The sequence below is a fragment of the Dermacentor silvarum genome, chromosome 6, assembly GCF_013339745.2.
Source record: "Dermacentor silvarum isolate Dsil-2018 chromosome 6, BIME_Dsil_1.4, whole genome shotgun sequence".
Classification (NCBI taxonomy): Eukaryota; Metazoa; Arthropoda; class Arachnida; order Ixodida; family Ixodidae; genus Dermacentor; species Dermacentor silvarum.
Genome location: NC_051159.1, coordinates 77812251 through 77956429, shown reverse-complemented (window position 1 = coordinate 77956429; position 144179 = coordinate 77812251). Strand labels below are relative to the sequence as shown.

At 45.1% G+C, this 144179-nt stretch overlaps 3 protein-coding genes and 5 non-coding genes across 11 annotated transcripts; 7 read left to right on the top strand and 1 right to left on the bottom strand.

Annotated features, from left to right (window-relative positions):
• The first annotated feature begins 12617 nt into the window (after nt 1-12617).
• Nucleotides 12618-26433, top strand: LOC119455626 (prenylated Rab acceptor protein 1). 4 transcript variants are annotated; one of them, XM_037717045.2, is made up of 7 exons: nt 12618-12732; nt 13132-13277; nt 17353-17565; nt 20295-20392; nt 22019-22120; nt 24980-25101; nt 26091-26433. In XM_037717045.2, exons 2-6 carry the CDS (start codon nt 13192-13194, stop codon nt 25075-25077), a joined length of 597 nt encoding a protein of 198 aa, XP_037572973.1. In that variant the 5' UTR covers nt 12618-12732; nt 13132-13191; the 3' UTR covers nt 25078-25101; nt 26091-26433. The 4 variants fall into 4 exon arrangements, with proteins under 4 accessions (XP_037572973.1, XP_049524875.1, XP_049524873.1 ...); XM_049668918.1 differs by lacking the exon at nt 12618-12732 and adding an exon at nt 12769-12839; XM_049668916.1 differs by lacking the exon at nt 12618-12732 and having other exon boundaries at nt 12868-13277.
• A 6018-nt stretch (nt 26434-32451) lies between these two features.
• On the bottom strand, nt 32452-58837 carry LOC119455625 (solute carrier family 22 member 15). The gene is made up of 7 exons (XM_049668915.1): nt 58049-58837; nt 57012-57439; nt 48869-49087; nt 48114-48328; nt 44583-44697; nt 39787-39859; nt 32452-33639 (listed from the first exon to the last, which is right to left on the bottom strand). The coding sequence occupies exons 1-7, from the start codon at nt 58292-58294 to the stop codon at nt 33364-33366; spliced, it is 1572 nt and encodes a 523-aa protein (XP_049524872.1). The 5' UTR covers nt 58295-58837; the 3' UTR covers nt 32452-33363.
• Nucleotides 58838-71688: 12851 nt separating this feature from the next.
• LOC119456733 (solute carrier family 13 member 5-like) lies at nt 71689-111507 on the top strand. Its single transcript, XM_037718555.2, has 12 exons — nt 71689-71956; nt 75577-75726; nt 76769-77066; nt 78773-78824; nt 79523-79642; nt 80415-80534; nt 87027-87098; nt 89082-89186; nt 93977-94151; nt 103978-104139; nt 109587-109724; nt 111177-111507. The coding sequence occupies exons 1-12, from the start codon at nt 71744-71746 to the stop codon at nt 111330-111332; spliced, it is 1761 nt and encodes a 586-aa protein (XP_037574483.2). The 5' UTR covers nt 71689-71743; the 3' UTR covers nt 111333-111507.
• Trnaa-agc (transfer RNA alanine (anticodon AGC)) lies at nt 95368-95440 on the top strand. The gene has a single exon. It is a non-coding gene; the product is annotated as a tRNA-Ala (tRNA).
• On the top strand, nt 95621-95693 carry Trnaa-agc (transfer RNA alanine (anticodon AGC)). The gene has a single exon. It is a non-coding gene; the product is annotated as a tRNA-Ala (tRNA).
• Nucleotides 95877-95949, top strand: Trnaa-agc (transfer RNA alanine (anticodon AGC)). Its single transcript has one exon. It is a non-coding gene; the product is annotated as a tRNA-Ala (tRNA).
• On the top strand, nt 96134-96206 carry Trnaa-agc (transfer RNA alanine (anticodon AGC)). Its single transcript has one exon. It is a non-coding gene; the product is annotated as a tRNA-Ala (tRNA).
• On the top strand, nt 96392-96464 carry Trnaa-agc (transfer RNA alanine (anticodon AGC)). Its single transcript has one exon. It is a non-coding gene; the product is annotated as a tRNA-Ala (tRNA).
• Nucleotides 111508-144179: the final 32672 nt, after the last annotated feature.

Genomic DNA, 144179 nt, shown 5'->3' with positions numbered 1-144179 from the left:
AGATGGCATGGCACCATGTGCGCTGTCTTCCCGTGCATTAAAGGGGATCTGAACAACTTTTTATCTAAGTGGAGAAAGGTCATTTGAAGTGAAAATAGGCTATTTCAGAAATACTTCGCACTCCGCTTGCAAGCTCCACGCACCGCATACGACAGAAAAACTTGGCTAAGATGTTCACAACAGCATATGCTACCTGCAGACCATGTTATTTTACCGAGCCTGAAGGGTGGTTCAGGTTCAGGCACCACTTTAAGTACTGGAGGTTGAGTAATCCCGAGTTTTGCAGACACGTTGAGGTAAAAGGCAGACGAAGCGTTCACTCCCCACTGCAACACTTTTCATGATAGCATCGTCCTATTACAGGCGACACTACAACCACGCGAGCGGAGTGGACACGAAAGCGTCACTGGCTTCGCTTAATTCGTACCGCCGATATAAAGATATCGGGGACACTGCATGAAACTGTATTTTTTGTTACCGACTCTCGAACTAGACAAAATTAATATTATTCTCATTCAAATTTGACTTTTTTCGAATGCTCGATAATGCAGAAAATTTTGCAGCCCCTTCCATGTAAAAAAAAAAAATTATCAGTGACTGTACTTATTTGCATAAAAAGTCAGATTTCAATACAACAAAATTTTGATATAATGAAGCAAATTGCCCTTTTTGCCCACTTCGTTATATCAAGGTATAACTTACATTGTGTGTGCTTTCGCGCATGACAATACTGTATTGCAGCGAAGCTCACTATACAAAACTAACCATTACACTTTCTTTTTTTTGTGCAACCCAGTTATAACAATGATTGAATAAAGCAATTACATTTTTTGGCGCTTGAATATTGTTATAAGTAGGCTCGACTGTATGCTTCAGACTTAGTCCTTAGTATTGCAGTGGCCCCTACAGTGCACTCTAGCCTCATTATAATGGAGCTGCATTTGATGCAGAAACACCTTCATTATAGCCATGTTATATTCTTGTGACATGTTATGTCTTCATTATGGTTGTTTTGACTGTCGTAATGCTCAGCTTTTGTCAATAGTGAAACCAGTAAAAGAATAAGCGTTGCTCTGCTGTGTCATGTTGCACTCATGACACTCCTGAGCTTCAAAACTGTCTGGATGCAATAGGAGGGCAATTACAGGCCTCAGATTTTTGATGCAGTCATTCGTGTAAATGGCTTCAATTATTTTGACAAAGGCCACACATTGCCAACATTGCAAGTTAATGTGCAACGCAAGTGTGTCTTTATTGCTGCATACTTGTTATTATATCATTTGTGGTGGGGCTGGATTACCTGCAGCCTGTACCGCTAGCACTGGCAGGGCAAACCGCTCCTCAAGCCACGGTCGTACCGCCGAGGGCAGTCAGCAGTGGAAACGCTTCGCAAGCCCCGTCATCTCCCACTAGTTTCCATGGACCGATCAACTCGAGTCGACCAGGTACACCGCCGCCACTTGCGAGTCCGCAGCAACCTCCAGGCAGCGCCGTGCCGCAGCTGGGAGCTTCTCAATATACTCAGCCAAGGATGTCTCCACCGCCAAGTCCTGGTTCTGGGGGCAGAAGCTCTCCAGGCCGTGTGGCAAACGGCCACTCGAACGCTCGTGTCCCTGGCATCCCACAGGCGAACACTCCCTTGCTGAGCGCAGCTCAGTATCCTCACCCAGGAACACAAAGCCAGTACTGGGTGGGCGCACAAGACCACTTTGGCAATGCTCTCCCTGCAGAAACGGCGCAGAGGTAGTAGCCACTCATGGCCTCTGTTCAGTAAGAGGGAGTGTACCTGAAAGTCTCGTGATGTGTTTCTTATTTTGCTTTCCTTTTGCTGTTTTCTTTTCTTGTGTCACCACACTGTTCCCATCTTATCAGTAGGTGGGTCTGAATTCCATCAGTGGGTAGAAAAGCTGGAGAAAGCTTACCAAAGCTTGCACCCTTATTTTGTGTGCTGCATGTGCACTCATTGGACAATTCTTGCATAGTGCAGTCAGTGACATGCTACCATAAGTTGCACTGACAAGAAGCTATGCGTGCATGTGCTGGTCCAGTTGTCACAGTGCAGAGGTGCGGATATCTGTATTTACAACACGAAATTCCTTCAGGTTACCATAAGAACAAAGTTGTAACCTTTCAGTTTGATTGTCATCTCTATTAAACCACAGAGCATCTAGCAGAATCTTGACTTGACACAGGTGCTTGTTCAGCCTGCTGGCTCAGATAGCTGAACTAAGAGCAGTGTAAAACATTGGAGACTAACACAAGCTGACAGGGCACGTGGCAACTACCAACTGAAATCTGTTGTTTGGTACAAGGACCAAACAGCACAAACAGACTTCACTTTCATTGTGTGCTGAGGAATGATGTGTGCATGTCATGAGCAGAAAACAAAACAAGTATCAGCTGTCAAGGTACACAACCTTGTTTCATGCAGGTAAATAGGCGCTTCACCAACACAAATGGTCAGTTTTTGTTTTGTATCCTGCTCACAACATGGGTGCGCAATTTATTTCACAGCTGTTCACGTCGTCTTGAAATGTCCCTTGTGCTTTGCAATGTTTAGGTTCTATATAAGCATGTACTAATTTGCCCAAATTTCAATTCTACAGTTATAGTTGGCATATTTCCTGTTAGATGGCACTACTGTCCTGATCATTTCCTATTGCTCCTTATTTTTGGCAAGACTTCTATTTGGAAGCACAGCTTTTGCTTGATGAACGTGGACTTCTACACAACTTGAAATATTCGCTTAAGTTAACCTTGAGATTTCATGTGGCACGCTGTGGGGGGTCCTGATGAGTCGCAAAAAAATGCCTCTAGTCGGATGCTCAATGCAGTGTTCTACTCCGTCCCCTCATTTTTTATATTTTTTTGCCAGGGTCGCTTTGGTGCCAAAGGTGCCTTTGGTGTGCTCTCCGTCCTCACACTTTCCTCAGGAGCTACGCGAGAATAGGGCGGCCTATTATTTGTTTTTCCTCTTTTTTTTTCTGACAAATTGTCAGCTGTTTGTGCATAGTTTAAGCAGCCACTGTGTATTGTGTAGTAGTACTTGCAAATCAATGCCTCTGATTGTAACAGTAGGCATTCCTGAGCTGCGTGAAAACCCTGTGTCTTGTTTTGAAGGAAATTCTACCGATCAGTCTTGAAACACCAAGGAAAGATCAAAGCCGCCATGGTGTTTTCGAACCTAAATCCATGAAAATACTGCATGCCGTAAAATGTAAAACTGCAGAACTTTGCAAAAGTTCCGTGTCACCGTCGTCGTAACATTGGCATTATGCTAGCTGAGGTGCTGACTGAACTAAAGCTTTGCGCACTTTAAAAGTGACACCATTGTCAAAAGTAATGCGATATCTACCCATGCAAGTAGACTGTGCTGCATAAAATGAATGAAGAAGGATCTCAAAATGATAACTTCTGCATGTGGACGAACGTGTTTTTTGGCATGGTTGTATGGTGCCAGTTCTTAAAGGAAATAGCAAAGAACATAATCCCAGAATTACGTTGTGGCGTCCGCGTTTTTTGTGGCCCAATTCAGTGCGGGTCTTTTCAGAAAGCAATAAGCCATCTGTCACGAAAGCCGCTTCCCTAATAAAAAAAAACTCAAAAACATGAAAAATGTTTCAAGGTTGACCCGTAGGGTTTCCTGTTTTCTCAGCCCAGTAACAAATTTTCCCAGAGTTTTGTATCAGGGCAGTCACACTTTTTTGCGATACATATGTTTGTTATACTGCATGTAATGAAACCCATTGTTAGAGTGTATATTCATTTTGAGCAAATATGACTCCGTGTTGATATATAAGCATCGCAATGGGAGAATGATGGTCCCAAAGCGAGGATGCACACTGTAAACAGTTTGTGTGGCTATTGATGTATAGGTACTGGTGAGCCGCTCTTGGGTAACCGCGTTGAATTACTTTATGAAATCACCTTGCGTTTGAAGAATTCAGTTTTCGAAGAATGACAGCAAATAGGTCGGCACAAATAAAACATGCTTCAGAGTTGGTTAAATTTATTGTAATCGTGCTGCGATTTGGAAGGAACAGCCTTTATTACGTGCATTTGTGCCTGTAGCACTGACATTTTATTTGTGATGAGTTCCTCAGGTGTTTGCTTGCTGTGACTGCTTACTAAACTGATTGTGCAGCAAGGTTACATATTGAGGTAAAGTATGAACACGTTTTGTGTGTATTTGTGCCAAGTATTCCTGTTTTCTGAAGTTGACCTGGTAATCATGACTATCGTAGATATACAAATACACGTTTTAACATGCAATTATAGTATGTATACATGCAGGTCATTCAATTTTTATATGTGAAAATATGCCATTAGAGCAAAGCATTGGTTAAAGTGACAATAAACTGGTTCAAAGCTTTTCTTTCTAGACTTATCAATCGTCACCTATTCAAAAAGTTTTTTGATGTTCACTCGTTTGTCAACAAAAAGCCTGCTGATGTTCACAACACTGCGTCTCTTACTTTTTACTAAAGCTAAACCCTGGAGCAGTTTCTTCAAGGGGCCCTGAAACTCTTTCTATCGAAGTCGAGTATGCATTTGAAGTTAAATTAGACTATTTCAAAAATATTTCGCAGCAGAAAATACTTCAATGCATTCCGAAGAAGCGGAGTGATTAGCAATCAAAGATTACATTTGATCCCCTTTGTGGTACTCCCACTCCTCCTAAAATGCCTTGCATTGCGAAGGCTACTGCGGAGGGGGTGTGCCCACAACACACCGTCTACTGAATGTCATTGTGTAGCGTGCAGTTCAAATTTGATTTTGGATGTTCACGTAGACGCCACTATTTCTTAATTTGCCGCCTACGATATGCCGAACGCAGTTGTCCTCAACAAGCCGCAGTGCACTCAGCGAGCAGGCTATCAGCGAGCAACAATCACGGTATCTATGCTACGTAGCAGGCTGCAGCTGCATGCAACTGTAGTGCATTTGCCCAGCATTTGCTTTGCGCATGGCAGGGGTGGAGTGTGCGCTCAGGCTCACATGCTTCAGACTGGCCATGCTACGTGGTGCGGACCGGCTTTGTCTTGCACCAGCTTGCACCATGGATAGCAGCCACATCCAAATTGTGCATTTTGAAGTGCTGCCACTAGCTCAATATGAAGCGATGTCTGCCATGGCATCTAGTCAGGAGTGAGCGCGAGCTGGTAAGCATACATGTGGTCTGGCTTTAAGTTTTGCGTGATTCGAGGCTAGTTGAGTGTTCAAAACTGCAACACCGGCTACAACAAAACTACCCAACGGCTACAACACCAATAAATAGAGGGCCCAAAATTTAATTCCTACACGGGTTTCCGCGGCTGAGTGTGAGCAGATGATAGTCTGCTTCTTCCAAAAATACATAATTTTTATCGAAATTCAAAAGCAGATTTTCGCTTTCTTCAGCCTGTTTATTAAACTGCATGAATAAATATACACGGTAACGGAGGAAGAAGCAGACTGATCCAAAGACCCTTCTTGACTGATGTCGGCTATCAGCCAATAGCAGCTGTCTTGGGAATCTTGCATATCACATGTGCAAGCCGCAGGCAGCGTCGTAGCAATTGAGGAGAAGGTAAAAAAGCTGGCAGTCAGCGTTCGTCCTGTGTTCTTCCTTCTGTCCATATTTTTAGCGCTGTTTTTTACACTGTGAATGCATACCGAGCTCGCCTTCAGACCCTTTCGAGGAGAAGACCTCGTTTGAAAAGAGTGTTTGAACAATACGTGACTTTGTACTCCGCTTGTGAGCTTCACACTCCGCACACAACTGCAAAATTTAGCTGAGATGTTCACAGCAGCATATGCTATCCGCTGACTGAATTTTTTCACCAAACCTGAGTGGTGGTTCAGGGCCCCTTTAATGCCAAGTGGAGGTTCCTGTGGCCATGGTTAGATGCATCACATGCAGATGTGAATAATGGCCACTCTGAATTTAGAATAGTCTTGAGCTGTAAGTTTGACAAATTTAGCAACATTTGAGGGGACAGAATGCAGATTTGAATAGGAGCTACAAGGTAAGTCGGTTCTGCACCTTTTTGATGTTGCCAATAGTACTTCGCTACATGCAACGCTGTTCCTCACACGTGCATCAAATTGTAACACCTGTTTGCAGGATGCCAAGAAAGAGTTTGAAGTGTTGGAAGTTCTGTTGTGAACATCACAGTAAATTCTCGACCCTTGTTCTGTTTGGTGAAGAAAAAACCTTCTGGTAACCCTAAAGGAAATCTTGATGAAGCATGTCTTATTAGCCAGAATTGTGAAAAATTGTACTTAGACTTTTATTACAATTCCATATGCTTTTAGCTTTGAAAATTTCATAGATCATGATGTAACTGCATAAATCAATACGTAGGTGATTGTAGCTTTATGTGGATGGACCCAGCCTGCAAGGAAGATCGCACGAACAAAAGGCTGTGCTTAATGTGTTTTGTATCAATCTTGAGTTCTCGCCACTTTATCTTATCAAGATTCATGCATAGCCTCCCAACTGCTGTATGGCCTACGCATAAAATACATTTCTTTTTGCAGAGTGAGGATAGTACTTGCGAGGATAATCTGATTGCTGCAAGTGGTTGGTTACAGTTATGGCTAAATACCAGTGATGTATTGACCTTAGCTGCACTGGCCAGCTAAGTACCTGGCTAAGTATCAAGCTTTATGCACAGCCTCTTGATGGGTATATGCCATATGCAACGAAAGCATTTTTTTCCCAGAGTGAACATAGGTGTACTTGCAAATCGGACTGCTGCTAGTGGTTATTCCTGGCTAAGTACTGGCTAAGTAACTGACCTTAATTGCATCAGCCAGCTGAGTACCTGGCTAAGTATGAAGCTTTATGCTAAGCTTCTTGATGGTTAAATGGCATATGCAGTATGCAAAGGAAGCATTTTTTTTCCCGCAGTGTGAGGATAGGTACTTCTAAATCAGACTGCTGCAAGTGGTTACAGCCCTGGCTAAGTACTGGCCAAGCAAGTGACCTTAGCTGCATCAGCCAGCTGAGTACCTGGCTAAGTATCAGCTTAATGTGCAGCCTCTTGATGGATATAAGGAATATTCAAAGGAAAAATTTCTTTTCTTCAGAGTGAGCATAGGTACTGGAATATCACTCGGGCTGCTGCTAGTGGTTACAGTACTGGCTAATCATAATTCACAAGTATTATTGTGTGTTTAGCCTCCTCGGCTTCTGAATTTGCCAATTAAGCTTCAGGTGCATTTAGTCGTTGGGAAGTCGTATTGGGGCTGTGTTTTGTAAAGATCCTTTTCATTTTCCATTCTTATCTATCATGGCAAGTGGCCAATCTTCGCTATTACAGTGGTGCAGTGGTGTCCAAACCAGTGACGTAGGGTGAAATAAATGGAAAATGAAATCATCATTCGAAAAAGTAGTCGCTGGCCATCCCCAACCTTACTTTGAATATAGGGGAAAGCCCTGAAAGCTTGAAGTTAACGCTTTTAGAAAAGTCTACATGTGTAAATGTGAGCATGTGTGAGCTTTACAAGTGCCAATTCTCAAATGGCTCCTCCACATTTGTGTGGTGTTTCGAAACTCTGCCCTCACATTGGCTTCTTAAATACAAGGTCGCAGATTCAAATACCAGATTAAACGTTTCAGCCATCATATTATGGCATTTTTCAAAAAATTCCTTAATCCTTAATTTGCAGCTCATCTCTTTCTCTTACAACAAAATTAGTCGCTATCTGAAAACATCTCTAGATTTTTCTTGTTACTAAAAATTGGCAGAGTGCTAACTTGGGCTAGCTAGTATGTACTTGGGGGAAGAAACTGATTTTGAACAAGACAAGAAGGAGGTGTGCCCTCTCAATTTTTAAAGTGCTGTTTCTAACATCATAAAAAAAATGTTTACATAACTTAGGCAAGACTACCTTGGTTGTAAGGCATGGCTTGTACTGTGGCCTGTATTGTGGTCACCGAGAGGGCCGTTGTCAAGAAGAGCACTCGAGTTGTTTGGAACAGCAGAGGTAGGTCAGTCAGTCTAAAATGGCAATTAAGCGCTGATTCATTGGCCATCAATGGCTGTGGTGAATTCCATGTTCTCCAAGACTAGAGATAGGGCATTGGATAGTGGTCTTGGATAGTATGCATATTTCTTTTTTGCAGTCATTGCACAATGTCAGAAATACACAGAGAAAGTAAAAAATAGTAATGGTTTGACGCCATTACCCTTGGTGGCAGTACAGTCAACACCTGTGGGAACTTTTGCAATTGAATACGGCATTGCAAAGCAGTGTTGCTGTGCATGCCATAGTAAATTAGGATTCCAGAACTGGTTTGTGTGTGTAGGCAATGGATGTTTCTAAAGCTTGGTCTGTAAGTCGTTCTATCCAGTTCCTTAGTGTATTGCCATCTTACTGAAAGGTAGCCACATAGGCAACTTTCAGCCGAACAGATGTTATGCAGACAGACAGTAAAGATAAGAAAGCACGTTAGTATGCTTGGACACCTTGTCTTGAATGAATTGGCCTTACCACTTCTGTTGCTTCAGGTAAAGCCAGCAAAGAATTCCATGCTAAGGTTACTGGAGCAAAAATTGTTGCGTGAGCGTTGCTTTCTTGAGCCGCGCACCATCAGAATTGGACGACGCTTAAGCTTCGCCTTTAAGAGTGGAATGCGATGGCATTAAAAGATCCCTGGCTGCTTATCAGGCTTTTTTCTCGCATATTCAAATTACAATCCAACACTACCATGTCTGTAGGTTGTAGTTAAGTCGTACGTTACGATTTTTCTGGCGGATTTTACTTCAATTTTTGTTCACTAACCCCTTGTGCCACATGGAGAGCCTGTGTAGTCGGGGTGGTGCAGGATGAATTTCTCCGCCACGGATGCCACGGACGCCGACGCTGGATTTTCTGCGACACGGGGGCCTTAGCACTATCACGTTAATATTTGATGGCTGTAGTCTGCGCACAGTGCTGGCATGGCTGCTTAGCCAGCATTCAAAGAAATTGGCAGTACAACATGAATATGTCTGAACTTTGTCTATCTGGCTTCAAACACCTCCGTGTGACTTTTCTTATATTAATCATATTGAATCTAGTATGTCATCATCACAGTGATTAGCATTACTTAGCCTTTGATTGCTAGCATTGGACAATTTTCACATCATCACAGAGAAACAGTTAATAAGAATAACAAGCATCATCATCATCATCAGCCTATATTTATGTCCACTGCAGGACGAAGGCCTCTCCCTGCGATCTCCAATTATACCCCTGTACTGGAACAGACAATTTACCAATTATTTATTTGCTGAGAATTGTATAACAGAATGAATTGGCTATGGACGTAAAATGCTTTCATCATCTTAAGAAATGTTTCAGGCAAGTACACAGTGCATTTAAGCATAAAAAATGACCAAAGCATTTAGAACCTGATTTATGAATTAATTTAAGCCAATCTGTGAAAAAATTTATGCACTACCCATGGTTTCTACAGTGTTTGACTGGCTAATATCAGATTTTGCTCTAGTATGGTGAATTCCACTTTTTGTTCCAGAAGAACTACTTTATACCTTAACCAAGTGCTCTGGTCATGCTCACATTTTACAAATCTATATCTGCCGGAGGAAAACACAAATGTCTTGTTCTGCATAACAGTGCAAATTGTCACATGTGGCCAGCAGAAGTCAATGTAGCTCTAGTAGAAGGTGCGGTCCAATCCGTTCCTCATGCAAGTGAGAGTGATCAGCCATAAAGCACGCTTATTTGAAACTACCAGTCAGATTCACTGCTTTGGAACAAAAAAACTTGCTTCCTTTCATCCAGTGAAATTGGCCATTAATAAACATTTATAAACACTTGTGGCCCGGGGACTGTACTCGTGAGGATCTGAATTGAAATGAGACCTCCATATTGCAACACGAGTACGGTGTCCCCTTTATTTGGGCAACTCGGGTGGCACGGTCTACACAAGTTAGTTTTGTTATCTCCTCTGCACTACATGCTTCAGTTCATACTCCCAAATCAGGTCTGTATGTGGCATATATATAGGGTTAATTTTCGGATTTTATATTTTTTTAACTTCGGGGGTTAAAAATCGGTTGCCATTTTTCAAGCTGATAATCGGGGAGAAATTGGGTTTTTTGTGGAACCATTCTGAAATTCGGGTTTTTTCGGCTTAAATTTACAAATGTGCAAAGTAATACATTACATTCGGTTTTCTTTTTTATAGGAGGTTATTGCGAGCTCATTAACACTGATGTGTTAAAACTAGGGATCTGTTTCAAGTTGGTAATCAGTGGGACATCAAGGTTTTCTGGCAAATACTCCGAAGTTCGCCATTTGTTTGGAAATTAAGAAGTGATAATAACGGTACAGAGCATTGATAACTTCTAGTAAATGAAACATTTTATTGGGGCATTCATGCTTCAAACATTTTATTCAAGAAAAGCTGATCATCGATTTTTTATACATCATTTTACACAGCCGGCCTCCGAAGAATGACACGATGAGTTACTAACTCAGAGTTACGCACGCTGGTCGGGTGGTTGTTTGAGAGCTGTGTAGCATCCACAGTGCTGCATGCAGCTTGTGAAATAAACTTTAGGTCACTGGAGTTCACTTAAACCAAGAGGATCTAACTTCGTTGTCCCGACGCAGGGTAGCCAGCGCGTGTACACCGCAAACTCCATGCAACGTTAAAAAAAAAAGAAAAAGATAAGTTAGTATTGGTTTTGGAATTCAGGGAGAAATCAGGTTTAACCTGATTCTACTAAAACATGTTCAGGGTGTAAAAATCGGGTAAAATCGGGTTTTACCCAAAAAAGAACCAACCCTACATATATACTCAGTAAAACATGAATATTTTGCACTGGTTGACGTGTGAACTAGGTGAAGTAAATGAAATGTTTTAGTTACATTCTAACCTCTTACAAGAAGTATATAGTTGGCATATTTTGACTTTTACTTGTGCCCTCTGATCACATTAATATTTTGCAGGAGTTCTGATGGCTACAAAGCAGAGTTATTCTCGCTCTCTTTTCTTTCTTTCTTTTTTTTTATCACAATCTGTTTTATGAGACTTTCTGCAGCAACATCATCACAAAATGGCACTAGACACAAGGCTTTAAGGAAACAACTGTGTTAGTGTATATGCACCCCTTCTTCCTGTCCTCATCATCATCTTTCATCACTTTTTTTTTTTTTTGTCCCCTTTCCTTTTTCCCCTGTGCAGAGTAGCAGGCCAGAGCATGCTCACTCAGGCCGACCTCTCTGCCTTTCTAATAAATTCTCTCTCTCTACTGCACAGCATTCACAAGCAGTGTTCAGTGAAACTTGCTGGTATAGCTGGTGCTTAGTCTTCCTGAAAACAAAAGAAAGAAAAAAGAAAAGAAAGAAAGGAAGTAACATATGATCGGATTTCAGTTAAACCCGGCGCGTAATTCCGCATATAACGATCTCTTGGTTAAAGCGACTAGATTTTGGTTGCATTACTGATATTGATACCCTAACCAATGAAAATACGTTCAGACAAAACGAACACCGCATCGTACAGTTGAACCGAATGCTTCAGGTTCGCCTTATTCTTCAAGAAATAATAATAAAAAATAATAAGAAAAAGTCTGGAGTAGGAAGAGTTTCCACCAGAACGTCGGTAAGAACCGCTCGCTACCGTGGGACTATCGTGTCGTACAAAAATAAGCAGGCTTGCGTGAAGAAATGCTTCATGAAAGTGTCCTCAAATAGTCCAGTACACTCTAGAGGCTACTCTTTAGGATCCATGCATGCAGGTGTTGCCGCGGCAGCACATTCGTTCATTCTCTGTCTTGATACACGTACGTTTACTGTTAACGCATGAGTTTACGATTCACATTTACGTCGTCGTTTGATTCGAATGATGCAGTAAATTATTTCGTACATATGTTGCTACTTTAATACGTTTTTTTTTTTTCACCGTTACTAGGTAATCTAGTAACGTTGGTTTTTTTTAGAGCCCCCTCTAAATATGAGCACAAGGCAGACATCATCAACGTTGAAAGCAGTGCAGAAGATGTGGTACCAGGAGGCGCTGGTAGTACTAGCAGTAAACTGTCAATCAAATATTTGGACTGCAGGAGGGGTGCAAACCAGGAAACAGCGGTTAAGAAAAAGGTTAAGGAAACAGAGAGGGGTCTGTGGAAAACAGGGATGCAGACGAAATCAGCACTGGGCACATACCGAACTTTCAAGCAAGAAATTGCCAAAGAAAATATCTACGAGAATTCTAGGGGAAGCTCTTTGTTGTTTGAAGCCAGGACGGGAGTATTGCGGACTAAGATGTACCGAGTCAAGTACAAGGTATAGACACGTTGTGCTGTGCGTGTGGAGAAGAAGAGGAAACGGCTGAACACCTCATACTTTTCTGTAAGGGGCTTAACCCTACAGTGCAAGGCAACGGGGCTGATTTTTTCAAAGCATTGGGGTTTAGGGACAGTGAAGGCAAAATAGACTTTAAGCGGGTAGAAATAACCAAACAGAGGTTATCTGATTGGTGGATAAAATTAAGGCAGGGGTGAAATTTCACCCACCACAAAGTACAAATTATGTTAATATCCATGGCTAGGTGGCGTATGCCACCGCCCGATTTAAAGGGTTCAGCCTCATCCATCCATCCATCCATCCATCCGTAAAAGCCAACTAATCGCCATTGACATCTCAAATAACGCTTCCGTCCGTTTGTTTTGCTCAAGTTTTCTTGCTTTGCGTACGTCAGTTGCGATGCGCAGGATTCTGGGCGTTCAGGTGCGCGAACAATAGCTACGATAGTTGTGTTTTAGAATGTTACTCAAGGGTGTTAGCCTTCCCTTTTATTTCTTTTAATCGATGCAGCAGTAAGCCAAATGCTGCAGGTTCGCGTTGAGCAATGGTGTTCTTCGTTCAGCAGTAAATCTATTCACTTCTGTCGCTGTTAAAACAAATGTTATGTCGCAATACCATCCTCTGTTAGCACCCAAAATCACCGCTACGAGTGCTGCGACGTGTTCTCTTTCTGAGAAAATCTTCACCCTATTTTGTACTAAGCGCAGAGAGTTCGGGATTAATGACAAACGAAAATGACTGTGCGCGCGAAACGAAACTGACACGCACGCACGTCTTCTAGATTTCGTCGTCGTGAACTAAAATCAACTGCTTTATTTTCAGGCGCAGTCCACAGAAGAAAACTGACGGTGTTTTTAACGAATTTGCGCGAGTGTCGACAGCATGGATGCCAAGGGAGACACTATCAACTTGGATTTAAGCCAACTTACTGGCGAGATTGTTGCTGTAGTCGATGAGGACCAGAAAAGGTTAGTATATCCGCATAAACTTTCAAGGTTCGGCATTCCAAGTGACATTTCTCGGCTCAATTTAATGAACAGATTTTAAGGATGATTAGGAATATGTCCTAGTCGGTCACTTTTGTTTTGGCCGCGTCTTTAACATGAATGGCACCGCAATGATGTTTTTCTGACCCGTGCCACGTCATCCTCACCTAACGAAATTGAGACGGAAAAGATACGCAGTTATGAATTTGTGCGGCAGTATAATTGCTGTGCCTCTCAGCCGGAAAGCAGCAGAGACCTCGGAAAATTTAGAAGCTGCAGTGGTAAGCGGAACGCAAAAACTGCTGTGTACTGAGCGTTGGTTTCATGTTAATTAAACTTGGGTTGCCAATATTAATTACCGAGCTCCCCCACTACAATATGTTATAGCTGGCCATCTGTCCCTTTGGGATGTTAAATTCCATCAGTCAATATCTATTGGCCTTTATATGTTTACAAGTACCCCTTTACAGAATTGTTTAAAACTATATGGAAACCTAAAATGTTTCTAGTTATGCGGGTTATCAGATAATTCAGTTTTGAGGGCTCATATTGACCTCTTACCTCATGGTGTATCAAATATGCAGGGTTTGCTCACCTCCTTGAAATCCCTGAAAATCCTTGAATATGAAAAAAAAGAAAAAAAGAATATATATATATATAAGAGCCCTTAAAACTCCTTGAAAATAAATGTGCTCCGTGAATTCCTCGAAAACTGTGGTTGGAGGCGACCTTCGAACATTCATAGTAACAAACTCCACATCCTGGCTGTGCTATGGACACTGCATGTCTATTGTAAAACAATCCTAGATATGTTATTTTCAGAATGTTGCTCTGCGATGCAATGTGACATGCCCACAGCCATCGATGGCTGGCTTGTTTAAGCTCACCATTGTCGTTGTGGGGCTTTACGGAGCCAAATAAAGCGACCAAGTCGTATCACTGTTTATGTTGTTTTTCTCGTTGGTTTGGTTCACACTGCAGCCATCATGGCTCCATTTTCAAACCTTAGGTTCTAGAAAGGTCTAGTGGAAACTAAGTTTCAGCCATTTGGCTTTAACGAGATGAGTATCTTTGGCTGAGGCCTGACACTACTAACCACCATGCTAGAAGGCCATTGACATCATTAAATGGGGAAGTCAACTTTGAGAAGACACCTGAAGAGTTTGAAGCTTGTGTCCAACTTAGCAGCCAGCATTGCTGCAAGAAATTGCAGCTAGGAAGGAAATTTTGCTTTTTTTTGCCATTGTATGGATATGAATAAGGTTTGTTCTACACTCCTTGAATTCTGGCCCTTGGCATTCTTTAAATCTTTTGAATTGTTCTTGAATTATGAGTCAAGTGTTCTATATGAACCGTGAATATACACATACAACTTCTTCTGGTATAATAGAATCGAAAAGAAACAAACTCTCACATATTCAGCAGAAATCTACGTCTGCTCTATTAATGAAACATATAACAATTGTAGCACTGGAAATGCATTCTAAGCAATTTTTTTCTTCAAAAATGGGTGGCTTTAATTCATCGCATAATGGGCAAAATGTTCGTAAATGAACAGGATATTTTCACAGTTTAAACAATTGAAATTAGCGCATAAAATACCACGGTATTTGTTTATTATTCATTAGTCTAATGTTACGTTTTTATCTAGAAATACATTTGGCTCTGTGAGGCAAGCGTAGATTGCTGTATCATATATGATACAGCATGCAGTTTTGGTAGGAGAGCAGAGATTTGTTTCCTCACAAAAGAACAAACTTGGTGGCAAAATATCATGTTTGTAAGGCTTATACTCTTTCTTAGCACCATTATCGGTGATGAATAGATCAGAAAATTAAAATGCCAGCTGTGTTTATGATAAATATAGCATGGAGCCTGTCAGGTTCCAAGAGCTAATTCGTAGTGTGCGTAGACGGTGGCATTGCGGAACAGCCAGTAAGGTAAATGCTTTAGGGATTATGGCCCAGTGTCTACGTGGGATTGCATGCGTTTTCACATCTGTTGAGATCGTTTCAGTCCTACGATATATGGACTGCATGCCATAAAATAAATTTAAATGCAACAATATATGTTGCGTTCCTCAGTTCACCAATCGAGCTGTCGAGTACAAGATAATTAAGCCTTCATTTTTTTGTGATGGACGCACGTCTTAAATAGAAAGGAAGCATGTGATGCCTCCAATGAAGGTTTGCAGTGTGGACGTCTTCGCTGCAAAATACTAATTGATATTCTTATTGTGCTAGCTGTTCTATGATTGTTTTTTGACATTTTGTGGTGGCAGGAGGCAAGACCTATTGTGCCTGAAAAACTATGTATAGTACCAGGTCTCTTTGGAGCAATATAATCGATTTAATGCTGCATGTATGTCCATGTGTGAATCCCTGCACAAAGACGGCTAAAAAACCTGGCTCTATCTTCACAGTGCCTACCCATAAGACTTCATTACCTTCAATTAGGCAGCATATCTCATTTTCGCTCCTTTCGAGGTGATCCACAATGCCTCCTAAAGGTGGCTGCTTCATAAATGGTAGCAGCGTTGCTACCTCATTACGCAGCCAAGGAGAATACAGTGTGAATAAACTTGGTGTGCTACGATGGGGACACGTAGTCATTGATTCAATAGTCTTCATAGCAGCAATGATGGATGGCCACGTGCACCATCTATAGCTCGTATGCATTGCGAATAACAACAGTAACAGATCTCTCGGAAAAAGAGGAGCATGTGTTTCTTTCGGCTTGTCAAGGTCCTAAAATTTCTGCAAAACAAGAATTTACATAAAACCAAGGTCTATAAATGACCCAGCCTAGATATTGAAGCTACCAATTAGCCATTCAGTGATTGTGCTATTAAAATTTAGGGAAATATTTACTAGCTGAAGGTTTGAGAAATGCACTTTATTTTTAAAGCAATGTTTCAAGTTTTTTTTTTTATGGTTCTAAAATTTTGCGAGTATTCTGCAATTGAAATGTCTCTCTTCATGGTCACAAAATATGCCTGTAACTGCATGGTGTATCATATATAATACGCAACTCTGGCTTGTAAAATTGCAAATAAGCATTTCATTGGAAAAGTGAGGTGTGTTTAGGCATATCTGGCTTAAACAAAGGCTTGTCTAATTTATAAAAATAAATTCATGCAGTAAGGGTAGTTTTTACAGTTTAGTGAAGGTGTACATAACTATGGTCGGGTACAACTTTAGGCAGGAGAGGCCCGCCCAGATGACCGAAGCGCGGCAACCGATTGCCTCCACAACTGAAGAAATACTAGTCCCGCTGAGGTGACTCGGCCCAGTTCGAAGCGTGGGATTCCATGTTTTCCATCGGCGGGTTCACCGGCCGTCCGGCTCATGACGTCATAGAGTGCGCGCCCAGTGATGGAGGCTTGTGTTCATCCGCGTTTGAGGGGCAAATGCCGCTGCCTTCTAAAGTTGTACCTGACTACAGGTGACACAAGAAAGCTGATAATTTTACACGAACAGAGTAATAAAATTATAGAAAAACACAGTAGGCCTATGGTATTATTATGTCACAGCATGTCGGGCCCTACCGTGTGCTGCGCCAGGTGACCTATGAGATATCTCCCATGGCATCCACCTCATCGACTGCCACACCACGAAGTGACATCGTACATGTTTCCCACCTCAAACATTACAACTGTGATAACTCATTTTGACCACAACAAGCACCGGGACGGTGCTTCATCGGCCGGAGATAATGTCACGAGCAATGGCAAAGACGTTGTAGTGGGGCTGGGTCAGAGGCTCTCCTGTCGGACTGAAACATGCTGGAACCTGTGCGCTCTGTGCAGTCTTGACTAGACAAGCGCTAGCCATTTACTGTTAATTGAATACTCCCCATAACAATATTGTGCATTATAAATTTTGTTTCGTTGCATAACCGAGGTAGCTATATTTCATAACAATGAAACCAAATGAAATTTTAGACAAACTCAAAGGCGACAGGATGGTAGTATCGTGAAGCTTGTTGGGCTCACAGTCGTGTTTCCTTGCGAGTTGTTTTGTTCACACTTATTTAGAAAAGTTTTTTTTTTCCACAGCAAGCCAGGCCTGTTGCCAACCAGTCCTGCTGCGGCAAAGGAATGGCTCTCGCAGAAGAAGCAGACCATTCGTCCATGGAAGCAGTTCATCAACTTTAACCGATTTAGGGCGCCCAAAAACATTGCCGATGCATCCGCCAGAGTTGTCCGGAATGTTGAACACTTTCAGAGCAACTACCTCTTTGTCTTCATTGGCCTCATCTTGTACTGCATGTAAGTGAACTGCATGGACACATTGCAGGTCGTGGGAAAGTGTACCATTGTGTTGTTTCCAAAGTAACAGCAGGCTGATTGTTTCACTGGAATGAGCATGTCAGTAGTTTGAAACTCTCACATACGGAAGATGTGCCTCTAGAGAAGCTGTTGACACCTTGCAATAATAGCAACATGATTTTAATTAGAATGGCGACATACAAAACAATGTTGATGTTGGTTTGGTGGCTTGTTTGTGTATCAGCAAGCAGTTATTCTTCCGGCTATTGGGAAGTCCACAGAAGGATTATGCGACGGTGCAGATATTCCTGCACTGATGACAGAAAAGTCTTCAAGTTATAGGTTAGTCTAACTACAATTTAACATCAGTCCACAATGCCTCAGCCATTACATGGCTGTGGACTGTGTTAGTGCCATTGTTCATTTATGGGTATCCCTTTTCTCAGAAATATTAGCCAAAGATTACTGCATTAGTGTTGAATAGCCATACATTAATTACAGCGAGGCACTAGAAATTGCACTCGTGGCAAGTACATAGAATGCTGACTGATGCAATTCATGGACATCCAGACTGTATTTGGTGTATCAGCTAAAGGGATTACTTTCAATTGAGGTTCTTGGTCCAACAACAACCTTCTTTACAACCCTGATCTTGCTTCCTTCTTGGAGTTATGTTTGTAATTTGGAAAGATACTTTGAGGTGAAGGTCTGATACCTGATCATTTTGACAAGCGTGTGGAAGAGTGGCATAACTTCAGCTCAGAGGGCAGGTGACATCATCTTTCTTTGTTATTTTATGTTTATTTTGTAGAGTGTGAGAGTTATGCACCAATGGATGAAGTGCACTGAAAAAATTGGAGATGTACTAAGAGCCATTTGTGTCCACGGTAATGCCGTATTTACTCAGCGTAATGAACGCACTTGCATAATGAACGCACCCCCAACTTCAGTCATCAAAATGTGGATTTTTTTTTCGCCCGCGTATTAAACTCACCCTGGACTTGCTGCTGTGAAGTAGGAGAGACAGTACAATTCGGCGTCCGGTGGGTATGATTGTATCGGACGTCGTCGGACGCCGAATCGTACCTTGCGTCTCCTACTTTTATTGCGATAGCAATCATATGGACACTCCAGGTGCATTTTTGCCGTCGGCTCCTGACGATCGCGGCTTTGTCTCCCGTGTTCGAGGGAGGAAAGCGCGGAGGAATCACGACGCATTTTCTCGCCGAATGGCGGCCAATGGGAGGGGAGGGAGGGAGGCGGCACTGCAACTGCACATTGCATGGCCGCGCGCGCCCTATCTTGAAAGCGATCTGTGTCGGGGGGCTGAGTCTAGGTGCGATGGCAGCTTATACCTTTGTGTGTGCTCCGCTATCGCCGCTCAGTTTGCGTTGAAGCGATGCACGGCATGAAGGTCACTTCGCTCGCTGTTGCTGCTGCGCTTCCTCACACCAGCGTTTCGACAGTGACTGTCTGCGATCATCGAGTGTGATTGGTTCATGTTTGCTTGTGCGTGCTGACACCATGCTGGTTAAATTACTTCGCAAGTTTATACGGCCGATAAAACTACTACCCTTACTTCATATAGCTGTCTATGCATTTGCTATCGCAATCGATGGTTTGCCTTTCAGCAAAACTGCGACTTTTTTAGAGGTGGCCACGGAAAAAAAAGACGCTTAAAATTTTACTCCGCATAATAAATGCACCCCCCCCAACCTAGCGCATGTTTTTCAGGAAAAAAAAGTGCGTTCATTATGCGAGTAAATGCAGTAAATATACTCTTACTTGCTGAAGCATGCTCGTAGGATTTATAAAGTTGGGGTCTGAGACAGGCCAGAAAACCAGAAAGGAACTAGACGATTGAAGGCACGTCCTCTCACCCAGTCAAAGGGTAGGGTATCAATGCAATGCACTTTCCTGTGATCTAGTCTGCGCTGTGCAGAACATGCAGATGATGACGCATCTCAAACTTCAGATTGCTTCTATAAACACCTCGACAGGTTTCAGTGGAAGCAGAAAATAAAAAAAGTCGCAGTTTCGTCTTAAAGGCAAAGCAATGATAGCGATAGCAAATTAGACAATAACACAAGTAAAAATCGTAGTTATTATTGACCGTATAAATTGCATGTAGACATTTGCTTACTAATGAAATTAACAAGCATGGTGTCTCACGTGTGCACCGGCAAACATGAACAGATATCATTCGATCGCGAGCACTCGCTGTCAGCAATGCTGTCATGATGAAGAGCACTGGCCTTGGGATGCAAGCACTTCTTTGTGCTGCCCGTTGCTTCAATGTCTCTCTTATACTTGAGATTAAGCAACATGCGCGTGGGTAACAGCACACAAGTAATGATCAGCCGTGTCAGCTTGCCCAAACTTTGCACCTGCCACAGATTAGCTTCAACATAGGGTGCACGGGCCACATATGCACTAAGCAGCGCAGACAACCATGCGCAGCTGTAACCAGGTTAAAGGTGGAGACGTGCTTGCTCACCTTCCCCTCTAGATCACGTACCGCACACTCAACCCCCTCTTCTTCTCGTGCGGGATGATGGCACGTATAAGCCACCATCCTTCTTGGCTCGCCCTTGCCCCCACAGCATCTGGCCTGTGGGGTGTGATAGGATCTTATCCCACTTGGTCTTGATACGAAAATTTGCATGAAGTAGTGTCCCTATAATTTCTATCTCAGTCAAAAGAAACCACCATGCCTTTTATGCTTTCAGACTGACCTCTCCTCTCTTGCTGATTGCCATAGTGGCTGGTATGGGAGGTGCATACATCATTCGACTGAAGAGTGCTGAAGGCAAAATCAAACTGTTCAGTGAGTTTTTTTTAAAATAAATTTATTGTATAAAGTATTACATCTTGTCACTGTGCTTGATAATTAACTAAGTGTATTTCACGGAATGCTGTTTGGGTGGTAAAAGGAAGCTTGTATTTGAGTTACACTCTTTACAAGATGTATGGATCTCTTGTTTGGAATGGGTCTGAGTAGCTATGGTAATGTGTGAGCACAAATAAACTTAATGCTGTATTGTATACTGGGTGTTCAAAATTAAGCTTTATGGAATTTTTAAAAATCACCTGTGACAGGTAGCATAATTCTTAGCGTTGAGCTGGGTTATTCGAAGAGGCGGACATAACTAGTACGAGAAATTGAAACACATATTCAATTAATTAAAAAAATTACTAATCAACTTCTTAGTTAATTACTTTACGGACGTATTGCAATTTATGAATTGCAGCCAGTGAGTTTGCAAGAAGCATCCACTTGAAGTGAATTTCCAGGATGACACCAGTTTCAAGATATTATTTCCGAAATTGTGGGACGAAATACATGGGCGTTCCAGTCACTTTTGCGCTTCAATGTATAAAACAGCATTTTGGTCAGAAAGTAAGTGGAACAGTGCATTTTTATGGCGAGTTTGATGTTGCAGATCTCCAAACTGGTGTCACTCTGGAAAATCATTCCAAGTGGATACGTATCATCTCGCAAGCTCACCGGCTACAATTTGTAAATTGCAATATGTGTCACAGTGTCATTAAATAAGAAGTTAATTTGTGAATTTTTGTTAATTAGTTGAATATGTGTTTCGATTTCTCATGCTACTAATGTCTGCCTCTTCAAATAACCCAGCTCAACAATACGAATTATGCTACCTGCCTTAGGCGATTTTCAAAAATTCCGTAAAGCTTAATTTTGAGCACCCAGTACATCTAAAGCCATAGGCTAGGCTAAAAGCAGACATGCCATTTGCATCCACCCAAGGCTGATGTCATTTGTGCATTCAAAGCAAATACCCCTGCATTTGCTAATTTTGGTTTTGCCTACTCTCGATGGTTCTGGCATTAGAGGCAGAACAAGCCATAAAAAGTTATCCTCGCCATTTAGGTGCATCGACACGTAGCACCAGTACCGCTTTTGTTTGCTAACGTTTTTGATATTGTGGTAAAACATCCGCTTGTTTTAGTTACTTTTTTTGAACGGAATTGAAGGAATCAGCACGCTTGTACAGCAGCACGACTATACTTTACTTTTCCTATAAATGCAACGAATTTCATTTTAATCTGTTCAGAAGTTGCCTAGTAATGCAAGCATTCCTGTGTTTCATGCTCATTTGAATGAGGAGGAGTAGCAGCTGTATAAAGTACTGTATGCATACTATTATCTCTTTACTACAGTTCAGTAGGGGCACATAAATATAGTGTTTGATCTTCAGGGAAGCTGTCCAAGTATGTTTGCGAGTCCATTGCATTTGTGCCCATCTAGTTTCACAATCTGCAGGTTATCTTGCTTTGAATAGTAGTATTTTTAAATGCCTGCTATGCTGTATTTTGGATCTATAGATGCATAGTGCTTTCATCCTTGTCTCTGTATGTGCTGCTTACTCTTGCTAGGCTCCGTTATTTAAATGTCACTTTTGTTCTTGACTTTTCCTTTTTTCAGATAAAGAGCTCAGTGTGATCCAGCAGTACTGTATACTGGGCATGCTGTGCTTTCCGATATTCTATGTGGCTGGAGCTGGATCAGCTGTCTTCTGGGTTCTTGGTGAGAAATTTCCGAAGACAAACTGTAACACAATTGTTCGTCCCTTGAATTGAGCTTCGTGTGTTTCTAGTTGTGTATCCTCTTCAGGCGGTGTGTGTACAATTGTACACACGAAGGTGGTGCATAAAACGCAAAAGCACTGATGAAATGACAAGTGATATTTAAAATGTGTTGCATACACAGGGGTGCAACAGCTGCACCAATTGCGCCATTTTGATACAATTTCGTAATCTTGTGCTGAGCTGCGTCAAAGCTGTGATATATGTTGAAATTGCGCCGCACTGCGCCAAAACACCTGACCAGCCGCGAAATTTTTCGGTTACGCTAGTTTTAGCAGGAAACAAAGGCCGCGTTAGCAACCTGCAGCTTGGACATCGCCATCCAATCCAGCCCGATCGAGTAGCGCAGACGAGATTCTAACACATGCCCAGACGAGACGTCGTGTTTGGTGGTGGGCGCTGAAGAATATTTTTGCTGCTGGTTGCAGTGCAGCGTGTTGTATATGCAGTAAAATTTCGCGGAGACAAGGAGTGCGCGTTGCTTGCAGCAACAAAAGCAGTTTGCCATTGCCATGTTGACGCATCAAGATCCTCGCCGTACCCGTGCACACGGTCACGAACGGAGTGGTTACGAATGCTCCATGGGAAACTCACTTGTACGGTACTGCAAGCGACCCGGCACTGACGGCGTGAGCTTTGTAGGCAACACAATGCATAAAACTAGCAAGGGTTCGATTCCATGCGGCAACAGGCACCGTGTTAATGAAACGGTGCCGATTTTTGCTGTACACCGCCGAAACGCCAAAAGATTGTCAAACGGTCGCTGCATGTTTCGACTGCCGCCGGAACGTCACGACACATCGTCAGAAAAAGAAACCGAAAGGGAACTACTCGCGAAGAAATGCATGTGTACTTTCCACAGGTTTGGCGGCAAAAATTACGTGCAGTGCACTGCTGGGGCGTGATCAAGGTTGTTGTTCGGAGCACGCGTTTAATTTTGCCAGGCGCGGCCTAGGTCAACCGTGCATGGTGAAACTGAATGCGCTCCGAACAACGCTCTCCGATCGCGCCCCTGCCCTCACCTACGCTGCGAATGTGAATTACCATATATACTCGCGTAATGAATGCACTTTTTTTTCTCCAGAAATTCAGTGCAAAGTTAGCGGGTGCGTTTATTATGTGGGGTAAATTTTACGGCTTTTATGAGTAAGCATTCTTTGTAAAACTGTTCCAAGTTTGGGATTTAGTGCTCCAAAATGGAGTTTTCTTTTTCCGTAACCTGCTCCAAATCCTATATTGGCTGTTGCACCACTGCATACATTTTGAAGCAATTCTGATTGAACCTGTGCTGCATGTTTGAACAACATGTGTAAAGTGTATCATCAAAACCAGTTGAAAGGTAGATGGCTGGGTGTTTTGCTCTCAGTGTCAGTATGTCATGTTGTTGGTTCACTTTTTTAATTGTTTTGAATCCGGCATATCTTTCAAATGGCTGGAAAGGTGCTTTCCAAGTACACGACATGAAATACATGTTTTCGTATCTGACGTTCCTTTAGAGTGCTCACGTGGAGTCCACATTCTGTGAACTTGACAAAACTCACTGAAGCATTGGAAATTCGTAGTCTCTTCTGCAGCTGTACACTTTTCAAGGTTCTGAAGCTGGAAGAAATGTGGCGAAACTAAATTTTCAATAGATCAAGTTAATTGGTTCCCTGAAGGGGATATATTTTTCCCTAACCAGGGAAGAAGCCAGTAATAGACAAAATTTGGTGTTTCGCTTGCAAGTGCACTGCATATGCAATGCATAACTGGGTGTGAATCATAATTCAGAATGCAGGAGCTTGGGACGGCTTAGCGATGGTATTTCTTTGATAATGGGACAACAATACTGTGGTCGTGGGCAGCTTTTGTCGAATGCAGTTTTAGATTGTGCATTTATTTTTATTACTGGTGTTACCATTGAAAAAGCAGGCAGTCTTCATTCAGTTCTTTCAATTAACAGGTGGATGATTGCAACTAGATGCATTTTCTTTGCTTTTTATGTGTTTTCCACGGTAGGCATATATACAACGAACTTAAGATATAACGACTGTTCTTGGTGGAATTGTGCTGCATTCATTACAAGTGATTTCAACTGCAGTAGCATCTGTAAATCAGGATTTTTGTAGTGCCGTAGTCATCATGTCTATAAAATAATCAAGTAAAACGGATAAAAGTTTGACTAACATTATGTTTGGCCAGAATTGGTGTAAGACTTCTGCTTCTTATAAATACAGTCAAACATGGACATAACGAAATACTGGACATAGCGATGCAAACAAATTTTTATCGCCAATATTGACATGTAACACTTACGACAAGTGTCATTTTCGTGGCAGACGCAGCTTTGTTATAACGATGTTCGACTACTGTATTTCATTGTTTTTTTAGTGCAACAAGAAGTTTCAGGAGAGCAGTATCAAGTGCATGTAAATTATCTTAATTTTCCTTTACATTTAAAGATATACACTATGGCTAACAACTTTTTTATCTGGGGTACGTGCTGACTCAATCACTTCGTTTGTTCTATTCATGAAAAGTGACTGATTGAAATTTGCTTCGGGTATTAGTGCAAGTATTTAACTGTATAGCCCTGCCATGTGCCCATTTTTCCCTCCTGGAGCCTCATTAGTGTTCAACTGCTCACAGCAGCCTATATTCAGAGCACAAATGCGTAGAACAATCTGTCATTATTATGTGTCTGTACATAGTACTAGTCAGTTTTGTCATTAACACATGAAATGACTGCTGCAATTTTCCATGTGACTCAAATCGTAGCATTCAAGGTAAGGCTGACATAATTCTTTCTTCCTCACTCTAGGTGCATCCTTCTTCACGATCATGCTGCATGCAACAACGTATGCCATCGAAGCATCACCTCCAGAGGAAAGCTTTGAATTGCAGTTGCAGACAGTGTAAAAATGCCAAAGTGAGAAAGAAAAGGCAGGTGACATATTTTTCATCGGGCTTTCAATGTGCTAAGTTAGGGATATCTCGTGATAGTGACATTGAGTGACAAAAGTGGACTAGATATGGTAATGTGTTAAAAAATTCCTTGGTTGCGCTCCGCATGTTGATGAACATGGCACAGCAGGTTGGACAAATGGGAGAACAGTGGTAGCTTAAGAGCGTTTTCATGTTTTTTGTAGAAACAGATTATTCACCAAAGAACTGTTGCATCAACTGCTTTCTGTCTGTTGCAAGAAATGCCTAGAACCATTAAAAATTTATCACTGGCAAGTTTTCTGGTAGCAACTATTTTCTTGGTGAAATAGATTGCCGACACAATGTGCGACTAAACAGAACAGCTGTCACCATCTCGTACCAGTAACCATAACCACCTAAGAAGCAAATTGACGATTTTGCTTTTATGGCTTCCAGAAAAGTGCATCTTTGGCTACGGCAAACTTTTTTCCCCAGCTGCATTGGTTCAGCTTATTGTGTGGCAAGTAGTTGAGGACATTATAGGCTTACGCCTATTTTAAAAGTTTCAGAAGCTGTACCACACTTCACGCATGTAAAAGGATGACACTTTATGCAGCTTGGGAGACGATTATCAAGTTATTTTCTCCTATTTGAACTGTTGTGGTGCAGTAAAAGTTAAAACATTTGCCGACATTCATTTTTTCACTCCTTTAGAATACACTATAATGCATCTTGACTTGTTAAAAATTAACTAGGCCCGAGTAAACAATCAAAATCCATGACGTCAGGGTGAGCCTGTATGCAAACTTCAGAAGAGACATCGCCACCAGTCTCTCTTTTTCTAACTTAGCACATGGTGAGAGTGGCTTTATTGTAAAAGCACAGTTAAATTATACAGCTCAACTTAATTTTTATCTTTCGTGTTCCTTTTAGTAGTATTTTGATGAGGCAGAATCGTGAATCCTAACTTGAACCCCCCCCCCATTGTGTTCCATCACTTTTGGCAGGTTCGAAACATGTGTGTCTGGTTTGGCTGCATTGACACAGTGGACCATGGCTGGAGAATGCATGGAGCTCCACGCTTGACCCAGACCTGAATGTTCAGGGAAAACCTTCGCAACATTTTGTTTCCTTTAGTAGTTGCAGAATTAGGAATCTCCCTCATTGTATGAAGGGCTGTGGAGACAAAAATTCAAGCTCTTTATATTTGCTTGATATTGCCAAGATTAAATCTGTCAGGGGCTGTGTAACTCTTTGCGATTTGTTAGTTTCGTTTTATGCTTGTTGTTACTGCCCGTTTATAATGGCTCAAAGATTTATTCAATAAATTGTTTTTGTTGCAAAAATAAATCGTGACATAATTATCATTTTTATTTGGAACATCACCACACCTTTGTACATATGAAGATCACGTGGCTATTAAATGTCTGTCACTGCTGTCTACTTCGGGCTTGGGTAAAAAAATATACTAAAAAAAAAGAGAAACACAGTTGCACAACATTTTTGCAACTGCAATACACACACAATTCATGGTGGAACACTTGACAAAAGAAAGTGACATATACAGATATGTAACATGCAAGACTCCCCATATCAGCTTGCATGAAACTTTTGCAGTGAATGTGGAAATCAACAGTACTAACCCAGAATGACTCTGCACTCTTGTATTGCACAGTACCAACAGAACTTTCCTAAATATGACTAAAAACAGTGCAATAAAACAAAAACATGCCACATGAACTCCCATAACCTATAATCCCTCGGGATCATACCTTACAGAAAAAGAAACCCATGTGATCATGTCATATATAATTGGATACACATAGTTCGTAATGCTAAGTGAGCACAAGAAATATAATGTTGGTATATACTATACTATACTTGTACAACAAGAGGGTAAATTTTGTAGAACACAGTGCAATAAAAACGTTTTTCTGTAGCACATTAATAGGAGACATTAACAAATGTGTGATAATTACTAACTAAATGCATCACTGTCTAATTTAGGGTCACATGCTGCAATTGCAGCACGGAAGCCAGTCAGTGTTCAAGACATGTCCATACTAGTCAAGAGTGCCAATGCATTTCACTACGTTTGGGGCTCTCTATATCAAAAACTGGTGTTGGTCCCGGCGTCTAAGTGATGATAACGAGGGCACTCGGCGGCTTCAATTCCACGTTCGCAACATATGGCTAAAGTGTATTAATTGATATTAGGATGCTCTATTAAACAGTATCATGCATTTACTGATGTTTGCTGCCACAATGATGTGTCGTATTGGACAAGCATTACTTCGATTACACTGTCTTCAAGAAGATTGAATGTTATTCTTTTAAGAAGCTTGTATAGCTACACCAGCCCTGACAACAAATAGAAGAGCTATACAAAAGTCTTCACAAAGGTAAATGTCTTGAGCAGGCACAAAACTGTGTTGCATTCAGGCTTGGCATCTTCACGCGCTGCATAGAATGAGCAGCACATCGCACCATTAGCCACTTAAACAGCACAGCATTCTCAATTTCCTGTACATCTCGGAAACATAAAAAATCACGTTAAAAGAATGAAACTTAAGCCAGTCGAGAAAGTTTAGGTTATACAGATACTTTCCCCGTATTCACAATGGGCTTTGGCTTGCGTCCAATCATGCCCACCCCTCAAAGCATTCACAGCTTCAGCAATGCCCCTTGTTGATTCCTGAGCTAAGGCTTCACAAAGCATACATTGCTTCAAACAAAAGGCACAAGGATTTGTTTCTTGAGCACCTCCTCATTGGCGGGATTGCAGAGGATCATTACTGATGTGCAGCGATCACATCAGTCAAACGACAGCACTGTCCTACATTTGCTGGAGACGTTTAAGCCAAGGCCTGTTTGTTGATGCGAGGGTTAGATTCTAGAGTATGCTTGCTTAAATTAAAATCCACTGAAACCCGAGTGTTTAAACTAACTTCAAAGCTACTTTGAGTCAAAAAGCATAATTTTTTGTTATGCTTTTTGTTATGCAAGTGCTAAAGAACAACAAAGGAACATAATTACGGCATTGCAAAACAATATGTGTAGTATTTGACACAAGTACCTAGAATACAATATTGCACATACCATGAACAAGAAAAGAACAATCAAACCTTCATGGAAAAAGTCAGCACTGTTACTGAGCCATTTTGATGGAGGCGAGGTGTTTCATCTTAATGGCCACCAACATCAGAAGAATACTGTACACTACAACCATATGTACTTAACAATATGTAACATTTCATGATTTAAATTGTCATATACTGCGAGAACAGTTAACACCCTTTGGGGCTAATTTTGACCTTAAACAATGATCGTCTATCTCACCTGTTTTTCTCGAATGCTGTGCACCCGGTAGTTTTAGGTCATGAATGGCATGCGCATATCAGCAAGACTTGAAAGAAAAGTTGTGAACACAGTGTGTTAACAAAATATATGCAAGATAGATGATTACTGCTTGGGGACAAGAGAAGCCTCAAAGGTGCAAATTTCCAGAGTCTAGAAATGTTACTTGCGTCATGGTACTAGCAAGAAAACCATGCCACCAGCATTGCCCGAAGTGGCTAGTCATAGTAGAACTGTTGCTGCAGACATTATTAAAACAATCAACAACATGGCCCACCTTGCGAGAAAGTTTGCAAACTACTTAATTTTGATGGTTCTTATGGGCTGCATCCAAGGACAGGTGAAAAACTGTAGAGGACCACTCAAAGGAAATTCTTAAGAACAGTGCTAGCAAGCTTGACCATAATGAAGGTGGCAGCACAAAAACGGCAATAAGAATAATGCACTCTGTTTATACACCAAGCAAGTTGCTGCTGTTTTTACTACAGGCTTGAGTTTGAGTGGCCCATATTTATTTCCGGACAGTAGCTCGATTTTTGTTGCAATCATTGCCTGACACTATACTATCATTTCAAGTCAAGGAACAACACATAAATGCTACAGCTGCATAAAACGAGGGCCCCAGCATTCATGAGTATCGTAGCCAAATGCTTCAAGAATGAAACAAAAGCAGTGGCTGATGTTCCGTCACCTTTAACCTTACAGACAAGTGACCAGCAAAAGAAAAAAAGTGTAGTAGGCAGAGTCAATGGTCCCTAGACATTTTGTGTGCATTTGTGTCCAAACCGTCTAATATGCACGTATATTCCACATATTTAAAAGAGGTTGCCTGGGTTTTCGCATGTGCCGCGAGTTCAGTATTTATGTACGGAGTGCTTTACAGGCAAGCTATTTTCAAAACATAATCTTGATGGAATGTGAAGGGCTGTCTGCCTAAATTTAGATCCCTCATTTGTATTCAAGCCCAGCTGACCAATTCTTCATTATTGGATATTTATGTAACCATATCTATGTAACGCTGTATTAGATACTTACGAAACCTCGTAGAATAAATGAAGTTATGTTAGCCTGATCACTAAATGGGGGCACTTTTTTCCTACAACCGAACCTTATTACTACAATGTTGCTTCCGACAGGAATACCTTCATTATATACAATATTCATTATAAGCATACATTCATTACACACTGGTGTTGGCGTGAAATATTTTAGATTTATTTTGTTATATCTGATAATTCGGTATATCCATGCTTGTTATACCGACGTTTGGCTGTATTAATGGATGACCTTGTACAACAATAGAATCAAACATCAAAATGAGTCGTGCAAAGAGCCCACTGTGTCGTGTCGCGCTTTGTACGGTAGACAGTAACAGAGCAAAAGAAGATAAGGTTAGGTTATGAGGTGACATTGCAGCAAAGTGGTTAATTTTCCTCGCTGAATAACACAAAAAACCATAGAATGTTTAACAAACACATGGTCTACTACTATTAAAAAAAAATGACATGTTACAAACCATGCTAAAGGATGCCTATACAGAAAGCACGAACTGGTAATATTGGCTTCATCCAGTGCTCCGAACCTATTTTCCCCTCTCTCAAGTTCTATGTTGAAATCAATGTCTGTATGAAACAATGGACACTTTTCTCGAGGTCATGCAATGACATGCAAAATGTGCAAAGGAGCAGAAATGTGCTATGTCTAATGTACGCAGCTGAACCAGCATAAGATGACTTCCAACTTGTTTGCAATGCAATGCTATGAAAAGGTAGACAAATAATGGTACACAGCCAACTGTAGCTATCACCTACACTCCATGCCGACTGCGAACACCAACAATGGAAGAACGCACAAACACTTCAGTTACTAGTTGCAAGAAGCAAATTGCAAAGTGTAAAATAAGTAACTGCAAGTTATTTGGCAAATGTTCAGAGATTCACAAGTTGCACACCATGCTTTTGAAGCCAGGCACACCTCCAACATGTGCCTCCTTGCAAAATGATGCAGAAAGTTGGCAAATCTAAATCTTAACCACCTGCAGCCTCTCATCATTAAATGCAGCATGTTTACTTACAGGGCATACCATTTCAAAGCGGTGTAATGACACACAAGGCACGTGCCCCCTTCCTAGCATCCCCTCCCCTGCCCCAAGATTTGTAAGTACATGGCCTGCCCAGCCTCCTCCTCCTTCCCCCCCCCCCTCCCGCTATCCCCTGTCAAAGACCTAGCCCCACCCTTCCCTCCACAGAAAAAAATTTCTGGCTAGGCCACCGCCATTGCCTGCTTTTCTTTTTCTTTTTTTTATGGCCTGTGTGCCATCAAAACCACTAAAGACAAGGCACTTTGCTAGAGACAAGTGGCCTCACTGTAGCCTTCCATCATTGTCTGTGGTTTTAGTATTACCCATATGAAATTCTGACTTTGTACAGCCTTGACAATCTCACATGCCTTTTATGTTCAGATAAAGTTTCTGTCAACAGATTTAAAGCCACTGCACGCATTCCTGGAGATGTCCTCGGGTTATGTACTTTGAATCTTTGGCACTAAACATTCTCTGGAGGTTAAAAGAAACAGTGTCCCTCACTATAGTGTTGCCTTAGGGTACGGCCACGCTAGCGGCAAAAAACGTGTGCGTCAGCGCCTTGCCGCGAGGCCACCGTGGCAAGCGCATCTCGCCACATGGCAGCGCAATAAGATCTGGTGCGCTCTCGGAACGCGCAATCACCGTGAGCGGAAAGGGCACGATCGGACAACGTCCACAAATCCCTCCATGTAACCGAGAGAGACGGCGATCGTCGATTGGAAAGCTGGCGCGGAGCGGCGGTGGTCCGGTTGCCATGGCTCCGTGACGTCAGCCTCGACGCTCTTCATTGGTCATTCATCTCGCGGCACGCGGCATTTGCCGCAGAAATGGGTCTCGAACCCATTACGCGCGGCACGCCGCAAAACCCTCGATTCCTGCCGCATTTGCGGCACACGCGTTTTTGCCGCTAGCGTGGCTGTACCCTTAAGCTGCAGGAGTGCTACTGAAGCCTAGGCACAGGCCCCCATTGGCAGTTCTTACTAAAGTCGTGCATTAGTTCCAGAACTTGCGACAAAGGCTGCACGTGTACACTGGTGAAACAATCAAACTGCGAGATAAGTCTGCATGTGTGAACGGCAGCTCAGGTATCTACAACAGTATGAAGCACTAATTAACGCGGTTAATGAAAGTGAGATATAAAAACGTTTACACCTCGCCAGGCAATGTAAATTGGTTCTTTTGGACCATGGCAGACTTGCTAGGCAAGCACAGCCAAGAACAATGCGGCACAAAGCACTCTTAAGCAACACCCACTGTAGCTGTCACAAGGGATGTTGATGGAAGTTTTTGGAACAAATATTGCACCTCCACATTATTGGGAATGAAATTAAAACTCCACTCATTGATCTCAGCTATAGACACCAGCACTGCCTCTACTAACAATCACAGAGTTTTCACACTGCAGTGATTGTTCAGCTAATATAGGCAGCAGCACATTAATTTGGTTTTGCACACATCACTGTCCATGCTACACAACATGCACCAAATGTTGGTTAATGAACAAATTTATCAAGAAAAGAGAGTAAGCAGAACATAAATTGAGAACAAGGCATCACCTCAGCACTTGTTAATTGGAACTTGTCCTTGCCTACAAACAGCAGCTAAAGCGAATGCGTGGCAAAAAGAAAGACCTGACAAGAAATGGGCCTTGACCCTGATGTGCCCATGGTTGTATATAAGGCTTCAACAAAATTACACAGGGTCCTTTCCTGCTGGTTCTTCAATTTTGTTTCAGCATTTCGATAGGCAGGCCGGCTTGGGTGACAGCCATTACAGTACAAGAATTGGCGAGCACCTCTCTCTAGATTAGCACAAAGAGAAGGTGCTCTTTGTGCTAGACTAGAGAGAGGTGAGACGGTGCCTTGAGAACATTGCATGTGGATGTTCTTTCTTCTGCTCCTATGATTTACGGTTTAACTTAACTGCACTGGTGATTGTCAACTACAATTGAGTTTTTCAATTAGCTTATTCTGTCTAAAGTTTTATTTTTAAGCTAGGCACAACATCAAACTAAAAAAAGAAATACAGAAACGGGGCTAGGTACAATTTACGTTTAAGGCATTCCTGTGGAGTGTCAAGTCTTCCTTTCTGACAGTAATTGCAGCAAATATAAGAAGGCCATCATTAAAAACACCTGTCCATCTAGGCTTTCCATCAAAGAAATGGAAAGAAAAACGCAGCTGCCCAATGGCAGAGCATCAATTATACTAGTTTACGCTGACAATTCTTCTGCATCCATACACATAACTTCATCTATTAACAGCATCTGTACATAACCTCGGGACAACACAGTTGGGAACATGTCTCCAAAACATATACGTATCTGGCAAAACTGATTAAAATATCCCCCCAAAATTGGAAGAGCAACATTGAAACGGTGCATAATGTACACGTGCAGTTTCCATAACACCTTCGTTTACAGTTCCATCATGTACCACGTACGCGGTATTTCATAACTAGAGCTGTCTAGATGACCAGACTCAGTCAGGTACTGCTGGAAGCATCACCTATCGTATCAGAAATAGTGGTGGTGGAATGCGCAAACCTCACAGTACCTTGATCCACCATTTGTTGCACACAACACTTGTGGCTCCCAACAAACACTGAATGCCTAGGTGACCAGTGTACAGCTACACCCACTCAGCGGCTTATGATTGCAACCACCTTTCAGGCATTGAAGAAGAATCTCAGTGGTGGCATGCGAATCACCAACACAGCCTTCGCGTACGGCCGGTATTTCACTTGGTGCATGCAAGGGGCTTCCAGCATGCCAATGCGGAAACCAAGATCTGCAATGCAGCGCGAGGCACAGTCAGTATGGCTACTTCTGCTGCTTCCTACTACGATCCGTAAGCGACGGGTGGCCGCTGGTGTACAGAGTACAGCTCATCTTCAGAACTGCTGGATACTTCCACAATTCCTTCGTCCAGAGACACTCGGGTGAAGACACCTGATGTCGTCGGCGACAGAAGTGGACGTTTGTCTTCATCCTCGATTTCCTCTATGGTCTCGGGCAAGTGTTGGCCCCCTGTCTCCGGCAGTGCGAGAGCAGATAGGCCTGAGACAAGCATCATGGCACCAAGAACGGTGAATTGCAGACCAGGAATCATATTGTCCTGAAAAGAGGTGCCACGTGAGGACAATATGTTGTGTAACCATCTGTAAAGCCTAACAAGAACAAGGCACTTGAAGTGATCCGCATGGTTTCGCAGAAAGCTTGGGAAAGTTGGTAATATAACACAGGACAACACACAAGAAAAATTTTCTGGACTACAATTTTTGATAAGATTACAATTTAGTATGGTGAAATGAAATCCTGCAACCTATATATATTTTTTAGTGGAGTCGGCAACACCTTCAAATAAAATTAGGTGTCCGACACATTTACTGTAAAATTCCGAGCAAGCGCCCCCCTCCAGCAAGTCGAAATTACCGGCAAAGTTAAGGGGGGAGGGGGGCCGCTATCCCGGAACGGCACCAAAATTAAAGATGGCAACGACAAAATTTTACCGCCAAAAAAAAAAAGAAGCACAGTGGGAATGGCATTAAAATTTTCTTGAACATGAACTTTATTAAGCCAAAGATTTGTTAGTGGTGTCTATCACGCTCAAAACCACCAAAAGAACTACAGAAAGAGCGCATCGACGCTGCACTGCCGCGTTGCCGTGACCGGCGAAACGAACATTGGTTATGCAGCTTCTATTCCAGGCAAAATTATGTCTGCTACAGTAAAGTGAGGCGTAATGTTCACTTTATTAAATACCATGTCCACGGTGAAACGTTAGCACTAATGAGAGTTCCGATACAAGTCAAGCTCAGCTGTAGTGCATGGCTACCGTACGGTGGCTAGCTACCGACGGCGGACAGCGAACCGCGGCTCGGCCATGCTCGCATCGCAGCTGATGGCACCGCAAATATCAGCATGTTTTCTTCATCATGTGAAATTAGTGCGAGGAGAGGGTAAAGCGGCAACGTCGGTAACAAAACATTGCTGCTAGGGAGCATCGAAGCGCCGTCTGCCATAGATTCGAAGTGAACTGGAAAAGGTCTAGCGACGATATCGGTGGCGAGTGATTAGCAGCGGTGAAGCTGCCCACGACGCCAAAGCGTAGCCGCGACCACTCCTCTGTCGCCGAGTGGTCACGTCGGTGTGCAGCAGGGAAATCATCGGTGCCGTGTGAGAGGCAGATCTCGCCATGGCCGGTGGTCCGTGAACTACCGACCACCAGCAGGCAGATCTCGCCATGGCCGGTGGTCCGTGAACTACCGACCACCAGCCGCAGTTCGCCCCGATGCGCACGTGTGCCCAGTGGGGCGCCCGGGTGCGACCATAATTCGATGAAATGGCTCATCGGGGCACCCCGATGCGCACCTGTGCGATTTGCCGAATTTGCCATTATTTTCGTGAATTAGATGTGGCATGCCAGTGTTGGTGCGGAGCGCGGGGGCTTTCCTGGAACGGCGCGAAAATTTGAAATTAGCAGTGAAATTAGGGGGGTGGGGGCGCTATCCCGGAATTTTAAGGTATTCACAATTTACCATAATCTGTGACTGAAGGCAACGAACAAGAGGGAGGACTTTCTAAAAGCCCAGAAATTAAAAGATGACACTGAAAAAAAAAAATGTCACAGTTTCGCCCTAAGGGCGAAGCAATGAATGCGATAGCAACACAGCAATGTCATACGAAGTAAGGTGAGCGGCTTTGGTAGCAATATGAATTGTAGTAAACATGAGCTGATTAAGTAAGCAGGTGTGCTGCGGCATAAGTAGACCGACACGACTCGATGACCACGAGGAGGCGCGTGTGAAACGGTGGTGTTGATGAGAAGCGCTTCCCGTGGGCAGCGCGTGCGAAGGGACACACCTGTAGCGCTGCACTGCCGACCCGGGCAGCATTGCATGTGTAGCGTGCGTTGGAAAATGTGGCCCGACTATTACTAACTGATTGAACAAGCGTGGTGTGAGCTGCGCACAAACAAACATGAATAGATCACACTGAATGACTGCAGACAACGACTGTCAAAACGCTGGCAGCAAGCGCATATATACGTCGCAGCAGCGGGCGAAGGTACGTGCGGTCTATCGCTTCAACGGAAACTGAGCGGCGAATGCACGGCGCATAAAGGTAAGAGCCGTGTGGAGGTAAGAGACGGTGCGGACGAGCGACGAGCGCGGTTGTTGGCAGAGTAGAAGTGCCCCCCCCGCGCTCCCTCCGGCGCTGGCTTCCCGCTTCCTTGCTTGCGCGTGGGTGATTGAGTGCGTTCGCTCTCCGTGATAGCGCACGTCCCCGCACGCTTCCGCTCGGGCATACGGCGCGCGGCGAAGATTTTATCTATAGGGAACCTCACGGCGACGACGACGGCAGAAATCCGGTAGAAGTGTCCATATAATTGCTATCGCAATAAAAAACTAACTAGAACTGTGAGCATAGTCGCATCTTTGAAGGGCACTTTAGCGTGAAAAGCATGTACAGTCCCAGAGGAAAAAGATCAGCACAACTGACTGGTGGCCGAAGCGGCAAAATCGTGACACGCATTGACAGCTACCCCTGCTTTAGAAAATGGAATGTGCCGCTTCGGCCACCAGTCACTTGTGCAAATATTTCTCCATTGGGACTGTCCATGCAGGACAGTATTAGCACCATCATCACTGTGAAAATACAGCACCAAGTGCCAATGATCCCTTAAGAAGCTTTAGCTTGGGAGCTATCTAAATATAGATGGGACCAGAGAAATCGTTTTGCTCAGTAATCAACACACCAATTTTCATGAGGTTCGTTGCATTAAAAAAAAAAGTCAACACAGTATAAGCTTATTCACATTTATGAAAAAAAAAATGCAAGGCAAAGAAATGTACTAACCAGCAAAACGTAAAATCCAAAGTCACTAAAAAATTTCAGATTAAACTGCAGTTCATATCTATGCAAGGCGAAGAGTTGCACGGAGTGTTGCAGCATGAGACGCTGATGCGTGCCGAGCTGGTGAGGCCCAACAGCCAGAGATGCGAACTGTCGTTTTTGCGGGTTTGGCAAGCTCACTTTTGCACTCCTCGAATTTGGTCTGGGTCAGCAGCTTCTTCGAGTGGGGCATTTTGACGGGAAGTTTTGATGTGCCCGCTCAATGTGTTGCGCGATGAACTTCCAATTGGATTGAATTGGGTTGGATTCCTTTTTGCCAATGTGGCCTGACAAAGCACTGGACGCGGATGGAAACAGGACACAACGACAATTTCCGGGAGATTTTCGTGCCAACCGTACAACCGGAATAATTGGTCCAAATCTAGGAGTATTGGCAGGTATGCTGCCTGCAGCAGGGAACGGCAACGCAAAATAAAAGCGTGTACACTCAAACCTCGTTATAACAAAGTTAAAGGGGAGCCGAAATCACTACGTTATATCCACTGTTTCCACTTGCTGCAATATATGCCCAATGGGGTGCACAATTGTAAACGTGCAAATAATAAGATAGCTTTGTGGTCCGCAGAACCACTACACGGCCATGCATGCAATGAATTTTGAATAAAACAAAAAAATACTCGGCGGGTGCAACACACGACTTAGCACCTTTAGATAGCTGCTTTCTCTTCCACTATGATGATCTTTTGCATCCGCTTTCCACTTGGCTCGTACTGGTCGAGCAGTGCGTCGCACACAACACAGCGCTCCGCTGTGCGATCGAGGAGACAAGCGAACTTCGCTACACCAGCTTGGCTCGGCTGGCTTGTGGCCTGCGAGATTGCACCGATGCCAATGCTATCTCGGAGGCCACGCCCAGCTGCAAGCCGACATGGCGCACTGCATGGAGAGGGAGAACTGAATGCACAGCTTGGTTGCGACGCCCGAGATTCCGCTGGGGAGATCTCCGAGACGAGGCCCAACTGTGCCTGCCTGTGCGGCGCGACGTAGAGAAAGATAGAAGTGAATGCACTAACCATTCGCACCATCGCGCATAGCCGCACAGCGTGGCGCGACTCGCGCAGGCTTGCGCGTGACCCGCAAGATTCCGCCGGGAAAATCTCGGAGGCCACGCCCAACTGCGCCTAATTTTTGGCACCGCCGCGCGTTGCCACAGAGCGTGGTACGACTCGTGCAAGAGAGAAAGGTCAGTGGAGAAGTGCGATAGTGAGCTGCTGCTGGTGCGCAGCTGCGCAGGGCAGTGAGAAAGACCAGTGTTACTCGAGGACACATTCCGACGCGGGGACACGGGAGTTTTGAACTGCCGCGGCTGACGAGTGCTGAACCCCATGGAAAGCAATGTACTCGGCGCGCAAAGGTCGGGTATTTTTGGTTTTGAAGACGAATCTACTTCGTTTTATCCACTGGAAGGACAATTTCACTTCAGTAATACGAGGTTTTGAATACATGCATCTCTATGGGAATTTCAAGGGGAATTTCATTTACTTCGTTATATCCATTATTTCATTATATCCTGTTTCGTTATAATGAGGTTCGAGTGTAGTACGCTTCCAATGGCACTATGCCCTATGCGCTGTGAACGGATCGGTGAAGATGCTTATTGCAATAGGGTTGATGGCGATAGCTGTGAATGCAGCGTGCGATGACCTGGTAGGAGATTTTCTGTTACCGGAATAGGAAACTGAGTGCACGCTGGTGTTTTCATGCGAGACGGGTGAGCAAGCGAGTATTGCAGGGAAGTTGCTGCGGCAGGTGGCTACTGTTTTTCGGTTGCGTGTACCTCGCACCTTTGCTTGTTTATATAGGATCTAATGGCTGGGAAATGTATCATACGATTGCAGTTTGGCGATGTACTGAAAGTTGCTGCTGAGAGATCGCGTTTTCCAGAAACGTATCAACTGGTAAAAAAGAAGCGTAACTGTATTGGATCGTTTTTTGTGCTCTCGATCGCGATCATTGGCGGGGCAAAATGACATTATGCTGTATATCTAAGCGACTGTAGGAAACTAAATTTTTGTTTAGGCCGTCAATTTTTCAAAAAAAATTGTTGAAAACTGCCACACCTCTATAGAACTCGCTCAGCAATAAGAAGTTTTATCACAATCATAAACTACCCATAATAAATACATTTAATGCAGACAAAATGGATGTATTACATACCACTTTTAAATATAGTGCTAATTGGTGAGTAGAAGTTTTCTTTAAGGGGCCCTGAACCACTTTTTATCGAAGTGGAGATAGGCATTTGAAGTGCAAATGGGCTATTCCAGAAATACTTTGCCGCAAAAAGTACTTCAATGCGTTCGGCAGAAGCGGAGTTATTGGCAATCAAACATGGCCTCTGCTGTGCTCCTGTTCCTTCAATGCCTTGCACTGCGAAGGCTACAGTGGAGTGGGGCGTGGCCACAACGCTCCGCTTTCTAAATGTCACCGTGGCGCACACTTCAAATTTCATTTTGGATGTTAACGTAGACCCCATGACTTCCGATTTTGGTACCTATGACGTGCTAAATGTAAGCCAAACGAGTTGTTCTCAGCGAGCCGCAGTGCGCTTAGCCAGTGGACTCGTGGCGGCACCCAGCGGCGGCCGCAGTATCTATGCTACGTAGCCGACTGCAGCTACCAATAGCAGCCGCGTATGGGAATCCGCTTTATTACGAAATAAGGCATCCAGAAAAGAGTGAGGAACATGGCTTCTGTTTAAAAAAGCGTTTGAGAGAAAGGTGACTTCGCACTCAGTTTGCGAGCTTTATGCACCGCGTACGACAGCAAAACTTGGCTGAGATGTTCACAGCAGCGTATGCTACCCATGGACTATGTTATTTCACTGAGCCCAAGGAGTAGTTCAGGGCCCCTTTAAACTTAGTGACTTCTGGGCATTTTTGTAAAAAAAATGTACGGTCCTAGATCAAAATTCTGCATCCTAGAGTTGCTATCATTTAACTTTTTCTTTCAATTGCAGCAAATTTCATTCAACACGGTCCAGCGGTTCTCTCACAAAAGCATTTCTGCATTTTACATGTACTTGACAAGAGAAATTGGAGTTGCATGAGCTAAAGCTTCCTCTTGAGCCATGTTTATTGGCAAACAGTCGAGTACCGATAATAAAAGCACTGCATTTGAACATGCGCTTTGAAAGTTGTGAAAGCATTCATGTTTATAAGCAATAACAGGTGACACGAAACTGAGACTATGAGGTTACATAAACATCATTATGTGTAATAGAGTGCACTGCAAGCAGCAGTGCTTTAGGGAATGAAACAGTATCTTATAAATGTTTACCGCTCCCTTTCAAGGACCAAGAGTGAAAAATGTTTCGCATGCAGTAACCATCTCGGCTATTACTTACCAGCAAGCTGACAAATGGAGAGATTATGCCGCCGATTCTTGCTGCGACAGAAACAATGCCCATTCCGACATTCCTAGAGAGGAAAAAGGAACTGAGTGAGCAGACGCCATCTTTCTGAACGTACTCGAAAGGACTTTGGGGAGAGCTCATGACCGTTGCTAATAAAGCTGAGCGCTACTTGAATAGTATACACAAGAAGAACAAAAGAACCTCTTAACCATTCCAATCAGCAATGAATGCCCAAACTGTGGTTCTCGGTGCTGCTCAAGTCAGCGTGACACTATGAAATTTATGGAATTTTTTTCCAATTTGCATCTTCTTGAAAAGAACAAAAAATCCACAAAAGCTGCTATGTTGAGTCTTCCTTCACTATAGCACAAAGTGTATAATTTTCTTACTGTTAAATAACTAAATAGCACAGAACAGAGGCTCATAACCAGTTATCTAGAACCACTCGGTACGATCATTGGGCCAATTAACACTGCACCCTACAGATAGGTGTCCATTAAATCAGTTGCTCCACCGCACAGACTAAGGTGAAGTGCTTAAACTTGACCACTACTGTCTGGTGCAAAGCACAGGCTGGTCTGAGAAGCAAGCAGACAGCAAAATACAGCTGCATAATTGAATAATTTACTACACAGAAAATCCTAGAGCATTGCAATTTTTCAATACAACACACCCTTGGGCAAGATTCTGTAAAATTCTTTTTTCACCTTTCGTTGCTGCCTCATGTGCACTGTCACCCGTTGTTTATGCTGAAATTAGTCACTCAGCAAAACAAAGACAAACAAATGGAATCAAAAGAAGAGAATCACTGCACATACAATACATAACCTCTGCTTTGTTTTCCATACCACTGGAACTGTTGAAATTATATTTGTTCTAGAGAGAACAGAGGCAAAGAAAAGATGTGGAAAAAGCCCAATGGATGAGGGTCACTACATCTCTAACCACAGGTCTCAGCACATAAAATTACACATTCAACATAGACACCCAAAGCGACCAAAGTGTTTTGTAAACATTTGAAAGAACACAATTCAGGCTTACGGAATAAATACGGAATGTCTTATTAACTTGAAAAAAATTCAATGGATTTATTTATACAGAAACAAGCACACAAAAATACAGTGGACTCTGTATAAATATAACTCTCTTAAATGAAAATGTGGGATAAACGGGACGATGACATAAGCTTTGGTTGACTGCCTATAGGCATAATGTTAGGAAACAGGTTAAACAGAACCAATCTTTTTGTGAACTCTGGTTAAACGGAACTTTAACAAAAACTACCATCTACTTCATCAGCATATGGAACAGGCAAAGTGTTAGGAACATGCCAAATGATGCTATATAGAGTGAAGAACATCCAATTCATCAGGCAGTTGTGGGATCACAACTGCCTGATGGATCCATCATGATGACTTTGCTAGGCAAGTAACGATCCCTGATGGTAGGACCTTGCATTCAGGCTGAAACTACTGCTTCATTAACAGGAAATCTCAGATGATGCCCTGGCTACCTGCTCTGAAGAAACAGTTGAAAATATTGGTGGAATTTTGCCACCAACTCCACCAATATGGTAATAATGAAGACATAGATATTAATGCTCCATTGCGTGTTGATGTTTCGAACCAGACAGCAAGAGATGAAGTTGAAAGTCTGAAGTGCTATTTTCAATGCGAAGAATGCAGACAAATATTGGTAATCTTTTCGCACATGTATATATCCTTGCACAAAAGAACCTAAACACTAGAAGCAGAGCCCCCCCTTTTTTTTCTTCACGCAAATATTAAACCACCCGGACACTTTTTAAATACAATAATTTTTGGCAATGTTTATGTCCTTCGATTAAATGAAACTTCGAATAAACAGAACCCATTTTTCTGTCCCTTTGAGTTCCGTTTAAGTAGAGCCTACTCTAAGTGCAATTTCAATTGGGTTAGTAGTACAGCCTATATCAAAAATATAAAGGTCACAAGATCTGTTACCAGGACCTGTTGCAGGGCTCCTGTAAAAAACATGGCAATCCGAAGCTCAGCACAGTGAGGAGCTCAGTTCATCTCAACTAATGCTCTGCAGAGATCTCACAGCATAGCCCAACGAGAAGTGTAAATAGGTGTGCACAGAATGTTTGATTCATCTCAACTAATGCTCTGCAGAGATCTCACAGCATAACCCAACGAGAAGTGTAAATAGGTGTGCGCGAATGTTTGATTCATCTCAACTAATGCTCTGCAGAGATCTCACAGCATAGCCCAACGAGAAGTGTAAATAGGTGTGCACAAATGTTTGATTCATCTCAACTAATGCTCTGCAGAGATCTCACAGCATAACCCAACAAGAAGTGTAAATAGGTGTGCGCGAATGTTTGATTCATCTCAACTAATGCTCTGCAGAGATCTCACAGCATAGCCCAACGAGAAGTGTAAATAGGTGTGCGCGAATGTTTGATTCATCTCAACTAATGCTCTGCAGAGATCTCACAGCATAGCCCAACGAGAAGTGTAAATAGGTGTGCGCGAATGTTTGATTCATCTCAATGCTCTGCAGAGATCTCGCAGCATAGCCAAACGAGAAGTGTAAATAGGTGTGCGCGAATGTTTGATTCATCTCAGCTAATGCTCTGCAGAGATCTCGCAGCATAGCCCAACGAGAAGTGTAAATAGGTGTGCGCGAATGTTTGATTCATCTCAACTAATGCTCTGCAGAGATCTCACAGCATAGCCCAACGAGAAGTGTAAATAGGTGTGCGCGAATGTTTGATTCATCTCAACTAATGCTCTGCAGAGATCTCACAGCATAGCCCAACGAGAAGTGTAAATAGGTGTGCGCGAATGTTTGATTCATCTCAACTAATGCTCTGCAGAGATCTCACAGCATAGCCCAACGAGAAGTGTAAATAGGTGTGCGCGAATGTTTGATTCATCTCAACTAATGCTCTGCAGAGATCTCACAGCATAGCCCAACGAGAAGTGTAAATAGGTGTGCGCGAATGTTTGATTCATCTCAACTAATGCTCTGCAGAGATCTCACAGCATAGCCCAACGAGAAGTGTAAATAGGTGTGCGCGAATGTTTGATTCATCTCAACTAATGCTCTGCAGAGATCTCACAGCATAGCCCAACGAGAAGTGTAAATAGGTGTGCGCGAATGTTTGATTCATCTCAACTAATGCTCTGCAGAGATCTCACAGCATAGCCCAACGAGAAGTGTAAATAGGTGTGCGCGAATGTTTGATTCATCTCAACTAATGCTCTGCAGAGATCTCACAGCATAGCCCAACGAGAAGTGTAAATAGGTGTGCGCGAATGTTTGATTCATCTCAACTAACACTCTGCAGATCTCACAGCATAGCCCAACAAGAAGTGTAAATAGGTGTGCGCGAATGTTTGATTCATCTCAACTAATGCTCTGCAGAGATCTCACAGCATAGCCCAACGAGAAGTGTAATTAGGTGTGCGCGAATGTTTGATTCATCTCAACTAATGCTCTGCAGAGATCTCACAGCATAGCCAACGAGAAGTGTAAATAGGTGTGCGCGAATGTTTGATTCATCTCAACTAATGCTCTGCAGAGATCTCGCAGCATAGCCCAACGAGAAGTGTAAATAGGTGTGCGCGAATGTGATTCGTCTCAGCTAATGCTCTGCAGAGATCTCACAGCATAGCCCAACGAGAAGTATAAATAGGTGTGCGCGAATGTTTGATTCATCTCAACTAATGCTCTGCAGAGATCTCACAGCATAGCCCAACGAGAAGTGTAAATAGGTGTGCGCGAATGTTCAAAACTTTCAAACAATGAATCGACTATTGGACTATTGAATTCAATCTTCGAATCCAATAGACAATATTCGTAAATACAAATATCCAAAAAATAATTTTCATATATCTTAAATCACTAATTGTGTGTGATCGAGGAAAAAATTGGACCAAAGGTGTCATGACTTTCATCCTGGTGGCCACAGTAGATGGCCACATAAAAACGAGAAGTTATGTATTGCAGCACACTAGGTCAAGAAGGAAGCAATACTTTTCCAGCTAAACTATTATCATTTGCACTTGCCAATGATTCATTAGTACGCATATGAACTCCTTATTTGCTCCCAATGCTACATTTGTGCTTTTAGAAAACAAGACTTCATAACATGCAATGTGATGACTGAAACTTGCGAGCATGAATATACACTAGGGTACGAAGACTATTTTACATTAATGGTGAAAATGACTGTTCATTATTCGAAAACTCTTCCAAATGTAGTATTTCAATATTTGATCTGATTCATATTCACTTCTAGCACCATTCGATTTGTATTTAATTTGGTCTAGAAAGTTACTATTTGCACACTTCTAGGTGTAAGCGCATGTAATGTCATCAAAAGGTCTGGCAGAGACTGCATGTGCTAGGTAACATGCCCAAGTAGGTGTGCACTGCTGCGAAATAAAAAATGAGATTGTACGACATAGGCGCAGACAGTACAATGAAGTTGCACCGACTTTCAACTCAAAGGGGTGCACTGAAACATAAAAACTCATTTGAACTAGAGCTACCTGTGCAAACTATAAGACACATACAAATAGGTTACAGAGACACAAAAAAACAACAACGCCAAGGATAAAAAACCGGCTTGTCCCTAACGATGGCTACAACACGAATACCGCTGTAATACACCCTTAAATCCCAGCAGGAAATTGGCACTTGTCTGCATGCTTGCAGTCTGTTCATTTTGAACGACTGTTTTCAATTAAGAAGTAAGCTCTATCTTGTAGCAGGAAGTAGGGCCGCTTGGTCCTTACCTCACAATAGTAGGCATGAGCTCAGCCGAGTAGACGTAGATCATGGCAAAGGACATCGCAATGCACATCTTGGCGCTGAGCGAGACAACGTCACGCACTGCAGTGCTGTAGTGTACTGCACGGGATAAACAAAATAAGTGCATGAGCACATGTAACTCGGGGCCTTCAAGAGAGAGAAAGAGAAGTTATTTACAGAAAGGCAGAGAGGTCGGCCTGAGCTATAGCTTGCTCTGGCATGCCACTCTACACTGGGAAAAAGGGACCGAGAGGAAAAGGGCCAATGAATGATGATAAGGCCTTCAAAGTAAACCTTGAAAAGATGGCACAATCCACATTTTAACGAACATAAATAATGAATGAACTGTTGCAACACTGAAGAAATAATTCAAACTACGTATAGCCAAACTTCCGACGCTTTCAAAAATGAGCCATTTCTGTCATTACAATCACTATATTTTCACGATAAAGTGAATAGAATAACAGACATTCATTCCACCTAACCAGCTCATTAATGAACATTAGCACATTACTCTTCTTGTTATGTTACTAGAGATTGTGGGAATCCTCGGGTCCCACGACAGCCGCACGCGCAGCGACCGTCGCGTCGGGCGCATGCACGCCAGGGAGAGTTGGGAGAGGGGTAACTTCCCTTTCGCGGGCCTCGCACGGAATCGAAAGCGCTATCAGCGCCACCAGGTGTGTCACGTGAGATCCCTCCGACACCGCCCAAGTCTTCTTGGTCCCCAGCCAAGCGGCGATAGCGGAAGTCTCCGCTATCGCCGCTATCTATTGTTTCCTTGAGCTTGTACCGGACCGCGGTTGATGGGCAGGAATGTGCCCACCGCGGGGCTCGGTGTGCCGAGGCAGAGAGCCGTTGGCATCCCCCCCATATCCCAAGAAGATCATACATAGGCAATGAAAAGTAAAGAATACCATAGCAGCTCCTGCTACAAAAGCATGGAGTGCCTGCTATCAATCCTTCTGTGTTCCTGGGCCGCAATCACGCAAACAGCTCACTTTACGAATATTCGGTTTGGCTCCTACGTTACAAAATAGGTCGTCCGGAAAATCTGTGAGAACGAGAGGGAGAGTAGAGCCAATAGACGGGCGAGCGCAGTCCCAGAAGTTTGTGTCGCCAATTTGGCTTCAAATGGGGACAATACATCAACAGCAGAATGTTTCCGGAGCTTACAAAAATTAAATGTTATACTGAAACCTTTCTTTTACTCTTTCAACATATAGCATCAAAAGTTATGCGTGAATGTTAAAACAATATGATAACCTCATTATTTTTATTTGGCCGCTAGGTGGTATTGCACGCAGACAGTGTCGTTTGTTGTCTGCCACTGCATGTTCACAGGTCCATTCCACTTGCCCTACACTTCATGAATGAGTTCCCAAATTCAGTGCCAGTTCTTGGTTGTGTGGAACCAGCAAGACACCACCTGCACAACCGCTACACTACTTTTCTGATGAAGCCGGCATTAAAAAACGAATGGCAATGTGCAGATGTCATCCTGTTGAACTGGCGAAATGAATAGCAAAGTGCGGCACCTCATGAACCAGTTCCGGAAGTGCAGGTGAATCGAATGGACCTCACATCTTGTTCACTCTTCATTCATGTTGTCACATAAGAACGTTCACTTGGGCCCACACATGTCCCAACACCAGCCTGCTAGTAGCTTTTATAGAATAACAACCGTATCTGATGAAAGCGGTGCTCGGCTGGGCTGAGACCTTGGGGCAAGGGTGCCCGGAATACGGTGATGGCATGAAAAAGCTGTCTTGGCTCTGGCCGTGACGTCGTTTGTAAGCGGAAAGCGCTGCTGCTGGCCTACCACCGTTACATCACCTTGGCCACTTCGTGTATGGCATCACTGACCAACGACTTCAATATTGACGATGCCACGTTGTGCTGAAGGTGGAACTCGTTCCCAGAAAGACAAGCAATGCTCAAATCACAACAAATACGACGAGCACTGTCGTCAGTCGTTAAATCGAATCAAGGCAATTGGAGTCTAGCCGCTTAGGTATAGATGTGTCATCGAATTTTCCAGATGCACTTGCGGTGATGACGTCAATTCTAGAAAGTGCCAAAATCATCTACTAGTGCACCTACAGACTAATACACAGTGGGCTCGTTTTTCAGGGAAGTACTACGGTTCTGCTGCGCTCGAGAACTATGACTTACTTGATAATATGAGTGCAATATTTTGCGACAGCAGAAACGTGATAAAGCCGCCTTGCGGGAGTGAATGAAACTTGCATGGTATTACAGAATGGCGATAAGATCAAGAAACTTCGGACACTGTAAGCATGTCTTGGGCCAAGTGACAACGATAAAAATAGACACTTGTAAAAAGTAAAACAACAGCACATTGCCCAAGGACTTCAAACACTGCTTCTTAAAAAAATGGAGCTAAAAGGACCTTCTTCTGCGCCCTGAGGCCACTGTCTCGCTGGCTGCCGAGAATGCCCACCAAGTGGGTATAGAAGTGGTAGTGGAACGCGTCTTCATGTTGAAAAACGTCTCGCGACACCAGCCACCGTGGTTGGGGGAGCGATGACGACGACGAGAGGGGCGGCTATTACAAGCAGACACCAAGCGCATAGTCTACTACGAGTGCCACGGCCATTCATTTTAAAGGGAACAGCAAAGCTAATGACCTCATCGGCCGTTCCACTCCTAGCAGACGATGCGTTTGGTTTTCGAACAACTGACAGAAGGGCAACATGTGCACATTCTGTGGTTCTGGCCCGCCGCAATGGCGACCGCCGACAAAATCGTAGCGCTGACGAATTACGAGAGGGCAACTGAACGTTCAGAAAAGTGAGCAGGTTGCGCGATCGCACCCCAGGAAGATAGTTCCCTTATGGATCAAGCCAGTATGAGGATGTGTCCCAGTAGTTGCAATTATGCATAGACATCTAATGTTGGCAGGTATGAGGATAGACAGGACCGTTTGCAGAGCCAGAACATACACCATAATACAGAGGATTACTATTGAAAAGGGATTAAGAGGGATTATCCCGACTTTGCATCTAATGTCCTCACCACCAATGCAACTCCCCCACTCCCATGAGCATAAACAGCATATGAGCACTGAAGCCAAGAAGATACACCATGGTAGACGAGTTAGTCCCTCCATAACATGAGGATACATTGAATTGCTATGACCATCCTCTTCCTTCAGAAGTTTAAGCTTAGCACATAAAACTCCAAGGCCACAGCGCTGCACAAAGTATTCGTAGTACCATCTCTCATACTTTCTTGGGAACACACCTATAGTAGCATCGCAAACAGTAGACACAAAGAACCCACCAAGCAAATGCAACCCTGCACAGCATGCAATGCACGTGACAGGAAAAGGAGGTCTTCTGCAGGTATTAAATGTGTTTTCACACAGTGCCCAGAAACAAAACGTGTTTCAACTTTTCTCTGTGCATCATTATTTCTATCCTGGTCCCAGTCTAAAACACTCCCCGTTTTCAGCGATCATCCCAAGTCAAAGCAAGACAAGAAATACTCACACAGTCCAGAAAACTGCAGTGCAATACTCGCCCCACTGCCAATTAGCATCACAGCACACAGCGAGCGTCGCCTGCCAACATAACTGAGCAGGAATGCTGACAGCAGGTATCCCGGCAGCTCGATCAGGCCTGATAGGGCCGTGCTCATGTAAAGGTCGCCACCTAAACTGCTGGCAGCCATTGTCAGTGCATAGTAGGTGATGCCATTTACTAACCTGAAAAATTAAAAGAAAAGCAAGGCAGTGACATTTATTTATTGCCCTTCCCAAGACATAGTGCAGTAGAACCTTGGTATAATGGATATAGATATAACAAAACAATAAATATACCAAAGTAAATAAAACGTAAATAAAGAATTTTTCTTCTTGCTATTAGCATGTAACAAATGTATCCTTATAACTAACATAAGATATAATAAAAGTATATTCGTGTAGCATGCGACTTTGTTATGTCGAGGTTCGACAGTACTGAAATTTCCATCGTGATTGCAATGTGCAGGTGCTTAACATTGTAGCTAAAGTTAACCTGTCTCAACAAAAGCCTTTTACTACTATCTGGCTTATGAAAATACATAAATTATGCATTTATTACCAGTTTTTTTGGTTTTTTGTTCTACGCTTGTCTCTGCCTGAAAGCCCAACACACATTGGTCCAACAAGCACACCTGGTTAACAGGGGCATTGACGTTTCTGAAGTCTCACAAGCTGTAACGTTAATGTTAAGCTTAGTGTGCAATCATCAGCAGAACAGCATACCAAAGGAGGATCTGGATGAGAGTTCGAGTGCGCAAGGTGTGGCTAGTAAACAGCACCATCGGGTTGGAGCCCTTGTGGTGCACCTTGGGTTCCTGCAGGTCCCAGGTGCGCGGCAGGCAGTGCGCCCTGCCATTGCGCACTGCTATGTCCACAAGGACTTGTCGTGCCTGCAGTCGCTGACCGTGCAGAAGCAGCCAACGTGGGCTTTCTGGCAGGAGCCTGCACAATGGAACAAAACACAGCAGCTATTCCTTAAGAGGAAGCTTTATGTTAGGACCAACTCTGATTTCTTATAATGCAATTATCATTCTTTGGCTACTTCAGGCACTTTTCAAGGGTGGATTGTCTATCTATGTCTATCCGAGTTCCCGCCAACCTGGGTCAAGGGTAGTCCGTGGTCAAATGGGTAGCGTATTGGGCTGCTGTGCCGAAGGAACAGGGTTTAAAACCAACCATCAGACCAACTTGGGTCTCTAATTATGTGGAACACCTAAGTGCCGCTATTCAACAAACCTCTTTGATGCCGACATGGGTAACTGGGGACACGGCACTGGATAAGTGGCATTGGGTATGTACCACCCTTCTGCGAACTTCTTTGAATGGCTATGTGGCACTGGGTGTGTGCCGCTCTGCAATGATGAAAATTTCTCTAACACTCTGCGCAATTGAATATGCGCCATGTGCTATCGTTACAGTGGCGCCGCTTGATGGCACAGTGTGTGCAGTAGCAAGGGCGGCAGATGAGCCCCGCTGCACACGTTTCGGCAGTGGCAATGCAGTGCGTCACTACATTGTTTCAATGCTAATTGCATTAACGTTGACATTCATCTTAAAATGGGTTCTGCCGAAATTTACTCAAATGCATGCAAAACGCAGCAATGCTCTCACCAAACGACCCATGAACCGATCGGAATGAAATTTGCTGCTTTTAATAGAAAACATAATTCCACTGAAACGTAGGAAGCAAAATTTTAATTTAGGGCCTCAAGTCTTTTATAGAAATATATCTGAAAATCAGTAAGATCTAAAAAAATTGAAGGACTAAGTCCTCAAATCCATAACTCTGCATCAAAAACAGATATTACAGTTCGGCAAACTGAATATATTAAGAATCTCAAGTGCACACATTTGATGTAGGAGTTTACAGCTGATGTGGAATTATTGCTATGTTTATAAGGATATTACAAAAGTTTTACCTGCAAATCAGTGGTACATTAAAGAGTGGTGTATAACCTCCTCAGACCTAACAAAATTCCAGTGACATGTTCTCGGTTATGATTCTGAAAAACTACTTCTTGATCAGATATCACAGGCACATGCTCCCATCAGCACCTCCATAGATGTGGACAAAGAGTTCATTCAGATAAATGCGTTCTTTGTTTGCCTGAACATACAGACACAGGTTTAACATCACGTGGCTGTTCCTTTCCATCACTTTTCATCCTGGATTGCCGCGTGAACTGGTAGCAATTGAAATACACAACACATTCATTTTTTTTGTCACTGGTGGCGATGCAGCAGTACGTCTCACACAAAGTATCAACTGTCTCAAAAACCAGCGGCAAGAAAATGATTACCTGCTTGACACATGGTGTCGCCTGCATCTAACATAAATTATGTTCAGCCCTGGTCTAACTTTGAAAATGATGAAGGCTGTTGATCAAAGGGTCTGAAGAGGACAATACATCAACTTTGTCCACTTTGGATGTCTCAATAGGTACAGTTTACAGAGTTCTAAACTTGATACTTTAGTTTTCTTAATTTTACAGGTTTCAAGAATTTTCCTTTAAATATTTACCCTTTCGTTTTAATATCCAATACACCTTCATATCAATATGAATCAAATATGCTGCAGTGGCCATTGCACAAAATGAGTTATCGGTTTCCATGCAGCATTTAAATAGGAGCTCCTGAGGGAAAGCTTTAAGTACACTAAACAGGAACATTAAGTAACATAAGTAGATAACCCTTCCGAAATAGCAAATGGCCACTCTTTATCAAGAGAGGAGGCTACAATTGAAGTTGTACTCCAGTGTTAGTGGAGTCTGTTTTCTTTTTGTGTCCTGTCTGAATTTGTCTTGCTAACTAGAATCACTAATTCAGCAACCAACAAGCCTGTCTAATAGCACTAGTTGCATATCACAAGTTCTAAAAACTTGCTGGCTTGAGTATTTGGTTCTGTTGCAGTGCAATATATTCTTTAATTTACTTGAACCAGAGGAGACTGTTGATATCATCGTCACAGACGCTGATGTTCAAGCTACAAAATGGCACAGCCACACATATGACATTTTAGCACATTTTCCGGCTTGCCAAAACTCCGCTCACAATGACAGTGACAACTGCACATTGCCACAGAAATATAACTTACCAATCCAGCCTAAGTATATTTTTTTTCCCATGTGTCCCTTTATTTACCTAGTACTAAATGGCATGGCACAAGCTCTTTTCCAAAGTAAGAAAAACCTTCACTCACAATAAAGAAATTCAGCATGTGACCACAACAAACTCTGCTCCTTCTAAATATACGACAAATATACTGCCTGAATCATTAAAGCATCTGGCTGAGAACAATTCAGTCCTTTGTAAACATATGACACTTAAGTTACAGTCATGTGACAGTTACACAGAAAAAATAAGCCAACAGAATAGCCATAGATGATTGCAATACATACAGCACAAGCTGAATGACACTGGATGGAAAACAACTTTCACTTTACTTCAATGACCACGAGAGAGAAAGGACCCTGCTGCAAGTCCTATGGCCTGTTAGTAGAAGTTATACCATACTCATTCAAGGTGGATTAGGGGAATTAGCCCTTGAAGGTCTGACTGATTGCGCCATGTTAAGTGTTCGTTTTATCTCTAATCAACATGGAAGGGAGATATGACGTAGCAGTCTTGTTATCAAGCCTTGAAAACTGCTACCAGAGACTCATCGTCTCTTGCTTAAGGGCCTTCCTCACCACCTCTCTCTCTATACCAGTGAACAACAACAAGGATAAGATAATGTGCCTTCAATAATGTAGACTTGTGGTTCTCAAACTTTCAACTGCAGAGGAATAATTGTTCAACTACCTTCATGAACATGTTTTATGTGTAACAACAAAGTTTCCCCTTGTACCTTTTGCATGCATGCAAGAACTTGTATAACCCACTGTACTTGGTGATAATCAGTATTTTGCATGGAGCTGTTCACATGTTACGTTCACATGGTCAACTAAACTTCCCATGTTACCCAATGCAACATTCATATTAATTCCCATGTTATACTTCTAATCTTATCCAATGTCACATTCATACTCTTAAACAAGAGACGATGAGTCTCTGGTAGCAGTTTTCAAGGCTTGATAACAAGACTGCTACGTCACATCTTCCTTCTATGTTGGATTAGAGATAAAACGGACACTTAACATGGCGCAATCAGTCAGGCCCCTTCAAGGGCTAATTCCCCTAATCCACTTCGAATGAGTTTGGCGTGCTCACATGCCTGCACGGAAAGAACAACAGCCAGTAACACGTGCACTCCTTTGCAGCTGTCATTTAAAGTTCTCACAAGCTATTAGCTTGCCATTCTGCAGGCCCCTATCCTAATGAAAAATGGATAGAAGGATGGCCAGAAAAAAAAGCGTTTCAACAAGAGAGACCACTGGGCAAAACTATTACGCTTCTACTTGACAAATACTACATGACACTGGTTTTTCACAGAAAACCTTTTGCCACATTTAACTTGGACAAACAACTATTGACAAGCACATCAGTTTCTTCAACTTGAGTTGGCCTTTTGCCCTAAAAGCTCTCCTTGTCATCTTAAGCGCCACCCCTGCTTCAGTAACTAGAAGTTCATTGCAAATACAGTAGGCTTCTGTTCATTCCGAATCCGGTTAATTCAATTTTTCGGTTAATTTGATCCCGACCGAAGGTCCCGGCCAGCACCGATACATTTCTAGTGGGCTCAAACATCTGTTATTTCGATCTCAAAATTGGCCTTCGCTGGATAACTTGAACTTGACTAATCAGCTTTGGCACAGTGCGGTGAAGCAAATGCAATTTATTGGGGTGAAGCACACCAAGAATGGAAAGGGACCACTGTCACGGGACATAGTATGTGTTCTTTGACAATTGAGCCCCAAAATGTCCAAGTAAACTGGCAGCTATTTGGAGGTGCTTCTGGCATTACTGTAGTGATTTGAGCCCTTGTACACCTGCCATGCATGTTTCGTATATGAGACCATTAACGGGGCCTAGTACACTGTTCAATTACTTATGCACACACGCCGTGCACTGAGAAGTGCACAAAAACCATCTGTGTTTTGTGAAAGCTAGCAAAACAGAAGGTGGTAAGATGAAAAAATGTTTAAAGCCAACAAAATAGCGGGGGCATATCTAAAACTCTGAAGGCGTGCCAGTAAACTTATTATCTTGGTGCTCGTACTGTGAACGGAGATGGTGCATGTGACTGTGTAAATTAAGGAACATGTGCTATGTCCCATAATAGTGGCAGCTTTCCCCACTTAGTATGCTTCACCGCATAGCTTATCACACGGTTGTATTGCGGCGAAGCTACCTTTAAAAGCTGATGGTGCCAAGTCGATCAACTATGTTTTGGTGTTTTTTCTGCCTTTTATTTACTTCGAGCCGCCTGATAATTCAACAAGTTTCGTCGGTACCGTCAGATTCGAATTAATGGAAGTCGACTGTATAGACCAACAAAATTAGAAGCATTTTCACACATTCCTATAGTCGGTTTTATGTGTTCATGAGTCAGCTTATAATGGCACTGTCAAATGTGCATTGTCATCAACACAAACTCCGTTCCAAGTAACGTAATGACATAGAGGGTATTCTTGCTGCACGTAAAAAAAAAAAAAAAAAATCCCATGGCATGCCAAATTGAGTTTTAAAGTTCACACAACATTGATGGAGTTTTGCATCCAAAAACAACACTATGTCATGCTCATCAGCAGAATGTGACAGCCACTGAGCCTGTTTCTATTGCTAGTTGTCCTTATGATCAATGAAGTGTAGAAATTTCTACAAAAATTTATAGAGGAAGCTCTGGCGCTATGACCATTAAGATACCACAAGAGTATGGATAGTGCAAGGACTTGTATGGTCATTGTGCTGCTGGCTTCAGATGTTCTAGTTAAGATGTTTATTGTGCTTTATCTTTGTAAATATCCATGAAATCATATTTTTCTAAAAACACAAAGGCAATAAATTTCAGCAAACATGAATAACATGCATAATCATTGCGAATCTCTGCATTTAAAATGCTATGTTTTGAAGAGGATGCTCAATACATAGTTTGCACGTGACGTCATATCCGCCGCCTGCCCCGACCATCCGCCATCACTAGGCACCTCGCTACTAGCCGCTGGTCCGCTGCGTTTGTGTTCGGCGTTCGCTTCTACGTGTCAGCGCCGCATGTTTGCTCTCATGAAAGCTTTGCGATGGCAAAAGTGAGGAGCCCTGAATTTTGCCCTTCCTACATGGACGAGCTTGTAGGGCCGACGCGGGCTTGCTACTAGGAAAGGTCGGAATGTGCGACGGCGTGGACCCATACTAGCTGCACGTTGGCGTGGATACCAGTTCAGACCCCGAGGTGCTCCAGGCCACGACGTACGTGGATATTATGAATTATCTTGTCCCATCCACGAGCTACGTGACGCTGAATGAAATAAAGGCTTACAAATCGCTGAAGGTGCACAATTACTTCACGAGCGGTTGGGTGAGGTAGGTTGCAGCGAAGCGCTTGTCGTCGGGTCTTACCATCGTCCTGGACGAGGTGAGTCAATGAAAGCATATGTTCCTTGGCATGCGGCAGAGAAAACTATCTCAGTATTTTCTGTGCTGCTCCATTCAGGGACAGCTTTATTGCCACAAAGGTTCACCTATATGCACTTTTTCCCCAAGCTTCAAAACGTGTGTGCGCTTCTTTCTGCGAGTTTTGGTTTACAGTTCGGTGCATGTCCATGCATGTGAATTTTGTTGCATTAAATAAAAGTAGCCCATTATATTGAAAGCATGCAGACATTCAAATATTGCTTAGCATATCGCTAAGCGAAGCACACATAACAAGAAATGACGATGCGAAGCAGTTTACAGGCCGTTAAAAAAACAAGATTGGGGTTTTCCGTGCTAAAATCACGATCTAATTATGAAACACGTGGCAGTGGACCGTTCTGGGATAATTTTGACCCCCCGGAGTTCTTTAACGTGCACTACAACACAAGTACACGGGCATTTTTGAGAGCGGTAAAAGCGACCATGCGTGTGCGAGCAGGCAGTCACCAACCTGTATGGGGGCTTTTGCTGCCGCCCTTTTACGATCATGTGTGATGTGCAGTGTTTTGGCGTGCTATATACTCGCCCGAAACAAAGTGACGACACGCACGCTGTTCAGGTCCTTCCGATTTATCCAGGAAAGCCACAGGCACCGTCGTTTCTCCGACAGCATTCTTGTGCGTTCGCACTGCCATTTTATTACTTCTGGTGCAGACCTACGCCCGCTTCTGCGTAGCTCGGCTTCGCGGCAGTGGTACTTCTTGTGCGGCAACCAAAAATCGCGTAGATTAGCATGATCACAACGCGAGAAGGAACTTCGGATCAACAACGCGTCAGCGCGTACAGCCTGCTCCACCACGCTTCCGCAGGCGCGCAGGTGCCTAAAGATGGCGGACAGGCTCGCGGACCGGTGCGGAAGTGACGCGTGTGCAAACTATGTATATGCAAAGTCACAAAGCCGTTTGAAGCCGGAAGGACAAAGTCTGGACAGATTCATTTACTGCCAATCTTCCGCTTGCTGGCTGAACTGCCATACTTGCGATGTCCCATAGACAGTAGCACCATAGTTTGCTCTAAGCGATGAACAGTAGTTGAACAAGGAATGTCGGTGAAGCCGTTTTGCCAGGGGGACTTGTCTTTGTCAGGGCAGCAAGTGCGATGAAGACAAGTCCTCTTGTCGAAATGTTGGCTTCAGCGACATTCCTTGTTCAACTACTGCTCATAACTTCAAGCCTCCGCCGTCCTGTAAACTTCAGTCTTGTATAGATTGCTGTAGTAATTTTCGTAGCAAATACTCTGTACCATGGAGAAGACAAAAATATTGTCAGCATAATAGGAAATGGCACATGAGTCCCAAAACTAATTTCTCAACATCCTCTAGACCAGCCAATGTGGGACTAAGTAGGCAAACACGTTACCTTTAACAGCATTCCTAGTCACTCAATGTTCGCAAAATGCGCTTCAGGAGAAAGCGCCTTAACCTGGTTGTTACTTGCTGAAGCAAGTATAACTGAAATGCATAATGGTATGATAATAAATAGTAGAAGCAAAGTATGAGTGATGTGCTGCTTCTTCTATATCAATATGGAACAAGATTTCTTGTCTGCTGGTTGTACTAGCAGTTGTGATTGGTCTTTAACGCATGCGTGCCCATCCACTTATTCATGGGTTGACACTTCAAAAGAATTGGTTGAAAGTGCCACTTGTGTCCTTGCCAATGTTTCTACTTTTGTTTGTTTCTGTTTAGAAGCAAAATATGTATTTCAGCATTGACCGTTTCAGTGTCAGGTTTTTTTCGGAGATGACACACACATGCCCAGTGTCGGGTTTTTTTCTGGTGTTATGAAACGATCATGATTTATTTTTGGTTGCGCAGAAATAAAAAAAATGACACGGATAATGGCAAATGCTCTCTTGCTGTGGTCCTCATGTTCCTATCTGACAAAAGGAATGTCAAAAGGACCATGGCCAGGACAGAAACGTGGAAACGTACCGGTACGTGTGATGCTGAAAGGGTTAATAGAGATAAGGGCTGCTTGGAGGCAAAGACAAAAGCTTGTTAATGGCAATATCTCTACAGACAATGTAATTGTTCATCATATAGGTTATCAGTGGACTAGTCCTACTAACTTCTCTGCCCTTTTAAGTTACCATGCTTACGCTATATTAGCTACAACTTAATCACAAAAGAAAAAATATCTTGCTCCAAAAGAGTTTTGATGAACACAATTTTTAAGCTGAGTATGGCCTGCAGCATCGGATCAGCGTCATCCTGTTTCTGTCTATGCTGTGCTAGATAAAACAAGCCTAAACATACACTTTGACAGATACATACAAAAAAATAAAAACAACTCACAGGGCAAGTGGCACGAAGAGAGCACTCAGGAGTGCTGTGGCGATGGAGTAGTGGCGCCAGTCGGTAATGAAATAGGCAAGTGCAGCATGCAGTCCAATGCCCAAAGCAAACACACCGGGGAATAGTGTGCCCAGCAGTGCCCGCTTGGATGGCCCAATAAGCTCTGTCATGAGCACGAATGTAACGAGCGCTACAGCGGCCGTGGTCATGCCGGCAAAGAAGCGGCAGGTGGCATGTAGTGCCAGGCTTGGGGCAAACGCCCCAAAGAAGGTCATGATTGACATGGCGATGGCAGCGAATGGTAGCGTACGTCGTCGTCCAAACCGGTCGGAGATGTAGCCAAACACATAGGCACCAGACATGACGCCGGACATGAAGACTGCTTGCACCATCTTCACAAAGTATGCATCGTGGCAGATGAGATTCCACTGGAAGAACAATAGAGTTCGTCAATAAATGCATTGCTGGTGTCTTTGTTATTAAAGCTGTCATGTCCTGCTTCGTAAAGCCAACAAGTTAAATGGTATTGCATTTGAATAAAAAGTTGAAGATCACACTGCACATCATCTTTTGATGCAATGACATTTATGCGCAGACTGTGCCGCAGTAAAATAGTGCACTTAAGTATGAGAAAAGAAAATATACATCAAAGAAACAAAAGCATTAGTGCATTACTTGATACATGAACACAAATTAAAAAAAAAAAAAAAGCTTGTTCGAGAAGCGTAATCCCAATACTGACATATACTGCAGGTTATCAACAGAAACTAGTTAACACAGACAAACTTTCGTTTTGAAAAACTGCGGACGGTGTTAAAGAAAGGTCTTAAACAAGCTAGAAAGAGAAACCATATAACTTCGGTAGCCCAAAAATGAACACACGGCCGACAGGCAAGTAACTGAGACGGTAAGAGAACCGCAAATAAATTGAGTAGTTCTACACTCCGACGTTTTACAGACGGAACGAAGTTTCGTTTGTTTTTTCGTTTTTCTTGGCGGCACTGACAATTAGCTTACGACGTACCAAGCTAGCTTACCTCGGTGGCTATTGACGTAAACCTCGACGTGTAGTGCGGGTGCTCGCATCGGCCGCTCATGTCGCAGCCCGACGACGAAGGTACTGAGCCATTCCAGCACTGGAACTCCGGCGCCGCGCCAGTGAACACAATTTGAAGCATCTCTCCGCTGACAAACAACCCGCCGAGGATGGCAGTGTAGACAAAGTAGAGGATCTGCTGTGGCCCAACTTCGCCAACGATGTGAAACACTTGGTCGACATCCATTCTGCCTGCACAAAGCGAAATGTTCGCAGCGACAACGCTCGAATGCAACCGGTGACACTAGCCAAAACTGTTTTCAGACTACCGAGACGTCGCTGCTACGCGGTTTCTCTGTACTACCACACCACACTTCGGCTGCTTCGGTGTCGTGTCAAGGCGCAACGACGCAACCGTAGCGCGAGAGTGACAGTCAACACAAGAAACCGACTCGCCGACGCATAGGCATGTTTTCCAGGTGCGAGCGTCAGGTGCATGCGAGCACACGGGAGGTAAACGTTTAGCTGCGATGACACAGCGACGCACTTGCCATGCTTGATTCAAAACGTGTGGTGAAACCGTATCAGTACGAAAACAACGCTAAGTAGAAGCACACGTCGTAGCGCGTCGACAGCGTTACCACGGTCAGCTGCTACAGCGCCGATCACTCGGCGCGGGCTCGGTAGTTGGCTGGCTGGGTTGACACAGTCAGTTGCGAAGCTAGCGCGCGAGCCAGGCCCGCCAGGTGCCGGCGTCACAACGCGTTTCCGCTCTCACTTGGCAGAGCGCTCGTGCCGCCAGCGATACATCTGATAACTGCTGATTTCGCCGACTACGGTTGCGCGTAATCGTACTATCAGTAACGGTCGGACGACGCTCGCAAAGTTATCTGGACAAGGGAGTTTGCTCAAGATTAGATGCGGCCTCGCAGAATCTGTACGTCGGCTGTCTTTTAGTGCGTTGGTTCTGCTTTTGCGCCGGAAATCGCGGATTATCGCTTCCAGGCCAAATGTGCACACGTTAAAAAAGTTGAAAAAGCGTTCAACGTTATTTCTCCATGGCTTCTAAAAGCGTGAGATTTATAGCAATACATAGCATATACAGGGTGTTTCAGCGAACACTTTCAAAATTTATTTAAGGTTGCCTGTGGCAGATAGCCCAAATCTAAGAGGCGGACATTACTTGCACAAAAAAAAAAAAAAAAAAAAAAATGAAATGTATAATCGAATAATTAACAAAAATTCACTAAGTTGACAGTTGACAAGAACTTTATTAAAAGGTCCTGAGGAAAAAGATTGGGGGAGCCGAAGGCACCCCAATCAAGTAATTATTTTTTAAACTAATTACCTGATGGCCCATATTGCAATTGAGAAATTGTTGCCGGGGGGTTCGCAAGGCGGGTCCACACAAGTTTCGAGATATTAATTCGCAAATCTTTGCGAATAAATGCATTGGCGTTCCAGTTAATTTTGTACTTTAATGCATAAAGCGACGTTTTGTTAAGGTACTAACTGGACGCCAATGCATTTCTCCGCAAAGTTCGATAATTAATATCTCGAAACTGGTGTCATCCCGAGAATTCTTTCCAAGTGGATCCGCCTTGCGAACTCCACTCCACGGCTACAATTTGTAAATTGCAATATGGGCCATCAGTAATTAGTTAATAACTTAATTAGTAAATTTTTGTTAATTATTCGATCAGGCATTTCAATTTCTTGTGCAAGTAATATGTAGACCACACACAGTAGAGTAGACCGGCTCTTCTAGTAGACCAGCTCATGAACCAGAATTGTGCTATCTGCCGCAGGCAACCTTTAAGAATTTTGAAAGTGTTCGCTGAAACATTCTGTATAGGAAGAATCCACTGTTTTGCAGAAAAGGCGTGCAAAAGCTCACCATTTTCTTTTAAGAAAGAAGAGAGAGAGAGAGGAAAAAAAAAACGAATTTTTAACTGTTTGAATGTTGTACTCGAATTTACGTGGTTATTTGTAAGCAACTGAAGTTTACGGTGTAGGTAAGGTGAAGAAAAACTAAATATGGAAAACAAGTGACATAGAAGCAGTCATGGCAAGCGCTTTGCTTTGATTTCTGGTATGTATGATTATTGTTTTCATTCCTGTGTCCCGGTTCTTCGCAAATCCCCCGTAGTGCACGTAGTACGTGCCATGTATTTGAGGAAAGAAGAGACGGACAGCGACAAAACGAACAGACTCCAGCCCGAACGCGGTTCCACAGACAATACTCGATCATTCCATTCTTTTAAATTCCACTATTTTTGCAGCCAACTACAGCACACGTCTTCCTTCTACCGCTCCACGTTACGTTCTACCGCACAGTACGTTAGCGAACACAGTTGCATTTCCGACAGCTGATCGCACAGAAGCTAGGGTAGAAGCCGTAATCGTTTCGCATTCGTCCGCATTTCGCCTGAGGCAACATGCGATGATGATGATGATGATGATGATGATGATGATGATGATGATGATGATGATTTATTGGTATCCCCTTTTGAAACGGGGCGGTGACAAATAGTCACCTAGCCTACATAGACATTTTGCATAATACGAACAACCCTGTGCGTACATTGATTTCCCGCCACCATCGTGACAGATAGACATGCGGGCGAGCGCACGACATGCGTGAAACATTTGTGGGCCGCGCGCGCTGAGTTTACATGGTGTCCTGACACACACACACACAGCATGTTCGCCGCACACCATGGCCCTTCGATCGCAAGAACAATAGCTAGAATATTATGTCTAGAAGAGCAGCGAGTTGGGCAAGTTGGTTTAGCGGCAGCGCAACGGCCAAGGACGAAGCGAGACGTGTTTGTCGGCACCGTGTTTGTCGTCTCGCTTCGTCCTTGTCCCTTTGCTCTGCTGCACGTAACGGTGGCCGCTAATCATGGGCTAGACTATCTCAGCCCACTCCAGCGTTTGTACCCCGAAGGCATCGTTGACTGCTATGAAGTGGGGAGCTCTGACTGCGGGAGATTTTAGCATTTTTGTATACATCTCTTTCATCTTTTTTCTCTTCCTCGAAACTTGTCTGTCTACCTTGTACCGCTACCTATGACTGTAACGGATCCGGTCGTATCAATCTATTCCCTGCTTTTTTTCCACCAATATTTATAACGTCTCTTGCTTATCTCGACTGCTGGCAGGTTGATGCTTCCGTCCACTTTAAATCCTTAGGCAACCAGCTCGAGCCTCAAATATAAAGCAAGGCACTTCCTTTCGTGTTATCGTACTGATTTTCCCTTCTAATTTCTTTCTTCTCATTCTTCTAAATCTCCATGCTCTTTTTTGTTTACATTCTTTGCATCCAATTCCATGCCTCTTTTTCTTTGACTTTCTTTTTGATTACTATATTTTCTGTTTGGTGACAACAACGTGGCGCACTCCGAAAGCGCCATCTCGCTCCTCTAGAGCAAACTGCTCCACGAAAAGGGTCTATACTCACACAATCAAGGCAATTAAGGAGAGGAATGTCACTTTTGCACGTGCACCAGTACATGGGTGCGATCTAGTCTTGCAAAGACGTGATACAAGGTTCCAAGTGCCGGATTCTTTTGTGTTGCAGGCCAAAGCAGCCTCATATAGATGATGCACTGTATGGTCGAGCTGGCACCATTTTGCAAGATCATTCTCAGTCAGTGCAAGCCGTGTATGTATGTATGTATGTATGTATGTATGTATGTATGTATGTATGTATGTATGTATGTATGTATGTATGTATGTATGTATGTATGTATGTATGTATGTATGTATGTATGTATGTATGTATGTATGTATGTATGTATGTATGTATGTATGTATGTATGTATGTATGTATGTATGTATGTATGTATGTATGTCAAAACGCCTCTGCCACACACCCTCCAATTATAAACTTATAAAAGTAGCAGGTTGAAGGCGTTCTTTGTCGTGATTTAGTAAACGTTAAGTAATTAAGTAAACGTTAACGCTAAGTCAATGCTTATGTTGTTCACGAGTGCACTCATCATGACGTGTCATGATATATGCTGCGCGTTGTGCAAAGAACCCCCTTAGTCGGGACATTCCACATAGAAAACATCATTTCTTGCGTGGTGTAGAAGTGTGAGTTATAGCTGGTTATAGGCACGCAAGAATACCCTTAAGGGTGCGATTCTTTATTTGCAAAGTGCAAATGGTTCTTTAATTATCTTCGCTTCTCGCTTTAATTTTTCATCTCAGCGCACTTCTAGCTTGCCAGTTTCGCTCTACAGCCAGTCGCTCTCCATGGGTGAAGATGCCTCTTTCATCAGAACGTAGCATTAAATTTGGGTACGCGGGAGAAAAACAAGAAAAAAAAAAATACACAGCCACACAGGGCCTCCTAACCGATCTGCTGAAGTTTAAGGAATCGTATGCGGCCGCCCCATAGGTAGGTTTTAATTGTTACAGACTCTGTCCCCGCTTTTGGGGCATAAATCTCCGAAAGAAACCAATTGACTTAGCCGTCGCACATTTCTCCATTTTAGTCAAACCTGCCAGCGAAGTTCGCCTTCCTCGGTTACGGTCTGAACGCATACTGGTGTAACATAAAAGAAGTGGACGACACCCTCGCAACCTGGTCACTATACTGTCGAAGCGGTTGTTCTTTTCCAAACGCATACAATGACGGATAGGTTTCACAAATGCCCTCGTTTAGAAAAAAACTATATATAGTAGCGCGTTCTCACAAATTCTGACCTCGCGCCTTCGTTATCGCAGGAAATTAGGTCTTTGTTCTTTGGGCCGCAGCAGCCGAGCTACTCTAATAAACGCTTTTTCTATCATGCTCTTAGTCGACTTTTATCCGCCCTCGGCCTTTTTTTTTTCTTCTTCTTCTTTATCTCATTCGCATTCGCGCACAATTTGCGTGCCTCAAAGACAATGGGCCATTCTTTCATTGACGGCCGAGTTTTTCACCATGTACTGTCGTCGCATGTGGAGGTTGTTGCCCATCGAGATGACTTTTGTTTTGTCTGTATCTGTGATGTTTTGTTCGGGTTGTCCTGTAATTTGTTTTATTTGTGAATCGAATTGGTCAATGAATAAAGCTACACCCCCCCCCCCCTACCCTCTTCCCACACAACATCTTCAAGTAAATAACATCCCCATTACTTTCCTTTTCCCCAAAAAATTTAGAGTAAAAAAAAAAAGCCACGTTTTGGTAAAGTTCACATTTGGTAGGTGTGTGTAATGAATTAACGAATAGATAAGCGATTTATTTTCCAGGAAGTTTCTTTAGTATAAGCGCGGAAAGGGGTGGCAGGAGTAAAAAAGTATAGAAGAGTAATACATACAGAGGTGTTCGGATAGCGATATTTTCGAATCGAATATGAATATAAAAAAATTGGCTTCGAATATCGAATCGAATACTGAATATTTCCTTTATAAAAATAGATGCGTGAACGCACACCTTCAGTGCGAACACAGTGAACTTCACAAAATAATATGTCTAAATCGATTAAAGAATTCTGCAGGAAGTCAGGAAATCGATTTGACGATGACGCGGTGATGCGATGATCATACGCAACTAACTGCACGACATCATGGTCCAGCGACGCCGCCAGGAAACTCAACCTCCCGGTTCCGTCGTGGGAGACGCCCACTCCATGAGAGCCCCGAAGCTCTCGTAGCCTGCATGACCTTGAACAGTTCATTTCCTTCCTTCCTTCATGAAAAAAAAAAAAAAAGTGAGGAAAGCGATTCTCTACGCGCCACCTTAGAAACTTGTGCCTCTCAGTATTGGCACAATATTTTCGTGAGATATGCATTAACAACACCGTCATTGGAGACGTACCTGCGGCGCTTTTAGTTCAACCGACAGGAACAAGCCACCATTCTCATCCCGTACTGTTTGGCCACAGACATGCAAATATCCAAAACTTTCGTATATCAAATTCTTCAATGAAATACGGCTCGAATAAGGAAGAGTAATTTATTCCTATTCGAAATTCTGAACATTTCAACACCCCTAGAATAAAGGCAAAAGGAAGGAAAAAAGGTGAGCCGCGGATGCGTTGCAAAAGAAGAAGAAGAAGCTGCCATGTCTTAACTCCAAGGCTCTACCTCTACCGTCTTCGCCCGGAGCGCAGGTATTCAGAATACTAGAGTTGTTCTTGATTCAGTAATTACGTCCTGTAGAAAAGCAATCATTTTTGCCCGGACTTAAGGTCGCATCATACTTCGTTCGGGTTTTAAGACCGATTCGAGTGATAAACGTTTGTGGGATTGGGCTGCTAACAATAATTTACTATGCATTAACGTAAGAACACCCACATTTTTTTTTTTTTTTTTTTTTGCAGTCAGTCACATTCCGCGACAGACCTTACTTCCGCTAGATCTAATTTATCTCTACATGGTCTGGTGTACACTCGGGCACAGGCAGTGACCATCTTGTTGTATTTTTTGAGCTTGTATGCCCGTTGACTGGCTCAGTGGCGAAGGCGTTGCGCTGCTGAGCACGAGGTCGCGGGATCGAATCCCGGCCGCGGCGGCTGCATTTCGATGGAGGCGAAAATGAAAAAAACACCCGTGTGCTTGCGTTGTAGTGCACGTTAAAGAGAGAGAGAGAGAAAACATTGATTTGGATCATATAGGTCGTTGATCTTGAGGACGAGTGGGTGGTGTCCTCATTCCAGGGACAAGAAGCAGCCAGTGCACGGTAAAGAACCCCACGTGATCAAAATTAATTCGGAGCCCTCCATTTCGGCCTGCCTCATAATCAGAACTGGTTATGGCACGCAAAATCCCAGGAAGAAAAAAAATTAATATGCATTCGAATACTTTTGTTAATTTCAGCACATTTAAAAATGTCTTACGGACGGCTTTATATAACCATCTATGGGATAATGAAGAAGAAAAGGCCTTAAATTTATGTTCTGTTTTAAAAGATTCCGTAAAGAAGTCTCAGTTCAATTTGTACACCATTAAAAGTGGGTCTTCTAACCCTTGGTTGGACACGCAGTGCTCACGTAATTACAGGATAAGTAAAGCAACTTTGCAGAAACTAATTCATAACCAGTGTCCTAACAATTGGAGAGACTATAAGTTCGCGGCAGCAACATTTAAAAGAACAGTTGCAAATGCTAAAGACGTCTTTGATTGTAAGCACTTGGACTTTCTTTCAAAGGCCACTAACAGAGAAGCAGTCTTTCGATTTCTCAGAAATAAAAAGGTAATTCCGGCACAAATAAACGTCGACTCTGTTGTACCAACACCCCGAGAAGTGGCAAAGTTACTGGACGATATTGCTAATGGTCTAGAAAGTCGTATTATGTCTATTTTGCCCTATCACGCTACGCCGCCTACTCATGGTAAAGACTTTGAAGAAGTTACAGCTTCGGAACTTACAAATGTAGTGAGCAAACTGCCCACTTCAGCGCCAGGTCCCGATGGCCATTATTACGCCTATAACAAAAACTTTATTTAAGATGTCGCCTCACGCATTGCTTACCATGATAAACCATTCTATTAAAAATTCGTGTGCAAAAGTAATCTCATTATTAAAAAATGTCACAGTTTCGCCCTAAGGGCGAAGCAATGAATGCGATAGCAACACAGCAATGTCATACGAAGTAAGGTGAGCGGCTTTGGTAGCAACAACACGCAGAACTGTTGTCGACGCCATCGGCGTTTTGCCCGCGTTAGCTCAAAATGCGTGCGGCGTTGGTGACTGTTGCTGGAGCCTCTGATATAAATAGGCACTTGGTGCCGCAGCTAAACGTCGCCTCCCTTCCCTCCCCCTCCCCCACGGCCTCTCGCGCGTCCGAAGAAGGCGCGTTTGCTCTACATATATGGTGATTGTAAAGGAGAAAAGAGACGCCTACTTCTGCAGCCCTTAAGCGAGCACGGCGCAGAACGCGCGTTTGTTCTCCGCCGTGCGTTCACTCCCCGTGAAAGACGCGCCCCTCGCGCCCTTTCACTCGCACATACAGCGTTCGGCGCGCGGCGACGATTTCATCTCCAAATGACGTCATACGGAACCTCACGGCGACGGCGACGGCGACGGCGACGGCGACGCCGACGGCGACGGCAGAAATCTGCTTTTGAGTGTCCATATAATTGCTATCGCAATAAAATGTCACAGTTTCGCCCTAAGGGCGAAGCAATGAATGCGATAGCAACACAGCAATGTCATACGAAGTAAGGTGAGCGGCTTTGGTAGCAACAACACGCAGAACTGTTGTCGACGCCATCGGCGTTTTGCCCGCGTTAGCTCAAAATGCGTGCGGCGTTGGTGACTGTTGCTGGAGCCTCTGATATAAATAGGCACTTGGTGCCGCAGCTAAACGTCGCCTCCCTTCCCTCCCCCTCCCCCACGGCCTCTCGCGCGTCCGAAGAAGGCGCGTTTGCTCTACATATATGGTGATTGTAAAGGAGAAAAGAGACGCCTACTTCTGCAGCCCTTAAGCGAGCACGGCGCCGAACGCGCGTTTGTTCTCCGCCGTGCGTTCACTCCCCGTGAAAGACGCGCCCCTCGCGGCCTTTCACTCGCACATACAGCGTTCGGCGCGCGGCGACGATTTCATCTCCAAATGACGTCATACGGAACCTCACGGCGACGGCGACGGCGACGCCGACGGCAGAAATCTGCTTTTGAGTGTCCATATAATTGCTATCGCAATAAAAAAAGCAAGGTGCTAGTTTCGTCTCACATAACATTAGGCCAATATCTCTTACATCTAACCTAATAAATATCATCGAAAGAATCTTACACGACCACATAGATAACTTGCTGATAGAGAACATGATTTTGAGTCCATGCCAAATTGGCTTCAGACGTGGGTGCTCGATTTGGTGTGACCATGTCGACCTAGAAAGTCGAATTCAACTAGTTCGATGTCAGAAAAAGTATGCTGCCGTAGTCATTTTGGACATCACTAAGGCGTATGACAGGGTAGAGCATGTAAGCCTAATAAAAGCGATTCAAAATTCAAGTCTGCCAAATTATTTTGTCGCGTGTGTTTCGGAACGTTTAAATTTATGTTTTATATTTATGTTTATTGTTTTACTAAGCACTGTTCCTTTGCTACAGGGTGTACATGTGAACGTATACGCCGATGATATCGCATTTTTGCTGCATCGGTAGATATAGGTACATTGTACCAAACGCTACACTCATATATGAGTGGCCTTATTGTGGCTCGAAGGCATTATTCTCTCTCTTAGTATCAGAAAAAGCGCCATTCTAGTTTTGTCTCAAAGTGTTCTTGCCCAAATTTAGATTCTTTTGACAGGAGAATATCCCGCAGTTGGATTCCCTTAAATACTTGGGTGTCATGTACACCGAAAAGCTTAATTGGAGTCCGCATATAGAGCCCATTACTTCAAAGGGAGCATGCGCAGTAGGAATGCTACGCAAACTTAGCAGCAATCGATCAGGATTGCGCCGGCATGCCCTCATTATGATCTATTGCATATATGTTCTGCCGATAATAGAATTCGGCTGCGTTTTTTTTTTTTTTGGTGGACCTGAACACAGAATTCGGCCTCTGATTCTATAGAACCCGAGGAATTACGTTTGTGTCTTGGGCTTCCTAAATTTGTCACGCATGATATCAGAAGCACACCTGCCTTCTCTCCTCATGCGATTACATGTCCTAACGGTACAAACTTTCCTACATATATATGCATCTCCACAGAGGAGGTCACAGTATGCTTTCATCATTGAATCGGCCTCATTTTTAAAAACCATAAATGGTCTCGCTCTCGTTCTCTCAATTTGTTTTCGTACAAAAACTACTGGACCCATTAAATGTTCACCTATGCGAAGTGGTCTTACTAAATTCCTCTGTTCGAGACGATAAAATTGAATTTGATGATATTGTCCCAAACATTGCTAAATACATGCCCTATCAATACCTAAATGTTATTTTGGAGAACCACCTTACATACCTAGATACAAAGACCTTGATAGCGACTGATGCTTCCGTCTGTAAACAGAAGGCAAGCGTGGGCATTGTATCACCATATCTAAACTGGTCTTTTTCCATTCGTCTACCTGACTTCACGCCTATCTTTCAGGCGGAATTATTGGCAATTGCTTTAGCTTTACGCAAATTACCATCACGCCTGTAATCAGCCGTAATCAGCTGTCTTTTCTTCACTAACCACGTACAACTTGTCAACTTCATGAGAAGCAGTCTATTCTCTCGCCCAAAGAGATTTACGTCTCTTTCGTTTAGTTTGGGTACCAGACCAAAAAAAAGTCTTGCCTTAAAAGAATATGCAGATGCACTCGCAGTAGCATCCCACGATAGCCCTGTACATTCGACTACCTGACTTCCCGCCTATCTTTCAGGCGGAATTATTGGCAGTTATTTTAGCTTTAGACAAACTACCATAACCTCTGTAATCAGCCATAATTTAAACCGATTGTCTGTCTGCTCTTCACTAACCACGTCTAACTTGTCAAATTAATGAGATGCAGTCTATTCTGTCATCCCAAGACATTTACGTCTTGTTCGTTTAGTGTGGGTGCCAGGCCACAAAGGTCCAGCCTTAAATGAATGTGCAGATGCCCTCGCAGTGGCATCTCACGATAGTCCTGCAATCCTATTTTTACCAAAGTCAGCTTTCATCACTGTGGCGCGATCAAGAAAATGTACTACTACAAAGAACTTCGCCGAATCATCGTTGTCAACATCCGATTTCCCGCATGTCAACTTTTCTTGGTCAACAAATGGTGCTCCACTGGAAAAATTGAAGTAACGATTACGAGACTACGGTGCCGAGTCTCTCCACTGAACTTTTACTTCTACAGGTCTGGTCTGGCTACATCACCTCTGTGTCCTTTATGCAATGAGAGTGAATCTCTCCAACACTTCCTTGTAACTTGTCACCGGTTCGTTATTCAAAGGAAAATATTTTTAGAAGAACCCTTCCAAAAGCTTGGCTTGAATTTTACTCTTCCGGTAATTCTTTCCTTTGGTTTCATTTTATGTTTTATTGGCCTCATTTGAAGTTTTGAAATGTTTGAGAAGTATTCGAAGAATATTTGCATTTGCGAATAGTGACTATTCGATTCGAAGACCGAATCGAATAGGACACTATTCGATTCGTTATTCGATAGTTTCGAATATTCGCACACCCCTAATCGATTCTGACAGTGCGTGGGATTCGCACATTTTTTTACTTATCGTGGACGCGGTTACACAGCCCTCCGGTTATATAGGGTGTCCCAGCTAACGTTAACCAAGCTGTTCAAGGAAATAAAAAAAAAAAAAAGACGGTGCAGGATGCAGTCATGAGCCTACGGTGTTTGGTTGTCAGCCCTGTGACAACCGAAAATCGTAGGTTTTCCAATTATATCCTGCACCGTGTTTCTTAAATCACTATTTTTTTTTTGTTGAGCAGCTTGGCTAACGTTAGCTGGGACCCACGGTAGTATTTGTGCAAGCACAGTTAAACCATTGAATTAACCCTCTACATCAACAACATCATCAAGTTCATCAAGTACATACATCAAGTTCTTCCTTCAAACGATATCATTCCAGTCTTCAAAATTTAGTTAGAAAACACGTTTTCACATTATGCTTAACCGTTGTCCAGCAGACATTTAACTGATATCTAACAAGACCACCTAAGCGCGTTCTGACCGCGTATTGACGCTCCTTTATGCAATGAGAAGGCGGGAGTGGGGATTTTCTCCTAATCTCTTCAATGGTATTACTCTCTTCGCTTCACCCATATTTAAAGCAGAATTACTAGCGATTGTCTTAGCCTTACGAAAACTTTACCAAAGTGCTTCATTAGCTGTTATTGTGACCGACTCCCTTCCGTATGCACGGCCCTTACTTTATCCTCATTATCGGCAATTCTGCGAGCATTCTGTTCAGCGGTTATTGCGCACTTACAATAAGTTCGCTTGCTTTGGGTACCGGGTTACTGTAAATTGTACTTGAATGAAATGACGGAATCAGTCGCACGGGCATCCCTCTATGACTCTGCTATTTCTACTTTGCTGACTTCGGCCTGTGTAACCGAGGCTAGGTAAATAACTTTCTCCATATCTCCAGATTCTGTGTAATCCACCGTCCCATTTTCTTCCGCCTTCCATCTGTGTTTCCCACGGAATAATAATTGGTTCCCTCAAGACAGGTCGACGTTTCTCTTACAAAACTGCGCTGTCATATTCTACCGTTAAAATTTTATTTACACTGTTCTGGTCTGGCTTTGTCCCTTCTTCGTAATTTCTGCAATGTACCTGAATCGATTAACCCTCCCCCCCCCCCCCCCCTTTTTTCCCCCCTATCCTGAGGCCAATTTTCAAGGCAAAGAAAGCTTTTAGAAGTTCCTTTTCGCCAACTTGGGCTATCACTAACTTCGCAAGCCGTTATATCCCTTGGAATATCTTCGCAGGGAGTCAGCCACAGGAACGACTTTATTACAATTTACAACTTTGTTAAGAACAAAAAATTACCTTATTAAATTTCAAAAATTTCTTGTAAATTTTTTTTCTGTTTAATTTCTTTATTTTAAATTATTTTATCTCAACATTTATTATACGTTTATTCTCGTTTCTTCTAATTTCTTGGCCAATCCCTGGTACTGGGTGCGGGCCCTTGTTGGGAAATAAGAACAAGATCCTTTCTTGCTCAGCCACAACTGCTCTTCTAGACCATTTTCCCAGTTTATGACGCTTTTACAGATATTTCTTGGCTGAAATCTTGTTTCTGTGCTTGAAGAGGGTTAACGGAAATTGGCCGCCGTCTAAGCCGGGCGTGGTAGTCTAGGCGGGATGTACTTTGAGCCGCGACAGTTTTATGGCTAACCGCCACACGTGCCTGCAGTTTCGCCTGATAACTAAAGAACCGACCTCCACGCCGATAGCGACTGTACCATCGTAGTCTACTAATGGCGTGTTAGGGTAGTTTCAATAACCGCGGTTTGGTTGTCTAGTAGGGTACATGATACATCCACAGTGCTTAGAAGAAAAAAAAAAAAAACTTGTAGAAAAAAAAAAAAACCCACGGAAACATACTGTTTGGGTTGTAGGAACTGTTGGGTGCTTAGTTGCATCCCTGACAACTATTCACGACACTATTATTGAATATTTGTGCCCCTGACAACTGCACGAAATTAAGAATGAAAGTATTGGTTGGGTTGTAGGAACTGCTGAACGCTTATGTTGATGTTCACTTCACGTTACTCTCGAGTGCATTGACAAGGCTCCCGCCACTACAATGAAGCTCCTTAATGAACAATAAATGACGCGGCATAAGTGAAAGTCTCTTAAAAAGCGATCGATCGCGAGTACGACCCCGGAACAAGGCATGCGGCAATATATTCTGCTATATGGAATACCTCACTGGCCTGCCGATGATCAACTGGGGACTTCGAGATTTCGAAACTCTATAACGGCAATGTTTTTTTAAAATGTTTTTTTTTTTTTGGGGGGGGGGGGGGGCGGGGGCTTTGGAGTTACGGTTGAACGCCTTTATAACGAAGTGCATGGGGCCTCTGCAATCATTCGTTATACATGCCATTTCGTTGTAAAGGTCACGAACGGCCCAGCTCGCCATCGAGACGGGAGATAATTAGTCCTTCGTTATACGGGTCATTTTATTGTAGAGGCGTTCGTTGTAGAGGTGCTCGACTTAATTCATTATACACTTTGTTGCGCAGGGTCCGAGTATATAAACCGAGCACCTGTCCGCGTCCACACCTGGCAGCCGCGGCAATGGTTTCCCCGCCAACGGAAGCTGCGGCGTTCAGCAAAGGCGTTGACAGAGAAGGTGACGTCGGCACCGAGAGGGAAAGAACGGACAGACACGCCAAGTACCCAAATAAGAACAAGCGATCCATCCTGCACAGCCGCTTCCACATCAAGCTGATCGCCACCTACCTGACGCCCATACTGCTGCTGCCACTCTTCGTCTTCCACAACACCCCGGTGAGCTGCGCGCTATAGGCGACTCCGCGCGTGCGTAGTAGCGGCGAATGCACTGAGTTGAACTCGCTGTATTACTAGTAATGACAGCCATACATGGGTATGAACGAGACATGCTACCTAAGACCCCTTACACAGGCCGGGGCAACAAAGAACGGCACGAAAATCAGTTTGGTCATGGTAAAGTGTTAGTTCAACGTTCCATTTGTATTCACTTTGAGGGAAGACGCTTTTTATTAATAAATAAAAAAAAATGTCGAAACTTTGCTTAGCGCCCAGACCTCGAAGAAGGCACGTGAGTGTCACGTAATAGATTTGAAAAGTATTTTCTCTCATTTGGGCCGTTTCGGCGCAGTAAACGTCCTCGGCACACATTAACATATACACACAAAAACGACAAAGAAACAAAAAAGCACAAGCTGGAATTATTCGCAAGAGAAAATTCCAGCCAATTTTGATGCTTGACATATCACTAGCAGAGGCGGCCGACCCATGGCACGGAGAACTTATGAACGTAAATATTTGCGAATTCGGTCTCTCGTAACTGGCTGTAGACCGACTTTTTTTGTTCCTTCATAGTGCATTGTACTTCATAGAGCATTTGTTACCGATGAACGGTTAACTAGTAAGGCCAGAGTAGACGCTGTCAAAATACATGACGAAAGAGTGACAGTTTTGCTATGGTATGATTTACTAACGACGAGGCTTACAGTAGTTCAAGCAGAACTTCTTGTTGGGCTAGTTTGTGCATGTTACTGAAGTACTTAAGCGCCAAGCAGACGACACAAGAAGGGACACGGACCAGCGCGTACTAACAACTGATTCTTTATTGACAGGAACACACAAATATGTATGCGCAAATCTGGCAGCGCAACACACATGTGGTCGAAACATCACATGGTAACAGGGCACAAGGCGATAAAACGATTGTAAAAGGCCAAAGGACCATAAAAGATAACACAAAAACACCGCTGTAAGGGAGTACCCCATTAGAAACTAAAAGATTAAGATTTATCACCAAGCGTGGGCGACGCATCAACGTGCTAAGTTCTAACTATAGGGGCCTCTAAAAAGGAAATTTTACTTTTGTACTATATTTTCAACGGTTCGCTGACGCATTCCAGGCCCTTCCTTTGAATGTGGAAGGCTTCCTTCAGCTCACGGGCAACGCTGTTCCGACTTCTATCTAGAACAATGCTATCTCTTAGGCGAGGCTCGCACCTACACTCTTTGCAATGGATGACCATATTGGAACCAGTCCATTTTTCCTGTGAGCGTTGATGTTCTTTTAGCCTTTCATTTAAACATCGCCCCGTTTATCCAATGTAAACCTCTTTGCATGAGAGCGGAATTTGATGAACCACCCCTTCCTTGCAACTGACAAGTGGATCGGTATGCTGGGTTCGATCCGCAAGTCGCGCGTTCTGTTTTCTGGCTGTTGACACGAGCGCACAATGTAGCTAGTTTTGAAGGGGCTGAGAAAACTACCGGGACTTTGAATTTGAATTTATTTGCAACCTTCTTCAGGTTGCGAGCTACACGGCGAGAGTATGGTATGACTACGGGTTTTATTCTCCTGGTTTGTTCCTGCGCGTTTTTCTTACTTTACCTTTTGTCTTCTGGAGCAGGGACTCTACTATACTGAAGTTAAAACTGTGTAGTAAAGTTCAGAACTCTGTGGGAATGTCAGCTGAAAATTTCATTAGGTTGTTGGCGTTTTATCTTAGTGCCACGCCAGTTCAGTTTGTAGATAGGGTTTACGTTCAGAAGAAGAGCATCTGTATAGGATCCTGTGTAGCCCATATCTTAGGCAATATTTTTCTCTCGGCTGTTGATAGCATTTTGAACAACATGCTTGACAAAACGAAGGTACTGAAAGTATTTATATACGTAGATGATTTCCTAATCGTGTTAAACAGACAGGATTCCATGAGACCATCAAGAAACCGTCATAGAGATTCTAGAAGCTTTTAAAAAATATAGCCATGGTTTGGAACACACCTGTGAACTACAAAAAAAAAAAGTTACATTTTTTAGACCCCAAGCTCAACCTGGGAGCGGAAGTGCACTGGAAGTACCACCACCGAGCGCAGAAAGAGCTATTGTCTTATGAGCCAGCCCACTCTAGGACCGTGAAAAGAGCGATTGCCACAGTGGCATTGGAATCGGCGGTCAGGAAATCATGTAAGCATGGTATACGAAGCAGCTTCCAACTGCAGGTTGAAAGGCTAAAAAAAAAAGGCGGGATTACCACTGACAGTTTTAACTTCAGTAGTAGAGTCCCTGCTCCAGAAGATAAAAGGTAAAGTAAAAAAAAAAAAGAAAAAAAAACGCGCAAGAACAAATCGGGAGATTAAGACCCGTAGTCATACCATACTCTCACCGTGTAGCTCACAACCTGAAGAAGGTTGCGAGTAAATTCAAAGTCCCGGTAGTTTTCTCAGCCCCTTCAAAACTAGCTACATTGTGCGCTCGTGTTAACAACCAGAAAACAGAACGCGCAACCTGCGGAACCCAGCGTACTGATCCACTTGTCAGTAGCAAGGAAGGGGTGGTTTATCAAATTCCGCTCTCATGCAAAGAGGTTTACATTGGCCAAACGGGGCAATGTTTAAATGAAAGGCTAAAAGAACATGAACGCTCTCAGGAAAAATAGACTGGTTCCAATATGGTCATCCATTGCAAAGAGTGTGGGTGCGAGCCTCGCCTAAAGAGATAGCATTGTTCTGGATAGACGTCGGAACAGCGTTGCCCGTGAGCCTTCTACATTAAAAGGAAGGGCCTGGAATGCGTCAGCGAACCATCGAAACTACTGTATAAAAGTAAAATGTCCTTTTTAGAGGCCCCTATAGTTAGAACTTAGCACGTTGATGCGTCGCCCACGCTTGGTGATAAATATTAATCTTTTAGTTTCTAATGGGGTACTCTCTTACAGCGGTGTTTCTTGTGTGTCGCGTTACCATTATCTTTTATGGTCATTTCGCCTTTTACAATCGTTTTATCGCCTTGTGACCTGTTACCATGTGATTTTCGACCACGTGTGAGCTGCGCTGCCCGATTTGCGCATATATTTTTGTGTGTTCCTGTCAATAAAGAATCAGTTGTTTGTGAGCGCTCGTCCGTGTCTCTTCTCGTGTCGTCTGTTTGGCGCTTTAGTACATTCAATTTTAGTACACATACATAAGTAGATGCATATAATGAACAGAAAGAGGTTTCATAGTGAAACACTGTAGTGAGACCTGTTATAATATATTACTATTAATAAAAATACTACTAAACAGGCAATAAATAAATAAATAAATAAATAAATAAATAAATAAATAAATAAATAAATAAATAAATAAATAAATAACAGTAATTGAAGACTTAACATTAGAGTGAAACTATATAGTAATATAACTACTCTATACTTATTAGTGTAACTATATTATATTTCTGTTGGCGTTCTTTTTTTGTTTCTTTTTAATCAGACTGTCCGAAGGAGAGCTGCTGTTGAAAGGTATTACAGCGCGTTCTTCTCCCCTCTCGACTGTTGTCATCAGGAGAGAGTTGTAGGTTATCAACAGTTTTTCTATGCAGCGTCTCATTGGTGACAACATTTGCACTTTGCCATGTTGATGCAGAAGACCCGCTGCGCGTACGTGATGGTGCTGGTGTTCATCAACTGGGTGACGAGGACTCTGCCGCTGGGCGTGACGGCTCTCATGCCTCTGCTCTACCTTCCCGCGCTGCGCATAATCAGCTACGACAAGGTCGTCGGCATCTACATGAACGTGAGTGCATCGAGCATCTGCGCCTATAACAACTACTGTCGGCCTTCTTTTTTTTTTCTTGCCAGTACCTTGCTACAGCGACACTTAAAATATCCTAGGACCCTCCATGTGAAGTTCCCTAATCCCCCAAGAGAAATTTCGAAAGGGCACTAAAGTCAACAGTAGCAAAACAAACGTTTTTATGTGGTGCAGTGTATCAGCTAAATTGCGATTACGATTCGGCAAGTACTACTAGGAAGGAACGTATAAGGCACGTGACTTTATGGCGTCACATTTCATTACACCAACAGTCGTGTGCGATCGTCTGAATGGGTTCCAGAGCACCGCAACGTCAGTATCATCAAGGACAAGCACAGAAGTTAGTGTTGCTATTTTTCTATCGAATATATTCATATCATCATCATCATCATCATCATCGTCGTCGTCGTCGTCGTCATCAGCCTATTTTTATGTCCACTGCAGGACGAAGGCCTCTCCTTGCGATCTCCAGTTACCCCCGTCTTGCGCTAGCTGATTCCAAGTTCTACCTGAAAATTTCCTAATTTCATCACCCCACCTTCCTGTTGCAGTATTCGGCCACTACCTCCCTCATGACTCCTACAATATTCCTATAAATCTCGTTAAAGATGCACTACAATCACTATCTGTGAATGCGTAATTTTTTTAAAGAAACATTTTATTTGAATTAATCAATTGATGACATTTTTATTGAAAAGGCTGGCGCTTTAGTCTACGGAGGGCGTGCTAAGGATTTAAGGTATGGCAATGTGTGGAAAGGGTGGGGTAAACTGATGACGTTGGTGATCCCCTATAAAATTCCATATTTTGTAAACGAGCCATTTTACCGCAAAACTTGCTCAATATTCCTCTATATGGAGTACTTATGAACCACGTGCTGTATTGCAGATCTTCACTTCTTACTGTCTTAACAATATGAGCGAAGTCACGGCGCATTAAAATATAAGTTATTCAAGTCGGGTATACGTGCATTTCACTGTAAACACTCAGAGTCCTTGTGCAAGCTTTCCGTCGTTACTCGCAGAACACGGTTCTCCTGACGTTGGCGGCCATCATGATGTCGATCTCGATCGAGACGACCAACCTACACACGCGCATCGCGCTCTGGGTGCTGCTGCGGTGCGGCCAGTCGTTGCGCAACATCATGGCTGGCTACACTGCTGCCACGTTCCTCATCACGCTGCTGCTCAAAAACAGCGCCACGCTGGACATCATGGTTCCGGTGGTAGATGCCACCGTGCACGAGATACACTACATCCACATGAAAGACATGTACACGCAGCGCTTCGGAAGCGACACCAAGAAGAGGCCATCCGTCTCCTGTGAGTCGGGGGGCACTCTTTTAGAAGACAATGTTCGCTGCTGACTTCATGCGGGTTTGACGTACCTGAGATCTGGCTATCTGTCTTATAACCTCGTAACGCGAGGGGCAGTTTTGTTACGTTTGAGTGTCGGGCGAACATGAAAGAAGTATCAGAATATAAGTCTCGATTATAGAAACAGGAAGCGAAATTTAGTCGCAGAGTAGGCGAAATTAACGCTACGGGCGTAGTTAGCACCAATGTAGTAGAAGATTAACCACATTGCACCACAGACTGCACTCCCTTGGGTATCGGCCCACCTAGCCTCTTGGTCAAAAAAAAAAAAAAAAGTGTCAGCCAAACTCAACGCGAAAGAAGACAACGTCGACACACATATGCGTAAAAGAAAGCGAATGAAAAACACTCGACTTGAATAAATAAAATAGAGGGTCTGAACAAAAAAGTAAGGTGAGGCAATGGATCCAAGAAGATAATGCAAATAATGCAAAAATATCTTGCAATTATGCAGAATTGTATCATTTTTAATGTTCCAATTTCACTACATATACCACGTACGTCGAACATGTTTTCTTTCGCGTCGACTTTGGATAACATGTCTTTTTCTTTTTTTTTCTTACCTTATGGCAAGTGTTTAATGTAAATGGTTATCGAAGAAGCTTAGCAAATAAAATTTCATTGCATCCATATGCAGCTGCTCAGATTGAACCTCAGCAAAGAACGTACCAAGTGACGGTAGTTAATTTATTACGTGATTTTTTTTTCATTTACACAGTGACTTAGGGTTTGAGTGCTGAAGCTGGCGAAACCATCGCAATAGAGTGATCACACTGAGAGGTTCACTTCGCTAGCATTATACCACGGATGATGAAAGTGGTAGTTCATGAGATGCTGAATAGGACCTAGGACGGTTGGTGCGTTGTTTCATGTCAATTTCCTGACGTTTTTTTTTTTCCCGTGGCAATCCAGTTGTAACTCCTGCAGTTAAGAGGAGGGAGCTCAGAAATCGGAGATTAGGAGATAATAATATTATGTAACATAGGGAGGTTGAAGAAGGTCCATCTCTACCAAAACACTGGGACGAAAATATCTACTGAAAAAGAACAAAATAATGCAGCTGTCCACGGCATTCTGTTCAGGATTGTCTGAGCTCATGTACAAATGCAATAACAGTGAGCACTTTATAGATATCACGGCGCTTGCAAGTGATTTATAGGTATCACGGCACTTGAAAACCTCCTGACAGGAGCTTGAATTTTGATAGGTGCCATCTCGCAAGTTACATAACCTGAAATTCGCAGACATTCCTAGCACGCTTTTTTACTCTGACAAAATAAACTGCGCTCTAAAGTTTCGTTTTGAAACAGCATGAGGACATAAGTTTGCCGCTTTGATGCGTTGTGCCATACTCGTACCGTGTACCATCTTGCTCCCGAAGCATGCAGGTAACTTTCCTTTGATGACAGCTTTCGAGGATAGCACTCAACAAGGACAAAAGTGTGTTGCATATACTTAAAGGTGCAGATTGACTTTGCTTTTGTTTTTAAATTGAGGTGTATATTTGGTATCAGCATTCACGTGACTCTATGAACGCATTTTAGTCGTTTTAGCAATTGAATTAGGTGATTTAGCGCTTTGGTTATATTTTGGACCTAGTGCTTACTTGCACACCCGTGGTTTCAAAGACGCTTTCCTCTCACGTGACGCAGACATTGCCAAGGCTCTCAGCTTGGACGATTTTCACATGCGGCGTATAACGACGTGAGTATGCCTCTACCACTGACTAAAGTTTCAGCGCAATATTGCCCGTAAGAAAGGAATAAGTTACAGGAATAGAGTAACATCGGTAACAAAAGCGTGAAACGCTGCTAATAACGCAAACAACGTAGCTGCAAAGAATTGTAGGCGATCCTCTTTCATTGAAACAATACTTAAGACCATCCACTGTGTTGGCTTCGTGTTCATGCTGACGCTGAGAAAGATGTCATGCGCTGGTTCGATTATCCGCCGCGGCAGCCGCACTGCGATGCCACGGAGTTGATGACATATTCGAGCTCTTGGATTTATGTACCTGCTGAGGAAACCATGCTCGCCAAATTTTTTTCGGAGCCAATCACTATGTAAGCGACTCTCCCAGGCCATGTGTTTCTTCGCGATGTTAATCAAAACTTACGCCAGAGCGAGTCTGGCTATCCGTTTCGTAGCCTTTCTTAACTGCGCCTCCAGAATTTTTCAAAATGCGTCTTAATGTTTTAATATAAATGTTGGTTCCTCTTTGCACGACACTCATATGATTTTTTTTATGGAGTAAGGGGGTGGCGGTAACAATGATTGTCATATCCCATCGAATATTTGCTAAACGGGTGTACGAATTTTATTCGCAGTAGATGTTTTACAAACAGCGCATTGCGAGGCGAATGACGCAGACGAAACATTACCTATTGGTTTCGTGTGCACAGGAGGTTCATCAAAATCCGCAAGGTGCTGCTGATTACGGTCGCCTACACGGCCAGTCTCGGGTCCGTGGGCACTCTCAGCGGCACCATCACAAACTACGTCACCAAAATGATCGTCATGTCGTGAGTGTTGTACCCACACTTTCTACGGTATTTGAATCAATCCTCAAAGAACCATATACTGATCGGAAGCCTCCACACAGCAGCTTTTAACCACGCTTGATTACGGCCTTACTCGACTCCCTCATGCTTTGAACGAAACCTCGAGCGTGATCGAACACCGTCGACACGCTCGATCTGAGTAAGCTAACAAATGTAGAACATGAACAGAAGTTAACGAAAATGTAACTTTCAAATTGGTTAAACAATGACCCAATGCTGCGCCTTAAGTTCTTGCGCATGCGCATGAATTTGCAAGTCAATGTTTGCAGCCGATAGCACTGATCGGTTTAATGAAATCTAACCAGTTCTTCCACCTAGCAATAAAAAAAGCAAGAAAAAAAGCGTCATAATCGTAAATGTTTTGTTGCGTATTTGTTTTTACCTTATCAGAGACACATTTGGCAACTACAGCTTACGAGAACATTCGGACATGTTTAGGTGACGTCTGGTTCCTGCGAGAGGTTTGAGTTGGCCATGAAGCAGCATATTATTTTGGTTTCGTTCGAAAACGTTCGATGCAAGTCTAGTTTAACGAAGATGAACGCTTTTGGCAAAACACGGATCTTAGGCACGGGCTCCCCGCGTTGTCACAAAAACGCTCTTATGAACAGCTCGGCACTTCCGGAATGGCAGGACTGCCATTCCGACTGTCACGAACCAAAATCAAAACGACCCTGCCCTGGGAAACTACGGAAGACTTGAGCTAATCTGTGTGCTGTGCTCGCTCGTACAGGCGGTTCCCCAAGGTCGACTCGGTCACGTTCCTGTCCTGGATGACCGCTTTCCTCCCGGTTGCCTTCTTCGAAGTCTTGATGGCATTCATCGTGCTATACTTCATGCACATGCGACGACTGTGAGGGTTCTTTCTTTCTTTTCTGGTTATCTGCTTTAGTTACCTCTTTTCTAGTTATCTATTTTCCAGTTATTTCTTTTCTTCAGTCTTACACGCTCAAGCAGATGCAATGCCTGCTTTCACTGCATAACACAAGGTGGCCTGCAATTTACAACTAGAAAACTTACCGAGATTAAAAAAAAGAAATATGGAATCTCGGAGTACAGGAAGAAAATCCTGGGAAGGGTGCTTACAAACATACGCTGACCTTCAGTCTTAAGCCATGAGGACTTCGGTTCCGTAAATGCGGCAGTTGTGTTTGAAAGCGTGGTGATCGAGATTGTAAATAATCTGCGTCAGTGCACTGCAGAGCTGAGCCCAGAGGGTGATTTGGTGTCGCCACAGGTCGGCTTATTGTGAGCGAGGTTTTGAGAATAGATCCAGGGTGTTGAACTAGACGTTTTCATTTGTGGCAGAACTATAGTTCGCCATCCTGTCTGCTGGTGCGGCTCTACGGCACCCAAGGAGTGGTCACGAGCGGTTCACTGCTTTTCGACAGTCGCCCGATGCCAGCTCCCGATGCTAGCGCTTAATAAGCATCCTATTAAAGGAGCCCATGTATGCCTTGTAACTGCAACCCCATATGGACATAGGGGCTTACATGAGAAGATACGGGCTTTTATTCAGTATCCCATAAGATGACATCAAATTATGAATATGGGGCATGTGTTTTTTATTAGTGAGGCATACGTTGTACAGAGGAAAATAATAAGCTTACGTACCTTATAACCGCCTAACAACACGAAATCGTAATATATGGTACCTAGCGTAATACGGGCGTCACACGATGCAATTTAGATTGCAATCGAGCCGGATCGGGATTGGTCGCGATCGAAAGTGCACCGTGTGCCACCCGTATGAGACCTGTAACATCATACGCTGTTAATGGACATTGGGCCTATACGCATGTAAACCTTTCGATAGGCCAGGGACATTTTTCTGCCCTAGAGGCCTAATCAATTTTTTTTTCAGTGCCTAGAAACAATATTTGCGTAATGGACATACCTTTGCAAACAGCCGATGTACAGGGTCCTGGGACGCTAAGCTTGAAACAATACATTAAGGATCACTATTAGAAGTACAATAGTTTGACAGTATTTAAAGTGGACAGAGTTCATGGGTATAAAATCTTTCAACAGTATTGTCGATGAGTAAAAATGTAAACCTTCACCAACGGACACGACGGATTACGCTTATATTGCGAAGTTGAAGACGACCGTTGTACTATAGGCAATGTAACGATTATCCCGTTGAGCGCTTTCTACTAAACATAAATATCGGCCGTAAGTGTTGACCCTTATTATGGCAATAAATGTATATAGTAAACGACACATCGTGACACCTGATCTTTACGATATTCCGGATGATGCCTCAGATTAGATACGCCTTTCAATTTGTTATCTAAATACGCTATTAGCTAATGTTTCTAATCGAAATATGAATTAAGAAGCCATCTGTCGAGTAATTAAGCTTTTGTGGCATGACATTCCCTTTAAACCTTTATAGCTTTCTTTCCAAAGGAAATGTCAGTGGAACCCCAACTACGAAGAGGGTATAATAGCGCCCTTCCTGTTGCGCTATTATTTAAGGTTTTATTTTATTATTTTTAGTTTGTTCTTGCTTCGAGCCATGGCTCTGTTAGACTTAAGCTTGCCGTCCCCGACAGCTGTCGTCAGCGTAGAAAAAAGGACGGAGTAGCTGGACGCAGCTTTGCTGAGTCAGAATGTCACAACAAAAACCATGAGTCAGGAATTCCACAATGAGTCGGTTAGACAACGCATTGTTCGAACAAAGGAAAGAACGCAGATGTTAAGCTGCGCTGCTCTCACCTTATGCTCTGGCGTTAAACACTTTACGGCACTAAAGGCTGGCCTGCGCGAGATATTACGGAAATACAAAAATTGCTTTATGCATCATTTACCTTTAGCCAGATAGTTATTTATACGTGCATTTTTGTATCCAGTTGTGACATTGTTCGCAAGCTTCTGTATAATCTGGTGGAATTTTCATGATACCTGTGCGTTTTTTCTCCTCTTTTACTCATGACAGTCATGTTACATAAGATTAGGTGCTCACGAGCCGTGACTGCCCTGTCACGCACACAAGCCACAAAACTTACGCGGAATGGAATTTACTCGTGTATATTTATTTGTGCCGAAATAAACCTTCTATTCCTAACCTAACGCAGGCACAAAAGGGCAAAATGTGACTGCAAATACACTTTTAAGCATTATCATCTTTACTGCCCTTATAGTTGTCCAGGCTGCCGGGTACGTTGTCGATGAAATTGCTCAATGTTAACATAAATGATAGCTAAATATCCTCATGGAAACAAATACACGTCTTGATGAGTACAATTACTTTAATAAACTGAACCTTTCTAACCATTCTGTGTCGACTATCCTTACCATTAGGCAGGAGGTGTATCGCCATGTCGCGGATTTTCGTGATGATGATTGCGTGACGCATGTACGCCGGACAGATTTTCGGTGAGGCCGCAAGCGAGATCACCTGCCTCAGCGGCCACTTTTCGATGGAAGCGTAAATAATAATAATAATAATAATAATAATAATAATAATAATAATAATAATAATAATAATAATAATAATAATAATAATAATAATAATAATAATAATAATAATAATTTTTTTTAAAAATAATAATAGTTTCGCCCGAAAGGCGAAGCATCGGTTGCGATAGCAGATTAGTGGACAGCACTATGAAGTAAGGATATAGTAGTTTTACCGGCCGTATACAGACTTGTAAACATAGGCATGCTAACTAAATTAACAAGCATGGTGTTACGCGCGCACAAGCAAACATGAACACATCTCATTCGATGACTACGGAGACTCGCTGTCAGAACGCTGGAGCGAGGAAGCGCGGCGGCAGCCGCGAGCGAATTGACCTTCGTGCTGCCTCTCGCATCAACGCGAACTAAGCCGCAAAAGCACAGGGCGCGGCGGACTCTGTCCCCGTCGCAGATGGCTGTCAAGATGCAGTGGCCCGGACGGGCGCGCGCGGCCGCGACTCCCCCCCCTCCCCCCCTCTCCCCCCGTAGCCTTGCGCACGACGGAAGACGGCGCGCTTCCTCCCCACTTTCCTCCCTTGCGTGCGTGAGATTAAGCTGCGATCGCCGGCTCACCCTCGCACGCTTGAACTCGCAGATACAGCATACGGCTGGCGGCGACGATGTTATCGCCTTGTACTAAACTTATATGGAAGCTCACAGCGACGCCAATGGCAGAAATGCGCCTGGAGTGTCCATATAATCGCTATCGCAATAAAATGCGCTCGTTTATCGTGCTTTGGGTGCCCGTTAAAGAAACCCGTGTGGTCAAAATTAATCCGGAGACAGCCCCGCTCACTTCATTACCGTGTCCCTCGCAGTGCCAGCTTCGTGGCGTTATACGCCACAGCTCAAGTAACAAAAAAAAAAAAAGAAAACGAATTATACGAGTTTTGAATACTATTCAACGCCGACCGCTGCGAATTTTCTTTCCACAGCGACTCCAGAGCACGCGAGCTACGGGGAACAAGCGGGGCACGCGCGGATGCGAAGTATGACGAGGCTACCGCTTGGCAAATACCCGTGCTGTCTAAATGGATTCGCGATTGCGGACGGCTGTTGCCACCGCTTGGTGGTGTCATCTGAACGTGGCACGTGTACGACAGATATCCGTCCGCTCTGACATCTCGAGGACGATTCGCCGGAGCGTTGTCCGCACTCTCGCTTTGTGGTGACCCTCATGCGTATAGGACGCGAACTTGTAGTTTTGCGACTGCTAAATGCAGCACAGAAAAGCATTGTAGTGTAGTGATATGATTGGTTGCAGTGACACTAGCCCAAATTTGAATGCTGTCAGGTACCAGAAACGCTTGATCATATATTTTGCGTTTGTCCTCCGTACGCGCAAGAACGACAGAAACTGGTCTCTTCCATTGCAAACGTCGATAAGAGGCCGCTATCAGACGAGTTTCTTTAGGTCCTTGGCCCAATGCAAGCAGCGCAGCCCTGATAACCAGTGCCGCTATAGCCTTTATACAAGCCACGGGGTGGACGCGTGGCTCTAGAGATGCCACAAGGTTGTGAACTTGTATATACGCACCTCCTCCTACTATAATCATGACCATTCATCAGCCTTTATCCTCCCCGTCCCTTTTCCCCAGTGTAGAGTAGCTGGCCAGAGTAAGTTACAGCTGACGCCAACCTCTCTGCCTTTCTGCAAATAAATTTCTCTCTCTCGCGCACTGTAATACTCCGCTGGTAGTAAACTGGAAACGCCGGTGCAGATAATCATTTTTAAGTGGTTTTAAGTGCTATAAGCGGGTGAAGTCAAACGCAGTCGTAGAAATTTCAACACAGTCATAATGCAGCCGATTAACAGTCAGAAGTCGAGAACCACCGCTGCGGTAAGAAAGGTGATGCTAGGGATTTATAGATGATTCTACCCTCATGATGAATGTGAGGAAACACTGAATTCATTTTTAAACAACGCTTGTTCGGAAAGCATTTATTCAAACCTTTCACATGAGAATGTATACTATACCGTGCACTTTAATGGGATACTTATATTATTCGAATGGCGAATTTCGATTTTCTTTCTAGTCGTGTTTCTCTCGGGAATACGCGCTCTACTAAAGCGCTCTCTGCTACAGTTACATAATTGCATAGCAAAAAGCATGCGAAGGAAACACGGACTAATATGTATGTAATTAGCCCGCGGTAGTTAATACTGCGTAGTCAAGTGTAGGTAATCACTTCTAACTCCTCGCTCTGTCACAGTGCATCCGTAGTTGTACGTGTTGCGTTCTGTTCACCTCGCGGTAATTCTTCGTACGTATCACACTCACTAAGCGCGTATTGAAGTACAATGGAAGCGCAGGTGTGCCCTTTATTACAGACGGCCGATGTATTGAGGTGCATGAATAAAGTTGAATTTAAGAGGGAAAAAAGCTGAAATTCAGTAAATATTTATGGCAGAATGCTAATTTAGGTGCTCACATATGTAAAAAAAAATGTCGCCAATTAAAACGAAATGTCAGGCATTAAGTTTGCTTAGTTCCTGAAACTTAGCAGAAAGAAAAAAAAAAGCTATCCGAAATCAGCCAACTGCGTAGCGTGTAAAGCAAGGGGGACATCTTATGCGTAATTCTAGAACTTACCAATATTTTACTACTTTTGCACAACTCACTTAGCCGAGAAAAGTTGTCCGAGCACCGCATTTTAACACGTAGACTTTGTCCATTTCAACTAGGAAATAGCAAGTGAGTACAGTATGAAGTGTACCTTTACCTAATTTCGACAGTGGAAGGCACCTTCTGTTCGCTCAAGCAAATGGGTATGACAGAATGTGTACGAACAATTTCAAAACGATGTCGTCATTCCGAGACTGCTGGTTATGCGATATAAATCTTGAAACAATGCTTGTATATCGATGCTTAGCTTTGCTCCAAAATAATCAGCAATGATATGCGTATCGGAGAAAGCTGAACTTTTAATTCGTTGACGACGTACGGCGGGGTATTTGACATTTGATTCCTCGACTCCAAGAAAGACGCAGAAGCGCCATCTCTAAAGATATGCAGCTGGTGTTGATGGCTCGGTGCGTCCAGTTCAGCTTCGCGATGCACTCATAAATTAACGGTAATACACTGTCACGGAAGATATTGTTCAAATGATGCTAAATGTGTGTCATATAGTCTTGACATACTCCTTGTACGCGCAGCTGTTTGACTAAGCAGCTATGACGTGCTGCTGCGTAGAACATGGTAGCAGGCGCGCTCCCTATATTCACTAGCTGCATTCTGACAATAGCAAAAGTAATTTACCACTGCAGTTTACAAAAAAATCTAAAGATACTTTCCCACGGAGTAATTTATGTTTACAGATTTCGGGCTTATGACCTCTATGTCCATTAAAGTCCATAAACTTTCTGTGAACAATTCGTTTAACAGTCTAGGGACAGCACCAAAACCAAATGAAGTAGATGTTACGGGGTAGAAGAAGTAAGTTACAAGGCAAATAGTGTTTTTGAAGTCTTTAGGCCATCTATGGACTATCTAGAATTCATTATTGATAAAGTTGGGTGGCATCTGAGAAGGCTTGTATTGCTGTGGAGGCTCGTCAAAGAACCCAAATGGTCAAAATGAATCCAGAGCGATCCTTTATACGCGGCCTCGCATTGAACAAATAGGTGCAGTTTTAGTGAAGCAAAATCATTAGTTATTATTTGGTTTCTTTTTTTGAGCACCTAACCTATCCGTGGTATCTTGATTTTTGCAAAACGCCGGCTATACGTAAGGATGTGTCTACATAAAAACGTGTCTCTTGTGCGCGGTATTCACGTGTCAAGCATTCTGGGAAATTAACAACGAAGAAACTAGTGGTGTGAACGCAGAAAACGGGACATAAACGTGTCTTAAATTGTTGTTTGATTCTTTTACCACAGTGCGACAGACTTCCGGAAGGAGGCGATCCACGACGCCTTCCTGGTCAAGTACAGGAGCCTTGGCAATGTCACGTAAGTCGACGAAGTTTGCGAGCTACACGGCCTTTACGATCTACAGAATTGCATGGTTATCTGCGACAGGGCTCAAGCACATGAGTTTGAACCTTTAGCGGCCCGCAGGCTCATTCCCGCAACGCCCGGCGTCAGGAGCTTGGTGCGCATGCTCTGGATTTTAGGGATGTTTCTAGGTATCCCCTGTTTGTGAGCGGATGGTTTTTGATATATTACAAGGCACTCACATTTGCCTGATCAATCAATCAATCAATCAATCAATCAATCAATCAATCAATCAATCAATCAATCAATCAATCAATCAATCAATCAATCAATCAATCAGTAAATCAATCAATTAACTGTATATAGTAACCGCATCTACAAACGTCTGCTTGACCTCAAGAATCTTTCGGCGACGTGTGGAACAAATTCACTATCAACTTAGCTGCGCATGCGCAATTAAAAGCTACTTTGAGCGCGTAGCTACTAGTAAACAACGATATCGGTCTCTGAAGCACTACTGTGGCTCTTTAGGTGAGTGTGGATGGATGGGAATAACATTGGGAGAAAAAGATTGGACACCACGGCAGGCTCGAAAAATCCGGTTTCACTTCGTGGTATTCCAGCTACCAGCTACGAGAACGGTAATTGAGAAGACCAAAAACTGCTCTCGGGGATTCGCCTGAGCCACCGGAGTTAACGAAGCCCTGGCCTGACATTCGCTCGCTTTTCGTTCCAGCGACAGTCTTGGTATTTCGTTTCTGGACGTGAAACAAAAGCGCTCATCGCATGCACGCTTGCCACGTGACGTCTAGACGGCGTGAAACGCCCGTGCTGACGTAGTACGTTTCCCACACATCATCCAAGCGGATTCTCGGGAGTACTGGTGGCGACCAGTTTGAATCGGTTTCACTTCGTCTATCGAGACTGCACACACTGACACTGAGTAGAGCTCGAGCCGTCGGCGATAGGGCATCCCCTTCCGCATGCACGCCGTTTCCCACGCTTCGCCGAATCGCAAACGTTATTCGAGTAGCGGTCTCGACGCCGAGGTCTCGCGTTACCGCGCGCGCATGTTGTTCCTTCCTAGCTTAGGCTTCTCTGTCACAAGTTGAGAGCGTGATCAAGTGAAAGAGAAAACGGCCGAGAGTTTTCGCTTTCGTCTGGCGCGACACGTTGGCGTTCGGTGCTATGGCTGGTAGAAACGTGAGACAAAATAATAACACTTCCACTTTCCCTCGTGCCTATCGTACCAGCTGGGAAATTGCAACATGGTCGAGCCTCTATTGCGACATAGTTGGTGGACAACCCTAATCTCCTGGCTTTCATTTTTTTTTCTTTCGTGGTGACGAAGATTTCAGCTCGCGCGTGGCGGGAGATTCTTTCGCCGATATGTCACAGTCGCGTGTCAAATTTGATGTGCGCGTGATTGGATTATTGTCTTGAAGGGTATCTGAAGCTATTTCCCCGGTGAACAAATTAATGTCTATTAGATCTCATTCGAATAATCGGAAAAATAATTCATCAGTTACCAAGGCTTGTTGTTTGCGTGAACGCGATGCCCTAGTAGTTGATAGGGTGCGCCGCTGTCGCTTTCATATATATTCGAGACGCCCACACTGCAAAGAACAAACAAACAAAAAATTAATGAAATGAGCAGTACTACAAAATAAAAGAAATTCGGCAAGAAAGACGCTGACATGGACAAGCTCAGAAAACGTTCTTGCAGCAAAGTTTTAGCATACTGCTCGGTAGCCCACGCTTCCTTGTTATGACCTCTAAATTTCTGCACGAGTATTTTATATCGCGCAATTAGTGATGTGTGCTTATCGTGTTCACCGTGTGAAATTTATGTATTATTGCTAATGAGCTTTATGTAGCATGTTGCTTTGTAAGGGTCTGTGTGGGCCCGTCAAGCTGTTTTTACAGAGCTCAAGAGAACCTCCAAAATGCTTCCTGGTACATAAAGAACTGAACTGAGTTGTCTTCGGCCGCTTTCAGCTCCGCGGAGAAGGTCGTCATGGTCGTACTGGCCGTGGTGTTCTTCCTCTGGTCGACCAGAAAGGCCGTCTTCTTCAAGGGCTGGGCGCACTGGTTGCACATGAGGTAAGCTTTCTTTTTGGCAGTGCGAAGTTCGGGCTAGTAGATTTTGCGTCTGATATGTCAACCAACGCGGACAGCGAAACGAGAGAGACGAACGGTACACCTGTGCTGACGGTCAACTATGAACTGTATGCCGAGTCGTGCGACGTTCACATACGTAACATCAAAAGAACGCGGCGTGCTTCAAGAAAAGGACAAACTGATTGAAAAGAAAAAACAATTTTCACAGGCGTTATCTCCGTTGCTTTGCCGGTCGGCTATGGAAGGATTTGTTGTTTAAGGTTGTCTATAGGTTGTGTAAAGCACGACTTAACCACAACCTATAGGCGTGATAGCGTCGGATTGTAATTTGAATATACGAGAAAAAAGCCTGATAAGCAGCCAGGGATCTTTGAATGCTGTCGCGTTCCACTCTTAGAGGTGAAGCTTAATTGTCCTCCAATTCTGATGGCTTTTCGCTGTACTTTGGTTCTAGACAACATTGCGGGGAATGATGAAAACCTAGCCTTTCTAAATTTTGGACACGCGCGCCCCGAGGCAACAGCAAACAATTAATAAAATAGCGAAAAAGGTCCTAGGGCCTTCACGTTCTTATATAAAACGGCTTAAATTGCTCCTGTAAAACTGTCTTCCTAGCAATGCATTTGTGTTTAAATGTCAAGCCGACATTAAGGGGATCAGTGTAAGCTTGATTTTTGTAAGCTGGCTTTCCCACGTTGTGTATTGCAGTGAAGCCTACTCATAAAGAAAAAGTGACGCGAACGGAGCCCGATAACGCCATCGCGTTCCACTCTTAAAGGTGAAGCTTAAGCGTCCTCCAATTTTTTGTGCCAAGTACGTGAGGGACAGATTATCTGTGAGTACCATGAACCGTGGGCCACCTTTAAGGTAAATGACAAATTCCTCAGTGATTGCCCAATGGGAGGCCATGCACTCCAGCATGTTCGAGTGAAGTTGGTTATCGTGAGCATTCAATGCACGGCTTGCATATTCGATCACGCATTCCTGAGAGTCTTGCGTCTCCGTAAGCACAGCGCCGAGGCCCGTCTGGCTAGTGTCCGTGTGCACAGTTGACGGACAGTCGCTGCGGAAGTTTTCGAGTATCGGGGGATCTCTAAGGCTTTTGTCAACGAGTCAACAACCTCTTGGTGCTCCGTCGTCCAGAGGAATCTGGTGTCCTTCGCAAGGAGTTTGCGTAGTGATGGTGGCTTAGCTGAGGAGCTCTCTACGGACCTTCTGAAGCAGTTGAGAAACTGCAGGAACGAGTATAGATGCTTTGCATCTCTTGATGGCTCAAATTTGACGAGGGCTGGCATTCGTTTCGAGTCAGGTACTCTGCCTTCGGAAGTAATGATGTAACCCAGAAATGACACTTGGTCTCGAATGAATTGACACTTGTCAATGTCCATTTTCAATCCATTCCAAATCACGCGACGTAATGCCTCTTCCAAAAGCACGAGTGCCTCTGAAACGGTGCTTGCTCCCTGAGCAATGTCGTCCATGTATGTCGTAGTGCGTGCGAGACCTTCGTCTGAGGGGCCATGTAAAACCCAAATGCTATGCGAAGATACTCGTACTTTCAATCTGGGGCCACAAATGCTGTCTTGTGAGTGTCCTCAGGTTTAACACGGATAGTCAGAAAAGCGGTCTTGGTATCCATGGTTGTAAGCTAACGTGAACGATCTCTCATGATGTGATCAAGAGCATCCTCCATTAGAAGCATTGGGTAGGGAGGATTCACAGTTTTTGCATTAAATTTTCTGTAGTCGATGACCATTCTTTTCGGTGTAGTGAGATGGTTCGGTTGGGCTATTACAAGAGTAGGATCAGCGTACTCACTTTGACTTGGTACGTGGATTTCTCTCTTTAAATAATCAACAACCTGCTTCCTCATGAACTCCCAGTCCGCGTAGGAGCACCTGTATGGGCGCGAAACCACAGGAATGGAATCCCGTAAGTCGATTGAGCGTTCGGTGTCCGGGCAAATTCCAAGCTGATTTTTACTCGATGCGAAGGCACCATGATTAGCTGCCAGTATTGCGTGAGGTTTATTGCGCTCTTCTGGAGATGCGTCGCGCGTCACCAGCTTGACTGCCGTCGCTATTTTCTGCTCAAGCTCCGGGTCAGGTCCAGGGGTATTCGACCTTAACAAGATGAACATAGCTGTGTTCCCTTTCGTTTGATGTAGGTTTTGCGTTGCGAAAGTAGAAGTGAGTGCTTCTACCTTTCGTGGCCGTTGCTGAGGTATTGCTTCCTTATCAACCCGTTGGGTGATGACATCAGTTGATAGGCTGATAAGCGTAGCGTCATTTGAAACGTGGAATGTCACGTCCACATTGGACAGCTTTCTTCAGTCTGAACCTAATAGTAGCTTCATTGTCGATGGTAACGGGAGGAGAAGCACTTCGGGAATTGTCATTGCCACTTTACCCACGACGACTGAGAGTGACGTTGTCCATTCGGTCATGACCTGCTTGTCGAGAACGGCTATCAGTTCATGGCCTCTCTTTCCGCGTTGCGGGGTAAAGCCTTCGGGTCTGCTATAGATACATTTGATCCAGTGTTTCTTCGGACGTTATAGCTAAGTTTCACGTTGGTCAGAAAGACGGATTACACGGGATTAAAAGAAACTGTTTAATCTAACATGTTCACGCTCGATCGACCATCTTGATCATTATGTAGCTGGCTATGCGGCTGCCTTGCTATGAGCGCGCTCGATTAGTTGTTTGGATGATGACACATTACTCGGGCTAGCGGACAACAGAAATTTAGCGACGATTGTTTACTTTTTTGGAAGGCTAGATATCCCTAATTAAAGTTAAGCAATCAATTTAGGGCACAATTCACAATTCTAGAACCGAAACCAGTCAGTGCTCAAGGCTTTCAACAATATTTCAGCGCAGTAGGAGGACGGGGACGATGACAAGAAGGCGCATGATCGAGCGCCCGCCCACTTGGCAGATGGTTTGTTCACTTGCTATAAATCTTCAGATTAGTGCCAGTTCTCATTCACTGTTCCTCAAAGGTGCCGAGAAATGCATCGACGATTCATGTGTAATTTTACCACAAAGTCTCGTTTGTGCACTGCCGCACAGAACTTCGTCGAACAGCGAATAATCCGTCACAGCACTGCGGCTTTTCTCTCAGAATTCGAAAATGATTTTTAGTCTCAGGCTTCCTCGTGGATAAACGTGTGCCTTAAACACTGACTGGTACGCTAAAGTAAATAGTTAGGAAGTTAATTAGTGCATTTAGGCAGTTGGCTAGACAGTGGTTGTCACGCATTTACCGACGTTCGCAGCTTGCAATACGGCATAAGAGCGCGAAGGTCGGCTTGCTGGTTGAGCAAAACTCCGACAGAAACAGCGCAGTAAAAGTCCCAATGAGAGAGAGAGAGAAAGAGAGAGAGATAAATGAGATGCGAAAGGCCAGGAGGTTAACCGGAAGGTAGATATCCAGTTTGCTACCCTGTACTGGGGAAGGGGTAAGGGGAGACGGAAAGATAAAGAAAACTGCACACACTTAGAAAGAGAGGGAGATTAAAACACACACACACACACACACACACACACACACACACACCACACCACACGCACACCACACGCACACCACACACACACACACGCACACGCACACGCACACGCACACGCACACGCACACGCACACGCACACACACACACACACACACACACACACGCACACGCGCACGCGCACGCAACGCACGCAACGCACACACACACACGCACACGCACACACACGCACGCACGCGCACACAAAGGAACTCAGGAGCGACACAGAACTTCAGTAGCGCCCTCGTCGCCTTCTGGCGTGAAGACCGTATCAGCCGGCATTCTAAGATCGTCTGCTCAGAAAGCGGCCGGTCGTCGATGCGTGCCAACTCCGTCACGAGCGACTGTCTCTGGGAGCTGTAGCGGGGACAATGACACAGGATATGTTGGATTGTTTCCTTGCTGCCACAACTATCACATGCAGCACTGTCAGACATTACAATGCGGCAAGCAAAAGCATTTGTAAAGGATACTCCAAGTCACAGTCGGCAGAGAGCAGTTGTCTCGATTCGAGAAATTCCAGATGGAATGCGTAGTCGGAGGAATGGGTCCAGGTGGTGCAGTCGAGTATGCTGGAAACCAGGTGTGTTCCACATGGATCGTGTGGCATCACGCGCGAGTATGCGAAGCTTTGTTACTGCATCGGCTCTTGATAATGGGATATGTTCCTTCACAGCATTTTCGTGAGCCCTCCTCGCAGTTTCATCGGCCCAATGAAAACAACACCCGCCGGAGTGGCTCAGTCAGCTAAGGCGTTGCGCTGCTGAGCACGAGGTCGCGGGATCGAATCCCGGCCGCGGCGACCGCATTTAGATGGAGGCGAAATGCAAAAACGCCCGTGTGCTTGCGTTGTAGTGCAAGTTAAAGAACCCCAGGTGGTCAAAATTAACCCGGAGCCCTCCACTACGGCGTGCCTCATAATCAGAACTGGTTTTGGCACGTAAATCCAAAGAAAGAAGAAGAACAATGAAAACAACAAAAACACAGGTGCTGACTATATCAACTTCGAGTTGGCGCAAGTGTTATTTCGTCTTTCATTGGTCCTGTTACTGCGCTGTTTCTCTCGGAGTGTAACCAAGGCTTTATAAAAACATTACGTCCAAAGCACGGCCTTCGAGGAAATTGCGCATTTGTTTGAATGATCTGGCTTCCGTCTACAAGTGATGTAGTATCACAGCCTCGTATCCCGAGTACCGCAGGCTTCTTGTGTTGTATGGTGTGCAGCGAGGTAGACGACACGTCGGTGGCTTTCATGGCGGTGGCGGTGCTGTTCGCGGTGCCCATGTCACGCGACAACCTGGAGAAGCGCATTCTCTCGTGGAGCGTGGTTAAGCACAAGATGGCCTGGGGCATGCTGCTCACCTTCGGCGGAGGGCTCGCCCTCGGAATAGCCAGCGAAGTAGGTGCTTGGCTAGGAAGGCCGTGTGTTCGAAACCCTCTGCCAGCGCTTACCCACCGGTAAAAACAGACCCCCCCCCCCCAAAGTGGCTCTATGACTATAGCGTAGTGATACTGAGCACGACATTACGGGTTATATTTCATGCTGTGCTTTCACGAGTAAAACTCGTGAGTGCTAGTAATTACATGACACCGTATGGTTATAGTAATGTGCAACAATTGTTGTGAATTAGCGTTTACATGAAAAAGAATGTCAATTTGCACGGACCTGGTAAGCAGATAAATTAGCTAAATTCACTACTCCCCTGTAGATTCCCTAATTAACATAAGACAATTTTCTCTTCATAGAAATTGAGATAAGGGCTTGCTGCTTGATTATTGAAAATTTCAGAGTTTCAGATCGAATAGTTTTGTCGCGTCGCCGGTAATGCGTGACCAAGTATAGTCATAAATTGCCAAATGAAAGTAATAATACCTCACGAACTGTTCATCAGAACACAAAACAACTTTGCATAGATGATAAGTACACTGTAGCCTAGAAAACCACTAAATATTGTTGTCCTGAGTTTAAAAGAAAAAAAGATGTTTATTCGTAAACTTTTGTAGTTTTGCCCATTTTCATTGGCGCATATATAAATTTTTAATTGCTTTACACGCAATTTCTTTTCATAGAAACCTTGTATACCATTTTATTTAAAGACACAGCAAATTTCATTTTATTATGTTGAACAGTTTAGTCGGAATGGCAGTACAGCGGAGACTAGTACAGCAAAAACGCCGTTTTTTGCTCCTACTGTTTTGACTGCTGTTAGGTGACGCTTCAGGCAGGGCAATAATACTAGGTATCATTGGAAAGTGAAGAAAGTAAGCTTTCTAACGCAATAAAGTTCACATTTGTCCAATGAGCGCAGCAAGCACAATGCGTCCGCAAACAATGAATAAAATGCCGAGCGCGTGCCGCGGAGTGGGACCGCCACCTTAAAAAACATTCGTCGCTTTGGAATCGCTCCGCCTGAAATCTGCACTGTTCGCTCTTTGAAACTCCGCATTTTTTTTTTTTGACATTAGGTGGTACAAATCTGAACAAACTCCGTAGGCGAGGAAAAGCAGCTGCTACAGGGGAACCGGTGTACTGCCCCTTTTGCGGCGTTTGCTTTCCGGCAGCATTCGCGTGGGCTTACTCCTTGGAACGTGTGTCTGTTCTTGGCACCTCCGTCGGGGGTGTAGCTCAGATGGTAGAGCGCTCGCTTAGCATGCGAGAGGTACTGGGATCGATACCCAGCACCTCCACAGTATTTTTTTTTCATTCTTTTTTTTACATTAGGTGGCACAAATCTGAGCAAACGCCGTGCTCGAGGAAAAGCAGCTGCTACAGGGGAACCGGTACTGCCCCTTTTGCGGCGTTTGCTTTCCGGCAGCATTCGCGTGGGCTTACTCTTGGAACGTGTGTCTGTTCTTGGCACCTCCGTCGGGGGTGTAGCTCAGATGGTAGAGCGCTCGCTTAGCATGCGAGAGGTACTGGGATCGATACCCAGCACCTCCACAGTATTTTTTTTTCATTCTTTTTTTTACATTAGGTGGCACAAATCTGAACAAACGCCGTGCTCGAGGAAAAGCAGCTGCTACAGGGGAACCGGTGTACTGCCCCTTTTGCGGCGTTTGCTTTCCGGCAGCATTCGCGTGGGCTTACTCCTTGGAACGTGTGTCTGTTCTTGGCACCTCCGTCGGGGGTGTAGCTCAGATGGTAGAGCGCTCGCTTAGCATGCGAGAGGTACTGGGATCGATACCCAGCACCTCCACAGTATTTTTTTTTCATTCTTTTTTTTTACATTAGGTGGCACAAATCTGAGCAAACGCCGTGCTCGAGGAAAAGCAGCTGCTACAGGGGAACCGGTGTACTGCCCCTTTTGCGGCGTTTGCTTTCCGGCAGCATTCGCGTGGGCTTACTCCTTGGAACGTGTGTCTGTTCTTGGCACCTCCGTCGGGGGTGTAGCTCAGATGGTAGAGCGCTCGCTTAGCATGCGAGAGGTACTGGGATCGATACCCAGCACCTCCACAGTATTTCTTTTTTCATTCTTTTTTTTTACATTAGGTGGCACAAATCTGAGCAAACGCCGTGCTCGAGGAAAAGCAGCTGCTACAGGGGAACCGGTGTACTGCCCCTTTTGCGGCGTTTGCTTTCCGGCAGCATTCGCGTGGGCTTACTCCTTGGAACGTGTGTCTGTTCTTGGCACCTCCGTCGGGGGTGTAGCTCAGATGGTAGAGCGCTCGCTTAGCATGCGAGAGGTACTGGGATCGATACCCAGCACCTCCACAGTATTTTTTTTTCATTCTTTTTTTTTACATTAGGTGGCACAAATCTGAGCAAACGCCGTGCTCGAGGAAAAGCAGCTGCTACAGGGGAACCGGTGTACTGCCCCTTTTGCGGCGTTTGCTTTCCGGCAGCATTCGCGTGGGCTTACTCCTTGGAACGTGTGTCTGTTCTTGGCACCTCCGTCGGGGGTGTAGCTCAGGCTCGGCTTTCTGCCGCGCTAGCGAGCGGACGTGTCGAACATGAGCTCCATAGGAGCGGCTTCAGCGGCCCAGCAGGGCTGCGGTAACAGGAATTTTGGTTCAGAAGACCCGGACTATCAAGTTTTGCTGCCTCAACTGCCTAAAGGTTGGATTGTTTTAAATACATTGTTTTTACATGCTGATGTGCGTGCCAGGCCGTATCGGGTGGAGCATTTCCGCGACGCACTGGCTAGCTTAGGCCTACTGCCGGATGTTATCGCCCTAGGGGCGTATCAAATGAGCCATGTTTGGGCAGTGACTTTCAAGAGCGATGAAGGTGTGAAAAGGCTTGCAAGCGCCAAGGAAGTAAAAGTGAATGAACATCGGTGCATCGTGGTTGATCCAGCCAACCAGGCCGTGCGGCTGAAGCTGCATTGGATGTATATACAACATGACGGACGAGGACATACGCACCGCCCTTTCACCGTTCGGGAAGGTCACGGACGTCTTTCGGGAGAAATGGCGTGTCCACGGAGTGCAAGATAAAGCATCGTCAACGCGTTCGGTGTCGTTGGTTTTGAAGACGGGTATGACCGTGGAAGACCTGCCTCATCCACTTCGTGTCGCTGGTGAGCAGGCCTTAGTTGTTGTACCAGGCAGAGCACCACTTTGCCTGAAATGCCGAAACACCGGTCACGTTCGACGTGACTGTCGCGTCCCGAGATGTTCAGTTTGCCGTCGCTACGGCCATGACGAGACAGAGTGTGTTAAGACCTACGCGTCCGTAACGGGACCGGCGCTTCGGGAGGACGTGGCCGACCTGTTAATGGATGAAGCTGGCGTAGATGAGTCTTTCCACGCGCACTTTCTGCCGGCTGACAGAGCAGCTTCCATAGCCTCGAAGGTGGCAACTGTGGTAACTACTGATCAGAAAACCGCAGTGCAGACAAGTGACGGAAAAGGCAAAGAAGAAATGGCCATAGAACTCGCTACTGCCGGGGCGAGTTCAGCAGAGCACGGGCCAGCAACTGCAATGATGGACGTCGCAGACCCGAGTGCAAACTGTGCGGCTACGAAGAGAGCAAGGGACGTAACGAGCAGCCAGGAGGAGGACTTGGACAACGAGACCAAAGACGAACCGCCGCAGAAAATCCAGGCGAGTCGTCGGGCGTCCATTCGCCCGAAACCGAACATCCCGCCGGACAGGACCCGGCGCCTACTTGGGCGCCCGGACTAGCGACGTCAAGAGATGGGTGCCACTTCAGAATTAGCCTACGCGTACACCGTAAAGGTACGCGTGTGGTTAGAGCGGCTTTTCGTTGAACATTTGTTTATGGAAAGTTTTTTACAAAGTGTTGGGATGGTTTGTTTTCCAGCGGCACCTTGCGATCGGCTTGCTTATACAGACTAATGGCGGTGAAATTAGAGACAGCATTGAGAGTGTTCGTGGCCTCGGAGCGCGAAGGAGACAGTATCAACCCAGTCGCTTGTGTATGGAGAAGGAACTCGATGTTGTCGCTTTACAAGAAACTAAGGTCGAAACTCAAGAGCAGACGAATCGCATGGTGACGCCTTTCACGGCGCATTACAATGTGTGCGTATGCCATGCTAATGGTACATCAGGCGGGTGCGCGTTGCTTATACGGAAGAGTGCTGGCATTATTGAAGAAAGTGTAACTGTATGTCAAACTGGCCGCATGCTCATTGTCGATTTTTCTTTTTCTGGAGCGTCGTGGCGGCTCATATGCGTTTATGCGCCGAACATTGTGAACGACCGATTGTTGTATTTTGAGTATATAGAGCAGTATCTAAAGTGTGATCGCTACATCATATTTCTTGGTGATTTTAATTGTGTGTGTTCTGGGGTAGATCGAATCAGAGGGGAGCATGTTCGTGACAAAAGTGCTCTCTTTTTGAGCTCACTAATTGACGACCACAACTTAGAAGATGTGGGTCAAATTTTCACTGACGGTACACCGATTCCGCAGTACACGTACAGTCAACCACAAAAGTTTGCGGACCACGCGAGCGCGTGGCCAAGAGCCTCTTCGCGACACTTCCGCTACGTCACCAGCGATCGACAGCAGCGCTACGTTGAAGACGCATCCCTCCTTAAATCTATGGCCTGTCTATTTTCGCACTGTGCGCAAATATTTTCTACCTATCTCTTTCAACGTGACGCGCTCTTTGTTAGCCAGGGCTACTTGCTTATATTTTGAGAGCAGAATATCAGTACAAGTAATCAGACAGCGTATTCTTCGGCTGTTATCAGTTCTATTTTCGCGTAGCCACGCTGTTTTTTTTTCTTTTTTCGTGAGTGCGTGAGTGAGCGGTGAGGCAGCCATGGGACACAGATGCTTAGTCAGTAGGCAGAATTTTTCCGTTCCTCCCCCATCGCTAAGTGACAGTAGCGGCCGGGATTTGATCGCCTGCGCCCAGGTTTTTCTGCGCAAAGCCCGAACCACCGCGCTGCTATAGTGGTTACATTTAGAAAAATAAGAAATAATCGGGTGCGATGACTCTTTTTATAACCCTTTGCGACACGGCGTCCTCGTTTGGGGACTCGAACTTCGGAGGCGCGTCCCACGCCACGTGTTTCTTCAAATGACCTAAAACTCAGTGTGCACATTCGTGTCCGCTTCCTGATGGGACAACTAGCGGTCAGTTAACTTCATTGTCCTGCGTATTGCTGCAGATGATCACTTTGCTGGAGACACTACCATGTTAGACAATCGTTCGACGTGCCGCGTTCCAAGACCAACGTCAAGAGTATTTTTTTTCTCCGGTCGACACGAATACAACCGAAAAAGCAAGTGTGCATGCGTTTCGGGCCTAATAGTTGATTCTTTTTATGCAAGCATTGAAGCTGACGGATTTCAGAATAATTAGATAATGAGTTATACGCTAATTAATTTTTTTACTGAAACTCGCACAAAACAGCACATTGCTTCGTCTTCTTTCTTGGAATGTAATAGTGAGCGTCTTGAAATGATGCCATGCGCATTTGACGCATTTGCAGACAGTGCATCATAATTCGTGTCTGAAGGGGATGAATTTATTCACAAGACATTTACAGAAGTGTCATGAAACATAGGTCTCTCAATGATCTAGTAGGAAGTGAAATGTCCGCCGTTTTCTAGCACCTTATTGATGCGTGTGGGCATCGACTCGTACAAAGATTCAGTAATCTCCGGTCGACCGCGCAGGCTTTCCCATTCTTGTGCGATCGCTTGCCACAGCGTATCGGCCGTGCGGCCGCGCTTGGCTCGTGTGGACAGCCGTTTCTTCAACATGCCCCAGACATTTTCTATGGGATTCAAGTCGGCGCCACATGGAGGCCACTCAAGCTGGCAAACAGCATGTTCTTCTAGCAATGACTGGACGATACGTGCTTTATGGATCGGGCTGCGGTCGTGTTGAAAAAAATAGCAGCCGTCGCTGAAGGGACCGTCCAGCGCATACGGAACGAGGTGTCTAGTGATGACGTCGCAGTACCGTGACGCAGTGAAGGGCCCTTCCAGACGCACAAGGGGACCAAGGCCATCTTTGCTGATTGCTCCCCACACGCTCACGGAACACCGTCCACTGGATAGAACATTCTGTGTGTAATTAGGCAGATATCTGCAAGAAATAGCATACAATTGGGTTCCAGTGGCGCGTCTAAAAATGTTGTGATTCCTCTTGCGTATGGACTTTATAATGCTGTTATAGAGTTGCAATAGAAAACGTGCAAACATCATTAGATAGTACTGAAAGACCCACTGGCAGCTTTTAATTAGCTTCAGAGTAAGTAGTACTATGAAACAATCGTTAATGTTTTCAACATAATACCACTACAGAAAAATCTCGTAATGTCCAAAAGCTCATTTTACGTGAAACATGTTGTGATGCAGAATTAGCTTCGGGAATTAACTGCCAATACACTGTAAACACACCTGCAGTTTAGTGGACGCCAAACCCGCTTCCGTTGGTCCCAGCGCGTGGAAAAAGTTGACTCGTCGCTAAAGATGACATCGCCCCATTTCTCTGTTGTCCAATCTTTCATTGCTGTAGCGAACATGAGTCGTTCTTGTAGCTGGCTGTCTGAGAGGCAGGGCTTCTGTGCTGCTACGAAAAACTGCAGGCCAAGCTCACTCAGCCTTCTTCTTACAGTCTCAGACGATACCGTGAGCGAGAGCGCTTCTCGGATATCCTCTGCACTTTGAAAAGGATCAGCCACGATGCGGCCGTAATCAGGCGGTCCTCTTCCTCAGTCGTGGCCCTTGGACGCCCACTGCGCTCCATATCTGTGAATCTGTCATCGTCGCGGAAAGCTTGAATAATCCTATTCACGGCAGTCCAGCTCCTGTTGGTTCGGCGGCAGATTTCGCGCTGAGGTATTCCCTCTATAAATAAAAGCACAATGTGCCTTCTTTCGTCAAGTGGAACACGCAGCGGCATCTTTCCAAATAGGCAATCACCACGTGGCCTGAAGCAAGTCTACTACATTTTCAGCGACTGATGCGAAGATGCGCCTATGTGTGAAAGAAATTTTTCTATGCATCCGCTTTTTCTTTATTTTTGATGACAGTGAAACACCTCCCTACCCTGTCTCTCAAGACGCAGAAGCAGCTACACTCATTGGACCAAGATGCTGCCAGCTAAAGTGCGCCAGTAAACGTCGCGTAAAAAAATCGTCGCAGCGCTTCGTGAAACTTATCTACCCACTGGCACACCAGTCGACAAAGGTTGCAATGATTGCTCCGATACTGCTATCAAGCCAGATATGTGGCGGTCTTATCGCAGACAGCGCTCTGCGTCAACACAACGAACTAACAATGTCATGCACGGGAATAAAAAATTAACAGGCAGGCGAGTACCAAGAGGGCTCATATCCGGGAGAGCGCCCCTGTCGCCGCTAGGTGGCGTACCGCTAGGTGGCGCGGATACGCAGTCTGGCACGCGCTCGCGTGGTCCGCAAACTTTTGTGGTTGACTGTACATTCAAGGAAACAGCCGAGCAAGGCTGGACAGAGTGTATGTTTCACTAGATTTGATCCCCCTTTGTAACAGTTATGTCACACCGCTATCGTTCCCGGATCATAGCTTAGTGAGCTTCGCGATGGGGGAAAAAGTTAAAAGAACACGATTCAACTGGAACATGTGGAAATTCAACGAAAAGCTGCTTGATGATGAGTCATTTGTGCGCAGAGTAAAGGAAAAGATATTAGACTTGATGACAAACAAGCATGACAATTTTATGGCTGCATGGGAAGAATTTAAGGTCCAAGTTAAGTTCATTGCGATCGAAAGAGGAAGCAGCCGCCAGCATGAAGAACTGCAGAAACAAAGAGAGCTGCAAAGACAGCTAGAATTTCTTTTGAGCGTACAAAATACGGTTCATGATCAGGTTGCGGAAAATGTAAAGAAAGTAAGACATGAGCTGGAAGTTACTGACGCAGAGCGATATAAAGCTGCAGTTATACTGCAACTATCTTTGATGAAGCGATTGCGTTTTTAGCCCCTCACGTGCTGAAAGTCATGTTACAGCACTTTTACATGTGACAATGCACTGTATATTATTGTTTTATGTGCCAAGCAGGCAATAAAGAAAAGGGGTGTAGCTCAGATGGTACAGCGCTCGCTTAGCATGCGATAGGAACTGGGATCTATACCCAGCACCTCCAGCGTTCTTCAAGCGAAACTTTTATGGCCTCACTCGTGTCTGCGTCGGTGTTGATATTGGCGTACAAAAAAGCAAGCCGCGTGAAAATAAAATTTGCTCGCCGGGCTGCGTAATCGAACCACCGACCTCCGGGTTGCGAGACCACCACGGGTTTTATAGCACTGTGAATTGTCGCTGATTGTTAAATACTTCTGCCAATATCTGTACTGTTATCACACTACTTGCTGATATGTTTTTGGCTATAGCGTAAATATTCTACGACGTAAGTGTATATCTGTACTCTATATCGCATGCACCCGCCTTGGTTGCTTAGTGGCTATGGTGTTGGGCGGTTAAGCATGAAGATGAGGTCGCGGGATCAAATCCCGGCTATGGCGGCCGCGTTTCGATGGGAGCGAAATGCGAAAACATCCGCGTACTTAGATTTAGGTGCACGGTAAAGAGACCCCAGGTGATCCTAAATATTCCAGAGTCCCCCACTACGACGTGACTCATAATCAGATCGTCGTTTTGGCACGTAACACCCCATAAATAATTTTTTATATCGCATGCGTTTTTACTTTCATCGTATTTAATATTGTATCGTTTTATTGCGATAGCAATTATATGGACACTTCAACGGGATTTCTGCCGTCGTCGTCGCCGTCGTCGTCGCCGTCGTCGTCGCCATCGCCGTGAGGTTCCGTATAGATAAAATCTTCGCCGCGCGCCGTATGCCCGAGCGGAAGCGTGCGGGGACGCGCGCTATCACGGAGAGCGAACGCACTCAATCTCCCACGCGCAAGCAAGGAAGCGGGCAGCCAGCGCCGGAGGGAGCGGGGGGGGGGGGCACTTCTACTCTGCCAACAACCGCGCTCGTCGCTCGCCCGCACCGTCTCTTATCTCTCCCACGCGCAAGCAAGGAAGCGGGAAGCCAGCGCCGGAGGGAGCGGAGGGGGGGGGGGGGGGGGTGCACGTCTACTTTGCCAACAACCGCGCTCGTCGCTCGCCCGCACCGTCTCTTATCTCCACACGGCTCTGACCTTCATGCACTGTACATTCGCCGCTCAGTTTCTGTTGAAGCGATAGACCGCACGTACCTTCGCCCGCTGCAGCGTACGCGCTTGCTGCCAGCGTTTTGACAGTCGTTGTCTGCAGTCATTCAGTGTGATTTATTCATGTTTGTTTGTGCGCGCTCACACCACGCTTGTTCATTCAGTTAGTAATAGTCGGGCCACATTTTCCAACGCACACTACACATGCATTGCTGCCCGGATCGGCAGTGCAGAGCTACAGGTGTGTCCCTTCGCACGCGCTGCCCACGGGAAGCGCTTCTCATCAACAGCACCGTTTCACACGCGCCTTCTTGTGGTCATCGAGTCTCTCTTCATGTCGGTCTACTTACGCCGCAGCACACCTGCTTACTTAATCAGCTCATGTTTACTACAATTCATATTGCTACCAAAGCCGCTCACCTTACTTCGTATGACATTGCTGTGTTGCTATCGCATTCATTGCTTCGCCCTTAGGGCGAAACTGTGACATTTTTTAGTACGTACCTAGTGCCATTTCTCAAACACAAGGCTTTCGTCAAGCTGTTATGACAGATTTCGGTTAAGGTTTAGTCTCTTTTTCAGAAAAATAATGAAGTTTAGTTGAATGGCATTCGCGCGTTCGCTTTCTTCACGCAGATCACGCACCTCTCTTCCGAGTTCGTGGTTCTGATTGAGCACCTGAACATCCGGACACCGCTGCAAATGCAGGTCCTCATCTCGCTGATCGCCGCGTTGCTCACCGAGTTCACACCCAACGACGCAGCCGCCACCATGCTGCTGCCGGTCGTCATGTCCTTGGTACGTATACGAACGATTCCGATGTAACACGGGAAGCAAGTGTGCACGAAGTTAAGTTGTTCCGCGTCCAGCATTGCAACAACTGCGCTTCCTTTACAATAACGAAGGCACCCAGTATATCCCGTGTTCACAAGTGCTCCTCGACACGAGGGTCATTGCCCTTGCCTTGCTGAATGCGGCTGTTCTCGTCAGGTCACCGAATTTAAGCATGATTAGCCTTGGTCACACCTTGGATGGAAGATCTGGGAACGCCGAATACTAATACTTCCTATTCTACCCTGCAACAGTTCATTGTGTATGCCTAAAGCGAGAGAGTGTAGCAGTGTCCGCCGACAAGGAGATAATCTCTCCTCTAGTGTTAGCAAAATAATCTAAGAGCGAAATTGTGGCGTAGCGGCGAAATTTTACAAAAAATGTACCAAATTTCTGCGCATTTTGACAATCAGGTGTGTGTTTATTTATCTTCGTTCTCACGTCTTGTTTCAGTAGTCTGAAGCCAAGGGGTGTGCGCGTGCGTCATTGTGCTCTGTGCCTGATGCTGTTAGGTCATGCAGCGATTATGAGCCGCGCTTCGGTACTCGGACCAGAAAACTTATATAATGCGCAGGTGTGACGTACAAATATGACGCTTAAAGGTGAACGCGAAAGGCCAGTGAGAAAGCTAAGAAAATGACCGTTAAAGGGACCGACAGCCTATTTTCAAACACTCCCCTTTTCTTATAGGGCGATGAAAAGCCTACTATCAAAAGTGTCTATCCGCAAGAGTTCATTCGAGAAATGTCTGTAAAGTTTTAAAGCGTAATTATTCGATTTGCAAAATGTTTTTTATACTTAGTGTATGTAGACACCAGCAACAGTGGTAACTTATATAGATGGCGACAGAAACGTAGCCATTCGAAATACGTGAAGATTACGCGGAAAAATAGCTCTTTTACTATAGCTGCGATCGTGACCTAAAAACAGCCGCAGCAACGTTTATTAATTTGAAGATGTCACGGGTGTTTTTATCTTTTGCAATTTTTTCTGCCCTTGACAGAATAAGCTGTATAAAGCATGGTGGCCTTGACGCCTTTTTGGGTCCGCAATTACTTCGGATGCATGCAGATGGGAAAAATCATAGCATTAGAGATCTGTGTTTGTTACTCAGAACCAACCGTCGCAAGGGCGTGGATTCGAACAACACCTAGGTGTCTGACCAGTGGATGACCACGAAGCTTTGTGACGACAACGCAGAGATATTCTTCACGAAAAAAATTCATCATCATCTTCAACATCATCAGGCTGTTTTTATGTCCACTGCGGGCCGAAGGCTTCTCCTGGCGATCTCTAATTACGCCTGTCTTGCTCTAGCTGATTCCAACTTGCGCCTGAAAATTTCCTAATTTCATCACCCCATCTAGTTTTCTGGCCTGCTCGACTGCGCTTCCCTTCGCTTGGCATCCATTCTGTAAGTCTAAATTATGTAACTCTAATGGTCCACCGGTTATATCTACCCCACGCATTACATGGCCTGCCCAGCTCCATATTTTTTCTCTTACCGTCAACTAAAATGTCGGCTATCTCCGCTTGCTCTCTGATACACACCGCTCTCCTCCTGTCTCTTAACGTTATATACCGAACATTTTCCGTTCCATCGCTCTTTGCGCGGTCCTTAAAAGCGTCTTTGTTAACCTCCAGGTTTCTGCCCAATATGTTAGCACCGGTAAAATGCAATGATTGAACACTGTTCTTTTCAATGACAGTGGCAAGCTCCCAGTCAGGATTTGCTAATGCAGGCCGCATTCACTCCAACCCATTTCTATTCTTCTCTAAATTTCCTTCTCATAAAAAACATATTGCGCTAAGAATTAGGTGATATGTTAAGCGGATATTTTGTGACAAGGGACGACCACTCAACCATTTTAGCACGAACACGAGCTGCCGATACGAGCCATGAAATCAAGTCGGAACCAGCGTCTCGCCGCCACAGGGCACTGCGAGAAGGCTGGCCACCTATAACGCCGCCGATGTGCACCTATCTTCCTTTATTCTGTAAGATTATGAAAAAGAGAAAGTTAAGAAATTCCAAAGCCACGCGTTTTATGACCACCAGTGGTTGTTTTTGAAGCACTAGCTGTCCACGGAAGTGGGATAGAAGGGGCCTTGGTGTGGTCATACAGAAAACTCGCTGTCAGCTGACGTGCGGACGCCTGCACGCCGTGACGGTAAAGTCGGTGTCCTACAGTGGTTGGCTTTGGAGTATAGCGGGAAGCTTGCCAGGGGCACTGCTTGCGAGACGGCGGCGCCCCGTCAGTGAATGGCTCCGCTTCCTTGCGCGGACGCAGCACCGATTTTAACTAAATCTTTTTGCAGAGTAGAAATACCCACATTAGCAGACATAATTCGCAATATTAGGAAAATATACATTTTTGTGACTTTGTATATGTGGCATTTAAAACGAACGGAGGCCTGTACATTTATTTGGAACTGGACACAGTTTTCAAGGGCGTAATAACATGTTCCACCGCCTAGTGTCGCCCCACGTCATTTTTCCAGCATGTTTTGGAACCAATTCAAAAATATAATTCCACATTTAAGGGACAAAATTATGCTAGTTTCTGTCAATGTGAGTCACATTCTTTCCATCGGCACGGTAATGTCAAGACACATTCCGGACAGTTGTCGGTCCCTAACAAGGTTTGTGGGCAGGTTGAGATGAGCATGCACGCGGGCTGATTCCGGTGGATTTTGTGAGGTGCGGCATGCATTGCGAATTTGCCTGTTGGTTTGGGCCGCTTTTGCAAATTGCGTCAATGCGTCAATGTACGACTTGCGTCAATGTACGGCTTGCGTCAATGTACGGCTTGCGTCAATGTACGACTTGCACAACGCCTGTGCCTGGACATTGGGTATCGCAAGAAATATATCCGTAGCGATTGCTTCTGCGGCAGCAGTTCCGCTTCTCGAACTGTTCGGGCAGCTTAAACAACATGTGAGCACGTGTGTTAGTCGGGCATTGCGAGATAGTTAATTAAAGCAAAATTCGCCGATGATTACTATACTCCCTAATGCAAAATTGGAGCGTAGCTGTATACGTGCTTTCATTTCGCGATATATTGGCTGGCGCGGACAATGTGGCGTGCGGCACGTTGCAAACGAGCGAAGGGTGGCGCTACTGCCTCGCTTATCGGGGAATCGCGAGAGGCAGCGCGCGGGTGACTCGTGGGCGCGATTCAGAGAAGCCGCCGCAGACAGACCTCCGCTCATGCTGTGCTTTGTTTTGACTCGCTCTCCGCACGCCTTATCGATGGCGTCATCGGTGAACAGACGACGCGCGCTACTCTGGTGCTATTTTGGAGCGATCGTCGCCGCAGAAAATCTCATACACACAGCGGTAAAACGCACGCGGAGCGCCGCGCCGACGTTAAAACGCACCTGTGGCCGAATGGCCAGACCAACTGGCAGCGAACCGCTGCAGCAGTCACGTAACAACATGAAAATCTCGCCTCCTCTGTATAGGTGCGAGATGTCGCGTGCTTTTTATTGCGATAGCAATTATATGGACACTTCAACCGGATTTCTGCCGTCGGCGTCGCCGTCGCCGTGAGGTTCCGTTTAGATAAAATCTTCGCCGCGCGCCGTATGCCCGAGCGGAAGCGTGCGGGGACGCACGCAGTCACGGAGAGCGAACGCACTCAATCTCCCACGCGCAAGCAAGGAAGCGGGAAGCCAGCGCCGGAGGGAGCGACGGGGGGGGGGGGGGGGGCGCACTTCTACTCTGCCAACAACCGCGCTCGTCGCTCGCCCGCACCGTCTCTTACCTCCACACGGCTCTGACCTTTGTATGAGCTGTGCATTCGCCGCTCAGTTTCCGTTGACGCGATAGACCGCACGTACCTTCGCCCGCTGCGGCGTATGCGCTTGCAGCCAGCGTTTTCACAGTCGTTGTCTGCAGTCATTCAGTGTGATCTATTCATGTTTGTTTGTGCGCGCTCGCACCACGCTTGTTCATTCAGTTAGTAATAGTCGGGCCACATTTTCAAACGCACGCTATACATGCAATGCTGCCCGGATCGGCAGTGCAGCGCTACAGGTGTGTCCCTTCGCACGCGCTGCTCACGGGAAGCGCTTCTCATCAACACCACCGTTTCACACGCGCCTTCTCGTGGTCATCGAGTCTCTCTTCATGTCGGTCTACTTACGCCGCAGCACACCTGCTTACTTAATCAGCTCATGTTTACTACAATTCATATTGCTACCAAAGACGCTCACCTTACTTCGTATGACATTGCTGTGTTGCTAGCGCATTCATGGCTTCGCCCTTAGGGTGAAACTGTGACATTTTTTCCTTCGTCTGATGACAGGTCGGCGCGGTGTTTACGTTTTTCGTCGTTCGTTATTAACGCGAGTTATGTCTTACGAAGATGACGACGTCGTTGCCACTGATCATAACCACGTTAGTGTTCTCTCTTTTGTTGCGGCGTCACCGCATTGCGAAGTCAAGGAGAATGAGGCAATGGATGTCGCCTCTGCATCATTGTATTCAGGGTCCGTCTTGGCGTAAAGAATCGGATAAGGCGCACTGTTTTCAAAAACTTTTCCATCAGGACTTCTCGATTGAGACGCATCATTGCATGTAAAAAAACAATCGCGAAACATGACAATCGAAACAAGCCCGAGTGAGAGCTGACGTGAGCAGGCGATAATACGAAACGAGCGGTCTGGCTGAGACCTGATACTAGTACGCATCGAACGGTCGGGCGGGTCCGCATGCACCAGTTTCCCGCGCGAACGTCACTGAAGGGGCTGCTCTCATTGGTCGCCGCCGTTCGCGGCTCGCGTCTTTCATTTCCTGCTCCGCGTTCGCTCTTTTATCCTTCGCTGTTGTGCTCGTTCGCTCGGTTACGCCGACGCTTGCCGCAGGAAAGAGCTGCGCTCTAAAAAAGCGGCTTCCAATAAGGAACCGATCTCGGAATCAAGAGTACCGGTGTTCGATCCTACATTCGTATCAGTTTATTTTCCAGTTTGTGGCACAGTCGTTGACCATCAAGACTTCAAGAAAGAGCACGATTAGATGAACAGGAACCCACAACATTCAATCCCGTGTATAGAATCGAAGCGCTCATCCACGCAGTCGTAAACCACAGCAAGATTCCTTCTTATGCCTTTATGTTGCGGCATTGTCCGATCAATCCTCCAAACTTCAGCGACAGTCACCACCAGCGTGGTGCAGGCTATTTGCTCACGTCAGTCAAGCTGCCAAGCGTGAACTGAACATGCATACTATTAAAAACATCTCATGAAGATAATATATGGTGTTCGCCAGAGTAACGGCTTTTCCTGTCTCATATTCATTCATTCATTCATTCATTCATTCATTCATTCATTCATTCATTCATTCATTCATTCATTCATTCATTCATTCAGTCATTCATTCATTCATCAAGTCATTCGATATCGATTAACAGGCCTGCAAACTCAAGCTGAACCCGTTGTACCTGGTGTTCCCGGTGTGCCTGTCGGTGACGCAGGCGTGCATCTTTCCAGCTTCCTCCTCGGTCATCGCCATCATTTGCGACGAGGGACACGTCAACACTAAGGACTTGGTACGCGCTGCTGCACGTTTTGAGCAGTGACGTCATGTGCGTAGGCCGGAAACATATGCATTTCCCTGGGAAACGCTCTTTCGGCGCGTTCTTGCTTTCCGAAGCATGACGCAATAGAAGCGCCGGCCTACACAAGTGATGTCACAGTAATCTTTTTTTTAATTTGTGAGGTGTTGTACCACTGGTGGACACTGTTTATATAAAATAGTCTTGAAGCTGCATTTCGGAGAGAGATGGTGGTTTAGTTTGCTACGTTTTCTATTGTCCGGAGTTAAAAATTTATAGAATCTGGATGATTGTGGACGCCTAAACAAAGTTGCTTATCATAGGAGGAAGAACGTTACTTATGAGGCTTGGGGAGGGAAGATGTCAAGTTAAGCGTTCCGAGTTCAGAAATTAATTTTGTTCACTTTTGCAGCGCCTAAATCTTGACACTTCACTTTCCATGATATGCCCGTCAGTAAATCTAAATGGCATGTACGATAAATTATTGGCATTCCAAGCAATTCTTACCGCGCGCAATGTTCTGCAAAGAGTCGTACGGTAAAAATTCAAGATTAATTAAGTCTCACGATTGACACACATGACATTTCCAGAATAACTTTACTTTAAGAAGACTGCTGGTGTGGCCTTGTTAGTGTGAGGATTTCGCAGGTTTAATAGACAAAAAAGAAATAAGCAAACCAAGGGTATCCTTTCTGTTTGTAATGCGCTATAGGCCTGCGAGAATAGCTGGTTGGTTTAAGTAATCATACGCATGGCTTAGCCGCCGTACGGGTTGCGCACGCAGGCTCCCCCTACCTCCAATGCTCTAAGAATGAAACTAAGTTATTTTTACCCTGCTGACTGAACAACGTCATAGAGACCGTTATGGCATCAGTGAATAACGTGTAGAAAACATAATTTTGTGTATCGTTATAGCGCCCTAAAATCATGTTTTCCAAATTGCACCAACTAGCCCAAGGAGAAGTTTTATTAACTGAATAACATACTTTTTACTAAAATCACTAGAGGGAACTCCGGTGCTGCGGTCATTCACTCTACTATGGGAATGATGGGTAGTACAAGAACTTGTCTGATCTTCGTGCTTGTGGCTTCGGACGTTCTTGTGGCTTTGTTTATTGCACTTCATCTGCATTTATTGGTCTAAATTTCAAAACATTCGAAATTTCTAAACGCAGAAGACAGCAAGACTGCGCGAATGCATAATCCCTGCGAGTTCTTGCAATCGATGACGCAATATTGCGTTGAAATTGACCAGTTAGCAAAGTCGCAACGCTGTTTCAGACAAGAAGCTCACGGATCCGCCATGATTGGACTCTCATAGATATTAGCGCCAGAGATCCCTCTAGTAGTTTTTGTAGGGGAATGATGAATACCGTACTATCCCTTCTCCATTTTTCTTCCCGACCTCATACATGCTGCTCATGGTTCTGCCTGTCGTGTTCGCAGCTGATACCGGGCATCATCGTCAAGTTATTCTGCCAGATCGTGAACCTTGCCTTCATCAACACGCTGGGCGAATACGTCTTCAACCTGAACGCGTTTCCTCAGTGGGCGTACGCCTGCTTCAGCAGTGCGCCGGCCATCGGCGATATCCCTCACTGATGGGTGCGCGCGCAGCCGATGCACAAGCGCTGCACCCGCCAGTGGCAAGAAACAACCGGTGCATCGCGTGTGCGGTCTTTCGTCAGGTTGTCTGCGACATCTGTGCTTTTTTGTTTCCTCTCTTTACAACGAGACTCGACGTTTCGCAGTTCGCTAACGCGAACCGTGCTCGTCTGACGCACCAAATAACTCCAATAAATCCAATAAATCGGACAGATGTATTAGTCCTAATGTTTACACACACACACACACACACACACACACACACACACACACACACACACACACGCACACGCACACGCACACGCACACGCGCACGCACGCACGCACACACACACACGCGCACACACGCGCGCACACACGCGCGCACACACGCGCGCACACACGCGCGCACACACGCGCACACACGCGCGCACGCACGCACGCACGCACGCGCACGCACACACACGTCCTTCATCCACTGGTTGTCCGCTAAACTTAGCGGGCAACTAGGACAATATCGCTCACAATAACCAATAAAATATAGAGCCCACCAGATGGTGCCAATAACGCTGCGCAATTCAAATGCTGTTTGATATATAAATTTGACTCCGAAACTCACGAGAAACCTACATGAGTTCAATACACATGACCTGTTTCTTCAGTTTGAACAAATTAAAAACATGGCGCCGATTTCACAAAGCTTTTTGTACGTTAAGTGCTCATCCGCATTCACTAATAAGATGCCCAACGTCACGATCGGCTTGCATATGCCATTATGAATAGTTCTAGCGTAAGAAATGCTTTGTGAATACGGGATCTGACCTGTAGTTGACTACAGGACTAATACTTTATTTTTTTTAGAAACTTGGTGCCAAAAAACGCGCGACCGGAAGTCTTTGGGGTGTCACAAGTACACTGCTGCCCCAGTGTGAAGGTGCGCTTTAACGTGTTCGCTGGCACTATCCCATGTCAACGTAAAGGAACCGGCCCGCTTCGCTTCGACGTATCTGCGCTGTCTTGCTATAACCTCGCGTGGAATAATGACTGAACGAACAATATACGGCAAGACCGCTCGGCGTAGGCTGCAACGTGCAAATATTCATTATAGGGTTTACTACAAAGCCCTTCAACTATGTTCCACAGCAATGCTATAGTATGCCCCGAGAAGCAGGGGCGTCAAGGACGTTTTTATCGTTTCTATGATGCAGATGGGCATGAAACTGCGGTTAACGACCAGCCGCTGTGAGCAGAATGCGGGCTCAAAACGAGACAACACAAGCTTATCAATTGAAAAGTTAACTGAATGGCTGCAAGATGTTATTTCTTTTGCGTTCTAATGCTGTTGTGTCATTGGGCATTCCGGTCGTTTTATTACGACGTTGGCCATAGCGTTATATTTTATGATGAACCAGGAGCCAATATCACAAAGTTTTTTGTTTGTAAGTGCGATTTGCAATCGGCCGATCGCTTAACTCTTTCCGCGCCCATTGGGCATGGTTGGCCGTCTATCGATGGTTTGAAACGCCGCTTTCGAAACCTTCCGTGCCGCTCACGAACAAACTGCGCCATCGGACGTGAAAGAGGAGAAATTATATTTTTTGTTTTCTAAGCAGTTTGCTTTTTTCCCGCCAAGGGGCAATCTTTAAACGCGCTCTTTCGCAACCATCAAAGCATAACGTAAGAATGTCGGGCTCTGGAAACGCAGATAGCGAGATTCCGCTGCCTCTGCGGCTGATCTTATCGATACATCGAATAGCAGTGAGTCAGAGGACACCGACTTTTCGTCGGACTTTGAGTCTGAAAGCGACGACGACGCAAACCAGCCCGGAACATCGGCGGCCGCAGCCCGGCACGCCCAACTTTAGTGCTCGCTGTTAAATTTTTCCAGCGAAATACCTGTTCAACGAAACAATTTGATTTTTTCGGAGATAGTGACTAATAGACGGCAATACGTTTTGTATACTTCATAACTTTCGTAACATTTTTTTCGTAGGAGATACAAGCGTGTCTTTACAAAATGTGTTCAAACTTATCGCCCAATCTTGATTTTAACAATATTTACCTTTTTTATGACATACCCGTATACCTCGTTAATAAAACTTTTAGGCGTGAAAAGTGCATTCATTTTGCTTTCTGTTTATGTATTACAATAAATATTGAGTGTCAGTAGTTCCTTCAGAAAAAAAAAAACATCTGTCATGACATATACAAAGAACACCTATTTTCCCCATGGTAGGGAAAGAGTTAAGCTAATATAATGTCCAGCGTCAGGATTCACTGTACTTAGCTCTGACAAACAATTCTAGCGTAACAGCTTTACTTTTATGCATGCGAGCCCAGCCTTTTGAGCGGTAGACATTCTTGAGTACTCATAGCTTAAACGTAAGCCTACCCCCTTACTATCCTTGTGCGCAAGGTTTTATTTTTTTTTCTTGCAGGCGATGTGTTGAGGTAAATTGCGCCATATTTACTCCTCCGCTTTATCATTGAATAAAACGATTGATGCTCGAGGAGCAAGATAAGAGGGATGACGGCGAACCGTGGGCAATTTGAGCCCCGAGTGCTATCAGGGATGTCGTCAAGGGATTATGTCACGTCTTTCTTGGTCCATCAAAGCCAAGATGCCGGCTTGCCGCAAAAATTTCCTGGTTGCTGCTTGCTCTATTTAACTATTATATTTACAGACTCTCAAAGCGTCGTAAAAGCCTTGAAGTCACCCTGTAAATAGAAAAACCCTATTCTCATTGAGCTCTATTCTGTTCTTTGTAGAGCATACGCAACTAACCAACATGTCATTATATGCTGGGTGCCTGGGCATCGAGGCATCGAGGGCAATGTTCTTGCCGACCAAATGGCCACATCAGTCACAACACCCGCTATTAACCCTACAGCTGCTGTTCCTGCAACAGATTTGAAACCTTTCTTGAGAAAGAAACTGCGAAGCCACTGGCAACGCTTGTGGGACGCAGAAACAAGTAATAAGCTTCATTTGATTAAGCCACAGTTAGGTTACTGGCCCTCCGTAACAAAAACACGACGAACTGATGTCCTATTCTGTCGTCTCAGAATAGGACACACCTACGGCACCCACAATTTTCTATTGAATGGTCATGATCCTCCAACCTGTGGTAGATGTGGCGACAGGCTCACCGTCCTCCACGTCCTCCTGGAGTGTCGGGAAGCCGAAAGAGAAAGAAAGAAACACTTTCCTCTAGCATATCGCTCTTGTGTTCCTCTGCATCCCGCCATGTTTCTTGGTAAAGAACCGCTCTTTAACAACAAAGCAGTCCTCGCATATTTGAAAGATGTTGTGCTACATGTTATTAGCCCAGTAAGTTCGTAGCGCATCCTCTCTCAAGAGGATGTTGCTGTGATAGTTTTTTTATAGCACATGCCTACAAGCTCTTGTGTCTCAAGGGCTCTGTTTAGGCACTTGTGCTTCTGGCCAATTCCTGCATCTGTAATATTTTTGTAAGTCATATCATTCTTTTGCAATGTATATTCATGTCTATAGTACACATCATTAGCCATTGCCATAATCTTATTACGTATAGATTTTACGCTCTTTACAGCGACTGTTTTTAGGCCCCTTTACAGCCATGCCACATCGGATGTTCATGTAATTGACTATTCATATACCAGAAACAAGTCATTACCATCGTCTTGGCGCTCTTTGGCCACATCTGGCCCTTGCGCCAATAAACCACAATAATCATCATCATCAACCAGTATCTTGCGCCTCATTGTGGCTGTAGTGTGACTACAGCTTACAGATTTCTATTACAAAATGCTTCTCTAGGAAAACGCTTACCACTTTTAAGGCCTGACCACATTCAGCGTTTTCCCGGCGTTTCGTCACCCGGCGTCGCTCAGCGTCGACGCTGAGGGAGGCGCCAAGCCGAAACGTCGTGCTCAAGACACACCAGAGATCTCACGGACGGCGCCGCCGCCGGAAGCGGCTTGATGAGCGCCGACCAATCAGCGCGCCGCCGCGGACTGCTGCTGGCAACTTTCGCAAGCGACTTCCGCAGCAACCAGTTCGCGTACGTGCCACCATGGGGCGCCAGTGTCTCATCGGCGAGGCGGCGCCGTCTGAGAAAGCAGCCGCTCGTACGTTCGAGCGCGCTGCCGTGAATGTTTGTGTGTGTGTGTGTGTCGTAGAACTATAAACAGGGCACAAAAACCTTAATCGGGAACATTTCTCATAGTTCACTTGAATGACATTGCACACTGCTTCTGGTTAAATCTGTCTGGTCACATTGTGCGACGTCGGACTAGCGTGGCTAGGGTGACCTCTCCAGCGCCGTTGATGCAAAGACGCTGAGAGACGCAACGGCAGGAGACGCCGGTAAAAACGCTGAATGTGGGCCGGGCTTTGAAGGCCAGCGTTCTGACATTGCTTCATTGCGCAGAGAAAAACTCCCCTTTCATTTCACTTAATTTTATTTATTGTATAGCCTTAAAGACCCGAAGGCACTACATAACACGGATGCAAATACAGGGTACTGGAACTATGTTCATAAAGGAAATACACAGGACTAAAAAATACAAGAATATTGACAGTAATTATATAATACTAAATATATAATTAAAGCATAAAACAATCATGTAAAATTCATAATGATGAAAGGTGAATTCGTAACCTAGTGGCTTTATATATATATATATATATATATATATATATATATATATATATATATTGGTGTTTTCAAGAACGTTTGATGAACATCTAGAACGACTCAGGAATGTACTCCTAGCAATCAGGAAAGCAAATCTCACTATCAAGCCTGAGAAATGTCATTTTGGCTTTCAGGAGCTAAAGTTTCTCGGACACGTAGTCAGCCCCCGCGGTGCTCGGCCAGACCCCGAGAAGCTAGCTGCCGTCGCCGAGTTCCCGCGTCCAACAGACAAGAAGGCAGTTCAGCGATTCTTAGGTCTCTGCGCCTACTACCGTCGTTTTGTCGAGGGATTTTCAAGGATCGCCGAATCATTAACGAGACTAACACGCCAAGATGTGCCCTTCGAGTGCACGGAAGAACAACAGGAAGCATTTACAGAATTGCGGAAGCGACTGCAAACAGCCCCCGTACTCGCGCATTTCGACGACAAGGCTGACACAGAAATCCACACAGACGCCAGCAACGTGGGGCTCGGTGCTATACTCATTCAGTGGCGAGACGGCACCGAACGAGTACTAGCCTACGCGAGCCGCAGTCTCACAAAGGCGGAGGTCAACTATTCCACGACTGAAAAGGAATGTCTAGCTGTCGTTTGGGCCATCGGCAAGTTCCGACCCTACCTTTACGGCCGACCTTTTCGCGTAGTAAGTGACCACCACTCACTGTGTTGGCTTGCGAGTCTTAGGGACCCTTCGGGCCGCCTCGCTCGTTGGAGCCTCCGCCTTCAGGAGTACGACGTCACAGTGGTATATTGATCCGGACAGAAGCACGGCGACGCTGACTGCCTCTCACGCGCACCTATATCTTGGAAGCCCTATGACGTAGAGCAAGATTTCCCGTTTCTTGGTGTAGTAGACACTGTCGAGATGGCTGACCTCCAACGTGCAGACAGTACATTGCTTCCCCTCACTAGATACTTTCAGGGAGCCGACGTTGTTGTCCCACGACCGATGTCACGAGGTCTGACTTCTTATTGCCTCCGGAACGACGTGCTCTACAAGAAGAACTTCGAAAACAGCCAAGAAACGTTCCTTCTTATCGTCCCAGTTTCACTGCGCGAAGAAGTGCTGCAGGCGCGTCATGACGACCCCTGTGCCGGACACTTAGGCTTCGCCAGGACGTTAGTGCGCATACGCCCGAAGTATTACTGGCCACAACTATTCTCGTCCGTCCAGCGCTACGTGAGAAGCTGCCGTGATTGTCAACGGCGCAAGGTTCCACCTTTGAAACCTGCTGGTCTTCTGCAACCCCTGGACCCTCCTCCAGCACCGTTTCAACAGGTGGGAATGGACCTCCTCGGCCCGTTCCCTACGTCGTCCGCAGGAAACAAATGGATAGTCGTCGCAAAGGACTACCTAACGAGATACGCAGAAACCAAAGCTGTGCCCCGCGGAACCGCTATAGCAGAAGTCGCGATGTTTTTTGTCCATGAAATCGTACTACGCTATGGGGCCCCTTCCATCTTAATAACCGATCGAGGAACTGCGTTTACTGCTGACTTATTGCAACAGATCGTCACGCTGACCCACACCAATCATCGGAAAACCACGGCCTATCACCCACAAACTAGCGCCTCAACAGAACTATGGCCGATATGATCTCGATGTACGTTGACGTAGAGCACCAGTCCTGGGACCAAATTCTACTATACGTGGCATTTGCATGCAATACGGCTGTGCAGGAAACCACGCGATTCACACCATTTGAACTGGTTTATGGGCGCTGCGTAACAACACCTTTAGACGCCATGCTCCCGGTAGACAACGGAACAACAAGAAGTGACAACGCTGACGACATAATCCAGAAAGCCGAAGAAGCTCGACAGCTTGCTCGCAACCGCATCCGCAACCAGCAGAGTGCCGACGCCCACCGTTACAACAGTGGCCGAAGGAACATGCAGTACGAACCCGGCGACTATGTTTGGGTGTGGACACCCGTCCGTCATCAGGGGCTGTCAGAAAAATTACTGCGCAGATACTTTGGCCCGTAAAAGATCGTCAGGCGACTCAGCGACATGAACTACGAGGTCGTCCCTGAGAGTACTAATATGAGCTCGAGCCGACGGCGAGCACGAGCCGAGATTGTGCACGTAAAACGGATGAAGCCGTACTATACGCCCGCGAAGAAGTGCCCCTCTGATCAACTCTCTCCCACACCCTCTGTCGCTGTTTACCCTCTCCAACCGGCGACCGGGACAGTCGCTTTTCACGTGGGGAGTAATGACGCGAAGTAAGCTGCCCACTACAGGCACCGATCATCATAAGTCAGCTGCCTTAGCAGGCACAAGATCGCCAGAGAGAAGACGACGAAGGGCGCAGGTGTGCGCGTATTCTCTTTGAGTGTCGGCCATCATTAAAGAAGGCTGTTCTCTTTCGGCGAGTTCGAATTGATTATCTTCGTGACAATATATATATATATATATATATATATATATATATATATATATATATATATATTGCTACGGCATGAGCCGGGCAAGGAGAAGAGGAGGACGACGTTAGCTGGCGCAGCCTCAGGACGCCATCTTTACTTCAGCATCAACCTCGTCCTTTAAATAAAGCCGGTTCAACATTAACCGTAACAGTTTTGTGGTGGAAGTGCTGGGTATTTCGACCAAGACGACGGAGCTGCTGCAGCAAGTGCCACGCCGAAGCCGACGCCTCGCTCGACTGCCTCCGACACCGCTTGAGATCCCGATGTCCCACAGCGGCGACCAACAGCCTTCTCTGGCGGCTCCAGTGCGAACAACTGGCACCTGGATGCATCAGATGGAACCCCGCCCTTTCTCAGGAAAACTCGGAGAGGACGTGGAGGAATGGCTCACCCACTACAAGCGTGTGAGCAAGTACAACGGCTGGAACTCCACGGCTCAGCTCGACAATGTCGGTCTGTTCCTCGCAGACACGGCGCTAGTGTGGTTCGAGAACCATGAAGATTCCTTCACAACGTGGGACAGCTTCGTTATTGACCTCACAGAATGCTTTGGAGATTCCACGACGAAAAGGAAGCGGGCGGAGCAGACATTGCTTCAGCGCGCTCAAGTCCCAGGTGAGACCTGTACTACGTACATAGAGGCGATCCTGAAGCTTTGCAAAACGGTCAATCCTCGAATGTCCGAAGAGGACAAAGTTGGACATCTTCTCAAAGGCATAGCCGAGGACGTTTATAATTATTTAATCGGAAAGGAGAGTCTCGCCTCGGTCGCCGACCTCATCAAGCATTGCCGCACATTTGAGGCCTTGAAGCTGCGCCGTATCACGCCAAAGTTCGGCAGGTTAGCGAATGTCACAACGGTGGCAAGCGTTGACGATAACGACAAGTGCAATTTTCAATTTGACCTTGTGGCAACTATAAGGCAAATTGTCCGCGAAGAACTTGAACGACACCCCACAGGGGCGAATGTCGAACAGCTTCGTTGTGCTTGCAACCAACCTCAAGAGCATGCATCCGCTGTGTCGGCATTGTCTGCCATGCCAGGCGTTGCAGACTGTCGAGTCGATCAGCTGCGACAGCATCGACGTTCCTCTCCCGACGACATGACACACGATCAGCGCACTCGTCGAGCTACCACCACGAATCGGCATTCGGCAGATCGCGTTTATTATTCGCAACGTCCCAGGGTTGACCCCGAGGCTTACAACGTCGGTCGAGCATCGCCTGTGTGTTACAGCTGTGGCGCCTCAGGACACATTGCTCGTTTTCGTCGCCGGCGCCGACAGACAACAACATATGGCCCACCACCAGCTTGGCCTAATTTTGAACAAGTCAGTTATGACGACCGCTGACCGACAGACCCTGATACTGCAAACACCACAGGCGCGCCACCCCGGAATACCTTCCGTCAATATAATAGATGTAGTGGCTCGCCAGCTTCAGACCGCAGCCTGACACCCCCAACCAGTCGCCAACGCCGTTCACCGTCACCACGTCGACGTGCTACGTCACCACCGCCGTCGGGAAACTAGCCGGCGCGGCCGATGGAGGTAAGGTCGCCGGACAGTCTGCGTCTCTGCGAAATCCTCCTCTGCCTATTATGATGGTGAAGAACAAAGTGCGTGTGTTAATTGATAGTATACCTGCAACAGCATTAGTGGATACTGGTGCTACCGTTTCCGTCATGAGTGTGACTTTCAAAGAGAGGCTGGGTCGGAAAGTTATGTTCCCGTGGAGTGATGGTGTCACGTTTCGTGGTGTCAGTGGAGAGTGCCTTATTCCCCTTGGTATTTGTGTTGCAAGTGTTTTATTCGGAGGAGAAGATCTTAAAACCGAATTTCTCGTGCTACCGCGGGGCACTCATGATGTTATTCTCGGGATTGACTTTCTTCAGGATTGTGGTGCTTCCGTTAACTGTGGCACAGGCGAAATTACCTTGAATAGCGCTCTTCTCGCCACCCTTGCCGACACATCTTTACCCGAGAAAAACTATTGTGTTGTTTCGAACGATTTGCTGCTACCCCCTTGGTCGCTGTCACGTGTCCCTGTCAATGTCGCTGCTGCCGACCTTTCATCGTTTGACGCGCAAGTCCAGCCACTTACGTCAAGCTGCGTAAAGAAAGATGTACTTGTGCCACGCTCTGTCGTGAGAGTAGTGAATGGCGCCTCAAATTTGTGGGCTTTCAATTGTTCTTGCGTCCCTGCTGTTCTCCCGCGTGATATGAAGCTCGCTGAATTTGACGAGATTACGTACAGCTCCATTACAGTTCTAAGCGAGGAGGAGCAGTCTCATACTAGCGATCTCCGAAGCACTTCTGAAGAACAGATCCTACGGATGATCAACAAGGCGCTTCCCTCACATGAGCGCCACGCTCTCGCACAAGTTTTGTGGGCACATCTTTCTGTGTTCGATTTCACACAAAGCGACAAGCAGTCTTCACTCCCGCGTTCTCGTGCCCGCCACAGAATTGACACCGGATCTGCGCACCCCATTCGGCAAAAGCCTTACCGCGTTTCTTCCGCAGAGAGGACAGTTATCGCTGAACAGGTGAAAGACATGCTACAGAAAAGTGTTGTTCAAGAGTCCTCTAGTCCGTGGGCAGCACCAGTAATCTTAGTAAAGAAGAAGGATGGATCGTGGCGGTTCTGCGTTGATTACAGGAAACTGAACGCGGTCACCAAAAAGGACGTGTATCCGCTTCCTAGAATTGATGATGTCATTGATTGTTTACATTCCGCTGCCTACTTTTCATCACTGGATTTACGATCAGGGTATTGGCAGATACCCATGCACCCAGACGATAAGGAGAAAACGGCCTTCGACACCAGACGGTCTCTATGAATTTAACGTTATGCCGTTCGGCCTTTGCAACGCGCCAGCAACATTCGAACGATTTATGGACACTATCCTCCGAGGACTTAAATGGGAAATTTGTTTGTGCTACCTCGATGATGTGGTGATTTTTGGCAGCACTTTGAGTGAGCATAACAGCCGTCTCAGACTTGTTCTGGATTGTGTCGAAAAAGCTGGCTTGATCCTGAATTCCAAGAAATGTCGTTTCGGGGAAACTGAGACGTTAGTACTTGGGCATCTGGTCGACAAGAACGGCGTGAGGCCAGATCCACGGAAAATTGAGGCTGTCAGCTCCTTCGATGCACCGAAGTCAGTGCGGGAGTTGAGGAGTTTCTTGGGCCTGTGTTCATATTTTCGTCGCTTCGTCCCAAGATTCGCCGACGTGGTGTACCCCCTAACATGTCTTCTCCAAAAAGCCGTCCCTTTCAACTGGACATCGGCTTGCGACGACGCGTTCCGCCAGCTAAAATTTCTACTAACGTCAGGGCCCATATTGCGTCACTTCGATGCGTCCGCACCTACGGAAGTGCACGCTGATGCCAGTGGCATCGGCATCGGTGCCGTACTCGTGCAACGTCATCAAGAAGCTGAACACGTTGTGGCTTATGCTAGTCGCTCTTTGAATAAGGCGGAACGCAATTACACTGTCACCGAGCAAGAATGCTTGGCAGCTGTTTTCGCTGTCCACAAATTTCGGCCCTATATCTACGGACGCCCGTTCACTATCGTTACCGACCACCACGCGTTATGCTGGTTGGTGAATCTCCGTGACCCGAGTGGACGACTGGCACGTTGGGCTCTTCGAATGCAGGAGTACGACTTCGTTATTTCCTACAAGTCTGGGCGTCGCCACACAGATGCGGACTGTCTCTCCCGTCTTCCTCTGACGACGACGACCGAGTGTGACGAAGACAATGTTGATGACTGTTTTGCTCTCATTTCTTGTACATTCCCAGACTCGATGACTTTCACAGCAGAGCAGGAAAATGATATTAGTTTGGAACCTCTATTTGTAGCCGCATCGCATCCTGGAGCCACCGGTCGATTTTGTGTCCGTGACGGCCTGCTTTACAAGACCAATTATTCGGCTAAAGGCGCACGCTTCCTTCTGGTGGTGCCGCAGAGTCTGCGAGCGGACATACTGAGAGCCATGCACGACGATGCGACTTCTGGCCATCTAGGATTCATCAGAACTTTGAACCGTACACAGGAACGTTTTTACTGGCCCAGAATGCGGGACACAGTCAAGCACTATGTCGCCAGTTGCGAACAATGTCAACGCTACAAGCGCCCTACGACCGCTCCGCCAGGTCTTCTCCAACCTCTGCCGCCGCCTCGCCTGCCATTTGAACAAGTGGGTATTGATCTTCTGGGCCCATTTCCCCGATCATCTAACGACAACCGATGGGTGATCGTATGTGTCGACCATCTGACCCGTTACGCGGAAACGGCGGCCGTACCATCTTCAACAGCTGCGTCCGTTGCAACCTTTTTGCTTCGCTTCGTTATTCTTCGGCATGGTGCCCCCCGTGTAATCATTAGCGATCGCGGTCGTCAATTCGTTGCGGACGCCGTAGAAGAACTGCTTCGTCTCTGCAATGCGCAGTTCCGCCATTCAACGCCTTATCACCCTCAGACAAATGGGCTTGTAGAACGTACGAACAGAACTCAAACTAACATGCTGGCCATGTACGTATCTTCCGATCACAGAAACTGGGATGACGTACTCCCCTTCATCACCTATGCTTATAATACTGCAAAGCATGAGACGACCGATTACAGTCCTTTTTATCTCCTTTACGCACGTCCACCGCTAAGCTGCATTGACACTATACTACCGTTTGACTTTCACAGCGAGTACTCTGTTGCCAAGACGCTTTGTCTTGCCGAAGAAGCCCGGCGTATTGCTCGTCTTCGTACTGTGGCATCGCAACACCGATCGAAAGAGCGCTATGACAGCCGACACCAGTCTGTCTCGTACGCTAAAGGCGACTTTGTGTGGTTGTGGACCCCGCTACGTAAGCGTGGCTTATGCGAAAAGTTTTTACCCCAGTACACGGGCCCATTCGTCGTTGTAGATCGCTTGAGTGACTTGACGTACGTGGTGGCACGCTTGACGTCAGCTGGTCGTCGGTCTAGCCGGACCCAGTTAGTACATGTTGCTCGTCTTAAGCGGTTTCACCCCACGCTTTCCGAGTGATTTGGACTTGCCCAGCGGGCTTCGTCTGGCAACCGGGGATTGCTACGGCATGAGCCGGGCAAGGAGAAGAGGAGGAAGACGTTAGCTGGCGCAGCCTCAGGACGCCATCTTTACTTCAGCATCAACCTCGTCCTTTAAATAAAGCCGGTTCAACATTAACCGTAACAATATATATAACTCGTCGGCACTTTTACTCCGTGAAGATGGATAACCAGCGAAGCTGAAACAAGCTGCCCCGGGGTGTCATCATCACCAGCCTCTAATATTGCGATAGCAATTATATGGACACTCCAAAGCAGATTTCTGCCGTCGCCGTCGCCGTGAGGTTCCGTATGACGTCAACGGCGATGAAATCGTCGCCGCGCTCCGGACGCTGTATGTGCGAGTGAAAGGGCGCGAGGGACGCGCGCTTTCACGGGGAGCGAACGCACGTCGGACAGCAAACGCGCGTTCTGCGCCGTGTTCCCTGAAGGGTTGCAGAAGTAGGCGTCTCCTTTGCAATCACCATATATGTAGCGCTAACGCGCCTTCTTCCAACGCGTGAAAGGCGGTGGGGGGGGGGGGGGGGGGGAAGGGAGGCGACGTTTAGCTGCGGCACCAAGTGCGTATTTATGTACAAACGTTGTGAGGCGAGAAGGTGGTAAAGACTTCCGACGCAACTCGACGAGTGTCTCGTTCTGATGTCGTCGAAAACCGAGCCGCCCCCAGAGGCTCCGGCAACAGTCACCAACGCCGCACGCGTTTTGTGCGAACGCGGGCATAATGCCGACGGCGTCGACAACAGTTCTGCGTGTTGCCGGTGCTGCTGCATGTCCAAGTTTATACAGCTGATGAAGCTACTATCATTACTCCATATAGCTCTCTACAAATTTGCTATCGCAATTGATGCTTCGCCTTTCGGGTGAAACTGCGACAACTTTTTTTTTATGTCCACTGCAGGACGAAGGCCTCTCTCCCTGCGATCTCCAATTACCCCTGTCTTGCCCTAGCGTATTCCAACTTGTGCCTGCAAATTTCCTGACTTCATCATCCCATCTGGTTTTCTGCCGACCTCGACTGCGCTTCCCTTCTCTTGGCATCTATTCTGTAACCCTAATGGTCCACCGGTTATCCATCCTACGCATTTCATGGCCTATCCCGGTGTTTATCACTGGGTTAATCCTGAGTGTTCATTAAAGTATTTCTCAATTATATGGTTACACCGACGTTCGGCTGCCCCACAGTCCGCCGTGGTCACTTGCGTTCGATGTCTCGAGTTTGCTCGGCGGCGTGGTTTGCAGCATTCGCCCGCCATTGCCGCCTTGCGATCCTTCAAATTTAAATCTGTTCGTTAGGTAAAACAATGAATGGCTCATACCCCCTTAAGCAATTGCTCATACCCCCGTAAACGCGGCCTCCCCATTACGACGACAGAAGAGAAGTGAAATTCTAGGCTGGAATGATGAGCGGCAACGCAGCTAGCTGTGGAAGAAGACGACGACGTTCGAGCCAATGCTGATTATGATAGTTTTCTGTATACGCAGGCGATTTCGTCTATAGCCATGTACGATTTCGCCTAGACATATGAAGGTTCGCTTTCACAGCGATTACGCACATCATAGTACACATCCTTAAGGTACTTCGCCACCCTTTAAAATAATGTTAAAAAAGAACAAATTTTATTTTTTGATAATTTAAGAATCTGAAGACATTCAGAATTGCGGAGCAGAAGAAATTACGTCTCTATCCGGTTTTGTTCAAAAGTTATGTTGTTTTTTATAACTGCCCACAGACCTCCCTGAAACTGAAACTGACATTTTCTGAAAACGAAATATACATTTCGATCATTAAAACAAACTTATCGTTGTGCTCAAATGGGCAGGATACTTTTGTATGAGTTTTGTTATGGGATCTCTTAAATATTAATAAAATAAGCAAGTGTAATTGCCACCGTTTTTTATTCAAATTGCAGAAATTGGCACATGGGGGCACACGACTTCGCATCGTGTTGTTTACATTGCTCCCGCGTGTTGTTCTGCCTTTGTGAAAGCTATCTTTTCGTCACTTTAAATGTCCTACATGTTAAAATATCTACGATAAGTATTACACCACAGTAGCTTGCCTCAGCAGCGAACGAGCACGCGTGAAGAATGGCAACCGTCATGTCGACGGTTGACAAAAAACAAGCCCGAAAAAAACAACAACAAAAAACGGCGAGCTACAAAACGATGTAAAGGTGAACTCGTGGCAACAAAGAAGGGAATATATTATAACTTCCCACATCTGCATGGAAAGCTTCTTATTCCACCAACATCTCGTCGCCTTTTTAACTCTTGCAGCATCCAGCGCTTGCATGGTTCAACATCTTCCTTTAATCAATCGTTTTTGTCTAGCACTATCGCAGAGTGGAACAGATTACCAGATAGAGTTGTCAGCGAGCGTAACCACATTATCTTTAAACGGCTGCTTACTGATTACCTCAAACTCTAACCTTATAATGACCGTACTGTGTTTTCCTTGTTTCGCTTTTTCTTTTTTTCTTTTTTCTTTTTTTCTTGCTTTTGCATTGTATTCGGTGTGCCGCGAAGTTTTTCTTTTTTTTGTGTGTTCCTTTTTTCTTTTTAGTTGTGTTCTCAAATGAAATCCACAGGCTGTAGGAAATTGTAACCATGTCTATATTCCTATTCTTACCTCCTGTAACCCCCCCTTATGTAATACCCCGACAGGGGTCCTTAAGGGAAAATAAATGATGAATGATGGACCCACCTATGATCCTCGTAGGTTTTAGCCTTCCACGGCCTTCCCTTGATGTATATTAAGTGTTTGGAAAACTTAATTCTTGCTTTTCTCGAAACTTCGATTTCAGTTGTTTTTTTTTGTTGCGCAAAAGCTCGTAACTTTTTAATAAACCAATATTTTTAAATGAAACTTCCCATGCTTCTTTCTTCAACATTAAGCTGCGCAAAGAACTAGGAATATTGAAAACCATGAATAACTTTTGATGTTATAGAATTTCAGTTGAAATGCGACCGCCTGGAAATACACAATTTTTGGTTTTTTGGCTGTAACATACTTAATACTGATGACAGCGCAAAGATCCTAGTTCATCGCACAGCCTACATATACACCTACATTGTTGCCAAGCCAATTTATTTTCGTGTGGTAGGATTGGTAGTTATGACCCCTGGCGTGATGGGCATATTTTGGGTAATTTTCTTAAATCAGTTTTAATTTTTTTTTACCGAACACACTGCAAGGTTTTTTAAAGCGCAGCCCTTCTGAAGGCGGACACAAAGGAATCAGTTTAGGGTCAAAACATAAAAAGATTTCCAAAAAGGTGGCGACATACCTAAATTGAGATAGGTATTCTCCTGTATTTGAACTGTGCCCCTTACATTGTTCTTTGGTACTCTGTTGTATTGACTTAATTTTAGTTGACTTGTGAACTGACAATCAACAACTCTGTATGTACAATTTACTGTAGCTTTTTTTTTACCGAACACACTGTAAGGTTTTTTTAAGCGCAGCCCTTCTGAAGGCGGACACAAAGGAATCAGTTTAGGGTCAAAACGTAAAAAGATTTCCAAAAAGGTGGCGACATACCTTAAATTGAGATAGGTATTCTCCTGTATTTGAACTGTGCCCCTTACATTGTTCTTTGGTACTCTGTTGTATTGACTTAATTTTAGTTGACTTGTGAACTGACAATCAACAACTCTGTATGTACAATTTACTGTAGCTTTTTTTTTTTACCGAACACACTGTAAGGTTTTTTTAAGCGCAGCCCTTCTGAAGGCGGACACAAAGGAATCAGTTTAGGGTCAAAACGTAAAAAGATTTCCAAAAAGGTGGCGACATACCTTAAATTGAGATAGGTATTCTCCTGTATTTGAACTGTGCCCCTTACATTGTTCTTTGGTACTCTGTTGTATTGACTTAATTTTAGTTGACTTGTGAACTGACAATCAACAACTCTGTATGTACAATTTACTGTAGCTCTTTTTTTATTCCTGCCATGCTAGGATTTCCTTTACATTTTTTTATCGGACCTTCAACTAGCCTTCGGCTACAGTGTTTGTTACTAGCGTATAATAATCTGGAAAAAAATAAGCATCTCTGTTCTTCTTCTACGTATGCTGTAGCAATTTAGTGGTGTTTATGTAAGTTAGAAGCAAGTAATGACGAGGGTTGTGCTTTAATCAATGTGACTGGATCGGAAAGATGTTCGGTCGCTGCACGAGGCGATGCTGTGGGTAAGGGCGTTACACAAAGCACTGGGGGGAAAAATGAGTGTGACATGCGTCCACGAATAAGCGCTACAGATTTACTGTGGTTAAGAGGCGATGACGTTCATGACTGTGGTTTGAGCCGAGGGGGCCATGACTGCGTGCTGCTAAAAAAAGAGCGATAGGTAAAGGGGGGAAATGATTCGGCGGGACTGAAGAGGTTTTAGATCGTGAGGGCGTCTGAGTGGCAGTGACGCTAGATACAGGGGAAATATTCAAAGGCGACATACCACGCCGCGGGAATTTGTGTAGCTTCTAGGTCGTTAGTGAGCTAAGAGTGTGAGGGATTACAGACAATGGCAGCATATCCAGGCTTTGGGCGTACATACTATGTCTGATATGCGAGCTTTCTTGTTTCCAGCGACGCATTTCATTTCATTTATTTACCTTAAAGACCCCACGAGGGGTATTACATAAGGGGTTGGTGTACTTAAAGAATCAATAAAACATTCAAAATTGCGATAACAGGTATTCAGTCACATTGGCAGAAAAAAATGATGGACAGGTGATAGTGACGATATTGTCAGGAAGGCCGTTCCAGTCTTTGGCTGCACGAGCAAAAAAAGGTGCTGAAAAATTAACAGTTCTTACACGTGTACGAGAAACTTGCCGTTGGTGACTAGTGTGACGAGATATATATGCGGGTGGGGTGATGTAAGGAGCACTACGAAGTGAAGAATAGAAAAGCTTGTGGAATAGACAAAGTGTTGCTATGCGTCGGCGGAGAGATAAAGTTCACAATTCAGATTCCGCTTTGAGGGCGGTAACACTGACTTTGCGAGAATAAGATGAGTGAATGAATCTGGCGAGAAGATTTTGTACCAATCAAGGTCATCTACGAGACATACTTGATGCGGGGCATATGGCTGACGCATACTCTAGTTTCCAACGGATAAGTGATTTATAGGCTATTAATTTAACGTGTTTGGGAGCGTGACGAAGGTGACGTTTCAGAAAACTGAGAACTGTATTTGCCGATAAAATGACATTTGTAACACGTGCATGCCATGACAGATCATTGGACAAAGTAACGCCAAAGTATTTGAGGGATATTACTGGTTGTATAGGTTCGTTAGCAATGGCGTACGGGAATGTAACGGGGCACTTTTGGCGGCTGATGCGAAGCAGTTTGCATTTAGTCAGGTTAAGGGTCCTTAGCCAGCGGTCGCACCATTCCTGGACACGGTCTAGATCATGCTGAAGTTTTTCTGCGTCACAACAGTTAGAGACTGATCGGTAAATTACACAATCGTCAGCATCCGCGCTTAACGGGGCCACCCACGAAACCAGCTGTTCTTATACTGCACGGCTTCGGCGACGTCGATTGTAAGTTCATACGTGCACGTAATTCTGAGCGATAAAGAGCCAAAACTTTGACGATGTGGTTGCTCTGAAGAGAGGAAGATAGACTAGACAGCTAAAACAAAATTAACATACGCTAGCGCGGTCGTCAGAAAGCGTTCTGCAATCACCACAAAACATGAAACAGGCAGCGCGTGTCTTGATGACAGCAGGCTTCGCAATTTGTACAGTCGTTGCCCGCAGACCCGGTGCTCGAGCTGGCTAGCTGTCGTGCTCCTTACTCGATAAAAGAACGGTTCCCTTTATTATGCTGGCCTTGAAATATTTTTACGTCGTTTTGTAGACTGCAGGAGACAAAGGAAGGCTGGACGTGGCGAGCGTTAACTGTCAACGAAGGACGAGGGCATAAAGCTTTCGAGCTCGTTTTTTATACGCCTGTCTCGTCACGGTATTTTGCGCTGTCCTTCAAGCCGATATTCTTGCCGGAAGCTCTGCAAACATCCGCTTGTGTCCTCACGTATATGCAGCTTTACCACGTGTCTGTCGTTTTTAATCACAACGAAATACTGTTGAGCATTAAGGCTAGCGTCTGTATTCATGCAGATGTCAGATATGATTTTAGGCGTGGCAAGAGTATATTTTTACGTCGTTTCATAATCGTGGAAATAGTTATTACCACAGCGCGACAAAGGAGTTTACAAACCGGGTTGCGCAGTTTTTCAATACCTTGATTAGTACAGGTAGGGGTGCACGCATGCCTGCCCAAGGACGGTGGGAGAGAGTAAAGGCCAAATTCACAAAGATTTCCGTTCGCAAGATACTCTTTTACGATTGGCTGGCCCACTTCGCTAATATGTCCATCATTAAGATTCGCTGGCATTTCTTTTGCGATGAATTCCAGCGTAACAGCCTTTTGCGAATACGTGCCCAGCTAGCGCCCGTATTCACAAAACGCTATTACGCCCGAACTGTTGGTAAGAGAAAATTACAGCCACACCCGATGCTGATCATATTTATTGGCGCGCGAATATTCGAAAGTTTCGAATGACGAATCGAATAGTGTCCTATTCGATTCGGTCTTCGAATCGAATAGTCACTATTTGTAAATGCGAATACTTTTCGCATGTTTTCCGAATATTTCTAAACGTAAACTGCGCCCAGATAAACGTAAAATTGGAGCAGAGGTACGGTAAATTTTCACCCCTGCGGGCACAATATAGACATAAAGCATAAGAACTTGCGTAGTGGAGCAGGCTACGCTACTTAGGGAGCCATACTTTACAGCCTGTAGAGCGATTATTTGCACTCTCTGAAGATCCCTGTGCATGCGAAGAAACTACTTGTTTGCCCATTAGGCTCTATTTGTGTTTTTAATAAACAACGCATCATAGCGTACTATGTAATGACGTAAACTTGCTAACCTTACGAAAACTGTGATAGGAACATCGTTTTATATAAATTTTGATAGCGGCTATTCATTATTGGAAAACTATCCGAAAAGTATTCGATATTCGATTCGCTTCTGGCACTGTTTGATTCGTATTCGATTCGGTTTCAAAAATCCGTATTCACGCACCCCTAGTCATATTATTAGAGAAGGTGGCCGATCATTGGCAAATCGCGCTTGCGAATGAAAAGCTTTGTGAATTCGGCCCGAGGTGCGCCCTTCCTGAGAACTCTTTCCGCGTGTTTTCCAATAACGCACGAAGCTGAACTGGCTATCCGGCGTGAGGATCAGAATTTGAATAATTTTACGCAAACGTGCAAGTATCAATTAAAAAATTGTATTATACAAAGGAATGTTTTCTAATTCTATACCTAACTTGGAACTCCTGAATTTATAAAAATGAGGATTAGGGAACAAAACAGCAGTGATAACTAATATTTAGTGGCATCGAAAAGTAACGGTTACAAAGAAGAATACGAAATTCGAAGTGCGAAGACGCAGAAGTCGAGTTCACAAAGATTTATTCGTGAAGCGTCTTTAAAAATCTCAAAGGGGGTCGCTTGCTGAAACCGATGCAATGAAAACTTGTTATACCGTATTTTCTCGCATATAACCCGCACCAAAAATTGAAATAATGTGCTTAAAAAGTGGGGGTGCAGGTTATCTGCGAATATTCGCGAAGGGAGGGGGTGGGGGTCGGCTTCACTGCAACACGCGGCCTGCCGTGCAGATTCCGCATTGTCCGCATGCCTATCGACATCGACGTGTGTTAAGCCAATAAGAGGCCAACACAGGTTATTGCCTGATCCACGTTCATAGTCTGGTTAGACGCTTTTCGGCATGGTGGAAGAAAAATGCTTTTCGGTATGGGTGTTCTGTGCTTTTCGCACGCTTTTCGCACGAGTCAGGTGCCGTTTCTTGCACGCCCAGTTTGCACAGTTGGCCAGCCTTAGGCATCATGAATGTGTCTCGGCGGCAGTCTTTCACTGTGAAAGAGAAACGGAAGGTCATAGCTGCTGCTAAAGAAATCGGCAACAGAGCTGCTGCGAGATGATTCCGAAGATGATTACGTCTTCGATAGCGTCGACGAAGCCTCGGATGGCAGCAGTGAATCGGACGACACCGCTGACAACGTTGCGGCGGTCGTTTTAAAATAAATTTGTTTTGAAAACGAAATGATGGCTGCGCATAGTTGTAACTTCGTAGTCCTCATTTTTTCGGACATCGTGCGGGTTATACGCGAGGTTTTTTTTTTTTTTTAATTTTTCGTGGAGTTCAAAGTTAGGGGTGCGGGTTATGTGCAAGGGCGGGTTATATGCGCGAAAATATGGTATAGTAGTATCACTTATATAATTGCAACCATGATATCAACGCCCCTTACTATAGTATGGTTTGCTGGAAGAAAGAAGCCATTGCTGGACCATGCAACGTTGCCTGCGCAGATGCCACCGCTGTGGCACCGCGTAATCGGAGCTAAATTACGCCTCGCGCGCGGCGGTCAGGGAGGCGCAGCTGGGAAGCACGTTTGTCCATCCGAGCAGGACCGAAAAATGGTAGTGTTTGAACTTACATGTTGCCGATAATTTTACTCTAAAATACTAAAATGGCACCTCGGACGCAAAAAAAAAAAAAACAGGTGAATTTGTTAAACAAGTAAATTTGTTAAACTAGTATCTTTTAAACAAAAAAGTTCGTTGTGCAATTCTTCGTCATAGTGGCTCCCACAATACATGCATGTGTAACTATAAAAAGCTGGAGAGGAGCCCTTTTTGTAAGGGATCTTTTCCTTCCGATTCTACTAATTTCTTACCTGCCGTGGTTGCTTATTGGCTATGGTGCTGGGCTGCTAAGCACAAGGTCTCGGGATCGAATCCCGGCCACGGCGGCCGCATATCGATGGGGGCGAAATGCGAAAACACCCGTGTACTTAGATTTAGGCGCGCGTTAAAGAACCGCGGGTGGTCCAAATTATTCCGGCGTGCCTTATAATCAGATCGTGGTTTTGGCACGCAAAACCCCATAATTTAATTTAATTTTTGCTCATTCCTTATCAGCCGTTGCAACGAGTGGCTGATACCGGCGATGACCAAGGCGTGGTGTCGTGATAGCCAATGAAGAAGGACCAAAAAGAATGAAAAACGAAAATCTTCACGTATACGGCCACAGGCTACGTTGTCCCTTTCGTCATGCGGGTCATTTCGTACTCACAGGCATATCTTACACCTCAGACTTCGCGCATACCGTCATCTCTGAAATGCCGCCGTGGATACTGCATAGTTCAGATACCTGGGATTTCGAAGAAGCCTCGTGTTCCTTCCATTGGCCATAAACAATTCACCTTGCCCATTTGGTTGGGCTATATACGACGGCTCTATGCACATATACACACACGTATCGGTTACTTCATGTGCCTCGACCGCGGCCTTCATGATCCCTCAGCTGGGCACATCCCGCCAATACAAATCGGACCACAAATTGTCCTCCACAGCTACAGAGCTTGTCGGAATACGGGAAGCTGTCAGTTTTGTCTCCTACCTGACACCACGTACACGGACTATTCTTTCTGACGCAAGATCAGCGCTGCAAGCTATCGATTCTCCCTCCGAGGAGAGGACAATGTTACATGCTAGCGTTAGACATCCGACAAATATTCGATCTTGCTCAGAGGAACGGTCACTCAATTACCTTCCATTGGATACCTGGTCACTGCGGCTTGGCCGGAAACGAGCTAGCTGATGCGGAATCAAGAACCGCTATTCCTACAGCCGTCGAAGTAAACTCACGGAGCGATGTAAACTCTTTGTTGATTACACTCATGCGAGATTGCGCAGCACATTACTGGGCTCAACCAGACCATCTGTACAGGCGCCTGGGGGAAATAAACTGTGATAGGACTTTTCGCCTCCCAGCTAAAGTAAAGCGATGCCAAGCAAGCATGCTTCTCCGGATCCGCGTGAGCGTCGCCTTCACTCGACGCTATGCACATCTGATTGGCCGTATACGGACAGCCTGAACTTCGAAGACGAACCTGAGGGCAAAGCTCCAAGGGAGCAACATCGGATCTTCGGACAGGAAAGGCCACTGTGCGTCCTTGGCCCCCCTGACTGCACTGCCATGACGCCTAAATCCGGCTGCGATTTCCGTTTCTTGTCGGGATGGAAAAACAGGTTGTTCGCGCTCGCCGGCACCAACAGGCGAGCTTATCTGCTGCACCCGCCGCCACTGGAATTGCGCCAGCCTCTCACTCTTGCTTCTGGTCAAACCACTGAAAGACCTCTCTGACAGCGCATTCATTACAAAAAATCGAAAAGGAAAGCTATCCCTTATTTATAGCAGTATGCCGGGCACGTGTGTGCCTAGACAGTCGTCTTCTGGTTATGGTAATTTCGCCAGTCATGCTTTCGGATGAGTGCTTTTTGAATACCGTTTTTGTCCGGTTGCAACGCGCGATTTTAATTTAAAAGCCTGTAGGCGAGAACGTCAGTTGCGCTAATTGGTGTATGTATGTATGTATGTATGTATGTATGTATGTATGTATGTATGTATGTATGTATGTATGTATGTATGTATGTATGTATGTATGTATGTATGTATGTATGTATGTATGTATGTATGTATGTATGTATGTATGGTATGTATGTATGTATGTATGTATGTATGTATGTATGTATGTATGTATGTATGTATGTATGTATGTATGTATGTATGTATGTAGAGTTTTGTGCGCCTCCTAGGGTTCTGCTCCCGTATTCAAGTTGTTAGGCAATTCCGACCATCTGTGGCCCTTTAACGCTCGATGAATCTAAATACGCGAGCTTGTTCGGATTCTGAACCCATCGGGATGCGGCGGACGCTGCCGGGAATCGAACCCGCGACCTCGTGCTCAGCAGCATAACGGCAGTTTCATTGATCTACCACGGCTTATACGCTAGTACAGGTTTTAAGATCGTATATCAGCTGATCGTTATGTTAAGCGTATACATATTGCAAGCAAAGGCGGCTGGCCAGTGGCAAACAGCACTCGCCAAAGAAAAACTGTGAACTCTGCCCCTGCTTCTTGGATACAAAGGCACCTGCCACTGTGACGCTTCGAAACGCATGATAAGGACACGAGTAATAGCTCAGACTGTAGGAGTCTTGTTACAACTAGGACTTTAAACTTCCTTTGATGGAAGCCGAACGAGGACTAGAAATGCAGTAGACGCAGTGTCCATATCCACAGGACACAAGCGAAGGCTTCGATGGGAGAGGCGTCTTACAACCAGCACACACGCAGTGCTGAAAAGAAGGTATTTAATTTTTTTTTATTCGGAGGCTTTGCCGAAAGAGATGTTTTTTATTCACTTGGGTTGGCACGCGGCATAACTTAAAGATGAAATTAAATGTAAACATGAAGGCCAGTTTTATGCAGACACAACAAAGGCGACTTTTAGAACGTGCTGTCCATGATCTATCTTTCTTAGTCTTCAGGTTGGTCGGTTCTTAACTTCACACCTTTAAGTAACCATTCGTAGACTGTCTTTGTGCCACATATACTATGGACTTGCCGAAAGAGATACGTAGTAAAAAAGAAAAAGACCAAGGAGAACATTAAATAAAAAGAAGAGCACTGTTCATGGCTGCTTTCTGTTTGCTTCATGAGGAAGTAAACTGTATCTTCAGTTTTGGACAGAACATCTCACCTTCTACAGGAAAATTCGTTATAGGATAGCTTCGAATTTGGAGTAGCTTTGTCACCGTTCGCGCCAACATAAACAAACAATTTCAGTAGCCTTAGCTAGGGAGGTTATTTCAAGTGCCCTAGAAGAGTGGCCTAACTTTCACATCTATGAGTAAAATTAGTACTAGATACTCCACAATAAATATCTAGCCCTAAAATTAGTCGTTTATAGCAACGGAATGAGCCAACTGGTCTTGAGAGCTATGGCATGCAATTAACAGTATATCGCCGTGCCATTGCCTCGCAGTGACGGATGTGTTGTATGCACATACGTCATGAGAAAGGGCGATTACAGCAGTACGGGACGTTCTCTACAAATTTTCAACGACCAATGTGGAGCCGGCGCGGACGTTTTCATGCTTTTTCGGTGGCCTATATTTGTACACTCAAACTGCATGCTATAGATGATAATATAAAATAGAGTTGGGCTCACGTTTCGCTTGTTTCATTTTTAGAGTTTAACGAGAGCTATTTAACACGAAGGTTTAATAATCATGCGCTGATTTCCCAGTGTAGCAGTTTTGAAATATTCGGTACGGTCATTCATGAAGTGGCGCGGGCTCTTGATACTCGTTCACTCGTTCGAACGCAACAGTCTGACTGTCGCTTGTAGATCCTTGACCGATAGCATAGTTCGACAAAACCAGGCCTTTGCAGACGTCACACAGTGGCGAAGTCGCTTGTAAAACAATGTATGCCAAAATGAATGCGCATTTATTCTTGACAAGTGTAAGTGGAAATTCTTTGTGACCGATTGGTAGAATGGCCAGGTAGAACTGAATACGAAATGCGCAACAGAACTCGGGAAACTGAAACACGCGAAGTTTTTTTTTAATGTGTTGGGTCGTACTACAGGTATCGGCGTTTTTGCGATGGAATTATACGACAGCTTTACCAGATTTGCGGTCTTGACGGGGAACTTATTCCAGGCACACTCTGGTCACGTAGCGCGATAGCGTTTCACATGCGCCATCATGTATTAGCTTCGCCAGTGTCGTCAATTCAGTTATCCTCAGATTATATTTATATAAAGAAACTGGCGCTGTCACGCCGATACAACTCTTAAGCACTCCAATGTGACCGGAGTGCAATTGAAGTGCTGTGTGGATATCACGAAGCCAATGAAATCAGAGTAAAATTTGATGGCGGAGTTCTGGGATCAGGACCTTCTGTTGAGAAAAAGTATCGGACCACCCACTACGATATTGATTTTCATTTTTGCATCAGCTGGCAAAGATGTCATCGTCCCTATTTGTGGATGTGTTAAACGACAGACGCCAACAGTTCCGTCCACTGAGTGCGTATTGGGGATTTGCAAAATTTTGGGAGGTCCTTTACTTTTGCACGCGACAGTAACTTCGAGATTGCTTAATTTCACGAAGGTCGGAATACACAGGACTGCTGGCAGTTCTTTTTCCTATTTTTTTTCTCTGAGTATTAGTTTGAGGTGTTGAGCTTCACGCAATGTGCCAAGCATAGTCCTCTCTCATATTTTACTCTGCCAACTCGTCCCCCCCCCCCCCCCCTTTACACCCGTGTACAGGGTGGCAAACCTGATATTCCATGGTACATTTGCCTACCACGCTCCCGTTCGGCTTGCAGCGATGCAGAGCCCTCTCGAGATTGTAGCCGGAGAAAGGTTGCCCCGGCCAAACGTGCTAGCTGCTACCAGAGCAATCGGGGTGGCCACGTGATGGAATTTCTGTCAGATATCGGTCATGCTTCCAAAGTAAAAGTGAGAGCACCTCCAAGCGCTCTGAGCGGGAGCGCGGTGCTCTGAAAGAATCAACCGAATGCGTTCCGAGTGCTCGATTTAGACCAGTCTGATGTAACGCGCGCCGTCGGGGGGTTGTGCAGCGCCCGAGAACGGCCAGCCGAATGTATAATTGGCACTGCTGATCTACCAACTTTTTCAGTTTTACTGCGCGACATCAGCTGAGTGTTCGAAACTGGGTTTGCCTTGTTTGTCTGTTCATTCTGTTATGGTGGTCAGGCCCGTTGTCATCAACTTTATTTTGTCGTTGTCAGGCCGCCTCGTCACCCTCCGCTTGACCATCGCCACAAGGCGAAGAAAAAGAAAAGCTCGACCACGGACGACACCATTGGGATGTCAGTGCAGCCGTGTACATTTATTTAGCTGGGCGCACTAACCACATAGCTATCGCGTAACTTTTCTTTCTTTCTATCGTGGTAGGTATTACGATGAGTAAAAATGGCGTACGCACAGGAACTATTTACAGCATTGCAAGCACCTGATAATCGCACTAGATAGTCACAATCAATGACAAAACAGCGAGGAGTATATACAAATAAAATTCACACAATACGAAGCAACACCCTCCATCGCACTAAAAACTGAAAGGAGAGCCTTAACACCTAATCGAAAGTGGATACCAATCTGGCTGACAGTCATCTTGATCATAAATGTCCTTGAGATGCCTAATCGTCCGACAGAAATGAACTTTTGAAGAACATATTGTTCCTGCATTTCGGCCTTGCATACGAGTTTTCCACAAGGTATGCAGTATTATGAGTAAAAACATACTAAATGGTACGTCATCACGCGGTACAAGATATTATCGCCCGCTACAGTATTGCTCGTTATCGCCTCCGCAACACACGTACAGACGCGACCGCTCTCAGAGTTGGCGTGCAGCGCAATATCGCACAGCTTGCACAATAGTTCAAGATAGCGGATGCCATAAGAATTTAGATTCTCAGTATTCGATATATTGCGTTATTGTGCAAAAGCAATATTGTGCAATTAGTGCAAGGTCTGAGTGCATGTAACCGCTATAGTTTCTAGATCATTCTTCCGCATTGGGTCAGCACAATTATTCGAGGAAAATTGCAGGCAAGCAAAAACAAAATGGCGGTTTGAAATGTGGTAGAATGATGTTGTCGCAGTAAATGATTGCAGAGTCGAAGGAATCACTGAAATCTGTTGCCTTTTATTGCTTTCTGCCTCTCGGTGACATACTCCCAGCTGGCGTTCATGCAGGAATAAATAATTCAGGAGAATGGAACCGAGAGGTTAATTCACGAATGCGTGAGCCGTCGTAACAGCAAAATTTATTGTTTGTCAGCTGGTTACCTGCGCTGGTTTCGTTCTCCTGAATTATTTATCCTTGCACGGACGCCAGCTGGCGTTTGTGTCATCGAGAGATAGAAAACAAGAAAGACAGTAGACTTCAGCGATTCCTTCGAGTCTACTGGTAACGTGGCGGGGTAATAGATATCGGCACTGGCATTGGGCGCCGGCATGGTGTCTGCTGCTTTCAAGGGTTCACCATGCAGCGGCAGTGGTTCGGCTATCATTAGCGTTTCATGCACGCACGCACCAATGAGCCTGTTTGTACCAAAATACATCGTGGCACGGTAACTGTTATTTACATAAGAGACACTCGTTATATAGGAAGTTGTCTTCGAAACTACTTAACAGGGAGTGAGTGATGATTATGCGACTGTGCTGTATGCTAGCAATTTGCGACATCGAATTAGTCGTATAACTTTGCTCCGCTGCGCGCCTTACTTTTATTCGTTTTAAACTTGAGGACACCTTCAGGCAGTCGATTGCAGGCGACTGGACAGGTCCTCCTTACGCGCGTAAGGTAATTGACCGTTAAATCAGCAACATGCTCGAAGATGGCTTGTAAGTGCAAAAATTTGCGCAGAACATGCTTTGAAATATGATTTCCGGTCAACATTCAAATGTGTAAGCTGTCAACGCTGCCTCCGCTGCTGTCTGTTTACACGTCCAGCAGTCATGAAGCCGCTGGGCCGCGGTTAGTTTCGTTTTGCGCTCGTTATAAAGGAAAGTGGCACGTAAACTAGATTGTTGTAAGCACACCAGGCTTGATTGTCTCCTTGCGAAATTTGTTGTATGCGACAAAGCCATTCGTTCTAAGCGAGAGAGGGCCCTAACTAAGGTCGTTGTAGATGGTTTTAACATTTCTGATAAGGCTGCTACGGATCACGGCCTTCTTTCCTGTGGTTTTTTATTGTCACTATGAACGCAATAAAACTGTTCGTCAGTCAGTCACATAATAGCGATTGTTATTATTAACTAGAGAGAAAGAAAGAACGAGAGATAGAGAGAGAGATGTCATAAATCAACTACAGTGCTTTATAGGCAGTGTGTGAAAGTCACAAGAAAACAAGAATGAAGGAAGGGCGTTAACGAATGTTTGAATGCAAGAAAAACAGTATAATGCGCTTCATAATCTCGCTCGTTCTAAAATCTAAAGTTAACTTCCCTCTTCTCTCTCACATATATAAACGAACCTCTTATAAGAAGGTTTCGGGCAGAAAAGCAAAAATGAAGCTCGTTGTACCCCGTATGTGCATTCAACTGCAATGTGAACTGTGTGACGGACACTTAAAGAGAGCTTCTATCTGGTAGCGAAAACATACTCTTGGACTGATTGGTTGGATTAGTTTGCGAACCATTATCTGGAGGGCAAGGAGGTTGGCCTGAGCTAGCACGTGCTGATCCCCTAGTCTTCTCTGAGAAAAAGCGTAGTAAGAGAGCGATTAGGAGGAGAAGGGAGATGCAGTTTAGAAAAAAGGTGGCTCATAAGCAACCGTACCTGGTTTCACACGGTTTAAAATGTCGCTCAGTGACAATATTGTGACTCCGGGTTTTGCGAATGACAGAACAATCATCTTGATTGCTGGCCGTTGCCGCTGCAAGAGGTGAACAATTCGTTCCAAATTTGAGTACTTCTCTTGTTTACTTGAGCAGGGGTGCTATGCAGGATGCCCCGAGTTTGGCGAAACTCGGGATCTTCACGAGCTCTGGCGACGCCCCAAGATCAAAGAACAAATGGTAACAAGACGAAGTTTGTCCATCGGCACACCTCCAATTTCATTGGTTTATCTAGATTCATTCTGGGTGGCTATTATCCCTTGGGCGTTGCCATATGGGCGGTCGACAAACTGGGGCTCACGTGATCATACGGTCGGTGCATGGTCGTGCCTTCTTTCACTTGTTTGTCGTTCCACCGAGTGCAATACAGGCACAAGCAAGTTATAAAATAAATTCATTTAGTACACTAATATTAGTCACATTAACGTGGGTTGTAAGCATTTTAATGTTTCCACGATGTACACGGAATGTGTATTAGACTAATTTGTATTTAAATACGTTTCGCGTTATGCCAGGAGGGGACGCTCGCCCCCCTCTTTTTTTTCTGGATTCGATTGGCACGGCTCGATACGTGCTTGCTCTAGCATTTCCGAGCACCGATTGGTGTGCGCTTGCTTTTCTCACTGGGTTTCCAACAGATCGCTCGTTGCTCCTTTGCTCTAGATTGGATTGGTGCGGCTCGCTACGTGCTTGCGCTCCCATTTCCGAGCAGAGATTGGTGTGCGCCTGGTTTTCACACTGGGCTTTTAACAGATCGCTCGTTGCTCGCGCTAAAGAAAAGGTGCGAGTAGCGCGCGCATCCAGCTACAAGACGAAGTGAGCGTCGGCTAGCGCATAAGTGGTTTGCCGCGCGCTTACCGTGTAAGCACACAGGAATGCCGGAAAGCACACATACAAGGGTCAGAAAACTACGCTTTATTTTCTTTTACTTTGCGATACACCTCCATACTGGCAAGCGTCGAGCGATGGCTTCTAACAACCGCAGGAAAGAGTCTTTGTAGTGGCTAGCCCGAGCGATCCGTGGCTTCTAACAAACGCACGAAAGGGTATTTCCAGCGCACGTGGATGTTGACTGCCACCACATGCATCCCAGGTGGGACTCCAGCATCGGTGCAGTTACCCTGTACCCATCGCTGACGAGGGAGCGCTCCACTTTTTGACAATAACTTTCTTTTTTTGCGTGTGAACGCCCGTGATGAGGTCCCCAAAGTGCACGCTTTGGTTGACTGTCTACCAATGCGGATTGAGGCATAGCCCCGTTAGCATCCACTAAATTTGGGATACATTTGTATGCGGCCAATTCGTCACTATGAATAATGGTCCCAGGTTGAACATTGGCTGCAATAATGGCGCCTAGCGTCGCCGCCTTTCGTCGGTAGACTTTGAAAGTCGCAACACCCCTCTGGTCACGCAGAACATGCCGAAGACCCATGGGCCCCCAACTTTAACACCACCGTAATTTTGGCGGCTGGCGGAAAGTTGTAGCCCGTCATTAGGCGGCCTCGATTGTATACTTTTTCTCGCCGCGAAGAAGGCACTCATCAATTTGCGCTATCTACCCGGGGTACCAAATGGAGGTCGCGCCAGCAGCTCGTCCCTCGCGACCTTACGGGGGTAGTTCGTCCTGTCGGCGATGGTGTGCTCCTATAGAGGAAACAAGTCGCCGGTCATCTCCTTCAACAGCCATATGTCTACGCTTTTGCTCACGCAGTACGTGAGCCAAATCATTTGCCGCCTGGAGAGGTGGTCGTTCGGATGGCCGAGGCGGTCCGTGTTGGCGAAGTAACGTCCTTCGCCTCTCTGACCGTGCAGTGCAGCTTTACCGTGTAACTGCGAAAACTGATTTCGGCACCTGTTGCATCGGAAGGCAGCCCGGCTTCCATTCTGAGTCTTCCAATATAATGTGACCACTTCGCCTACGCAGGTTGGTTGGCCCGGGTTGAACCCCAGGTGCTCATAGGTGCCCCAGTACTCCGATGACGACGCCGGACCTGGCCTGGGGCTAGGGCGCGGTGGACGAGCAGCGCTTGAAACAGGAGAGAGCCGAAGCGATCACAAGAACTTTTCCTCCGCAGCCTAGTCACATCAGTCTGTGCTCGGAAAGCATAATATGCCCGCCACGCAGTCTCCGCAGACAAGGGCGCTCGCCTAACTCGTCACACAGCCAGCGCACTGATGTTTTGGAAAGGCAAAAACGACGCTGAAACTCTACGTCGGCCATGTAGCTGAACGGGTCCAGATGGTCATATTGACGCTTGCCGCCGCTGGATGCGATGACACAGGCTGCTGCTGCCGCCACCATGTTCCCGAGTTTAACTCGAGGGGGGTTTCGCGATGTACGAGTTTGGCCCGAGTTCGCGTGTCAATCAAAACCATAGGTCACGCCCCGAGCGAGGCATGTAACTCTTGTGCGCGCCCACCACGGTTGGGCCACGCCCAACTTATTTTTCGACAACAGCGACGTGGTGCGGAACTGAGAGGCATTAACAATCTTGACCGGCGAAATAAAACACGCTCAACGCACTGTCATCGGTGATGTACTCAGCATCACTATATAAAAAAAAGCGTCGACTTTCGCTGCCTTATGCATATGTCTTCTTGGGCTGTGATGACCCCACAACACGGTTTATTGCCTGCGTTGTGGCTACGTAGCGCACAGCAAATAATTATCCGCACGTCACTGTAGCTGCTTGCAAGGCGTCGATGCGCCGTGGTGGACGACGATCTTGAGCAGTGCGTAGTGTTTTCCAACGACTACGTATCGCAGCTGTCATTTGAGATGGCTGCTCTGTCAGTGATATAGTGCAGCAAACACGGTCAGCGGTCAGCGCAAACACACCCAGTGCAATGGCATTTTGTCATCACAAGCACGGCACACTAAACAATTGCAACACCTTCCTGCGTTCGAAGTCTAATTTCCTAACTGCACACAAGAGCCCTCATCCACCAAAATGCGATTGCTGCGCTGTCGTTACGATATCCATCTGCGATCGCTGTTAGCTCAGCAGCAGAGGCAATCGGCAAGCACATTGGAGTGAACAACACACTCAAATTCTGCGCACATGCGCACGGAGGCACCTTCAATGGGCAAGCGGTGACAAGCGACGAACTGTGTCGCTGGGCAGCACGCTCGTGTTCGCAATGCATCGCGGAGACTTCGCGCACGCAGATAAACTGGTGCATTTTCATTGTGCTGCGTCACTACGGACCCAGAATACCGCACAGCCATTTTGCAGCGACAGCCGTTGCTCCTGTCTCTATGGCTAAAGTGTCGTTTCAGTTGGTAAAGCGGCGGCCTTAATAGCCGCCGCAGTGAAGCACCTGCGGTGAACAGCCATGCCGCAGCGCTGCGTTGCCATTCCCCTATTAGACAGGGAATGGGCAGATCGTTGTCATGACTGACTTTATTGAACATAGCACTGCAGCGCCCCTGGCGACTGCTCACCGCATGAACTCCCTCGTGCGTGTGACCCTCTAGAATGTATCCGCTTGTAAGCTTTCGCCTCACTGTCGCCACTCGCGGCAAAAAAGTACAAAATTTAATAATTCATTATATGTCCGTTTGTCATCACAAATTTACAGCATTCAAAACAAAAAAACCGATACTTTAAGAAGTAAAATGTTGGTTATTTTATTTGTTGTATTTCAAAGTATTCGATTGAGGGAAAGTATAGGTGCAAGAATGCACCGCATGTGCCCTGTTCGCATTCGACGGAGGATAGAAAGATAATGCCCGAAAAAGGAGGCACGCCCTTGACGCGCCCGAGAAAGGCGTGGCAAGCGGCTCACGGCAAGTGTGCAGACAGACAGCGGGACAGTGACGGTATTGCTAAATTGCGATAATACGTTGACAACAATACGCGGCGCTGGCGCGTTTTGTTGCGCAGTCCTCTGTGCTTGAAGCCCGGCAGCACTGTGCCGCGCAGGGTGCGCTCATGTTGTCATACGCAGCTTTATCTCGACATTTCTTTTTGCCTGCTGTTATTGCACGTTCCTTGCTATCTCCGTTCACTGACTGCCATCGAGCAAACTCGGGTAAAACTCGGGTGAACGAGAAACTCGGCGCATCCTGCATAGCACCCCAGGCATATGGAATCAAGTTGTGCATAGCGGGGACCGCCCACACGGCTGCACAGTCCGTTTTATGGATTCTGGGGCCGAATTCACATAGCTATTCGTCCGTAAGTTCACGACCGGCCACCTTTGATAGTGATGTTTTCAGCTTTAGGATTGGCTGAAGCTTGTTGCGAATCATTCTAGCGTAAGAGCTTTTTGCGAATACCAGGCCTGGTCAGCATGCTTAGGCCTCAAGAAAGT

Excerpts from the sequence above, each read along its gene's own strand:
- LOC119455625 (XM_049668915.1), bottom strand. The coding sequence starts at position 58,294 with ATGGATGTCGACCAAGTGTTTCACATCGTTGGCGAAGTTGGGCCACAG. Across the intron at positions 48,329-48,868 it reads CTCATCCAGATCCTCCTTTG|GTTAGTAAATGGCATCACCT; the intron begins GTATGCTGTTCT and ends TTAATTTTTCAG. Across the intron at positions 44,698-48,113 it reads ACTGCAGTTTTCTGGACTGT|TACACTACAGCACTGCAGTG; the intron begins GTGAGTATTTCT and ends TATCCCGTGCAG.
- LOC119455626 (XM_037717045.2), top strand. The coding sequence starts at position 13,192 with ATGGATGCCAAGGGAGACACTATCAACTTGGATTTAAGCCAACTTACT. Across the intron at positions 13,278-17,352 it reads GTCGATGAGGACCAGAAAAG|CAAGCCAGGCCTGTTGCCAA; the intron begins GTTAGTATATCC and ends TTTTTTCCACAG. Across the intron at positions 20,393-22,018 it reads AGGCAAAATCAAACTGTTCA|ATAAAGAGCTCAGTGTGATC; the intron begins GTGAGTTTTTTT and ends TCCTTTTTTCAG.
- LOC119456733 (XM_037718555.2), top strand. The coding sequence starts at position 71,744 with ATGGTTTCCCCGCCAACGGAAGCTGCGGCGTTCAGCAAAGGCGTTGAC. Across the intron at positions 71,957-75,576 it reads TCGTCTTCCACAACACCCCG|AAGACCCGCTGCGCGTACGT; the intron begins GTGAGCTGCGCG and ends ATGTTGATGCAG. Across the intron at positions 80,535-87,026 it reads TTCATGCACATGCGACGACT|TGCGACAGACTTCCGGAAGG; the intron begins GTGAGGGTTCTT and ends CTTTTACCACAG.